Below are 124376 nucleotides of genomic sequence, written 5' to 3'. Positions count from 1 at the left end.
AGTCAATGAATCATCAAAGCCCGTCGCAAAAAGTTATACATATATTGGAACTGAACAAAAACTATAATCAAGATCGCGTAGGGTATGCCATAAAAAATATATACGTACATATTGTATCACGAGCAGTGTTGGCCTAGAGGGTGGCTTCAGGATGCGACTCTCAAACCTAGGATCGATCCCCTGCTGTGCAACATTGGTATTTCTGTCTATGAGAGCATATAACACGCTCGCTTCGGTAAAGGAAAACATCGTGAGGAAACCGGCACGCCTTAGACCCAAAAAGTCAGGCACAGAAGATATTCATTATAAACAATTCATTATAATATTTTGTAAGATTTGGAACCCTGTAAAAAATACATGTGTAAGGGTTCCCAGCTCTTCCAACAAACTTAATAGTAAATTCCATAAAAATTAATAAAACAATTTTAAACTGTTTTCACGCGCGTGTGTGTATGCATGTGCGAGTGTATGGGTGCACGTGAGTGAATGAGTAAGTGTGGGGTAGATGAGAATGAGTGAGAGTAAAGTGTAACTACATATTAAGGTCTTAGGAGCATCTCTAACTACAAAAGGTGTGTTCATATACCAGTCCTTTAACAGTTTTTTAGATTGTAGTGCCATTGGTACGTTTCACTATACTGTATAAGATTACAAATATTTTGTTGACCTTCGAAATAATTTACGGGTACATAAAGCAAATATAATCATAGCTATCTATTTCCTCAGGCAACGGAATGGAAAGTGGATGCGTCGGCTAAACCTTATACATATTTCCTGGTATTATTAACATAGGAAATCACTAGGCTTTAATAGTTATCCGGCGAGAGCTTTGCATAAAGTTCACGCATACTTAATGTATGCCACGAGCGCTGAGCTCATAGCCTGTAATAGAATTCTCAATCAACTTAAATGCTCTGTAATCGGACTAAAGCGACTCCGAAGCTAATACAAACTTAAAACAATTGCGACCGGTTTTAAAAAGCACTTTTTCACATCCGGGATTCGATACTTATTGACAGCGACTAGCCATTTCATTTAATAAGTTTCGATCGAAAATACATATTTTTAATATTTAATTTCATGTGATTTTTTATAGCTGCTGTTACTATGTTTACATGTTTTACTTTTTGTACAGTCATGACTTCTTTTAGTCATCCTCTGTACTTCTTATGGTAACAATATCTTAAATTTTTGTAGCATTCTTTGCTGTAATTTAAAAGTAAGTAAGAGTCGTCGTCCTGTCGATGAGAACTTACACAATGGAGATGGAGATGGAAAACGAAAGGTAGAGCAATAGATGGGCAGACGATAATAAGAGAATAGGAGGCACAACTTGGACAAGAAAAGCTAACATTAGAAATGAATGGGAGCAGCTGAAAGAGGCCTTTGTCATAGCATACGCTGATCATAAAAACCGGCTCGTATGATGTATTAGATTAAGTTATGTAATGTAACTAAAACAAATGTATACTAGGTGTCAGCAATAAAGGCTTAATAATAATAATAATAATCACTGTCGTAAGGGTAATTAGGAAATCCCGCTAATAAACAGGACAGATACATTTCTGCTGCTATTTTATTGTACTTTAATTTTTTCAAGAAATAATAACAGAATAAGCGAAAACAGCTAGTGCCTTTTAGTGCCCGTACTTATTACACGATAATAGGAAACAGTTAAGACTTTTCAGCTCATACTTATATGCTTTTTGTATGTTGTATGATTTATATTAAAGATCTACTAGTTTAAAACGGAACTGACTAGAGTTTAAATATATGATAAAAATATTTATTTATTCATACTAGCTTAAAATGTGGCTGCCAAACTTGGAAATTTACAGCTAAAGCGAAACACATCAGCAATCTCCAGCGAGCAATGGAGCAAATAATGCTCAAAATAAAAATAATTAAGTAGACAACAAAATAATGTAAAAAGCAAGAAATTAATAGCTTTTTTATTTATTCATAAGACACTCCAAAAATAAATAAAATTATACAAAAAGAAACACAAATGCATGTACACGACATTATACAGGGTCTGTAATGGTAGGTGTTAAAGTTTCTTCGTTGAGAATTTAAAATACGGTACCCTTTAGTCGTGTTAGCCTACGTTATTATAATGATAGAGGCGTGTCGCACAGGAATTTCTTGAGCAGCGGTACTAATTTCTATATAAAACCTTATTCAATATTCAATCAATATTCTATAGACCCTGTCATTATTCCGCTTACATTTATCGAGGCAGTGTTAAGTACTTTGAAAGGGCAGACAAAGTTTATGCTTGTGTTGGGTTAATTATTTCATTACGTAACTATTTTTAACATATACTGTATATGTTTAAAATAGAGCAGTGTGGGCCTAGTGGCTTCAGCGTGCGACTCTCATACCTGAGGCGTAGGTTCGATCCCCGGCACACTTAGTGCACAACCAATGGACTTTCTTTCTATGTGCGCATTTAACATTTGCTCGAACGGTGAAGGAAAACATCGTGACGAAACCGGCTTGCATTATGCCCAAAAAGTCGTCGGCGTGTGTCAGGCACAGGAGGGTGATCACCTACTTGCCTATTAGATTGAAAAATGATCATGAAACAGGTTCAGAAATCTGAGGCCAAGACCAAAAGAGGTTGTAGCGCTACTGATTTATTTTTTTATTTTTAAACTACGTTTAACACAAACTATTGTAGATATAAATAAAATTACGTAACAATTTTGCTATCTAAGGGTTACATATATTTATTTCCACATAATTATTATATCTTAACAGTAACTACTAATGCGATATAACTACACTATAATACCTACACCGATAATTAAAAAACATAATATGTCGCAGCCAACTAGATTAGTACAAGCCGTCGGAAATATCTGCGAACCTCGCTGGAATGCGCTTCTTTAAATAATTCTGCGTTTCTGCTTTAAATAATGTAAATAATAAGTATTTGTAAATTTCAAGTAGGTACGAGTATCAATAAAAATAAGTACACAAATAAAATATTTTTTATTTTTACATCTTCAATTTTTTTGCTACTCTCCAGTTTGTATGACGTCATTAAGCCAGGTTCGCAGATATATCGATGTGACTATAAGCCGTTCAATCAACAGCCTAGCCTTTTAACTAAACAGCGCCGTTTAAATAGCGGCCTGAAAGATATTCAGCCGTTTCGTTGTATTAGTAACACAATTTAATAAACTGGCTGGCTAATGCTTAGTAATTCGTACGATAGAGTGACCATGTGGCAGTAATAAACATCTGACATAATAAATATTTCTTTTAAAATTAATTTGCTCGAGTACAGCTAATTTTACACTTATAATCACTACACGCTTCCATTGTCCTTGTTGTTTTTCATTAAACTTTGAAAAACATCATCAATGTTGTTGTTTACCGACGCCATTTGGACAGTAATTGTTTCGTTTCGAGTTTGAGAGTGGCAGAAAGTGGAATTAAATTTAAATTAACAGTCAACAGGCTAGGCAAGTAATGAAATGTAATCTGCCTAGCTGTTTGATCGAGTGGCTATATATAAGTATATGTGTATAGCTACCTAGATCTTATAACTAATAATTTTGCAAGCAACTCTTGTGAAAACAGCCAGTGCACAAAAATGGGTATACCTCGATAGAAATTCTATTTATTATATGTATTGCTCGCGTGAGGGGCGCTTCGCTAACCAAGTTGGGGTGTGCGCACGGTACATCCAAAAGTTGAGACTTCCGCCTCAGGTTCTTGCTTGGAACCGGAAGACACTGTCTCTCCATTATATCCAGATTTTGAACCGGACCCGTAAGAATCCTGAATAAGTACACTGACATAGCAAGCTGAGGCGTAGCTGGTCATAACCCACCATACCCAGAACGAATAGGGTCTGATATATAAGCGATTGTCTTTGATCAGCGCAATGGTCGCGCGGTTGAGGTCTTAAGGTGGCCATTCACGGGCGATCCATCGATACATTTGGCACGCTGTCGTTCCAAAACTCGTCCGTGAATGTGAAAACACTGTCGGTCCAAATGGATTGGCTCGGCGCGATGGAATTCCAACTGCGCGAAAGTCCATCGCGCCGAGTCAATTAGCGCGGCGTGAATACGCAGGCGGCGCGCTCGTAAATGCGGAAAACCAACGGTCCGGTCGGTCTGAGCCATCGTGCCGTACGGTTTGCTCGCTCGTGAATGGTGTTACTCGCGAGCCAAACACGCCATTTTGATTTCTGTTTGCGTTTAGCCGTTGGACGAGAAGCACGTGACGCATTGTAAATTTAAATTGTTTTCATAATGACAAACCGTGACTTTGTTAATCAATTTATTTATAAGTTTAGAGACCTGACGTGTTTGTGGGATGTAACAGATATATATTACCACAACAAACAAAAACGCGATGCAGCATTAGAGGTTTTGCTAAGTTTTTATAAAACCAAATCGCCTAACGCCACTATTGACACAGTGAAAAAGAAACTTCAGGAACTAAGAGCCTCATTCAGGAAAGAGTTTAATAAAGAAAGTACTTATAATTATAACCTAGCTGTTTATTATTTCAGGCCATGAGAACCATAGTGGCTTAATTCAATTGACAAGTATTTTGAGTACCATAGAAAATAAAAACAGTATTTTTTTAATCAACTAGCACTCTTCAGGATACATACTTTTTACTAATTTTATGTTTTATTTGACCAAATTATGATTTTAATAGTGAGAAAATAGATTTATTGTTATTTTTCTATATTCTATTCAGTTCCAAAAGTTTAAAATAGGTAGGTTCATCTATTCGCATATAATTTCTCCAGTCAGTTGGCTCCAAAGTCAATTCCTTTATTAAATTTATGTGACTGAGTCGCGATCTTTTTAGCAACCAATCCTTACACCACTTTATTTTTGGCTTCCTTTTTTTTAAAACTATACAAAACTATGGCCGATAAATAAAACTCATCTTCTGAATTGAAGTTCATTATGAACACGTCCGGTGCTATCGACGCCTACACTCAAAATGATCAAATGGAACGGCTCGCTGGCGCGTTCGTGAATGGCATCAATTTGGCTCGGCACGACGTCGAGTATCGAGCCAGTGGCGCGAAAGCCATATGGATTGACCGTGAATGGCCACCTTTAGTGCGGCTCTCCAATCCAATACGCTTTTCCTTATTCAATTCAAGGAAATAAATATTACGCTAGACAAATTTCTAAATTACGAGTATTAGCAATTTCTTACAATTCCATCCTGTTAAAATATTTCAGACATAAATATGATATCTAAATACGGTCTAGTCTATGGTCTGGTCTATGGTTTCCGCAACTACTACGCATATTTATTTTTTAAGTGTAACTTTATCGTTAAAAAAGTTACAGTTCTTCTTTTTGTGTGTCTCATGTTTGTGTTTCATGTGTGAAATAAATACGCGTTCATATCCTGAAGAAGTTATTCATTTAAACTTAAAAAAATATTATTTTTATTTTCTCCTACAAGCTACAAAAACTGTTATTTACAATAATGTAAATTACAGAGCTCCCTTTGTAGTAAATCTGATTTAGACACAAACGGAGTTGCGTAAAAGACTTCGTCCTTTATAAATGAATCGACTTCATGTTGCGTCACGAATTTAGTGACGCGTAGATTGGTGACGATACAGCTAACGATGTCCATGGATAATCGATACTTCAGAAAACATATTTTGTTATTAATAAAAGGTATAGAAAAAATATTATAGGAATTAAATCGGATAAGGCGCGTGGCGAATGGAATCTGGTAAATTGATTGAACTGTCCAAATGTGTTTCGTATTTCACTAAAAGCTTACGGACTGAGAGGGTATTATTTATTAAAATTAACAACATAATCTTAATTTTTTATTTAACAAATGTATTACTAAAATTTATTCTCATAAACCTGATAAATAAGACATTATTAGTAACAGCTAGAGATCTATGCATTCCATCTTTTTATTCAATCAAAACTTTGAAATAAAATCTCTAGTAACAAAAACGCCAAGTAGGTCGTAATCGTAATACATTAAATAATAAAAAAACAGTCGGTTTGTATCTGTTTCATGATCATTTGTCAATCTAAGTAGGTGATCAGCCTCCTGTGCCTGACACACGCCGTCAACTTTTGGGTTTAAAGCAAGCCGGTTTGTTATGTTAAATGCGCACATAGTCCATTGGTGCACAGCCGAAGATCGAACCTACGACCTTAGGAATGAGAGTCGCACGCTAAAGCCAACATTGCTCCATTAATTAATACGTAATAAAAAAATCGCACTTCCCACGACGCTCTACACCTGACAGTCGACACTCAAACACTTGGCCGTCCAAAGCGGAATCATCGACAAATCTGTAAATGTTGGCAACACTACAATATTAGAAGCGAATCATTGAATCAATTACGAGGAATTACATCATCGAAGGATTGAGTCACGGCCAACCTGTTGCCTTCAAGTTTCGTCCGTGGGTTGGATCCTTTTAGTCATCATATGATGCTAACTACTGACCGCAATAACTTAACCTACTGGCATTTATTGAGATAAATAGTGTGAATTCTCATACGTACGTAATATTACGTCGTATTGAAGATTATCTATGTTGGAAAAAAATTTTGTTGTATAAATTCTTCCTTTGAATTTACAGTCGAATTAGTAAGAGAAAAAAAAATAAAGACTGTTGACGTACCTTACGACATCAACATTAAAAATAACACAAATTCTTATGTGTTATATTTTCAAAGATCATTAAATAGCGGGTCGGTCCCAGTCACGATAATTTTAAAAGTATTTTGGAAATAATAAGTATATGTGTAGATAATTATTTATTTTCAACACACAAATAATTCAAAATTGATAAATAAAATGTTTAAACAAATTTAAAAACTTTGGTCCCTGTGGCAGTGTACCTTTAACGCTGGCAGCATTTCGCTGTATTGCGATACTTATTCGTTGAGCGAGGAAAGCACCAGCTCTGGGGTCACCGTTACTATCTAACATGTTACTTAGAAATGTAGCATAGTGAACGAATTTTTGAAATCAGTGCAGTAATTATTAATTAAAACAAATATACTAAAAGCAATTTACCCATTATATTAGTTTGTATTTATATTTATATTATACATATTATTAATTTCTCACGCTATATTAAACAAATATTTAGATATACGACTATTGATACACTAACTAGTAGGATCAATTAATCAATATTTTCAAGCGAACTTTAGGATAAAAACACTGAGTCAAATACAATCAAATGCCAAGGTCTTCTCTCTACATGCCATCTTAATACCTACCTGATTTGAAAGTAGTATACGGATATAAAGCTTCTAGTAGCTTTTTATTATTTTAAAGAAACCTTATAACCTTCCCATTTGTCCTTTCAGAAGACCGCGTTTTGAACAAAACTCACCGACATCCATTCTGCTAAACGACCTAGGTCTGAATATCCATACTTGCTCCCCTCACTTTGAAATCAATTTTCCTTTAGTTTTTATAATTGTATGTTATGTTTGCCTATAAGTGCTTGTCACATTAAATCTTGTATTTTATTTTTCTTGTACCAATGTATCAGTGTGCTGAGCGTTGGCAAGCTTTTATAAATAAATTAAATACATCGCTTGTTCACGCTTTCAGTCTGTTTTGTTATTATTCTCAAAACTTAGCGATTGAATAGAGTGCAGAGAGCAAAATTGTTGTAAGACATGTTGATTTAAAAGTTAACTAAAACATAAAGTTAATTGAAATTACTATTTCAGAGTTAGAATTAACTTTTGTTTTACCGTGTAACTTTATACACATTTGGTGATGATAGAACAATAGGACCCATCTTCATATACAACAAACTTCAGTGTACGTTTAGTATGTTTATATATTTCTGTCACTGTAGAATAAAAGTTTTGCTTGTTTGTTTACATACACTGGCGGAGAAGGCTGATCAATTACTGTATAAAACGAAAGTATCCATGGGCGGCGGGATTATCACTTAACATAAAAATAAAATAAAATATATTTATTATTCAGAACAAGGCCTCCTGGTAGTTTTGCGAACGGATGGCGTAGTCCTGCTCTTTCGTGAATTTTGTAAACGTTGTTGACATTCATAAGCATGCTCTAAAGCATCTAAATTGAATAAACGTATTTTGATTTTGTTTTGATTTTATGGAACATAAGATATAGGCATCACTTATTCCACGTCATTATATTTGAATCTGTAGGCATCCCTACTCATCGGCAAAGAAGACATAGGGTGTAGGCCGAGAGAAAAAGCCGGCGTAAAAAGCGCTCGGTACTCTTTTAAAATTGCAAATCATTGAACAACACTTATGTTAAAACAAATATCGCAAATTAATTAGAAGTAGCCTGTCTAGCACTCGTCCCAAGCCCTTTTATCAACTTAACTAACTTTATAGTAAGCCTTTTACACAGCTTTTCTTTAATACATTTCTTAAATTTATTGAAAGGCAGAGATAAAAGAGCCTCTGGGATTTTATTAAAGAAGAGAATCCCTTTTCCCAAAAAATAATTACTAACTTTAGATAGTCTAGTACGGGGAAATTGCAGCCTGCGTTTGTTCCGAGTATTAACATTGTGAGAATGTTCTGTTCTAGAAATCAAATTCTATCTATCTAGAATCAATCAAATCAGGTGAGCCTCGTGCCCGTTTGTCACCTGTTCTCAGTTAGCATTTCTAAGTCACCATCTGGTAGTTTGTTCCCAGCCCTGCGATTCTGTAACTCACTTTTCGAACTCACACAGCGGTTTTCGCATCGGCGGTCGCTCTCAAATCAGTCGTGAAGCAGTCATTTTATGATTTGGCATTCTGAAAAGGTGGGAGCTTGTAGTTTATTGTTTATTTTAGTTTATTTATCGAAAACCGCTGTGTGAGTTCGAAAAATGAGTTACAGAATCGCAGGGCAGTCCTGTTTTAATATAAATCTTTAGTCCGTAGACTATTATCAAAGCTTTAGTCCAAGTTTTAAAACGAAGATTGTGTCAGCGCTTTTATAAGCAAAAGGGAATATTATTGTGATGTCGATACTGCCTTCGAGTTGTTCATTAAGATTGATAGGTTATAATTAAAATCGTGCTCATGTGCTAGAAATAATTATACAACGTGTGAATTTGATTATAAATTAATGATAATATGGTTAACATAAATTATAAGGAATTAAATATTATGAAACTATCTGGTTAGTATATTCTTAAAGCCTTGTTGTATGTTCAAAGAAATATAAACGATTTTAAAACAAATAGTGACCGCCACCAGTATAAACTCGAAACAGAACTAATCTAAGCGTACAACCCACCAGGCTCCATAAGAAAAACCACTTCCTATATGCAAATTGTATTAGTTTTTACAACAAACCCCCAAGCGATATTAGAGAATTATCACTGAATAAATTCAAAACTCTCGTTAAACGTAAATGAATCCATAAAGCTATCCATAAACTTGACGATTATTTAATTGATCCTATTCCTCGGGATTGCTTTGCTCCAGTTATTATAAATTGATAGATTTAAAAATAGATTTGATTGAACCAATAAGAAATGTTACCATTAGAATCCTTGATAATATAACCCAAGGGGTGAAATACCAATCAAAAATTCTTAGATCGCGTATGCTGTGGAAACTATTGACAATAGAGCAATGTGATGTAGGTACTACAGTTTTATAGAAGACATCTATATAAACAAATCTAACAATCTTTTTTTAAATTTAGAAGTCCATTTGTGGAGAGCTTATGAATATGATGCTACGACAGAATTAATGCTGGCGAAAACGCAGAGCTGTGGGTCGTGGTGGGGTGCAGCGCTCAGCTAGCACAGGTTATAAAGGTTTGATTTCTGACACACAATGAAACTAGCAATTGACGCATTTTATAATGTTACCCGTTGTGGTTTTATCTGCGTAAGAACGCGTTGTACATACTTGGAATCTTCCCAGAAAGGAATGTTTTTCCCATTTTTGTTACATTTTATATTCTCTTTATTCCTCTCTACGTAACAATTTGAATCAGTAGTACGACATTTTTAGGTCTGGGCCTCAGAATTCTGTATCTGTTTCATGACCATTTGTCAATGTAATAGGCAAGTATGTGATCAGCCTCCTACACCTGACACACGTCGTCGACTTTTTGGGTGTAAGGCAAATTTCCTCACGATGTTTTCCTTCACCGTTCGAGCGAATGTTAAATGCGCACATAGAAAGAAAGTACATTATTAATCGCACGTTGAAGCCACTACGCGAACACTGCTCTTAATTACAATTTAGTACGTATTAATCTCAAAAGAGTTAATTTAATAGTTTCAAAGGCTAGTTGACGTACAAGATGGCGTTGATAGAGATACTATTGTGTCGCCGATAATTGAATCGACGTTAAACCAAATGAAACGCTCATAACGAGGGCATGGGCATAAATTAGCTAATTATATTCAAAAGCATAACATCAATATGCTAGGATTTAATAAAACCTTGTTGAATTTCGAAGAGCTTCGTAAAATTGACGGGGACCTTGACCAGTGCTTAACTAATTATCACCTTTACGGCTTTAGGCTGTTGCGATAAAGTGTTTGTTTAATCAATTTATTCTCTTCAAACAATTCGCTTGTCAAAATATTTTGTATGATATATACGCAATTTAAAAACAACCTCAATAGAAGCCTCTCGAAGGTTGTCAACGAAGATTTTTAATGAAATAACTATTTTCCGTTCAGTATCATTCATGAAAGACTGTAACCAGACATGAAAGACTGTTCCTATCTTAGGAAATTGATTTTTTTAATGTAACAGGGGACGGGAGACTCACCTGATCTTAACTGATATCGTCGCCCATAGATCAAAGGACTCGCAAATGCGTTGCCGGCGTTTTAATCGAATGACAATTTAAACCTATAGAGAGATCTTACAATAACAATTGCGTATACTAGATTTATTTTTATAGAAGAGAGGGCAAACGGGCAGGAGGCTCATCTGATGTTAAGTGATACCATGTCCCTCGCCCATGGACAGTCTCAATGCCAGAGGGCTCGCCAGTGCGTTGCCGGCATTATAATCGAATAATAAACTCAATAGAATATGAATATATTGATAATGATATACCTATCTATAAAGAGATCTTGTAATAACAATTGCTTATACTACATTTTTTTATAGAAGAGGGGGCAAACGGGCAGAAAGCTCCTCTGATGTTAAGTGATACGGCCGCCCATGTACACTCAATCCTAGAAGGTTCGCGAGTTCGTTACCGGCGTGTGACAAAGAAGTGTGTCGATTTCTTGTTTCGTATTATTTAATATATAGTACCTCAAAAAGATTGAGGAGTTCGGATTAATACCTGCAGCTGAGTTACATCATCGGACGTCATTTCACAACTGAGCGTTTTTTAAGGAGCGTTATATGGAACCAGCAGAACTGAAGTATTTCCGTACCAATTCGACTTAGGGTCAAGAAAAGATCGTACCAATTTCTTGCGATCCTACTGGACTTAACAACAGATGAGCCTCGTGCCTCATAAAATAAATTAATACAACCTTTTTCGGTCTGGGCCTCAGATATCTGTATCTGATTCATGATCTTTTGTCAATCTAATAGACAGGTGATCAGTCTCCTACGCCTGACGCACGTCGTTGACTTTTTGGGTTTAAGGGGTCTTCACCGTTTGAGCGAATGTTGAATGCGCACATAGAAAAAAAAGTCCATTGGTGCAGGGGATCGAACCTATGACCTCAGGGATGAGATTCGCACGCTGAAGCCACTATGCCAACACTGCTCCTCCTGCAACCTCGTGCCTCCTGTTCTATAAAAAAAATGTGTGCGTGTACTAGTATACACACGTAAGAAGTGAAACTTCTTTGTGACCTTATTTTTCGAAAAATGATCTACTATTTGCAACTTTACAGAAATTGGTTAAATAAAGTTAAATTAGAAAAAGTTTAACAAAAGGCTTTTATTATCATAGACATGAATACAAATATTACAATTATTTCATTTTACCTTATTACTACAGAATTTCATTAATTGTAATTGATTTATTTCTATCATTTTTATCGTTATTATATATATTTGGTTATTAATGGCTTCGAATCTCTTCGAATCTACCGTGGTAGGGACAAGAAAAAGATGGCGCGTAACGGAAAAATGTGACACGTAATCGAAAAATATGACGGTAATTTTTCCAACGCCGATAAAGAAGTTTCACTTCAAAAACTTACGTAGAAACCACTACATTTTAAAGTTTTTAGATATTTTTCTAATATACTGCATAAGTCATTCAAGGTTATTTATTGGATAAGCACGACCTATTTTAAAACCAATCTAGGGACAGTTTCTTTGTTTCGAAAGCCCATTTGTATACTTCCTGCAGTCGTTTGTCAAATATATTTATGTAATGTCGCCCCATTATCGACCACGTGTATGTTTTCAGTGACCTGACGGTTATAAATGGTGCTAGCAGCGCCCCCTGTCTACGGTAGATTTACAGTTGGGAACAAAGGACATCAATTATTTTGACAAGTAATTTTATGAGTTTCTTTGTACCGTTTTCTTCGTGTGGATCTGTGGAATTTCTGGAGTTATTTGAAACATTTTCACTTTGAAATACGTGTACCAATCTTGGGTCACCGGGGTGCTTTAAATAATAGATTTAAGGTTTACTATATATTAACCACTTGCAATAATAGAATATAAGCGAAATAATGTAATGGTAATTGCTATGTAACGAATGAATGCAATGTAACAGTTGAAGAGAGTTCCTACGTCTGGCTATACTCTCGGGGCGTAACTCCGACGATTTAGGAAATCGCCACGCTTATAAAGAAAGCCTGAGTGAGCGAAATGTACAGCCAGTACAATACAGTTTAGTGAATATTCTTTAATACATAAATCTCTATCTTACATAAATAATAAATATCAAAAAACAATTATACTAAAGGTGAAATACCTACATAATATTTACAAAAAGGAAAAACTAAATACATTTAACTAAGTAATACCTAATTCGGATGTGTTGTGTGATGGCGAAAGTGATGGAGTGTATGTGGGGTGTTCTCATGATGCAGGTGATATTAAACATACTTTCTATAAAATTTGCTATAATATTACAGTCACCTGTTCCGCCTATTATTTCGCTCCTCAGCTCTGAACCAGAACTGGATATATTTGTGATAGGTTTGGGAAGACTGAGATAAATTTAAGTTGTATTGTTGTTGTTTATTTCAGTAGAATTTTTTTAGGAGTTCAATATTATGTTTAATCTATATATAGGTCTTGGACTCAGATTTCTGAATCTGTTTTATGATATTTATATATTTATTGAAACAAGTGCTCACTTTCATTTGTTTTATTATATCTTCCATGGTCACACGAAATTTGATAGAAGCAAAGGGGATGCCGGCAATAGAGTTTTTAGGGGAAAAGGTTCACTCTAGATTTAGATTTTCAGCCACAGATAGGATCAAGAATTTCCTCTGTACTTAAATCTCTTTGGTTCGTAGTCATATATTAAATGTAAAGATTATAACACGAATCTTACCTCATAAGAAAACTGGTTTAATTATAAATCATTCATACATTATCAATGAATTGTCACGATCTCAGGGGCGTGGCATTATCATTGCCATTTAACCACACAATCAATAAATAATAAACCTTCATTAGAAGTCATAGAGTATAAAATTCAAAAGCAAAGTTCATAGTCTAAACAGAAGTCGTATCTCTATTATTCTGTCGCAGATTTTGAGATAAATTGTATGGCGCAGCTTTGTCTTGTCAATGTGTCAAATGACATTTTGCTGATGACATTATGTCATAGATACATAGAAATAACACTAGTGTGGCACCACAAAGAGCTAATTACGCGTCGTTGAAAAGTTTAATGTTGTTAGAAACACTGAATAATATGATGATAACATATGTATAATAATTACCTAGCCAATGTATAGACAAAAATCAAATGGAAGCTATCTATTTATTTATAGATGTTTACCACATCATACTTAATGATATATCTATCTACAGTATATGTTAGAAGCTATTTTCTAAAATTCATTTATTCATGTCGCTAAGTACACATTGGGCGTCTAATAAATAATACTTCATTTATTAAAACCTAAACATAACAGTCCAATATACAGTATTTACAATTCCCTTAACCTAATTTCCTCTGTATTGCGATACTTATTCGTTGAGCGAGGAAAGCACCAGCTCTGGGGTCACCGGTGCTATCTACCAGGCGCCAACTTAAATCTCTTATTAGCGATTGTGCACTTAAACCCCACGGCCCAAGAGTCTCTACTCCAAAGAGAACTAAATCGAAGTTGGAGGAAAGACTCTTATATTTAAGCCGTTTATTATTTTCCACTTATTATTTTCTGATGAGGCTGATCACCTACTTGCCTATTACATTGACAAATGATCATGAAACACATACAGAAATCTGAAGCCCGAAAGAGGTTGTAGCGCCACTGATTCCTAACTTATTCCTAGACACCTTTATTCAGCGACTGGTCAAAAAACAAAGATAACGATCGCTAGAACGCAATTTTAACATCAGTTATCTGTGTCCTAATTAATTCAGAGGCTTACCAGGTTTAGCTGGTGACATTATCTAACTTCTGAAAGAGACATACATTTCCGACGTGAGATTATGATCTTTGATAATATACTAAACAAGGGCACTATGTGTCCAAGGATCAATTGTAATATTGTTTTTGGTCTACGGTCTATCACACATGACAGGTCGTGGTTGACTCTTTGGAACTATTCTCTTGACAACCCTCCAACTGTCATCATCAATGCTTTTCTTGGGTATTAATAGAGTCTTCTTTTTCTTCGTTCTTTTTTAACTTTACAATTGGATCTATTCTATATTTTTATCTCTACAGTAATTTCTGTTATATCGTCAGTCCATCGCTTTTATGTTCGTCCCATTTTTTTTTCTGTCTGACATTCGTGACATAACGTAATATATTTATTTGTAATTGAATAATATTGGGATCCCGGTATGAATATCATTTTGTCAATAAGATCTGTGAGGTACCTATAAGTTTCTGTCCTTTACTATCTACTAGGTAAAACAACAGTAATTATTAAAAAGGTATTTATCTTTAAATACCTATACTAATATTATGTCTAGTTTATGAAGGCAGCACCATAATTTAGTACAGAAATAATATTTTATCTACGAAAAATCAGGCGCCTTACAAAATATTACAAGCAACGCTTATTGGACCGGATATTAACCCCATTCATAAAAACCAAATCAGTGTTATTACAGTTTTGACTAAAATACGTATTACTCTATCCTTGATATCGTATACACCATTTGAGAGAAAGAGACGAATGAATGTGTTAATAGTTTAATTAAACTGGTTTATTTTTACTACTGTCCTGCCCTGGCTTCCATGGTTAACCGTGCCCCGTAAACCTTAAAAATGTCCTAACCTTCCTCACAAATCATTCTCGACATTGGTGAAAACCGCAATAACCATGCAGTAGTTTTTGAGTTTATCGCAAACAGAGATACAGATAGACGCAGCAGAGGACTTGTTTTTATATTATATAAGTTATGTAACTATAGGTATTATCAAGCTCTGCTTTTGTTTAGAACTCAATAATATCTCTCTCATCGTAGCGTTCGTGAGAAAAATTTTCATTTGACCCGTTTTTCTCCGACTTACTTTAAAAATTCGATAAACACGAAAAGGGCCTTAGTAGGGTTATTATGCCTATGGCGCTCACAAATAACGTGGCTTTCTATGGTAAAAGGTTATGGGATAATAGATACAAAGATTATCCCCTATAACCTCATTAGCGTAGACTAGCGGCTTGTCCCCGCCGAATATTTATTTCTTAAAATATTTAAAAAATCGATCGATTAAGTTACAAATATTTTCTCTTTATGATATAGTATCATAGAGAGGAAATATTTCTACGAATTGTTTGAACGTTATATATAAATATATATAGTGAGTATCTAGAGTACGTGAACGACAAAAAATATTTTAAAGAAAACTGTTTGTACTGATTAAACAAAAGCTACGCGCGGAGTTAAGCTTTGACTCTTGCATGGGAAAAGAATAAAAATGTCCATAATATGAAACGTTATTCTTCATAATATGATGTGGTTACTAATAATATGCAGTGAAGACTTAGATCGAACCATGACTCTCATTGTCACTCTCATGATTTAGCTTTTGGCAAACGGGAGTTTTTTTCCACCAAAAATACTAAACTATACCATTAAAACGATGTTAGGATTTTTGCACATAATAATGGAACTAAGAATTTATGAAAACGACTCACAGAACCTATAAAACACAAATAGCTAATGAATGTTTTGCCCTTATTATTCTCGGTCCGTTCCGAAAATAAATTATCGTCACAAAACATTATTTAACTATAATTATTAACATAATATGTTTTGACCTTCAACAAGGGCTAAATTGTCAAAAATAAATTTGGCCTAAGGTATATAAAGTCAAACAACATTAATTAATTATACATTCACTAATGATTATAAAAATAGAGATCATCAATCTAACGAACCAAAATACATAATACTTAATTTAAATCTTGGCTTTTTTACATATTCTCCACATCTAGGACTCCCAAGAGCCCCGAACAACCGCTAGTAAACTTAGATCACTATCACTTTTCTGATATTATATCATTAAAATAATTTCCTATTTGATTCTGTATCAGTCAAGTTATCAAAAGTTTCGTTAGACGTTAATCGCGAATTGAATTGACTTCGGTATGTAATCCATCAATGAAGTCTTGACCAATGAGCGAATAGAGTTGCGTCAGAATGCCCGCATTCAATTGGTGAATTATGATGACAAAGTTATTTTAAGACCGAGCGAGAATGCGCGCGCCGGTGTCGTACATGTGTTGATTGTGTACATGTTCAGTTCCATGTGTGCGTGTGTTGTCGAGGCGCGCTCTCTGTTTATCGCGCGGTACTGTGCCCGGCGAGCGCCTCGCACTCACGTGCGTTTCGCGATTTCAGTTTTCCGGCGGCTGTCGATTTATATTAATGTTTCATGGTGTTTTCCTTCAGTTTATTGGTGCTAATTCGTGCCGGGCGATAAGAAAACAGAGTTTTGTGAGCACGCGTTTCGTTGGAGCGGCTCGTAAAAATTATTAGTGTTTTCGACGGATGCGATGAATAAAATTTGCAAATCAAGTCTGTGTGGAAAGAAGATTCGTGATAGCTATGTTTTGATCGGTCGTTGTGGTGTGCCGGGTATTGACGCGATTCGGCTCGCGTTGCTCCTGACATCGAGATTTCGGTGCTTTGGACTTCAGCTGAGGACGTAGGCTGTTGAATGTGATCCATTTGTCGGACTCGCAGGCTGTGCTGTGCGCATATTAAGGTATGACCTTGACAAAACACATGTAATGCCGTTTGGTTGCGATGCTTATCTTTAAACATTTCCTTTACAATTGGTTAGTTTTTCATTACCTCTATGAGTTTTTTCGACTTTATTTTTTATAAGATTCTAATTAGAATTACAAAAAACGAAGGTTCACTTGTTTAGCATAATATAATATGTATAAGACAGATCCTACTTACGTAATATTTTGGTTTATATACTAATTCCAATCCTTACACATTGTCTCGTATAAAACGAAACGAAACTTACGATAATATTACAAGAGCATACTCGCCATATTATCAACATAATCATTGCACACTGCACTTGGCAGTGTCCACTCCTTATCAAATCACCTTAGAATTGTTTATTCTTCACCACTAGATGACACTAACGATGCATTTTATCATCTCATCCATCACGGTTGAAATCTAATACGCTCCTAATTACTATTCTAATGATGTGGACAATTAGCTCTACGCTTCTTCAAGAATCTTTTGTGTCCAGCGACAATAAGCGTGAGGAAAAATGTTTGTAGAGTTATTACAACTTTATTCCAGACATTCTAGAAATTTCATAGACCAAGATATTTCCTTGTCGCGTGAGGAACATTATTTTAAATTGAAGAAATTATTACTGTCTCTTACATAATAGAACTTTAAAACATATTAGGTCGTGCTAAACTATGTTGTATGTAAATTATACATATATTACAACTATAAAGTAAGCATACACTATGTTAAACACTATTACATATTCATTATTTCCCGAAAACATCGCGCGTATTACAAAAGTAAAAATCTACAATGGATTCCTTTCTGTGACTCTACCCTCGTCTTAATTACAAAGTAACTGTGTCCTGACTTTTAGCAATACAATAATGCTGTAACTGTTTCATAACGATTTTTCCAAAGGGGAATTTATTACAGTAGGTTACAAGATGTGAATAATGTAATGACTCAATTTAACTCACATCCTGAATATTCATTATCGTGTATTATGCAACAAATCAAAATACTGTTTTTATTATGAAACCCTAATCTCGCTTCGGCTTGCTCTTATGTGTAATAACTTCTTACGTTAGTATTGTCTTTTAAAATATTTAATCAAACTTAAATTTATAAGAAGTTCATTTGATATCAATACTACTTGGGATATGGGACTACAGAAACTTGGGAATTTTAATGTGGATTACTGACATCGATAAGCGATTTATTATGACGCCAAATGTATGACATATTCTTGAGCTTTTATTAACTTCATGTGTGATTAATAAAAGCTAAATAAATACTTAATTTGAGCTACGCTTATAACCATATTACTTAATAAATATTTGTAAAAGCACAATGTTTGCTAGTTTTATCTTAAATTGCGAAAGTATACAAAAGCTCGGTCAAAATATACCACCATTTTGTATTTCATAATCGTCACTTCATGAATAAACGCCTACACATGTTTTTATTCGACCCCGAAATAATTGTTTTAACACTACAGTGTTTGTCCTCGTATGGCTTACAAAGGTTTCTACACAAGTTTAAAAAAATGTGATTTATTATGCATATATTTGATAGAAAGTTATCTAGTACCAGTGGCGTAACAATAGGGTGGCAGGGCTGGCAAAATGCCACGGACTCCCGACCCAATGGGGCCCCTGCCCAAGAGATATTATGTTTTATGGATGAATGTGAAGTCTCCAACACGCATTGGGCTAGCGTGGGGACTACAGACCATTCCCTCTCGCCTAAGAGAGGAGGCCTATGGTCATTAGTGGGACATATACAACGTGTAATTGAGTACTCTGAATATCTCAAATTTAATAAAATTAAACTGAGTAGGGACCAATTGTACTGATAGGGCCCCATCGAAAGAATTGCTACAAAAGAAGATTTGCCACGGGCCCCAGATGGTATAGTTACGCCACTGTCTAGTAGGTACCCTTGGCAGTATTTCGCTGTATTTGCCAGCTCTGAGTTCCCCGGTACTTCCCTGGTGCCTGCTTATAACTAACTGGCGCATTGTTAATGAACTAAGTCTTTTTGTGTATTTTACGTTTATTAACCGTGAACATAACATTTGTCTTACAGGACCTTCGTGTTACGTTAATTTAATTATTTATTTATTTGATCAACGGTATTCCTACAGCTTTTCTTAAACTATATTCAAACAATTAAACTGTACATAATAGCCAAAACGGAATACACATTTAAACATACACAAAGCACAATTTCACCTATACAAATACAAAAAATACAAAAAATATACAAAGATTATATGTATTTATTATAAATTCTAAGTTCTAAAATGCGCTGGAAATAGACCATATAATGACCGAACATAACATGAACTTATAGGTACCTTAGGTATAATAACACAGCTAGGAACATAATATATATACATATATAAAACATACATTAACATTTCTTAACCATATGCCATATTAGTCTAGTCGACAAGTTGAAAATGGAACAAAATAGAGATACTACTCTTAAAATTATGTGCGATAGCTCATTGGATCCGGAATGACGTCTAGAAAAATGTGCTAAAAGCGTGTATTAGCACATAAAAAATTGCAAAAGTTATAGACCATTAAAGATGAAAAAATAATGGCATTTAGTTTTTTGCCAATATTTAATAAACTATTAATATTTAAGAAATTTCAAATAAAGATTCTGAAAGAGGAGGAAATTTCTAATAAAAAACTCCTGACTCCCAGAACTCTATCTCCATTATTTATAATGTTAATTTAACGCTGAAAATAGGTCTGCGGTTGACATTTTTAGGATTCGCGCGTGGCGTCAAAAGCGACTACGGCACATTAATTAATTTATTTAAGGTATTGAATATTTTTTTTTAAATTTGAAAAAAATATGGTGTGTTCTGAACACTATAATCAATTTATTCCCGTTGAAAATTTTACTTAAAGTTAATTTTTCAACAAGTTAAATAATTGTTAACTAACGAAATTTTCTCGAACGACCGTCTTAATTGTAAGTGAAAAAAAATGTTTAAATAATGGTCGTAAAAATATTTCGCTTCGTAGAGCCTTTCTTACATACATACTTAACAAGATCGTGCCATAAAAGTTAAAAAAATATTTATACTTTGTTTATAACAATTTTTTTACTTAAACAAAAAACTAAAAATCCATGTAATGATGTTAAAAAAAATTTTTTTTTTCTAAATCATCATATAATCGTTTTTTTATTAATACAAGATATTTATTGATTTGCAAAAAAAAAAATTCCCGCCATTTGTTGATAAATTTTTTTTAAACAAATTGATTAAATCAATATTTTTTAAAAAAAATTTAACACAACTTTATTACATTAAAAATTTTATGATTTTTAAAAAAAAAATTTTTCCTTAATAACAATTTTTAATTGTTTATTATCGTTTTTTTTAATTTTCTATTGTTGAAATAATTAGTTAAGAAATTTTTTTTTTCCTAAAAATCATAATTGACAGTCTTCTATAAAGTAACAGAAAAAATTTTTTTTTTAATCAACAATTCTATTGTTTATTAACTTACCAATTTGTTATAAACAAATATTCAACTTTTGTTTATTTTTTTTATAAAACTTCTAAAATTAACAAAAACAACCATATATAACAAAGTATAGAAAAAATTTTTTTGTAAATTTTTTGATTATCATGAATATTACTTTTATTAAAAATTAAAAAAAAATTTTTTCTATACTTTGTTATATATGGTTGTTTTTGTTAATTTTAGAAGTTTTAGAAAAAAAATAAACAAAAGTTGAATATTTGTTTATAACAAATTGGTTAGTTAATAAACAATAGAATTGTTGATTAAAAAAAAATTTTTTTCTGTTACTTTATAGAAGACTGTCAATTATGATTTTTAGGAAAAAAAAAATTTCTTAACTAATTATTTCAACAATAGAAAATTAAAAAAAACGATAATAAACAATTAAAAATTGTTATTAAGGAAAAATTTTTTTTTTAAAAATCATAAAATTTTTAATGTAATAAAGTTGTGTTAAATTTTTTTTAAAAAATATTGATTTAATCAATTTGTTTAAAAAAAATTTATCAACAAATGGCGGGAATTTTTTTTTTTGCAAATCAATAAATATCTTGTATTAATAAAAAAACGATTATATGATGATTTAGAAAAAAAAAATTTTTTTTTAACATCATTACATGGATTTTTAAGTTTTTGTTTAAGTAAAAAAATTGTTATAAACAAAGTATAAATATTTTTTTAACTTTTATGGCACGATCTTGTTAAGTATGTATGTAAGAAAGGCTCTACGAAGCGAAATATTTTTACGACCATTATTTAAACATTTTTTTTTCACTTACAATTAAGACGGTCGTTCGAGAAAATTTCGTTAGTTAACAATTATTTAACTTGTTGAAAAATTAACTTTAAGTAAAATTTTCAACGGGAATAAATTGATTATAGTGTTCAGAACACACCATATTTTTTTCAAATTTAAAAAAAAATATTCAATACCTTAAATAAATTAATTAATGTGCCGTAGTCGCTTTTGACGCCACGCGCGAATCCTAAAAATGTCAACCGCAGACCTATTTTCAGCGTTAAATTAACATTATAAATAATGGAGATAGAGTTCTGGGAGTCAGGAGTTTTTTATTAGAAATTTCCTCCTCTTTCAGAATCTTTATTTGAAATTTCTTAAATATTAATAGTTTATTAAATATTGGCAAAAAACTAAATGCCATTATTTTTTCATCTTTAATGGTCTATAACTTTTGCAATTTTTTATGTGCTAATACACGCTTTTAGCACATTTTTCTAGACGTCATTCCGGATCCAATGAGCTATCGCACATAATTTTAAGAGTAGTATCTCTATTTTGTTCCATTTTCAACTTGTCGACTAGACTATATGATTGAGCAGGATAGGAATCCCGCTCAATCGTGACTTTTGTAATTCTTGTATTTCTTATTCTTTTGTATTGCATCGCAACTCATGAGATTAGCTTTTTAGTTTATTTTTTTTTATTAGTTAGATTAAGGTCGGTTATTCTATAATTTTTTTTATAAGATTTGGTTATTCACTTTTTGCACTTGCCCATCATATTTCATTTTTTTTCCTTACTAGGATTGCCTGGAAGTGATCGCTGTAAGTGATAAGTTCGCCCGTTGCATCCTTAAATTTTTTATGTATTATGTAATTTGTTTTTCTATAAATGTAACGAAGTATAAAGGCCGGCATCGCACTCGCGAGCCCTCTGGCATTGAGAGTGTCCATGGGCAGCGGTATCACTTAACATCAGGTGAGCCTCCTGCCCGTTTGCCCCCTGCCCTGCGATTCTGTAACTCACTTCACGAACTGGTGAAGGTGGGAGCTTGTACTTTATTGTTTATCAGAATGCCAAATCATAAAATGACTGCTTCACGACTGATTTGAGAGCGACCGCCGATGCGAAAACCGCTGTGTGAGTTCGTGAAGTGAGTTACAGAATCGCAGGGCTGTTCTATAAAAAAAGTGTAAATGAATAAATAAATAAAATATAGCGACGTTTCGAGAAAGAGCAAGTAAAAAATAAATATAAATTTATCAGAATATTAAGTATCGTCCAGTTAACCTTTTGAACTTTAATATCAAGCATTTCAAATTATCGTCAATTCTTAACATAATTTTATCCGCATAATATGAATTGTATATCTTAGATGAAGGGACTTTAAAGGTACCATTACGAAAGACGCATAAAATGTAAATAAAACCTGTAGTAAAAGAAACACAGTCAACATAATATGAAAATACTTGTTATTTTTGCGATTTCGTCTTATGCGTTGCCGATATTCTCCAAGCGAAGGTTGAATCTTACGAACTTGGAGCTTGCGTAATTTTACGGTAAATAATTTGTTGTTAAAACAATATTTTACTAAGAGCTGGAATGCATAAAGTTCCTTTTAATCTTCTTCTTTTGGTGCCTCTCCGTTACTGGAGTGTGACCGTGTCTTGACCTGTACCAGACGCAACAAGTCTCCAGCAGTTGCAATACCCGTCCAATCCCTAACGTTGTGACGCCATGATTTATTACTTCTACCAAAACTCGGTTTGCACTGGATTATAATTAATTAATTGGTAGCGGTCATGGCGCAACACAAAGCCCAGGTACGCAACTATTCGTTGTTTAAACCTTTTAATACGTGAATGTTATTCGGGTAAATTGTACGCGGTTTTATTTTTTATTTATTTATAAAAACACTCATGCCCTAACAGGCGACCCTAAATTGACAAGAGTGAACAATAAGTGACTAAAAATTTATGAAACAAACATACGAAATTAATTAGGAAAAACATAATTACGTAATACTACTAGGCACTAACAAATAATAGGACTTTTGCCAGTTCACTCAACGGACAATGAAAAAGGTCCGTTAACCTATGTAAATCGTTAACTAAATTAATACACCGAATCATATGAGCCCTTTTCAGAAGGTTAGTACTAGCTGTATGAAGTAACGGGGACGATGTCGCTTTCTGACGTACCCATCAGGTACATAGAAGCTAAGGTACTGAAGTACTGCCGAATTACTGTCCTTGCCATGTAACAATTTCATGAAGTACATCACAAGCGCGAATTCTCAGCGTACTCTTAGCTCGTTGTAGCCCACAGAATCAAGAAAAATTAAGGTCGCATACATGAGTGGGTAAAAAGGGTACATCCTAAGATAGATGTAATGTTTTAATGGATGTCAATATAATTGTCTAATTAGTGGTATTTATTAAAGTTCGTCTATATTAGTAGTTAGGTAGTAAAGAGTGCTAAGCTAAAAGCTAAGTAGACTGGCTGACGGACAAAATTCCACTAATCGAACGTACAGACTCACCGACTCTACGCACACATGTGCCAAGTTCACACATATGTTAATTGTGTTTATTATAACCCACCCACACGTTAACATTTAAACTGTTGATTAGAAACTAACGTAAACTGTTGTGTGACATTCTTTAAATCAAACAAAGTAACATTTTCCGTAATCTATGGCCAGTGTTAGCCTATAACACACACACACACACACACAATAAAGGGATATATCGTCAATACATAGATCGAGGTAGCCTGCAACACATTATATTACACTGTTAGAGGTAGCAGATTTCTCACGAACTCTAGTAGTGTTGTATGGACATCCAAGGCAGAGAGGAAGCTTCGGTGCGTCGCCGGCCTTCCAATGGAGAACCAACTCAGAAGTTGGTTAGCCTTTTTAGGCTCTACAAAATATTTTAATATCTGGTATCTTTTGTTAGAATTATTTTTTCTAGCGTAACAATCATTTATAATAAACAATGTATCCACATAATACACGTACGTGTTTTAGTAAAAACTTTTTACCTTTTTTATAGTAACTGTTATCTGTGCCATGTTTATTTAAAAGTGGAGTGTATAACTAATTCATTAACGACCGCTGCAACCTTTTTAGGTCTAGGCCTCAGATTTATATATCATGATCGAACTAATAGGTGATCAGCCTCCTCACGCCGCCGACTTATTGTGTCTAAGGCGAGTCGGTTTCCCCACGATGTTTCCTTCACCGTTCGAATGTCGGGGATCGAACCTATGACCTCAGAGATGAGAGTTGCGCTGAAGCCACTAGGCCAACACTGCTTATAGTGTATAACTAGTTCTAAGAAAACCAAATTTGTCTATGAAGGAAATAAGTAAACCGTTCACACTTCAGAGATTCTCAAAAGAACAAAAACCTTCGCACATTTAGTTCGTGAGAATTATAAGAACAAACTTTAGTTATAACACTTAATCACTTCCTACATTTCAAAGGGCGGAAGTAGTGTGTTTGAAATAATAAATTAATACTCTTCTGTGATTTGTTGTGATGCCCTTCGTATGAGGCCGATTTGTGTATTACGAAACATGATGACATTAACGAATTGAACAGTATTTTCTTAAGAGATATTTATTTGTTCAAATCGAGTGGGTATCGAAGGACGCCTGTCAATTGCCTTTGTGTCAACCAATTACCCAATGACATGGAGAGCTCTACCACGTTTGACGTGACGAAAAAGTTCTTGTTCACGCAGAACTGGGATTTTAAAAGAATTATTTTAACATACACCCAAAAGAGGTTTTTAAATCCGTATTTTTTAATTTTTTTATTAACTGCTACAAGCAAAAACACAGTTTTTTTTTCAATTACACTATTTATTCTACAAATTACGTAGTTATGCTATCGTAAATAAATTAATCTATGGTTTTTGAATAATAATTCTAAAATGACTATTTGCACATTTCGTTTCAATAATATTATATCAGAAATTATTACATTTATTGTACATACAAATATTGTAGAAAAAAACGCGTTTAATTATTATTTATTTTGAATTAAATATAGAGGTTTAATATGAGATCACATTAGTCTAGAACAATATGGTCTATGGTAATGAAACTAAACTAATAATTACAATTGAGTCTTAACCTATGCTGTACAATAATTCTAAAAATAATAATAAATAAAATCTATAACTTAGGCATTTTCGATTAAGTATTTGTTGTGCATTTAATTCGATGTAACCCATACAAATACATAAACATCTTCTATGTACATAGACGGTAACATTTGTATTTTAATAGCTTGTCATATGGCAGATGTTTTACAGTCTTTTGTTTGTGATAATGCTAATCGTTTGACAGAACACTCAATTCTCAAGGAAAAGTTTTTATGAGATGGAAAATCCTTTAATTGACAGTATGTACTTATAAAGAATAGAATTTATATATTATAGTGTATTTTCGAGTTAATTTGATTCTATAGAAGCTAGGTATATGTTTTGGCATGAGTCTGAGGGTACAAACTTATGTCAACTCTCAGCCACACTCTAATACAGAGTTTATACGCACACACACCCATTCCCACATCAAACAATCACGCATACATATACTTGTTTAAGGTATTATACGACTTTTGTTTGATTAGACTAACTTTTCTAAAAAAAAATAATGCGTGGAGTCCATTCGCGCGGATGAAGTGAAACTTTGTAATGTGGAAATGAAAATAGGAAGGGGTAAAATAAAATTTTTAGGGAAATCATATTGTTTTAAGACGCATTAGTGCTTTCATAGCCCCTTCATGGTAGCATTAAACGTTTAACGCAACTTTGTTGGAAGTCGCATTAGAAGTTTCACTTTAAATATGTACCACGGTATAACTATAATCTAGTTACCCACGACACAGGGGTTCCCTGGTTTGGGCAGCGTTAGATCAATTTTGCCACAACCATATTATGTTATGAATAAAGCTCATGGTTATTTCGTATGAAATGTTTTATTTTTTAAGGCATGCAAAGTTGGATAAGACAGGTTTTAAAGTATCACAGATTTTATAGTGAGCTTGGAAATGTTTAAGAATTAATGTCATGTAGTTTATTTAACTGACTTAAAACCGAATAATTCAATACGATGTGTAATTTTTTCATAATTTATGATAGAGACAATCAAATTCACGGTTATGACAACACTTGTCACGCATCGTTTTATTAATAATTTATACGAAAGTGTGTACCGCAGACATTTCTGCGTATTACAATTTTCTTTATAGCAAGTAGGCGACCTTGCCTGACATTCCAGTTTCTTTATCATCCAAAGTACTGCGTAGAAAAAGTCCATCCAGGGTTGAGGGATGACCAGGACAGCATAAATGAAGTCCTAAATATATAGTTCCGTACGCTATGTAAATATGTCAACACCGAATGTAAACATACAATGTTTGACGGACATAGATTATATTAAATCTGTGTTTGTGTAAACCAGTGCCAAAATACAATATTTCAGTCGTAAAGCCAGCCTTGACTGATTCGAAGTTTACTTTTAGTTTACGAAATATAATGAATAAAGTGTTTAATTGTTATTGGTGGAAAACATGGCGGTCGCGTGTCTGTGATTGGACTAGAGAGGCTGACCAATCACATTCAAGCGAATGGCTTGAATATGGCGAAAGCGACGGCTTTTGGCAGTCGCTGCTTACGTACGTATGTTAAGAAACTCTTAGTTTAGATATCTGTCAAAAAGGGCACACAATGTATGAAAATAATTATCGAACTGCATAGATTAACAGACATTTTTAATTGTCCGTTGAGTGAACTGACGAAAGGTCTTTTGTAAATATTTTAATATATTACTGTTTAATGTTGTGTTGTTTTTGAAGTTATACTTCTTTTGGCGCGTTAGGGAAAAATTATGAGAGTAAATTTTTACGATGCGTGCACAAACCGTCACAAAAAACCGACACCCTGAAATTAGTAATAGTCATTATTTTAGTTTTTTTTATGTAGTAATTTTTTTTCTATTGTTACTTGTTAGTGTCGTTTTTCTACAAAGGCGAATGATACAATTTTTATCTTGTTACGCCAAAGAAGTATAACTTCTAACGTTTGTACATAAGTACACACACGTTTTTTCTGTATTGTGTTGTTTTGTGATATAAATATCAAATATTTACCGCATTGGAGTAATCTGAGATATCAGCTTTTTTTAGTAAATAAATATTACCTACTTCAAAAAAGGATTCGTTGGAACTGTTTTAAGTAACAGTGCATCATCTCAAGGACCACTAGTTATTATATACTAGCTGACCCGGCTAACTTCGTTCCGCCTTAATAATAATATCATTGTTACTTTAGTTAAACTTATTTTAGGATTTCATTAAGGTGATAACTTTTTTTGCAAATAGAGAAATGTTTTATTGCTTGCCATTGCAAAAGAAGAATGGCAGTTTTACACATTAGGCCTCTTCTCTCTATCGCCAATATTGCGATACTGCATGTTAAAGCACTTTCTGCTTTACAACATTTTTTGATGAGGTAACACATGTTTTCGATCAACATCAAAGCCTGGTTATGCATCTCCTCATTTACTTCAAGTTCGGGTTTTCTTGAAGTGACACGAATTCGACGTAAAATGATGCGTAGTTTTGTCAACAAATGTCACCACATGCCGTGTGCATTCGTAAAATTAATTAATTTATTTATTGTTCTTCGATAACTTATCCGATATTTTATTACTTATTCTGCTATTCGGAGTGGAGAAAAATCCATCAAAAAAGACATAACTAACATCGGTCCAGCCGATCTCGATTTATAAGTGTTGTAACAAACACGACTTTCTTTTATATATATAGATTAATTTTGCCTTTAAAAAAAGCAAAATTCGTCAAGGTCAGAATACCGCGCATTGTTCACATACATGATTCACACATTACAATGTATTAGAAGAAGGTATCTATATCCTGGTTATATACATCTCACTCTCAAGATCAATTATGTACATATTATAATCGATTAATATATTCAAAAGAATGTCAATGATATATTCTGTATTATGTATAATCGTTTATTAGTAATCATAACAATCAAATATACAGTATTTACAATTTTCTTAACATAAGAAATAATAAAACAAATTTAAAAAGTTTGGTCCCTGTGGCAGTGTACCTTTAACGCTAGCAGCATTTCGATGTATTGCGATACTTATTCGTTGAGCGAGGCAAGCACCAGCTCTGGGGTCACCGGTACTATCTACCAGGCGCCAACTTAAATCTGTAATTAGGGCCTGAGTACTTGAACCCCACGGCCCAAGAGTATCTACTCCAAAGGGAACATATTCGAAGTTGGAGGAAAGACTCTTATATTTGAGCGTTTATTGTTAGTTTCTCTGTTCCTTTAAAAGGTTTATGTTTGGGAAATAATTGAATAAAGGTTTCATTGGTTGATTTTTGATGGGTTTTAAGATGGAATTGATACCATATTTTTACATATATAAAGCATCGTAACCATGGTAACTGCCACGCTAATAAATCTCGTACGCTTTACCTACAGAACAGATATTTTTCCTACAACATGAGGTATTTAGAACTCCTCTAACGATGACTACGAAGTTCTTAAATCCGACTTTTATAAAACATACTTTCCGTTATTGCTTCCAACCGTCTCCAATAGAAAATCTACGTTCTATACAAAACGCGTAATTTATTATATAATTATTATTCTACCAACGACACAAAATTCATAATTTGAATAACAATGAGAAATTAAAATGTCAGTTACTATCACGTAATATTATTTACGGGTATTAACATAATCTTATGGCAGTAAAGATTACTTTTATCTTCGAAATTTGCATTGAGTCTTTGCTTGACCCGTTTGTGACTGCAAATATTGGCCTAGTCAAGTAAATAACTTTAACCGTGAGACCGTTTACTTTACCTACGTACGTGATTTAATCAAACTTCTGAATTAAGAACTTCTTTTGTTATGTCTTGTCTATATAGAATTATAGATTAAGACTAATACAGATGATTGGTACATCGAAGTGGATTCGAAATGACATTTCGTTTTGACGTTTATGAGTCCACAGATTACAGGAGATATGTCGTAGTTTTTAAAATACCTATATGAACTTTATAAAAACGTTATATAAATTAAAAAATAAATAAATCAGTGGCATTCCAACCATTTTAGGTCTGGGCCTCAGACTTCAGTATCTGTTTCATGATCATTTGTCAATTTTTATCAACACGTCTTCGACTTTTTGGGGTCTAAGGCAAGCCGGTTTCCTCACAATGTTTTCCTTCACCGTTAAATGCGCACATGTAAAGAAAATCCATTATTGCACAGCCGCGGTTCGAACCTACTACCTCAGAGATAAGAGTCGCACGCTGAAGCCACTAGGCAGACACTGCTCTCGCTACATATCAAACTGAACCTTATGAGTGGTACAAGTTCTTTATTTCAAACTGGACTAATACGTATTAAATAAACCACAGATTAAATTAACAAATGACAAATCAACTGAGTTTAAACTTGGAACGACAATTCCAAATTTAAATCACGAACAATCTGCCGTGACCCAATACTCGCAGGTCACAGGTCTAGGAATGCTTCTAGATATTCACGCCTCCGTTAGCCTTGTGGGCCATTTAGACGATTTCTGTTTGTTCATTAGCAACACCTTTTAGCGATGTTTCTGCATGCAAAAATACTAAATTATTTAAAATTAGTACGAATTTAGAACCTTGCAAATTTGCTTTGCAGAGTTATAAAAGGGGGTTCATAACAACTTTTAACTGCAAGGCTGTCGATGCTATATTCACACTGTTATGACATTTTCGATTTTAAAGAATCTGAATCTGTTCTAGTCTATCTACAGTAGCTTCTATAGCCTTCTATAGCTTCTATAGAAGCTACTGTAGATAGACTAGCTATAGAAGCTACTGTAGATAGACTAGAACTAGAAGCTACTGTAGGTAGACTAGAACTAGAATCTGACATTTGTGAGTTATATCTGTTTCATGATCATTTGTCAATCTAATAGACAAGACGTCTACTTTTTGGGTCTAGTCTATGATATACCCGGTTTCCTTACGATGTTTTCCTTCACCCAAATAAATACATAGAAATAAAGTCCATTGATCACCGGGGATCGAACCTACGACTTGAGGGATGAATGTCGCATGCCGAAGCCCCTAGGCCAACACTGCTATGCTTGTGAGTTATATACATAGACGTATCACCTTCATATTTATTTGTGTCAAAATGTTGTATACATTTTAAAAACAGACAGGAACTCGGACCTCACACCTGTGAAATACACATTCTTGAAGGCATCTATAAATATACGACACCAAGTGACAATTTTTTATTTCTAAAAAGACAAAAGACATCAAATATTTCCTAGGAACTTACTTTTCTTTACTTATTATTTATTAAACCTTCCCTGAACTTCCACAAATATTTCAAGATCATAATTAGCCAAATCGGCCCAACCATTCTCGAGTTTTAGCCCGGCAAACGAACCGCAATTCATTTATATAATATATATTATGTAATATATGTATATAAGCCCGCTTTTTCATAAAAAATAGTTCAATGCTCTCTTTACAGAAGTACTCTTTTTTCTCTTTCTTTCTTATTGATTGTGATGAAAAGAGAAAGTTAGATAATGTGTGTATGTATGTGTAGGGGGTAAGTGTTAGATTGATTGTACAATCGCTTAGATAACTAAACAATCACACAATCTTTCAATGGTACGATAACGTCAGTTTCAGTCACCTCGAACATATTTGGCTTTCACAGTGTACAATACAGATAATATTCAATATTACTTCCGTCTAGTTCCATAATACGCAATTTTTATCTAAAAAGCAAGTTTTTACAAATTGTACGCACGCACTCTAAGGCTGAATTTAGTCTCACGCTCACCGTCAGCGCTCATAGATCAGCGCGTAGTTCGTCAGCGCTGACGCTCAGCGTGGTTCGTTTTAGTATCGTACTGACCGCCTTACTCGACCTGTATCCACTTCGCGATTTGCCATGTCTGTACACGCTGACGACGTCCGTTCGACACTACAACGCTCACTGAAAGCAGAGGCGCTCTAGCGATCGTCAGCGCTGACAGCTACGCGGCCCCGACGCGCGACGCGTTCGGCCGCGCAGCCATCGGCGCTGACCACCGTGCGCGCTGATAGCTACGCGTCATTCAAAAACGCTTCCTAGAAGTTCATATATCTCGACCATCAGCGCCGACGGTGCGCGTGCGGTCGGCGTGACACTAATTCAGCCTAACGTCTCAGACTTAGCACGAACTTTTATATGCCAAAATCTAATACATTTCTGACATACGGGAGTGACACTTAGCCGAAAGGTTCTATAATAGTGATTTTATGAAACGTATGTTAAACAGATTTTTTGCCTTCAGTCGTTAGATGCAAGATAACGATGGAAAGCGATAATGGCTGCCAATTTTAATTAATAATTGTGTTTCTAGGAATGTATAAATAAATAAAAATTAAAATAAATTCTTCAAGAAATATATCATAACTATCCCGGATCCGCACATCTGGACATTCATTCTTTGAAATTCTAATCATTTTTAATTTTCACTATGCTCTTTCTCTGCTACTCTCTCTTACACTGGCACTCCATCTCCCATTTATCCATTTCTTCCCAAACATTATCACTTCTGGTGTGTACAAACGTTTCAACCTTGTAAACCTGTATTTTTCTTTATAAGATATTTTTGTAACGATTTTTAAGTTACAATTTCATTTTACCATTAAGCGGAGTACCCTGATAGATCTCCCTAGACCTAGTTCAGGGGCTCCAATACCTGCTTTAACAGTGTAAGTTGTTATTGAATAAATATATTTTGATTTTAATTCTTTAAATATATAAATAAATATTATATCCAAAGTATTTGAAATCGATATTTTTCGAAACAAACAAATACAATAGTTTCGTTATAATGACTTACTTGACTTGTCCTATGATGTCCTCATAGGACGGCAGAGGGTGGCCATTTCCTTATAATATTAGTATGTTAAAGTACGATTCAAAAGAGGTCGTAATTCGTTCGTAAACATTTTCTGTAAACTGCGTAACCCCGAAATTCAATTTACACGCTAAATCTGATATTCTAATTCAAGGCTTGGAAGTTGTAAATTAGTGCAAGTGGGTCGATGGCGATTATTGCGATAAAAACTGCCTCTGTGTATCAGCTTGTTCAATTATTATCTCGCCAGGGCATAGACTATAGATGTGTAGATGCGCAACTTCGTATCTCTATACTAACAGTTATTTTTATTTCAAATCAAATCAAATGTGTCTAAACTGGATTAACTTCTATTATTCAATATTTCTCAAAGCACTCGGTGGCTGGAAGTTTTCCACGGTCCTCTTTACAAGACAATGTCTTTTGCGAACTAGCTTTTTTATTTTTATTTATTTATGATACAACATACAAAAATACATACAACCCCTAATTTTCACCCCTCTACAATAATAAAATAAAATCGGATTGATCGTAATCAACCCGATTTTATTATTGTAAATAGTTATTTTTATCGAACTAAAAAAAATGTTTCCTAGCAATGTACTATGTGTGTGATGGCGTAGTCTTGCTCTTCCGCGAATTTTGTAAACGTTTTTGACATTCATAAGGATGCCCTAAGACGCATCTAAATTGAATAAACGTATTTTGATTTTGATTTGATTTTTGAATATTATACATGGCAAAACAACGTTTGCCGGGTCAGCTAGTGTATTTCAAAAAACACTCCTGCCCTAACAGGCGACCCTAAATTGACAGATGTGAACAATAAGTGATTAAAATTTACAGACGAAACAAAAAAAGCAAACATAGGAAATTAATTAGGAAAAACAAAATTACATATTAAAAAAATACATGAAATTAACTAACTACTATAGGCACTAACAAATAATATAACTTTTGTCAGTTCACTCAACGGACAATGAAAAAGGTCCGTTAACCTATGTAACTCGTTAACTAAATTAATACACCGAATCATATGTACCCTTTTCAGAAGGTTAGTCCTAGCTGGTCTTATATATGGTAGGGGAGCCCAAGAGGGGATTTCGGGATTTACTAAAGCGCGGCAGATTAATATATAGGGGGATACCTTGTACCCGGTTAAGTACCTCCACAAAATATGAGGCCCATATATAAGGCCGCCCGTGAAGGAGACAGGATCAGATTAGTAAAAAAAAATTGACCATCAGAAATTCCCGAGCGCGTCAGATTAAGGTAGGGTGAGTTAATTACATCCTAAAAAGTGTATATTCCACTAATCTGACAATTTGAGAGTGACGGAAAAAAAGGGGAGGGCAACAAAGTTGTAAAAAAAAACCGTCATCTCGACATTCTCGAGCGTAGCTAATTTTTTTTTTATTTTGAAGGAAATAATTCAAGAATAATGAAAAATATATAATCTGACGATTTCCGCAAGACGAAATAACAAAAAATCGTCGATAAAGTTAAATGCGTGCAGCTGCGTGATGCCTACATTTCCTTTAACCGATCGGAATCTACTAAACGGCGTTCTAAATATTTCCCTCAAAATTACATTTCCTGTGAATTTGAACCGATTCGGACCGATAGATTTTGAGAAATTTTGAAAAATCTTAAAAAAATAAGAAATATTTTTTTTTAAAGTGGTTTCTTTATTGATCAACTTCAAAAACTAATCCGCCTTTGAGCTTGAAAAACCACGTCGATCGCCACCAAGCTCGTCAAAAGCGGTTGATTAGTTCGAGAGATATAGTGAACGAAAGAAACCCGAAAAAGTGTTTTTTCGGGATTATTCCGAAATTTGTGGTTCTATCAATTAAAATTACTACTAAATTACTTATGATGATGATAAAACTGCGTCGAATGCCGCCAACCGCGTGAAAATTGCTTGATCCATTCAAAAGTTATTGCGGTTTGAAAATTACAAAAATAGTGTTCTATGAAAATTCTATCAGACTTTCGAGCTGGGAGAGCTCGAATGCATAGACATGTTATTTCTTTGAACTCAGCGAGCTCACAATATCAATTTTAAGCGCCCAGGAATGGAAGTAGCGGGAAGTTGCAGGAATGGCCCTTTCAGTGAATCGTTTTTCTAAATTTTTTTTGTCAGATCAGGCGAATCCCTCTAGATAATCGTCAGATTATGAGACAGTACGTTTAGAACATAAAGATGAACCACATATATCTTAATCTGACACGCTTGAGTATTTCAAAATTGCGATTTTTTTTGCATATTATGGAAATGGCCGTGGGTTTGCGTCCCATCGAAATCGTCAGATTAGTGAATGAGAGCTTTTTTTTGGTGCACTTAACACTCCCTTAGAAAATCTGACGCGCTCGATAATTTTTTTTTTTTTTCATTTTCAACCCTTAAATACAACCACCCGCATCATGCAAACGATCAGATTAATATACGTACATTATTAAAAATACGTAGGGCATAGATGCTATCAATATCTGACGCGCTCGAGGATGTCCATGCAACAGTTTTTTTTTACATATTTAACTATCTATAGCCGCTTCCCCCACCGATGAAAAGGAATTTATCATATAACATTTTTTCTTCTTTTTATCTAAGCTTTGCATCCCAATAGGTCTCTACGACGCTCGAGTAAATCCCCATTTAGCATCGTGGGCTCCCCTACCAATAGGCGCTATGACACAACTCAAATAAATGTGGTGATTTATTAAAATATACAATTTTAAATTGGATATACTTCATGCTAACAAACTAAATAAAATTAAATTAGAGGGTTCTAATTAATAAATAGATAAATAACCTTGACATATAATAACTAAAATATATTATTAAAAGGAGTCCCTTTAATAATATATTTATTAGAATGTGGTGATTCTAATGGGATCCTAAAACCTAGTTTTAAGGTCTTCAAAGTATCTATAAAATATTTATATTGGCTTTGAAAATGTTCTTAAGTAATACTTGTCTTGTTAGTCTATGGCACATCAAACGAGCCGCATACAAGAATGCTAATAGATTGTTTCTGGAACGTCGGCTCATAAATAGAATTTATTCTTTGCCTAATGAATGAAATAGCTAGTATTACATAATGGATTTTGATGTGAGACGATTTTTTTTATAAAGTACTTAAAAATCTTAAGAGAAAATTTATTACATAACTAGCGGCCCGTCCCGGCTTCGCACGGGTGGATATTTTTTTTTTAAATTGTAGTTATTGATATATTCTTTAATATGTTTTCAAAGGGGGAACGCTGCCAGTATTTTCTTGCCTAAAGGGACTCGTTTTAATAATATATTTTAGTTATTATATGTTAAGCTTAGTTATTTTTTCATTAATAAAGAATTGTATATTTATAAGTTATATGTATTCTTTAATATTGTGGAACATTTTTTTTGTTCTATTATCAATAGTTTTCGCAGCGTATGCGATGAAAGATTTTTATTTTATTAGGAATGTTTTTTACACCTTGAGGAACATTATTGTAGTTTTGCAATTAAAATAACCTATATTAATCAGTGCTAATGCAGCATTCAAATGGTGAAAGAATTTTTGAAATCGGTCTAGTACTTTATGAGCCAATTCGTTACAAACGTACTTGTACGGCATGTGTCAGGCACAGGAGCCTGATCACCCTCTTGCCTGTTAGATTGACAAATAATCAGAAATCTGAGGGCCAGACCTAATAAAGTTGTAGCGCGGTTTGTTTTAATAATTTAGTATAAGAAGATTATTTATTACATACAAGTTTGATATATGAAAGAAGATATTCAGGGTATTTATTATATATTAACTATTAAATGTTAATTGTCCCAACAGTTTATGACTAATCGTATGACTAATATGTTATTATTTCTTTATCAAAACTAGATAAAACTTAGGGCATCTGGGTCAGGACGTATCTCGAAGCTCAATAATTTGTCTAAGGGTTGATTAAAATATTTTAAAATAAACTAATTTATCATATTATTTATACTAAGATAACGTATGCTTTTAACAATCGTGGCAAATGTCACATGGGTATCTTAAATATGTATACAATAAAATAATAATCTGTTGAAGAAAACACCTTTTTTTTTAATTTAACCGACGTTTCGCGTGCTTTACAGCGTGCGTGATCACGGTGACTGAAGACAAGAGGTGTTGAATGTCAAAAAGTATCACAGCTGTAGAAAAAGTTGTATTATCTGTATTTATTTCCCCGGAGGTGGTATCGACTAAACGATGGAGGGTTTTGGCAGAAATGGCTCACGGTGTCCTCTATTTTCGCGGATTGTTGATCTTGAGATTTTAATTTGGATATTATTGGATCCCAGGTGTTTTAGGCCGTCTTCTCTATTGAAATTGAGGTGTTATTTAATTTCAATGGCGTCGCGTACCTGTCTTGGGAGGAATCTTTTTTCTTTCGCAAGTACTTTCGGTTGGTCAAAGCGTATGACCATGACGTATGTAATTTAACGTCGGTTAAATTTAAAATGATGTAAAATAATTGTAAATTTATAATAATACATAACTTCAATCCGGTAAAAATGTATTTTCTTTAAATGTGTAAAGGTTATGTCAATAAAAGACAATACAATAATCTGTTGTTTATGAAACAAAGATATTATTGATATAAATATAGAGAATAGTAAAGTTGCCAGCAGATGCAACAGTGTTGGCCTAGTGGCTTCAGCGTTACCCTTTCATCCTTGAGGTCGCAGATTCGATCTTCGGCTGTGCACCAATGGGTTTTCTATGTGCGCATTTAACATTCGCTCGAACGATGAAGGATAACATTGTGAGGAAACCGGCTTGCTTTAGATTCGAAAAAGTCGACGGCGTGTGTCAGGCACAGGACAGATCACCTACTTGCCTATTAGATTGACAAATGATCATGAAACAGATACAGTTGTAGTGCAACTGTTTATTTTTATAGTACAGTTGGGCTTGTCAATAGATTAACAAATAATATATGTATTAACAATTTCATTTATATTTTTTAAAGTAAGTTAAAAAAGTCGCTTCCACCAATCCATATCTAAAAAGTATTACTTTGCTACTTAAGATACTTTATCATTGAATAAGCAATCTTTATTGATGTTTATGCTAAAACTCAGCCCTGTTACATTTCGAGATAACGCATCGGTCCCTTTGATGCACTTCAAATATTATCATTAGTGTGCTCTACTTGTTAAAAATGGGCGGAAAACTACTTTTGTAGTTAAGTTTTTGTTAACGAAAATCACATTTAACTTTGATTAAATCTCGTTATTATCATCTCGTGCCCATGAGACGCTGGAATAAAACTGTATGTACAACATTTTAAACAAAGTTTATCAGTCGTCTTGTAAATTCACGTTGTATTTAAGTGTGCAATACTCACACATATATAATATACTTCCACTTGACCGTATTCAACGAAGAACGGTTCGAAACGTCGACGACTAATGCCTCTCCGAGCGGCTTAATCCTTTGGCGTTGCGTGGAGATGTGGAGTCACTCTGCATCTTCTACCGCATTTAACCATGGAGAGTGTTGAGAGGAGTTGTTTGGATTAATACCTGCAGCTCAGTTTCATCATCGGACGTCGAGGCAGAATACGAAATTCCATCCACACCACAACTGAGAGAGAGTTTTTTAAGGTATTTTTGCCGCGCACCACCACTATGTGGAACCAGCTACCCACTGAAATATTTCCGAACCAATTCGACTTAGGGTCCTTCAAGAAAAGAGCGTACAAATTCTTGAAAGGCCGCCAACGCACTTGCGAGCCTTCTGGCAGTGTGAGTGTCCATGGGCGGCGGTATCACTTAACATCAGGTGAGCCTTCTGCCCGTTGGCCATAAAAAAAATATATATACGAAATAAACTAGTCGAAAATTCCCTCATGTTCTGTAAAATTATATTGAAAAACAATGAAACTATTTTTGTGAAAAGATTAAATACATAGTAATAATGTATGTAACATTAAATATATATAATTTATACAACGAATGTATTCTCACGTTCTGGTTGTCGTCCTTAAACTTATTAAAATGCAAGTAGAAATATGCAGTTTTACGTGTTTATCTTAAAATTTATCACAAGATTGCACAGCGTTGACATTAATGAAAATAATTAACACAGTTACAAAAATTACGAAAGGTAATTCGTAGTGTATTTGTAAATTAGAGAAGGATTGGTGTGGTCAAGGGTGATTGTAAAGAAAAGAAGGTTTAGTATCCAACCTAAAGGGAGGGAAAAAAAAACGGGTGCGTGTACTTATGTACGCGCGTAAGAAGTTATACTTCTTTGGCATTATTAAAAATAGTTTTTGATTGCATGCAAATAATTAATTACAATTAAAAAATCAAAGACTGGAAAAGGAGTCATTATAGTCAATAAAGTTCAGTTTACATTTGAAAAATTAAATAAATAAATATATATTATTATTCTCTTACATTAAGTGTAACATAAATTATATTATTATTCGAATGTTGTTTTTAAATTATGTCCAATGCCGTAGCATCTTCCGTGGGCAACTTCATTCTGTTAATTTTGTGTCACGGTGCGCGTGCATCGTAAAATTTCGCTCTCATCAATTTTTCATAACGCGCCTAACTAAATAAGTATAACTTCAAAAACTGTTCTATCCCCGAAAGTACTGGACTCGTTCTCACGTAGCTCTTACTACAAAAATGATCAGTCTTGGATACTAGCTGTGTCAAGTATGATCACAAACTGACGTGGAGAGGCGGACGCAACTGCCGCATTGCTTGTCGGGAAGCGAAAAAGGCTCTACTATTACAGCATCCCGCCTAGGGCGAGTGTTGGTGGGTGTCTTGGGGTTTTAGTGGTACAACCCCACGAGTCCCATGTAACCCTCACTAAGCAGTCAAGTTGCGGAAAGGTATGCCCATGCAAAAGCTTTAGTGGTAATTTTATAGGCTCTAATAAAAAAAAATCGAAGAAACTATTTCATAATGACTATGAAATATATTTCTGCTGATAGCTATTGTCCAATTGTTTTATTATCAAATAACAACTTCATTGTTCTATTTAAATAATATGTATAATTCTTAGAATTTTCAATTAAACAGATCTGAGTTTATTTTCTAATTCAACCATTTTTACATTTGCTGCCTGCATGTGAGAAATATCAATATAATATTGACAGAAATATGGTAGCAATAAAATTGATCTAGCTGACACGCCCCTGTGTTGTGGGTAGATTACAATTATTCCGTGGTACTCAGGGGCTGGGTAGACCCACTAAACCACCACGGGTATATCCTATCAGGCCGTGTAGACGTGTAGTCTGTAAATAATCAAATTTTTAACTGTATTTTTTACCAAGGTAAAATTGGAGTTGCCATTTAAATAATACATTATATATATTCGGATTGTTCTACATAGGTGTGGTTAATCACGAACGTGTCACGTATTTGACATGGTTTTTAGAATACAATTTGAAGGTTGTTTTTTAAACATTATTATAGCCCTCTATATAAACATATTTATTACACATGAAGTCCATGATAAGACGTCAACCTGTCGTGTCAATATAAACGGTTGTTTATTTAACTCTTCATTGCTCAATCCCATTCTTAAAAAGCCGGCAACGCACTAGCGAGCCCTCTGGTACTGAGCATGTCCATGGACGGCGGTATCACTTAACATCAGGTGAGCCCGCTTAGGACCGCTTAGCCCGTAATAGAACTTACAAATAAAAAAGTACCTACTGTTATAACTTTTAAATAATACAGAACAACGGGCGCTGTAAGGCGAGTAACGCTTCATTTCAAATCCAGTTCTTCTCGTCCGTTCTACGCCCTTGATTTGAGAACTGGCAGCAGTTTACATTGTGTTACCTAATAAAATTGTAAATGATTTTGAATTTGAAGAATTGTACAGAATTGGTAGAGATATTTTTCAGGTAAGCACTCCTTCTCCTACTATGTCTCTTGAAATCCGTTATACCTTACAAACATACGAAATATTCTTAATAATATAATATAAATGCCTTACAAACATACGAAAGACTCTTGATAATATTACATAAATGTTTTGTTAGAAAAACTAAACAATTATAATTCGACCCAATTAATAACATATTCTCACGGGATCAAATGTGGAAATTAATGAATTTTCATAATACTCACGCTATACGTTATACTAATTGTCGAGCAATATTTCTATTTGTTCGTGCTAATTTGTTTTAAGCAAAGATAGCCTATAATAATATGCGCAGAGGCGATGAGAACTGAAACTGATCGAGGTTGGTAACACAGAAGGCAAAAGATCACGTGGTCGTTCACCAACCAGACTTTACACTGTAATAAGAGAGGCGCTGGACAGAAACCGGTGGAAACAGATAGTCAGGTCCATGCTTCGTTGCTGACCACGACGCTCAGAAATGAGCTGCCGATTAAAGAGAGAGAGAGAGAAAGCTAATAATAGCTAAAAATAAAAATAGTTATTATGTACAATAAAATTCAAATTGAATAAATTATACACCACCACATGTTTTTTTTATATAATAGGGGGGCAAACGAGCTTGCGGGACGACCAAAAAGAGCAGTCTTCGCAGCCCATAGACACCCATTTTTAGTGGGTGCGTTGCCGGCCTTTGAGGGAGGAGTACACTAGCTTTTTAAACTTATCTAAATGTTTAAAATTTAGTATTTATGTGGTTCTATAATAGATTTTTTTTCTCTTTTCTCTGTCTAATTTCATTTTTATAAGAATATTAAAACACTTAGAAATTTCAGAACACTAAGGACGGGATTTAATGAAACGATGTGGAATACCTTATAAATTTGTAAATAAAATAATGTATATGTAATGATTTCTTATACTTTTTTAAAATATTTAAATTATTATTACTTTTTCAACTAAAGTAGGTATTCGTCTCTTTCTTGATTGGACTAATTTTATTTTAAGTACAGCTTCCATATTAAGCATAATCTTGAATATACCTTTAGTTTAAATAATAAAGGTAGTGCTTAAATCGCGATAATATCACGCCTAACCGAGTTTCTTGGAACCAATTTGATGCCGTGACAAATGAGTTACCGAGGAATGTATAACAATGAAAAATAATATTTAGTTCAATCAATCTATGGCTGTTGTATAAATATTGACTCCGTCGCGAAAATTAATTTTCTATTTTATGTTTGTATAGACAATATTTCTAATTTACTAACGATAAATGTACTTTTCTGTGTTATTTACATAATGTGTTTATATTGGTTACTAAGCGCGTCTGCATATTTTTATATATGTAATAAGAAAGATGATGAATGTATATATTCATAATGATATGCAAAATATGTTGCTAAGCTCTAAGACGGCTGGATCAATACGAGTATTTTTATTTATTTGAGCTTTGCGCAAAGTTTTTATGAAGAGAAAATTGGAATTTCACGAAATCGGAAAATTTTGCAATTATTTTTCGTATGCTAGATAAAACAATCCTATTAAGGCGAAACCAACTTTGTGTGTGTAGGTAGTTTTCAATACAATTAACTCTTACATTTAGTGGTGTTAGAACAACCCATTGTACATTGGAAGATGGGCTGTGTGCTGGTATGGGATGCAACCTGTTTAGACACGCTGGCCCCTTCTCATCTACAACAGAGCTGGTGCGGCTTGTGAAGCGGCTGAAAAAGCTAAAGCATGCAAATACAGAGGTCTAGGCTCCGAATATGATTTTGTCCTATTCGGTGTCCAGACCCTTGGTCGGTGTGGTCCTAGCGAAATAAGGCTTTTTAAGGAAATAGCAAAAAGGTTAGTCACAGGAGACCGAAGAGCTGAGCTACCTTGGACAAAGATTTAGTCTAGCTATTCAAAGGGGGAACGCTGCCAGTATCTTCGGAACCTTGCCTAAAGGGACTCCTTTTAATAATATATTTTAGTTATTTATTGATTTTGTTAAAGCAGCTCTATCTCAAACGTTGTGCAAGTGATTGCTACGCAACCAGTGGCTGGATATTGAGGAATTATTAGACATTCTGACATGTCAAAAAGATTAAATGCTGTTATCTAATACCTACTTGGAAGAATGCCAGAGGCGTGATTGTTTACAAAAAATTCTCGCTCATGTACTGTAAATTGGCTGTTAAACATTTTTTATTTTAAAAAGTTTAATTCATTGCGGGTTCAATTTTTATTCAGCTCTCTTTAATTTGAAGGTATGTAATCTTTGACTAGAGATATATAATATATATAAACTATAGCCCTGATTGCTTTTTAACGGAACAAATTGCTAACGAATTCAATTATATATATTTAAGTTATTATTATTATACAATTATATATAATAACAATAACAAATCCCGTTTAATCTCATGATAAAAAAAGTGATATATATAGAGGTTAGATTTTTTTTACATTTTATATATATTATTATGATCTGGTTATCATATGTATCTTAGCTACCTTCAGTACCGTCGATCCCTTCACGGGTAAAGGCCTCCTCCAGCTTTTTCCAACTGACTCTGTCTATGGCTCTCTTTCTCAATTCGTTTCCTGGTACCGCTTCTATTTCTTCTATCCATCTTTTTTTACACATATGTATATGATGTCAAACTGTACAAAAGAACGATTAGGGTTATAATGTGGTGAATAGTTTCGAGATTATCTATTTATTAATACAGTATATGTTAGAAACTATCTATTCTAAAATATTGGTGAACATAAATTTTCATTTTTTTGTTCCTCCGGGGTCGCTCTCGCATTCTACCGGAACCTCAAAAACCTCCGATGTAGTACACATTTCATAGAAGGTAGCTGGGCAATCTCCTCCTATTTACTCCGCGTCTTCTAACCCTAGGATTCGTCCTAATGCGCTCCCACTCTCGTTCTGCTGTCTCCTTCTATAGTATTACTTGCTAGAGAATACCACTGCATTCCATACCTCCTCACTGCCGACCATTTTTTGTTCAATACAAGGCAAAGCAAGGTTATTACGTACCACAGAACAATGAGTCTCAGTAGCTGAGACCACTGCGGACAATCATCCAACGTATGATTCAGCTGTCCCTAAGAACCACTTCCCTGGCTCTATAGTTACATTTTACATTTGGTAAAACTCGGATTTCTTTGTAGGCTTATTAGAAAACTATCGGACAAATCCGCGTTGCCAATTAACAAGTCAATTGTTCTTCACGACCTCGAATCACCCTGCCTAGACTTCACACTACACTCATTAACAATTGAATGCAAATTAATTAATTCGCGTTATATAACGCATGATGAATGGACAAGTGCTGGGTTTTAATATTACTCACTATCTTTTATTGAGCCTAGTGGTTGAAATTGGAAAATTGTGGCGAGGAAGAGAGACAAGTGGATGGATTTGGAGACCTTCAGTCCGTCGTAGGAAATGGACTTAATGTTATCTAATGAGTACTCGAATAAGGGCTTCTTTTATTTTTCATAGTGGTTAAAATGGTATAGAGTCCCGGAAACACCAATTAGATTTTCTTTATTCCCAATAAACACTTTCTCTTACTTAGTAAGACAATTATTTATTTATAATAGTATATAACTGTCACTTGTTTATGTGCTAAGTTTTTGTGAGAAATAAATAAAGATTATTATTATTATTATTACTTTCTCTTACGATGGGGCCAAGGTGCTTACAAAGAAATGATCATTGGCGCAGAAGCAGAAAACCGAGACAAAGATGCGAATAAATTATAAGTATATTTTAGTACTAATAGAATTCCGTAATATATATATATATATAATGTATATATATAATATGTACATCCATTTATTACTCAGATACAATTATATAACCGGAACCTTAAATTTCGTTACCTCTTAGCAACATATATTTACTTAATACTTTCAAAGAATAAATGCCCCTCAATTGGCATATTAAAATGTACAAGTGCTTTATAAGCATGAATTAGTAACTGATATTCAGTTACTATACCATCATCAGATTATGTAACCTTCTGGGAAGTAAGTCCCTTCTAACAAAAGTTTCCAAATCAGTACCAGCGTCTTCGATCTAGAGAAATACATAAATACGATTCTGAAGAAGAATAATAAAACATACTCCTCCCTCAAAGGCCGGCATCGCTAAGATGAGTGTCTATGGCCTGCAATGACTGCCATTTCTGGGCGCCCTTTTATTCTCCTCCTTTAAGTTTAACGTTTTTACAACAAACTCTCAAGCTAAATTAGAGAATTATCACTGAATAAATTCAAAACTCTCGTTAAACGTAAATTAATCGACAAAGCTTTTTTATAAAATTGACGATTATTTAATTGATCCTAATCCTTGGGATTGATTTGCTCCAATTAATGTGCTCAATATTTGATATTTATGCCTTACAATTTGTATGACTCGTAACTAGACGATTAAAAAGAGTGACGGAGAGTTTCTTGCCAGGTCTTCTTGACCGCTCTACAAAAAAAAAGTGTGTGTGTACAAAGTACACATGTCAGAAGTGAAACTTCAGTGGCAAACTAATCTTGAAGTGTTGTTCATATTTATACAAATCTAAAAGTTTAGATTTCCGATACTTAGAGGGATGGAAAAAGAAAGATATGTTAGGAATTTAATAAATTTAATTGTCATTAAAATATTAAGTGTCGAATAATAAATAATGTGACGGTAAATTTTTTTCCAACGCCGATAAAGAAGTTTGACTTCAAAAAGGAACATGGCGCGTAACCGAAAAACGTGACGCGTAACGAAAAAATGTTACACTAAATTTTTTTCCAACCCCGATAAAGAAGTTTCACTTCAAAAATATCACACGAAATATTTTAATTTTTTAACTAGACAGCGATTTTTTCGAGTTATAACCAATTAAATCATATTTGAATAATGTATTAGATGTCCGTTTGCTGGATTTGACGGATTCCCCATGTCAACAAAACAAATCACGGGCGTTGTGCCAGTTTTGAAATTAGGTCGATTTAAATTATAAAAAAATAATATAATAACGATGTGGAGTTTACGTGTGTGCATGAAAGCATTTTGTCTCGATTATCCTATAAATTAACCAAATTAGAATGTATGTATAATGTAATAATACGTTGCAAATTATGTAGTAACTAGCTCAACCGGCTATCTTCGTACAGCCTAACAGTCAATGAATGTGTTACTTTAGCTGAACTTAATTTATGATTCTTTGAATGAATACAAAATAAATATTAAGTCACTACTTTATTGAGAAATTAACACAAAAAGAAATAAGAGTCTGAACATTTGACATTTTTCAACATTTTAAAAATCAAAAATACTCTATTCTGAATACTGTGCATATTATATATTGTCGATTCGATGCCTTAATAAAAACGTTCTTTAATTTGAGAGACTACCGTATCGATGTGATGACATTAAATGTTTACCAATTACGAAACTTATGTACATTTTGTTTAGGATATTTCTTTTATTGTGCGACAATTAATAATTAGAAAAATAATAATAATTAATATCCTTTTTTTGGATACTTTTACATTTAAATACGTTTCTATTTCAATCTTCTTTTAGTAAAGGCCGCCTCCAAATCCCGCCATTCCTTCACTGTGCCACTCTGCCATGTACCACCTGCTCTTTCTTTAATTTGGTATATCTACCTTCTAAGCTGTCTCCCTCTTTTTCGTTTGAAAAAGGTAGACAAATACAACAAACCAAAAACAATGAAAATCTGTCCAGACGTTCTCAAGTTATAAGTGTTCGAACTAACCCGTCTTTGTATATATTAAGATAATATAACCGAGACTGATAACAGAAAACAAAACGTGGCATTGTGTTTAAATCACACCTACGTATTCCGTTTCTGTGTTAACATGATTTATTTTGTTTTTTCCCGGAGTAATCCATTAGCTCTGAAATGGCTTATATTTCGCTTTGAAAACGCGGGGAGCGCACGGGCGATCTGCCAGACACGAAAAATACGAATAAATGTGAAATATTCGCGTTAAAACGACATTATTGCCGATAGTTAAATGTTTTAATTGATTAAAGGTTTTAGGAAATGGTTCATTTTTTAAGGTTGAATGGTTTAGCTAACTATTAATGTTGGACGATTGGACGGATATTGAGGATACAGATGAGTTGTTCGGATGAATACCTGCAGCTGAGTTTCATCAAGTCAAGGCAGAATATACTATCCGTATCACTTCGACGTCCGGCGTTCCACAACTGAGCGTTCCTCGAGCGAGCCGGCTATCATTCATCATCTATCATTTATTCTTCAAGGAATAAATAATAAAAGAAAAAGTTTATATGGAGACAAGAATTGGAGAAATAAAAAAAAAATGAAAATTTAGTTTATATTGTACATGTAGGTTCTTATTCTAGAAAAGCGAACAGTCTGTATCGGATAGCATAGCAAAGTTAGTATGTAGACTGCCAAAAAAAACATGAAATCGAAAGAAAAGTTCGCGAGGGCTAGCAATTAATGAAATCTTACTTTGTTAAAAAGTTATGATTCCCTGAGAGAGAGAAAGTTTTTTTAATATATCATGTTTTGTCAACGAATTTCTGTTCGGCAGACCAAAATCTGTATTAAACGAAAGTGTAATACAAACAGTTCAGTCTGACACACCATCTGCAACGCCTCATTTCCAGGTTACGCAATTTTTCGATATTTTTGGAGTATTGGCCAATATGAAAAGATGAAGATATATAGGTCTTTGTTTATCAAATCTACACGAGGGAATAAAATAATATAATAATAATAATAATTTATTGTAAGAATATGGTACAAAAATGTGTAAGGTGGTAGAATCGCAAGTTCGGTTATTCTATTCTATGGCGCGCAAATTTGTTTTAAAGGAATTTTACATTTTACATTATTAGTCATGTAAATTGGTCGGTTCTTATATTATTTGTATCGTATATATTATATCATACTTTATTAAATTTATATCAACTACAGTGTCTCACCCAAATAATTATTTATTGAATAATAATTTTTCCAAAAGTAATACACCAAGTCGATTTTTAAAGACTCTAGTCGGAAGATCTATTAATTATTTTGGTAAATTATTGTATTAATTAACATTAGTTAAGCTGTATTAAGCTACACCCATTAATATTAAACTTGACTTTACTAAGAAATTAGCGTTTTAAAAGGACGCAACCTTAAATACATACAGATATAATATCTTCTTGAGCGCCTAACCTCTGTGGAACTGGGTTCGATATCTGTCGGAATAATATTGATTGGAACCCTAGTGAAACCTAGTGAATATAGATTTTTACCCTAGTCCAGACTTAAACAAGTAGTTATATAGCTCTTATACAATTGAAAAATTAATAATAGAAGGCTCAAATAACTTGTCGCCCGTACAATGATATCTGATTACAGTAATGAGAGTATAATTATAAATATATAAACAAAATATTGTTTAGTTAATATTCCTCTTAATTGTCATTAGGCTCTCGTAGGCAATTACTTTTGTTTACAAACACGTACTAAAATATCGTTTTATGGGAGTGTTTAATAATCAATTCGAACAATAACCGGTTACACAGACCATAGTAATATAATAAAATTAAAAAGATAAATCTTATTTTGTGGCACTGGCCACTTTTAAAAAACAAAACATTCTTAATTTAAATTATCGAATCTATCACAGACTAGATTCGTTACATAGACGAAGAATGTTGTTTAGAATCATTTCAAAATAAAGAGTTGTTTATTTATAACAGTCTATTCACCAACCCTTTGTTTCAATTGTTTGTGTATACAAAAACATAAGGTTGTTTGAAGATTATTAGAAAGGGATTGTCTCTATACACAAAATCATTTTGGCAAGTGTGACTTACGACAATTATTTATTTATAGCCATATATCATAAATACAAAATACATACATTATAACTATTGTTTTTCTTCATCTAAAGGCCTTCTCCATTGTCCTCCATTTTTCCTTGTTGTATACCAATCTCGTCCAGGTCTTAGTCTTTCCAGCCATTTCCATGATTTCATCGGCCCACCTTTTAGATTGCCTACCTCTGTTTCTTTTATGGCCTCTTGGTTGCCATAGTGTTACAATTTTTCTCCATTTATCTGCTCCTCTTACGACAATTACAGGACAACAAATGCTTTGGCAGTAGGGTTAACCTGATCATTTGCTTGCTTACTGCTACGCAGTGTGATGCCCCCGACGTTCAGGCAGCATACAACACCGCTGCTTTTATCTTTCAACGCCCTTCAGCTGAATGGCGACAGAGACTTTTGTGCCTAGACTTCCATATTCAAGGTCATTTTAAGTTGTATTAGGTTTCCGGGATCAAATTGTCTGGAAACAAATGTTTGACAAACTCTAGACCATAGATTACCATAAAGATCTAAGTACGGAAGACGCTTAATAAATATTGCCTTACGCTTTATATAACACACATTTTAATGCTTATACAAATATAACGACGAACACACGTTTGTGCTTCCGTTATACGACTTTACCAAATTTACGTTTTGTTTAAACACGTTATTCCATATTGTCAAATAGTAGGAATTACGTAATTATTTATTATTGACGTTTACCACATCATACATAATACTATATTTACAGTATATGTTATAAGCTACCTTTTCATGTATGATAATTTTTGTACAAAAAATTACTTAAAAATTTCTTTAAAATTGATCAGCCCACTACCGAATAGTTCCAGCTCCGGATAAGTACTGTTTAATCCATTATAATCGCGAAGAATTCGCAAGAGAAGTGCCAGACCTCCTAGGTTGGTTTTCGCAAACGGAATTTGGAAAATTCTGACTGTTATATTTTATAAGCTAGACGGTGCCACAGCGTATGTTATAACCAAGAATACGTATACATGTGACATTTTCCCGCAGCCGGAAAAATATTCAATAATGAAATTATCCAAAAAACAGACTGTGGTGCTTTCCTTGATAGCAAATATTTTTTTCTATACACTACGATCGTTTCATTAATAAAGCTAGTTAGTAAAGAGTTTCAGGATATTGATACAAAAATATTACCTTTCGTATGCACGAAGTATCTTGTACAGTTTGGCATCCCAATTATAAAAAAAATTAAATCAAGTTCTGAACTACGAAGAATCAACAAAACTTTACAAAGTTATACATATTATGTCCCAATTAAATTCAAGTGAAATGGTGAATCGATTTCTCTGTCAACCTTGATGGAAGTCTTTCACAGTCCGCTTCACTTCATTTTCTTTTGCGAACTAGCGAACTGTGTGATCGACTACCGGTTAAAGAAAGAGTATATACATATATCATCTCCCTCAAAGGCCGGCAGGTACCCACTAAAATGGGTGTGCTTGGGCTATGATGACAGGCCTTTTTGGACGTACGATACCCTCATGTCTCCGAAATGACACACTCATTATGATGAAAACTGTACTGTAATGAGACTACCGAAAACATACAACATACATAGTTCGAACATTTTTTCCTTGACGAAACGATGTATCTATATCTCCAAAAGAAAAAGTATAAGATTATTTTTAGGAAAAATAAAACAATATATGAATGTATAATGTCTCCGTGTAATACTTCATTCAATAGTTATAATTGGCCAAAAGTAACAACTAAATGTATGGAAGATTTTTGATCATATATTAAGAAAAAAACGTGTGTGTACTCATGTACACGCGTTAGAAGTTATACTTCTTTGGCGTAACAAGATAAAAAATCTTTTCAAATTCTACGTTTGTAGAAAAAATGACTCTAACAATAGAAAAAACTAAAATGTTGACTATAGCTAACTTCGCGCGCGCATTACCCTCGTAATTTTTCCCTAACGCGGCAAAATAAGTATAACTTCAAAAATGTTCATGACCGCCCAAGGTTTTTAGGGCCCCGAAGACGCAATTTCGTCTTACCTTAGTTTAATTTTATAGTTACTAAGCCAACTATAATTAGGAATTTAAACGCTGAAGTCGCATTCCAATACCAGATGAAACTAATCGCTTTGGATTTCTATATACGGATTAACTTGTAAGATAAGCAAGCTTTGGCCCAAGCATTGTCGACTTGTGTTAGGCAAACGAAGAATTAAACACAAATGGAAGAAGCTGTTACTAACTTCCAATAGATCAGCCATCCCAATCTCCATATTAAGTTTTTGTACCGCGATTTCAAGGCGACAAGTATTGACACAACTAAATCGAACTTGCATACAAAAGGCACTGGTATTTATTTCGTAATCCTACTTTATGTAGAAAACAATTATACTAAAGATGTAACCAAAGATGGAATACATAATATATATAAAAAGGTATAAACATTTACGAAAGGAAAAATCTATAAAAAACATTAATTAAGTAATACCTAATTCGGCTGCTATTTTATCATTTGTTATTTCATCAAGTGTTTTTATTGTTTTATTTTATTTATTTTTATATTTTTGGTACAGAAACAGAAAACAGATTGATTAAATACATACAGTTATTACATACTTAACAACATTTGTAAACCTGAAGTCCAGTTACATCTGTACACAGCATTTTAGTGACATTTTCAGTGCTGGTTTTCTAAAAATTAACTATTACCTACAGTAAATATATATTAAATTTAATGACAAAAAAATTAAGTTGTGTGATGGTACGATTTGAATTTGGTTTGATATACACACTCCAGCTAGGGTTTTTTTTATTTTTCTATAGAAATCAACAAAGCGTTAACAAACATTTTGCCATTTGCTTTATTATTGGTTTGTGTGGGTGGCTGTAAACAGAATTTAATGGATTGTACGTATAACCTTTACCGTCTTAGCTATGAATTGTGTTGTAAATCATTTGGTAGATAATCTTAGTAATACAGAAATGTGTATTGTCACTGTTAACCGACTTCAAATAAGGGATTATTTGAGTATCGTGTTTTATTTAAGTTGAAGATTAAATACGCTATGTATATCAACAAATTTATAATATTATGATCATATTTGGTCCATCTAGATAATTGTTAGTATATTGATATATCACATATATATTTCAACATAGGCTGATTAACGTTTATCAGTCGGTTCAGTAGTTTTGAGATATGTAGGGATATATGATACTGAGATTTTTAGCAGGATTTTGGTGTCAATTGAATTACTGGAAATTAAATTAATTCGATTAAAAAAAAAATGTCTCGTTGCTGACTGAAAAACAGAGGCTATTAAAACAAAATATTCGTTTATTGAAAATATATTTTACAGATTTTAGTTACATGTTATTGTGTAAGATAATCCCGACATAAAACCCCATTTTATCTGTAACGGTCTGTGGAAGTAATGGTGTATCAAATAAACAGGTGGCAGGGGATTTTTTGAAATAAGAATACTAACATTAGCACGTAACATTTTGCAACAACGTAGTGTTTAAGGAAAAAGTCTATGACTCAATCTGAAAATCCTTATTAGCAGTCGGATCAGTGCAAAGTGAAATGCTTCTCCATTTAAATTCAGCCAATGAGAAGCTGAATTAAAGCCACGCCCATGGATGCGCACTGACCTAAGGCTGTACCTAGAATAACTAGGCGGTTGCGTAATAACGTGAGGCCATCGTAGAGCCGGATTTAGGTTGAGACGTTTTGAAGGACTCTTTAATTAGGAAGGTGGAACTGTCTAACGTATTGAGAGATTTCGGATACTATTAGACTGTTTATATAGACCTCCTTTGCCTGACTTTTGTTCATCAAACACGTACGAAGTACGAACCTATTCGTGTCCCAGTTTGAAACCTATGTTGGTCCTCTGGGACCTCACCTCTGCACAGATTTTGTACTTACTTGATGGTATTTCGACCTGATTTCACTCTACACAAGAATAAATTAACATTTTTGTTGTGGCAGTTGTATTCTTAATGTTATCTTGTCAATGCCATGTTTGTATGTAATCTGTGAAATTGTTCCTAGGATTCACCATATACTGTAACTTTATATTTTTTATCTTCTGTTTGTTTCTTCTTAGTAAATATGTATATATCTAGTACACAGTGGGGTTCGAAATCTATATATATGTATATATAAGTGGCACAATTATCCAGCAAATCTGTATAACTTGTGTACAAATTAAAAAGTTACTGTATAAAAAAAAATGGGTGTATTTATGTACGCGCGTAAGAAGTTATACTTCTTTGGCATTATTAAAAATAGTTTTTGATTGCATGCAAATAATTAATTACAATTAAATAATCAAAGACTGGAAAAGGAGTCATTATAGTCAATAAAGTTCAGTTTACATTTGAAAAATTAAATAAATAAATATTTATTACTATTCTCTTACATTAAGTGTAACATAAATTCTATGATTATTCGAATGTTGTTTTTAAATTATGTCAAATGCCGTAGCATCTTCCGTGGGCAACTTCATTCTGTTCATTTTGTGTAACGGTGCGCGCGCATCGTAAAATTTCACTCTCATAAATTTTTCATAACGCGTCTAAAGAAGTATAACTTCAAAAAAATTTATAACACATACACAGTGATATAATACATTACATGACTAGTGCCTTTTTTAAATTCCAGATAAAACAAGATTAATTGATTGCTGTAATTCAATCTCTTGATCCGATTAAATTTCTCAATGTTAAAATTAATTCAATACAAATGTAATCAAGTTAATGTTTTGACAGTTATAGGCAATTAATTAATGTCAAAAAATATTGTTCTGTTTTGTTCTGTGGATAATGAATCGTCAATTACGCAATATACGACCTTCGATTTATTTGAATACATCAATTAAAAATTTCGTGTTTATCTTGGTTTAATAACGCCCACCCATGAATGATGATCCGAGTTCGTAGGTCATGACCGAGCTTTTAACGAAAATAATATATTGTATCGGTTTTTATATTTGTATACTGATAGAGGACAAATCTTTATTTTTTATAATTAACTTGCTGTTCCCTGCCACGTTTCGCTGTGGCACATTGTGATTGAATGGTTGAGAAATGAAAAACAAAACTTAGAAAACATTTCATATAAGTTTAGTTTTGTAATACTTGTGGATAAAAAATTAACATAAAAAAATAGATAAAAACAATCCTTGATCCGGATTATCATGCTAAAATTTCAGCTCGATCGGTGCAGAACTTTTTGAGTTATTGAAGCGTACACAAACCAACATAACATTTATATATATATATATATATTAGACTATAGATTAGATTACTCAAAGATGTCATGTGGAACATGGTGTAATGGTTGCAGCTCCTTACAAACATGTTGTAAAACAAAAAACTTGCCGATTAAAAAGAGTGACGGAGAGTTTATTGCCAGTTCTTCTCTTCCGTTCTACGCCCTCGATTTGAGAACTGGCAGTAAATGTAAAATTAGAAGCATTTAATGTATATTTATTTTTTGACGTTCATTAGTGTACATGGTGCTTCCTATATGAATAAATGATTTTTGACTTTGACTGGTTGTGTTATGCACTGAAATATTAAATAAAAGCTACGCGAAGTCCTATCTTATTCCAATAATTCGAAATCGGACGTGACCCAAATCTATCATTACGTGACCAATTTGTTACTTAGTTGTTGGATCCAGATCTTGCGAGAAAATATTTTCCTTAAACTGTGTTAGGACGTTTCAGTCCCTTATACATCAAACTCTTCTCTCTTTCCATCATAGCGTAAACAGAATTTGAAAGAGAAAGAGACGAAGTAGTTTTTAAAGAGTGATTTATTTATATGAATGTTATTTTATTCAACGGTCTCTTGCGAAGAGAAGATAATAAAATTAATGACATATAACTTGAAATTAGATTGGATTGTCTAGTATAAGTTCACACTTAAGCAAAAGTCAGATAAAATAATGGATTTCCAAATCATTAAAGACAATGTTGCTATCTATTGCTTTGTAAGTGAACTAACCTACTTTTTACAATGTTGATCTACCTCGAACGTGGTCACGGATTTTATTTTACTCGCCGTTAACGCTGTAAATAGGTCATAAAGCCCAGTATAGCAACCCACAAAGAATTTTAAAACCGACATATCAAGTGAAAAATAAATTTTTATAAGATTAAAAGCTTTGAACCTCTATCTATACATATCCCAAAGATGAATGAAACGACTTTGATGACTCTATGTGACTTTTCCGACAAATTTGTCGGGAAACATACAAAAATATGTATATTCACGAAATGACACGTGATTCTAAGTTTTTCGATTAAAAAACAAAAAATACACTTAAAAGTGCAATATTTCGACTCATACAATTGTATTCGGGGTTTAGAAGGGGCCTTGTTATAAATATGATAGCAAGTCCAGTATATATCATATATATTTATTGGTTTTATAGTAAATTATATGTACCACTTAGAGCAGTGTTGGCCTAGTGGCTTCAGCGTGCGTAGGTTCGATCCTCGGCTGTGCACCAATGGACTTTCTTTCTATGTGCGCATTTAACATTTGCTCGAACGGTAGATATTGTGACGAAACCGACATGTCTTAGACCCAAAACACATACGACACATAAGATCACCTACTTGCCTATTAGATTAACAAATGATCATGAAACAGATACAGAAATCTGAGGCCCAGACCTAAAAAGGTTGTAGCACTAATTTTTTATATACATACTGGTACTACAGAGTGATCTGCCAGAACTCCTGACTACACTCTAACTTAAATAAAAGGTAAACAATGTATATATAATATATATGTATATATGTTATTAAGACAAAAACAAAGTCGTTAGTCATGGACTCTACTCTATTGTTTATAAATTTATTAACTTAGGAATATTACACAGTGTTCTCTGAAATCGAAGGTCTTCCAAACATACATATACATACATAAACATATACATATTACCTTCGAAGGCATAACCCATTACTAAATAACAACATTGCATGTCATATTACTGCACTATATTACCGAGTGGACACGTAAATAGACCATTAAGGGGTAGATTACGCTCTCCTTGAGGGTGTATGAGAAACTTAATACGGGTTTGTGGGGCAATAAATTCTTATTGAGCTAGACGTGAGCTCGTAAAGAGCTTCAATCAGTTCGGGCGGTTATTCTCGTGTATGTTACCAAAATCTCTACCAAAGACCCTTAAAAATGATATTTAATACGTCAATAAAGATTTCGAATGTAGGAATACATTGATACGTCTCTTATAAAACAGAAAATATATTACGATATGTTTTGACAACGTATAATTTGGTAATATTTCAAATGGTAATGATATATATTGTTTTGATAAGGGTTTTTGACGTGTCAGAATTCACTCACTTACTCCGCTTAGGCGAAAAAGTGTCTTAGCCTGGAAATTGAGAAACTTCCAACACCACCTCACGTCTTCCTCCACTCTGTCGATCCATCGGTACGAATGCTACTAAGCCGTCTCGAGTAAGCTTAATTCATTGCCCATACGCTCAAGGTGCCCCAGCCAACGTGTCTGAATTATGATAATTTTGTTTAGCGGAAATGGCGTGGTAATCGTTCCGTTGAAATTGTTTTTTGCGTTGTCAGGCACAGGTTAATTACACTCATAAAACTGACACGAATTAGTTAGCTCTATGCCCTTTTAGAGGGTACATAACACGTAGTAACAGTAGTGATCCTAATCCTTGGGATTTGCTCCAGTTCAAACAATTTGTATGATTCAAAACATAGCGATTAAAAAGAGTGGCGGAAAGTTTCTTGCCAGTTCTTCTTGCCCGCTCTACGCCCTTGACTTGCGAACTGGTAGTAAATGTAAAATTATAATTAATTTAACTCCTTATTTGACTTTCATAATTGTACATGTTTACCTATATAAATAAAGATATTTTGAGTTTGAGTTTGTGTTTGAGTAAATAATGTAGCTAGTAGAAACGCCAGTCGATAGCTTTATCGTATGCGTGGAAATCAGAACCGAATTCGAGGTCAGTGGGCCGTAAATATTTTAATCAATTCTTGGGATTATCATAAAATAACTATATGTTATTACCATGGTTATACGTTTATGCCATAACAATTCTTGTTTACAACCTTTACTATTTAAATTATATATTTGTGCTAATGGAATGATTTAAATTTTTATACTTTGATTTAGAATCAAAGCAAATGTGAATCTTGGCCACTTGATGCTTGAGGCTAAATGATGTAACTTTATAAAGCTGTTCAGGTAAGTAATAGTTGTTCTTAGATTTGGCTGACATTTTTGTGTCAATTTGGTCTATCAAGTGGTTCAGACCTAGGTTTATTAAGTATTCGACTAATTCCTTTATCGGATTTAAACGCGAATTTATATTACTCGACTTTTCAAAGGATTTACTGTCGTCGCATTCAGTTGTCTTCAGTTAATGTAATATATATGATACGCAAAATAATGTCAAAAATATACCTAAAAGCAACAATTCATATAAGAGTCTTTCCTCAAACTTTGATTTTGTTACCCTTGGAGTAGAGACTCTTGGGCCGTGGGGTTTAAGTGCACAGACGCTAATTAAAGATTTAAGTTGGCGCCTGGTAGATAATACTGGTGACCCCAGAGCTGGTGCTTTCCTCGCTCAACGAATAAGTATCGCAATACAGCGAGGAAATGCTGCCAGCGTTAAAGGTACACTGCCACAGGGACCAAACTTTTTAAATTGATTTTAATTTCCTTTTTATAATAAATATTTATGTGTTGGAAATTGTAACAAAACTTATATCATAACATAACTATTTAATATAACAGTTTTGACAATTTGATGAAATTTCCTCAATGACAATTGACATTGAATGTTAAACGAGGGCGTGGGAGGACAAGATTAGGGAAGGATTTATATATTTGTAGGTCAAATTCTAGTTAATAGATTGATGGGTTACAACTGATTCATGCGTTAAAGGACATCGGTGCATATTATTTGAATTACGTGAGTTAGGTTCGGAGGCGGTTTACAACAATCTCCCAAGCGAAATTAGAGAATTATCACTGAATAAAGCAAAGCCCTCGTTAAAAAAGCTTTTTATAAATTTTACGAATAATTAAATGATCCTAATCCTTGGGATTGATTTGCTCCAGTTCAAACAATTTGTATGACAATATTTGGCGATCAAAAAGAGTGGCGGAAAGTTTCTTGCCAGTTCTTCTTACCCGCCCTACGCCCTTGACTTGCGCACTGGTAGTAAATGTAAATTTACAATTAATTTAACTTCGTTTTGACGTTCATAAGTGTACTTGTTTACCTATAGGAATAAAGATATTTTGAGTTTGAGTTTGATAGTCTTAATTATAACCGCCAAACAATAATGTAACGGATTTTTGGGTTCCATCCTTATCTGGTTGCCGAGGGCTAACTCGTTTCGCTTCGTCGTTACGCAAGAAATACAACATGACGCTGTTTGAAGGAAGTTTGTATTACCTTTTAATTAAATAAAATGCAGGCCTGTGATTTTTGATACAAAAAATACTATCCAAAACTGAAATATATACATTTAAACACAGTTTACAGTCAAATTAAAAAAATATATATAGATTTTGTTTTATAACAGTGGGCTAACGGGCAGGAGTCACCCAGTAGGTGATGCCACCCATAGATACTCACAGTGCCGGAAGCATCGCAAGTGCGTTGCCGTCCTTTTAAGAATTGGTACGCTCTTTTCTAGATATTAAGCTAGTATTGTTCGCTACTAATGTCCAACAAGTAACAACTGAGTGATGAAAGAATAAGAACTTTTAATTACCCTACTAAATGGTTAAAGTAACTGTTATAACCAACTTTGAGTCTGCCTTTACCTTCATATTCTCCCGTATGTCAAAAACGTAAATAAAACGGGAGACGTACTTGCTCAGTTTTGACTCAGAAGATTCATCAAGAATGTATAGGATTTTAACACGCGGAGGCGTACTGTAAGTTTTGTTTTAGAAGCTTACCCTTAATATGACATTCAGAGTAGTCGAAGCCGTCCAATGTTACATATTTGAATATAGAATGTAATTATTTAAATCATTACATATGTTTAGACAATATACTTTTTATCAACATAAGGTCCGTTCTTACCGCTCTAAATCTAAGTATGCTAGTAAAGCTAAGTATGTTACTGTATGTTAGGGAGCGTTCAAGTATTACGTAACGCAATTTTTGGAGATTATTGACCCCCCCCCCATGTAACTCGCCGTAACGTTTTTCAGTACCCTAGTACAGTACTGTATTCAAGTATAGTAAAACGTTTCGTGACCACCTAGTGACTCTTAAGTTACTATTATGTGGTGTTAGTCGAAAAAAATATTAATAAATATAAAATATAAAATACGCGTAATCTAATCCCCGCCCCGCATCGTAACGTTTTACAAAAGGAAAATACGTAACGTAATACTTGATCCCTTAGCAGTACCTACGCTGTTTTTCTATAATCGCCGTAATGGGTGTCAAATTTGGTAGCCAGTGTGGAATGTTGAAACTATTGACACAGTGTACACATAGTTGATAATATTTACATTACCTTAATACGAAAATATCTATGGATACTTTTACTCAAAGCTTTTTGACGGAATCAAACTTTAAACATATAACATACCTTAATATCAAAGAGAGTTTGTCTATATTGAATTGGAGATTATTTAACAAATGATACAAACAAAACTTCAAGCCTGTATCAGCAGTATTGTGGTCAGAAAGTTTAGAAGCTTTCGCAAATGTAGGCGGAAAACTTGTTTGATAAGTCTTCGATAAAAAAGTTTAACTTAAATTTATACGAACAGGTAGGTCGTAAAGCCGTATAACGTGGGTTCTGAATCAACAGTAAATTATAATAAGAAATTTTAATTTTCGCTTTGTTTTCATTTTTATTTTATTTATCGTTGTTTAATATATGAACAAACTGTAGAGAAAACACCACTAAGGGGACACTTTGATGCCTGCAGGGCAGACAACAGTAAAAAAATTAAGTTCCTTATGAACTAAAGATTTAAAATAAATCATAAATATCAGTGATCTAAAAGTATCAGTAAAGTATCTGTTTCATTATCGTTTAGTAATCTAATAGGCAAGTAGGTGATCAGCCTTCTGTGCCTGACGCACGCCCCGACTTTTTGGGTCTATGGCAATTCGGTTTCCTCACGATGTTTTCCTTCACCATTCGAGCGAATGTTAAATGCGCACTAAAAAAGAAAGATGAGAGTTGCACGCTGAAGCCACTAGGCCAATAATGCTCAAAAAGATTTAAAAAGTACAATTAATACCATAAACGAAAGAGAAGTTGTTTAATGCAATTATTCTATTGGTTTACTGAAGTACTTGGGACCTTGTAGCATCACCCGCGTGGAGACGCAGCCCGAAGACTTAATTTTATAATTTGTAAGGATCTGGTAATAATAATAGGATTGTTGATTTATATTCTGCTCATTCTGTTGGAATTATGAACAATTAATGTTTAGTAGGAAGTGCCTATTTGAAAACTGGAGGTCAATTGTCACATTCTGTAATTTTTTTATATTGATTATGGTTTATAAATAAATGATATATCTATAGAGGTGGAAATGCATTTGCGCATGCCCCCAAAAGTATGTGGTATGTGGGACTCAATCCATACCAGAATCTCTGCTATTCAGAGCATGAGCAATGCCTACTAAAACCACCTGGAGTAGTTCCTACAAAGCTGTGTTACAGAGGCTCCGGGGTCGCTCTCGCATTCTACCGGGACCTCAACATCATGTTACACTGAAAAACATCTGATGCAGTACACACTACATAGGAGGTAAATGGGCATATCTTCTCCTATTTACTCCTCGTCTTCTAACCCTAGGATTCAGATATCTATAAATAGCGCTTATTTTCGTAACATGACCTCATAATTTTTAATGCGCAATGACTAGAACTGGTTTGCGGTTTAGTTATTGTATTCATAGTAACTTCATAAGTTCAATGTAAAGAGGATTTATCGGAACTAATATTAGTAGCATTTGTTGAAATAATGTTTTTTAATGTTTTCCTTGTGTTTTTATAAACATAAATATTCATACATTTAGGGCTAATTTGATATACGGCAATCATAATTCGCGCTGTATTGTTACCGAGTCGTATACTACGTATATAGTCGTAGTTCGTTACTAATCAAATACTTTTGTGTATGAAGTGTTTTTCTTTTATGTCCAGTAACCTCTTCATCAAACCGCGAAGGATATCGTGAGGTAACTAATTAGACCAGAACCAACTATAAGGACCAAGACAATTAAAATTTTGAAAACAGATGCCAGAGGCCAGAGGGTTAAAGAAAGCGTACTATGTAATGCAAGTGCGTGCTTATATTTCACCATGCCTACTGCTGATAGTGGACAAATCTTTGTTTTTTATTTTTTTATTATTAATTGCTTAATTACTTAAGATGTCATGTGGAACATGGTGTAATGGTTGCAGCTCCTTACAAACATTTTGTAAAACAAAAAACTTGGCGATTAAAAAGAGTAACGGAGAGTTTATTGCCAATTCTTCTAGTCCGTTCTACGTCCTTGATTTGAGAACTGGCAGTAAATGTAAAAAGAAGTATTTCTTTTTGACGTTCTTAAGTGTACATTGTGTTACCTAAATGAATAATTGATTTTGAATTTTAATTATGCCAATGATTTACGATGGTACAAACTACAATTAAACTATTTATAGATAAATTAATTGATTTAATCGAAATGCTCATCACATAAACTACACCTGAGATTACTAGATTACGTCATACGATATATATGTTACTTATATCCGAACCGGATCTTTATTAGGTATTTAAATAAAAATCTAAAATTAAAAAATCAATGGCGTTACCACCTTTTAATCAAGATTCAGAAATCTAAGACCTAAAAGGTTGTAGCGTCACTGATTATTTAAGTAAAATCCTCAATATTATTTATATTCAGAAGTAATTGTAAAACTAATAACCACCAATAAAACTGTCACGTTTGTACAATTATAAATGGTAGTTATTGATTGAATTTTTCATCACCCTTAATTGAGTAATTAAGTGGTCGCTAAATTTCCTATACATTCCGCACCCACGCATTTGTAAAATGGTGCCAAAGAGTTGATATTATTTCCTGTTTAAAGGTATACCGTTACAAGCATTTGTATATACTAAAAATGACAAATGACAGCTAAATGCAACCTTTTTTGTACGACGCCTAAGTTTGAATGATTGTAAGGTATTTTACAAACCGACTTAAAGAAACTCGAAGTAAGAGGTTCACACCTACGTACACATACATACTAATAAACAATAAACTACAAGCACTACAACTTTTCAGAATGCCAAATCATAAAATGACTGCTTCACGACTGATTTGAGAGCGACCGCCGATGCGAAAACCGCTGTGTGAGTTCGAAAAGTGAGTTACAGAATCGCAGGGCAGCTCCGAAGATTCTGGAACCTTCAATATTTCTTTTTGGACTCAATAATTCATATTCTACGAACTGGCATTATATGCCCAAATTACTGTTGCCTTTGTAATAAGTTCGCTCCGTGAAGCCTTCGAAGTGCCCTGGAAACTTTGAAGTTTCTCGAAGGAGTTAATTAGCCAGGAATTTACGCACAAATGAGCGTCTAAATGCGGAAATTGAGTCTTGAATACACTAAATGTTTTCGTCTTTATTTAGGGCACAAATAAATATCCAAAATGGCCGACTCCGTGAAGTCTACTTACATAGATTAATTCTAGATATATAAAAATATAATCGTAGATTTGAAATAACCTTACGACAGCTTGCTAACGAAGAATTTCGACGTCATTTATTATTGCAGATGACAATATAATACAAATATAACTAGTGCAACTTCGATTTTGTTCCCTTTGGAGTCGATACTTGGGCCGTGGGGTTTAAGTACACAGGCGCTTATTAAAGATTTAAGTTGGCGCCTGGTAGATAGTACCGGTGACCCCAGAGCTGGTGCTTTCCTCGCTCAACGAATAAGTATCGCAATACAGCGAGGAAATGCTGCCAGCGTTAAAGGTATACTGCCACAGGGACCCAACTTTTTATATCTGTTTTCTTTTAAAAATTTTAAATACTGTATATTTGATTGTTATGATTACTAATTAAATGTATTTTCAATTAATCAATACTAATATAATATCCATCGTCTGACGAAGCATGTGTCATGTAGATAACCTGCTATGAGTTTTTAAACTAATTAAAACCATATTTTGCTATTCCGTGATTTGAATCAATTTGCGTGTGGATTTTTGAAATTTTTTTAAAATTCTAAACTTAACTTAAATTTATTAATACTTTTAATATTCGGGGTAGTTTAGTTTAAACAAGGTCAGTGTGGTAAATTACAATGGATTATGTGTTAATCGCGGTTTTATACATTGTTTTATAGCTAGTTTTTCATTGTTTTACTGACCTAGATTTGAGCGTTTGTCATGGGATGTGCATGCGAAGGATGTATCAAACACATACAAAATAATAAATCAATATTCACTATTAATCTTCAGGACACAGTAAACTGCCGTAATAACTGTAGTTAATTTAAAAATAATAAATACTTTAAAATAATAAAAAATCTCTCATAACGTGTTCAGTAGTAAATAATGATGATAATCAAGATTAGATTAGATGAAGAAAATGTATTCAAATGTGTCATACGATTATGTTTATGTAATTGTATTTTCTCGCGTAAATAGTTTGTGCTTATGTTTTTTAATAAAAATTAAAAAGCACTCCCTTTCAAAAGTAATTTTAAAGTAATATACAGATTCCTTCGGTGCGCCCTTTTCTCGCGACTACATGAATGTAGGCAAATGTATGTGGCGCGGCTATATTTATACTCACATAAAACTAAATTAAGCAACACCGCAATCGCATGACTTTTTGTATGAAAATAAGCTGAAAATAATTGTTAATTTTGCGGGAAGCAATTTAAGAATATTATGATCTTATCTTGGTTGACATTTTTGTATACATTACTATAGATATAGTTCGATTGTTATGCATTAATAGTCGGACATTGCTTTAAGTTCAATCAGTTTAACACTGGTATTTAAATAATATGTTAATCATGACAATTGATTTGTTTCAATGATTTTGAATTCTCAGGTATCGTAATGGCGTTCTCTTGTTCCTTTATTGTAAGCCTATAAATACTGTCACTATCCAAGATTTAAACCTACTATTTCCGGCTGTCATCACCCAGTTATAGGTTAGAATTTTTTGCCAAAATTTTGCCACTTTAAATGAATAGTTCTTATTTCCAATGCTATTGCGTATACTGAGAGGCCAGGAGATATGTATGTATGTAGTCTGTCTGGAAGCAGTGTCCTTCTGTGAGTAATGCTACAGAAGGATGCAGCAGAACGAGCGTGGGAGCGCTCTATGAACCATTCTTTATCAACCAGTTAGAAGACGAGGAGTTAATAAGAGAATATATGATTTCCTACCCCGTATGTAGTATACTGCACCGATTTGAGCGTAACGCTTATGCCGTGGAGATGGTAGAATTTGAGAACGACTGAGGAGCATCTCTAACGCGGCCTTGTTGAACACCCGAGGTGGTTTTAGTAGGTGCTCACGGAGTCTCTGAATAGTAGAGATTCTGGCGTGGGTCCAGTCCCACATACTACAATCGGTGGCAAATGCGCAAATCCATTATACATATAGATATAAAAAAAAAGAGTTGTGGGACCCACACTAGGCTCCAACACTAAAAATACTCGGGTACTTCCAACTCAACCGCGGCTAAAGATATATTATCGATGGTATATGTAATAATTACAGTCTTTGTGAATATGTTGATTTCATTATGTTTCCTGTATTAAAATAGTCAAGGTCGGCGACAAAATTGCAAAAACACGATGTATTGCAGTTTTCCGTGTGTGGGTTGGGTTTTTCATTGAATTCTATGGGTATTTAAATACAATTTTACCTGAATTTATATCGCTGACTTGGTCTATATTGACTTGTATGTTTCTTTACTACGAGATCTATGTTTCCCATATCAGCGCTACGTGGGGAACTATATCCAAAGAAAAACGGAACTGGGTTGGGGTTTTCATTGAATTCTATGGGTATTTAAATACAATTTTACCTGAATTTATATCGCTGACTTGGTCTATATTGACTTGTATGTTTCTTTACTACGCGATCTATGTTTCCCATATCAGAGCTACGTGGGGAACTATATCCAAAGAAAAACGGAACTTATAAGGATTGGAACCTGAATGTATAGGGAAATTAAAATAAATTTAAAAAGTTTGGTCCCTGTGGCAGTGTATCTTTACCGCTGGCAGAATTTCCTCGCTATATTGCGATACTTATTCGTTGATCGAGGAAAGCACCAGCTCTAGGGTCACCGGTACTATCGATTAGAGTGTAGTTGTGAGCGATCTAGTTTTAAAACTAAACCACTAACATTACACTGTTTTTCGTTGTTTTTTCACAGCGTCAATACTATCCGTTAAGGCCGATTTACATTATCTTAGTATTTAGGAGTGTGCTTTAGTACAACTTGAAAGGCAAGTTCTTTAGCGTAGCGTTTACTAAAGCAAGTAGCGTTTACATGTTTCAACTAAAGTACTATCCTAAAGCACTCTCCTAAACACTAAGATAATGTAAATCGGCCTTTAGAAACGGACATAAGTACTTTTTACGAAATTAGAAGCATTTCATATATATACAAATATTTTCATATTTTTATGTTCACAAGTGTACATTGTGTTACCTATATGAATAAATGATTTTGACTTTCTAGCCTAATTAAGTAGCATTTTATTGTAAATTGATTGTATTAATACTTTTGGGACTATATAGAAAACTCTACAAAACATTTTTCGTTTTAAAACATGTTAAAAATAATTCTGTGTTTACATTCTCGTGATATTTGGTTTCATTACAAAATGCTAGATCACCGAAAGGAAAATAAATTAATTTAATTTAAAAAGTTAATTAGTAATAAAATATTCGATGATCCGAAAATAATGTCCTTTATTAGAAACGAAAGGTCACATTGAAACCCTAACATATGTTTGCATGGAAACGACGACGCGTTGTCCTTGACTTTGTTCATCTTACAATACGGAAAACAGCGCTATTTTAGTACGAATACATTGTTTACACGTAATATCGGTAATAATTTAATATAAAAGAATTTAAAATGGTAACTAGAGTCTGGTTAATGAAAGAAGATAACGAAGTTTGATATATTTTGTGGATTAAACTTACTTGATACTAGATTTTATATTATTATATATTTGTTCCGAATAGTTAACAGGTATAATAGTCTTAACTTTGTTTTATTGACTTTTTGGATTCTGATTTTGTTTATTTCGAATAAAGTTGTGTTTTATAATAAATATACTTTTAGTTCTCCTTTAAGTATCAATAGTAAAAGACTCAATACGTGTAGTATTTAATTTCATAGAAATACAGTTACTATCAATGTAAAAAATAATAAAATAGGATCAAGTAATGTCAAGTGTAATATGTGTGTAATATCAAGTGGATTAAACCCACAAAATAAATCAAACTTTAAACCATAATACAATTTTTTGAATTTGCCGCGCTTTTTCGCTATCTTCTTTCATTAGCCAGACTATAGCATTTAAAATGGTAACTATGGCTCATAATGAGCGCTACTGAGTCGCATTATGCTCTGTAATTGGAAAACTACCAATATTACATAGCTGTGATAATCAGATAGGACCAGGTGTTTGAAATGCATTTCCGTTCACAGGAACTGATAATAATAATGGATACCATCGAATAAAATATATTTATGTTCATTTCAAGGTACGTCAATCGTGACTACGAGACTCGCATTAATTCAATATTAATAGTAAAGATATAAAATCGGTGAAGGCTGTATATGTTTATTACAACCACAGATTATACAGTGATTGATGCCTTCATATGTAGCTTACGTAGTTCTATTAAAATATTATAATTGTATGTTCTAATACAAACATAAATATATAAATGGTTTTGATTGATTTTAATTCCATTTAATTGAGACAGGTTTTGGCTGCTAAGATTTAAAGTACATGATGAAGACAACGACCAAAACGAACGACGGTGTCAAAATCCAATTCATTTGACATTCGTAAGTCATACTTAGTGCTTTGTCTCGTTTCTGAATTATTAATTATTAATTATTAATAGAATATATTCTATCTTAATCATTATAACCTGCTCAGCCTATTGATATTGTAATAACAGTGTCTTATTGTTAAATGAATAACAATTATTAAAAACTCTTTGTTCACGTTCCAATTTTAAAAATCATTCCCGCTTAAAAAAGTATCGAAACTTGAAATTAATCTGTGGGCGCCAAAATCGAAAATATTCAATGCAAATTTTAGTCTACAAGTTGACGGAATGAACAATACATTGCCTTCCTTTGTTCCTTTTACGAATATAATACATGTATGTAGATACGGCACGGCGCCGAATTATAGGTCATAGATTAAAAACTTATAGAAGTTTCACATTCCAAGAAACGTTGTAAGTGGAATATTTTGATTCTTCACGAAGCTTATGATTTCTTTTTCTACGACGAGTAAATTTTAAATGCGCAAAATAAAAGTTCATTAGTACACAGCTGTAGATTCGAATCTACGGCCTCAAACATGATAGTCGCATGGCTGCTCAATATTCTTTTATAAAGTAGTTAATTAATCAATTTGGTTAACTGGCTATGTCATATAGAGGACAAATAAAAGTAGTTTTCAGTTAAAACATAACACATATTAATTGAGCCAAATTAATAGATATTAATAATATTAAGAAATTTATAAAAAAAATATTATCTCACAAAACAAAAAATATATCTAATAATTAATAGAATTCCAAAACAATCCAAGTCAATCAATAAATTTGTGTTTTGTAAGAATGTTTGCATTAACTGAATTTGGTATTTACCTGAAATGTATACATAATGTAATTTAATACTAATATATCATTCGAAAATTATACATTTGCACAATTAAGTTAAAACGTGACATGTAATAATATAAACCATAAGATATTATATTACTGTTAATGTAGGTTAAGGTTAAACATGTCGTAAATTGTAAATAAACGACGAAGAAAAGTCTTTAAATTGACATGCGCTTCCTTTGAACAAATTTAAATTACACTTTAATTAATAAGCTTAGGGGCTAATCACCTATTAACATACATAATTATGAATATTAAATCAATCTATGAAACTTTTATTTTTTTAACATTTTATATACTTTAAAGTAGGTTTATTATTAAGAAAAGCTTGCTATGTTAAATATATGACTTTTTTATATTCAGAAATAACATTGTGCTTTTATTAGTTAATTACTTATCCATAAGTGTATGTCATATTGTTGAACATGTTCTGTCTATTCATGACTAAAGATTAAAATTACATAACAACCGCTAAAATTCAACATCTATAATATAATTACTCTATGGACGTGTCGATGTGTGCGTGCTACAGAGTACGAAAAAGTGAACACACCCACCGCGCGCCGAAAATTGCGGCCCATACTTTTTGTCCGCGCCAAGTGTCAAGGACACGCGCGCTTCTGTTGCTACGTTTTAAAATTTTTATTCTTTTTGCAGTTTTTTAGTGAACAAGTCCAAATGAACTTTGGACATTTTTAATTTGTGTGCAGTGAACTTTAGAGGTTATTATTAAAACTTGCTGCAATATGACATTACTTAATCAATTGTTTCTCTACTTTTGTTTGGTAAAGATTAATCTAGTGATAAAATATTCGTACGAGTTGTAAATCAACTGCTATAAACGTGAAATTTAAAAGTTAAATAACAATATTTGCCTCGAGTAGCGCATTGAAACAAAAACATAATCATACTACAAATGTCAGCTGTCTCACATAGACAATAGATATACAGTATACAAACTGAATTTTTGTGAATATAAATTTTAATGTTATTAATGTATTATCAAATCATCTAATTTATTATACGACACTCCCTAAAACGGATGTGTAATATGTAAAAATTAAAGTGCCATTGACCTTAATAGCTTATGATTAAAATCAAGAAACGTGTTAACCAACACATGCCGGGTAAAGCGTCTTTAAGAACAAGTGTCTAACAATATTATTTATACAATTACTAAGATTCATTAGAGGAAACGTAGTGAAAAGCTTTTGATAATTGTAAATAAAATTAAATATGTTCGACATTTATAACAATAAGTTAAATTTGACTTCCATTTTGTATATCTACATTTATATAGTCTATGGTTTAAGATCGATTAAGATGAATAAAAAACTAGTGTTATTCTTATCGCCTACCAAAGAATGAAGATTATGGAAATAACTTCGAAATAAATTAGTATTATGTGGATATTTGGGTAAAATATGTGCGAATAATTTTCATACAGTAGCGTTGGCCTAGCGCGTTGGTTCGGTAAAGGAAAAACATCGTGAGGAAACTTTAGACCCAAAAAGTCGACGGCTTCTGTCAGGCACAGAAGGCTGATAACCTACTTACCTATTAGATTGACAAATCATGAAACAGATACAGAAATCTGAGGCCCTTTTTTTAATTTTTAATTTTCATGTAAATGCTTATAGGAAAAAATATCTAGCCCCGTATACAAAAGTCGAAGTTCATATCTTGGCAAAACAATCGTTACAGAAGTACACACTTCTGTAACGATTGTTCGTAATATAAGTAATACAATATTAACATACGTACTTCAGTAGTTTTCTTCATTTACTCTATCGTGCCTTTGTACAGTCCAGTGGCCTTATCCCCCGCAGATATGGCGCCAGATTAGATTTCATTGTTTGCTAATGTTAATTTCATTAAGTGTGGTATTACTACTGGCTTGAAAGAGATTATATACTCTGTGTTATGGGTGCGAAATAACCTGTCCGGTCCCATTCCCGATGAATAAAAAAAAACTAAAAACCACAGAATGATTATCAATTACTTATACTACAGATTATTAATAAAACAGATTCAGAAATGTGTCATGTCATTAAGGAATTACAGGATATAGATAAATAATGTTTGTTGATCCTTTACAATGTGTCAATAATTTAAAGACAATATGATAAAAAGAAAAATAAACAGTATATTTTGTAGTTTAAGCACTTCTTAGAAGCCAACTACAAAGTAATATAATGTTTAATATTAAAAAAGCTTAAATCGTTTTAACTTCTAACAGCGTAATAAAACTAAAGTAATACGGTCATATACACAGTAAAGTGGGTGCGACTCGAAACTAGGTCACCCATTTCTCGTATCCCGAGGACAAAGACGGGGGAAGATTCCCATTAACATCATAGAATATTATTTATCCTTTGCATACTTATTAAAAATCTATGGGTATGAAAGAGAAAACTACATTGCAAAATATTCCTTGATGATATTGAGTACTTTGATGTCAATAGTGGTTTCAGCGTGACTCTCATCCCTGAGGTCGTAGGTTTGAACCACAGCTGTATCCTAACTTTCTATCTATTTGCGCATTTAATACTCGTACGGTAGAGGAAAACATCTTCGCCATGCCTTAGACCCATCAAGTCAACGTCATGTGTCAGGCACAGAAGGCTGATCACCTACTTGTCTATTAGTAACAAATGATCACGAAACATATATAAAAATCTGAGGTCCAGTCCTAAAAGTTTATAACCCAAAACCCAGTGGGGTTGTACCACTGTTTAGATTGAGGAATACCAACCTAATAGATAGAAAACATTCCACTAGACTTTTAATTAATACTGCTATAAAATCTTTGTGTATTTATACAATACAATAACTAACATATCATTACTTAATTATAGTTGAACCGCTGGGATCCCGTAAAACGAAACGTAAATATACTATGTCGGAACATTTGCAATCCGAAATTTCGCCTCCTGAGTAGCACGATGTCTTCAGGATCATACATATAATATAGAAACACGATCAAGTGATTCAAAATTCAAAACAATTCAAAATTCTTTATTTTATTTAGCTATTATGCAAAGAGTTCAGATTGAGGCATCTCTAGTAAGTCAAAGACCTGTGTCAGGGAAGCTTTTGCTCTTCTTTTATTAACATGTTTTAACTAAATGAATAACACAATTTCTTTTAAGACGATGGTAGTGAAGAATAATAAAAATATCTCATGACTGTGTGATTGTGTGTGTAATGTGTATGAAGAACAAACCGAAGTGAATGAAAAAGATGGCGAAGGAAATTATTATAAGTAGTGTCTGTTTTGTTAGTGATTGAAAGTGATATTTTACGATTTGTATAGAATGCAAGTGTCTTATAATTACGCCTGTTTATAAGCGAAAGGCATAACATGATTTCTCCCACGCAATATCGACCGGATACATTTATTTTTCATTCTCCTTTTTGGGCTACGGACGTCCTACTGCCTGGTGTTAATATATGGATAATGCTCTACCTACGCGGCCATTTGACATTTCAAATAGCACTCGATAAATTTGTATTTTAATGCAGTCGTAAATTCGGGCACGGGCGCTTTCTTTGGCTAATATTTGCACAGATGGTAGACAAGTTATATTAGTTACGAATTAAACAATCTGTACTATCAAAAAGTGCTGATTGGAAAACTCTTTTTGTATTAGCTAGTCCATTTATCCAAGGACTAAAGACGATTAAATGTGACAGCTGACAGCTGCGAATTTGACATATACAATGTGAAAATAACTTATGAAAGCAAATGCTCTTTTACGAAACGTTACAGCTGGTACAAAAGTCGGTCAAACTCTACACATAAATGCAATCTATGGTCTATAGTCTATACTAAGTATAGAAGACATAGTGTAAGAAATAGAAACAATATTTAGTCCTAGGTGCGATTATGTGACCCCTGTTAGTGAAAAATGTAATGTATTTTGACATATAGATTTGGGAATGAACATAATGTTGATCAAAAGCTGTAAATAAAAAAAAGTTGTTTACAGAAGTAGTACTTAATCATTCTAGTTAAAAAATGCTATTTTGCTAATGATCAGTGAATACCTCGACAATATAGTCAGGAAACAAAAAAATATAAAAAATCTGTGGCGCTACACCTAATGAGTATATGTTGCTAATGTTAGGAATAGTAATCTACGAGTATAATATATTTCTATGTACCAATACTCATACAGCAAGAGAGATTCACGGATCTTAAGTTTATTTAATTTAGTTCTTTCATACAAAAAAAATCAGAGCTACAACCGTTTTAGGTCTGGGCCTCAGATTCTGTGTCTGTTTCATGGTCATTTGTCCATCTACGAGGCAAGTTGGTGATCTCTGTGCCTAACAAACGCTGTCGACTTTTTGGGTCTTAGAAGGCAAGACGGTTTCCTCACGATTTTTTCCTTGACCGTTCGAGCGAATCTTAAAGAAAATGTAAAAAAACATACAGTCACGCGTTGTTGAATCGGATAACAAAAATATCTTATTATAAATATCTAGTTATAAATTTTAGATTTATAAAATAGTTGTTTGTTTGCCTAAATAACCAGTATATACTTACTTACTAATTGACTAGTTAGCATGCCATTTACAATTGCGTAAAACGCATTAGCGTACTCAGTTTTTGTGTGGCTTTTGCTAAGCGAAACCTGTTTCATGTTAAGTAGCGGATAATTTTATATTATGATAGTTTTGATGCTCTTTAAAATCTGAAGTTTCTTCGAGTTTAAATTTTTTATTTATTAACTAGTGGACCCCACAGACGTTGTCCTGCATGATATTTCAAGCTATTAGGATATTAAAGTATGAAAGTACCGACTGCAGCGCCACCTGCCGGGCTGATTTGTGAATCTAAACCATTCCCAGATCCCCTTGAACACACACAAAAAATTTCATCAAAATCGGTCCAGTCGTTTGAGAGAAGTTCAGTGACATACACACTCACAGAAGAATTATATATATAAAGATAAAAGCTTGCCAACGCTTGGCACACTGATACATTGGTACAAGACTTACAGGCAAATATAACATATACGAAGGGATAATATAACTATTAAACAAAACAATTTAAATTACAAAAACTAAACGAAAATCGATTTTAAAGTGTGAGTGGAGCAACTATGGATATCCAGACCTAGCTCTTTTATCGGAATGCTCAATCTGGACATCGGGGAGCTTTGACCAAAACGCGTTCTTCGGAAAGGAGGAACCAATTGAATGATGGGATGCCTGGGGTATCTAGTTTAACAAAGAATAATGTGAAATTGCACGTCAATATGACTGTATAAATTCCTTAAAAAGATCTTGGATTTACGTTTTGACCAATATTATATTGGCTCTGACATAAAATATGTCAGTTTTTAATACCAGTGGCGCTACAACCTTTTAGATCTGGGCCTCAGATTTCTGTATCTGTTCGGTGATCCGCCTCCTGTGTCAGACACACGCCGTCGACTTTTTGCCGGTTTCCTCACGATGTCTTCCTTCGCCGTTCCATTGAATGTTAAATGCGCACATAGACAAGTCCATTGGTGCAGAGCCGGTTCAAACCTACGACCTCAAAGATGAGAGTCGCTCGCTGAAGCCACTTGGCCAACTTATTATTCTCTAGAAACATCATGATTTCATGAGATATTTTTTTGCAATTACTGGTAATCATTATGACAAGTATATGAATAGCTCGTTGATTGGCATTATAATCGTTTTGATAATATCTTTAATCACGCAGTAATTAGGCATTTACAATATCTCGCGTTTGAACCTCAAATGAAAATGTTGTCTATTTAAAATCGTTGTTACGTAAAAAGGATGCGTCTTGGCAGATTTTCCTCTCCGCTAACGGAATAAACGATTTTCGCATCTAGGTTACCGTCAGTGCTTTATTGTATTTACGTGACAGATATACACAGATAGCTGCTCTGGCTGGGTCAAGGTGCCCGGCAGCTTTCGACTATATCTAAATATGGAACCAATGTTAACTCACGTTTAGCAAATCGTGTTTTTTAGTATTACCGCAGGCACCTAATTTCCATATAATATGCTCACACCAGTGTTACCAGATCAGAGGCAAATCCCCTTAGATTTAGGAGTTTCTCAACCTAGTTAGGGGCAGAATAGGGGGAAAAGTACTTGGGGTTTTTAGGGGAAACTTAAATAACACGCCAACTACAGTTTTTTTGCTATAACGTTCTTGATTTTGGAATTAAATTGAAGTACGAACACATCGTAAGATAGGATCCGTGTGGTTAACCTTACTAATTGTATATTCGTTTGAGCTGTCATGGAACGATGTGATTTAATTAAATACATATTCTAAAATAACATGAAAATTCAGTAATAACACTACACAATTTTTTTTTTGTATTTGAAGCCATCCTAGGGGATTTCAATTTAGTCTAGGGGTACGTCGCCGAGACCATCTGGCAACACTGGCTCACACCAATACAGCTGTTAATCCGCCCGTGTCCTTGTTATAATCTACTCAACAATAGATACGCGGAAGCCTGTTCAGAGTCGTAAAAAACTTTATGACGCGCTTACAATTGACGACTGTAAAATAATTTTATTGGGGAAGCATCCAGCTAATAACAATACCAGCTGTGTGATTACGAAAGTACCCATCGTGTGCTTGCAATAGATTAATAAGGTTAGAAGGGCTTGGTACCTACTTAGAACTGTCGTAGGCGTTGGCCTTCCACTATTAAAATTTTCAAATCATTCTAAATTCAAAAACTTCAATTTAAGACTTTAACTGCGCAGCAAACAAGTGTTAAATTTGTCGAATAGTTATACCAATGTATCACCTGCATTAACTAGATTATAATGGTAATCTAAAACAAAATCTTTCAAGTGACCCCTTACATTGTCGTCTTTTATTATCAAGGTTCAAATTAAAACCAACCTAGGAGTTCAGGCACCTCTCATTCGAAATTTTCGCGAAATTACAGAATAAACACTAAATTTAAATTTTTTTTAAATGGCATCAAGTGCCTATCTGATACCTAATCCGCTATTTATTAGTAACTATTTGCTTAACGATAGTGAAAAAAAATACTACTAAAATTAAATAATTTGAAGTATATTTATTATTTTGACAATTTAGTTTTTTGTAACATTTATGTTTACCATAATTGTCATGTATTTTAGAAAAGCTTGTAACTTGTACTGTAGATATATATATATATAACATTATATATGATGTGGTAAATTTTAATAAATAAATTCGCACCAATACTGCGTTCTTGTCTTCAGAGTTTTGATTTAGTGTGAAATGCCTTATGAAATGTTATTAACATAAATTTCTTTCTTTCCAGATCGAGTTACCCGTGAAGACTTCTAATTGTAAGACTAAAGTGCCATTGGGAACCAGTTTACCACGACCAGTGATATTAGGTTAAAGTGATAGTGATATAGAGATAGTATTACCAGATATTTTTAGTGTGAAACGTAACCAAAAAGAAGCTAAACTGGCTCCGTACAAGGATATAATGAATTCGTCGAGCATGAGCTCTGCTGTGCCGACAATCAAGTGTGAAGATACGTCTCCATCACCGACGGCCGCTGTCGGAAACGACGGCGATTCCGCGTCATATTTAAGTGTTAATGTGAACCTGAATGCTGCAATGATTAACCTCCTGGCAGCGGAGAATGCGGGGAACGCGACAACCCTGCGAACCCCGGAGATTGTCAACGACCTCATCACAATGACGAATCCCCTAGACCAGTATAATTATGACAAGAATTCCAACTTTAGGGTAAGTTAAATTATATCATCATCATCATTTACAGACCCTTTCAAAATCTATATAGTGCTTCTTGCGTCCAACTTCGAACCCCTATTGCTTAGAAGTCATTGACAACCCCATTTCAACGTAGCCTCGGTCTACCGGGTTTTCTCTTGACCAGGTTGTGATTTCTGTAAGGATCTTGGGGACCTGTCTTTGCAAATAGGGCCTAAGATTCCTCGAATAATCTTCCGATCGAAAATAAGGAGAGCAAGCTCGTCCTTCTTGCTAAGGAACCAGGTTTCAGAACCATAAGTGAGCGCTGGTTGCTGGTGGTTTTGTATAGAACAAGCTTGGAATTCTTTCTGAGATCGCGATCGGAAATATCTACTAAGGCCAAAGTAGCAGAGATTCTACTATTCTACTATCATAATGCGTCTTTATCTCTCAACTGAGATTATTATCACTAGTGATAGATTTTACATAAGTTAAATTATATATGATGGAATAATCCGATATAATTATGGTCTAGCGTAATTAGTATCATTTGACTAATAGCGTTGGCGATTTAATAGAAAAATTGGTTTATTAGGAACAACGTATAATTATGTACGATCACGATTTACGGTCACGTTCAGAACAATATTCTGTCTTGACCATGAAAGTACTTAGAAAATCAAAGTGGTTTAAATTGAACAAACACCTACACTTAGATAAAGTGCTAGATTAAATACCTGTAATGTTATTAAAGTCTAGGTTTACGATGGTTTGTCTATTTTACACGCTTTATATTAGCTTCACCTGTATGTATGTATGTATGTATGTAACCGACTCCTTCGGACTCGATTTTGACCCACTTTTAACGGACAGATTTAATTCAAATTTTGTGCACCTGTCAAAGATCGATGACAATGCAATAATCCGAAAAAAGAAATAAAAAAAATAAACTAAAAAATAAAAAATAAATAATATGTAGTTTAAAAAAACTAAAAAACACGCATTTAAAGCACATCAAACTAAAAAGTGAAAAATAATTCCTAATTTAGGCTAAAAATGGTAATGAACAAAAAATACTGGTATTATTGTGAAAAAGCGTGGGGCGCTCTGTGCCATATTTTTCGTCTATCGAGCTTTAAAAGCGTGTTTTTTAGTTTTTTTAAACTATTATTTTACTGTTTTAGTGAGCTTTAGAAGAATGACCCAGGAACCATACAGTAGGTATAACCGGGTCATTTCGCTAGTTTAATGAATGGACGTGATTATAAACTACGATGAATTCAGAGCGTGAAATGACAATAGACAAAGCCGATATTTATCTGCTGTGACACATTTTGCATAATGGAACTGCTACCATTAATGTCCTGTACGATTAAGCATTCTGTTTTAATCTGAGGTGGAAATGAATTCCCGCTAAAGGTTGCAGGTGTATGTAGATTCTTCAACCAACCTTCAACTTTTCGTTAGCAAAATTTGTGTATTTATTATTCCTTAATATATATAAACTGAGCAGTGTGGGCCTAGTGGCTTCAGCGTGCGACTCTCATCCCTGAGGTCGTAGGTTCGATACCCGGCACCACGGACTTCTATGCGCATCTAACATTCGCTCGAACGGTGAAGGAAAACATCGTGAGGAAACCGGCTTGACGTAGACTGTTCTACTTGCCTCTTAGAATGACAAATGAAACAGATTCAGAAATCTATTCCCAGACCTAAAAAGGTTGTAGCGCCACTGATGTGATGTATAACTAAAAGTCAGAAAACACCAAAAAACGTTGTACTTGTTAATATATAATTTAAGTACACTTTAATAAACAATTTGACCATTTTCAAAAGCCAAATAGTTAGGAAATATTTCGCTGGAATGTCGGAAATTATAAATTATAAATTGGTGAGGGGAGAGAACCGTTTAATCAGTTTCATCAAAATTCCTCGTCATAGGGACTTCACCTATACTTTATTGTAGTCTGGCATTTATAAAAAGACGAAGATTTTCATTTTTTCAGTGGTTTTCAAATGTATAAATTTATGATTATTGTATTTTATTTACAAAAACACTCGGCACACTGATACATAAAGAGAATAAAAACAAACAACAATCATAAAGAGAAACCAAAATTCTATTCAAAAATATATAAAATCTTTTATAATAATATTTTATTTATAAATTCTCAAACTCAAAATAACTTTATTCATATAGGTAACCAAGTACACAACGTCAACAGAAAAGATGTTAAATTGATTCTAAATTTACATTTACTACCAGTTCGCAAGTCAAGGGCGTAGAGCGGGCAAGAAGAACTGGCAAGAAACTCTCCGCCACTCTTTTTAATCGCCAAGTTATGAGTCATACAAATTGTTTGAATTGGAGGAAATCAATCACAAGGATTTGGATCATTTAAATAATCGTCAAATGAATTAAACGCTTTATTGATTAACAAATTATTTTTTAAAATTGAGGTACTTCTGAAAGCACTACCCTATTCTATGGCAATTAAACGTTGTTTCGCTGGGATAAGAGTCTTGGAAGGATGACATGTCTTTAAGTGTTAGGTACTAAACCATCTTCCATCGTCTTATAAATGGAAATGTATAACCGTTGCCATAATATTGTTAAGTCTATAGCTTGCTAAGTTACATCCGTCCCTTTCCTTCCTACGCCAGCGGTGGTACTCTTTAACTCCTAAGAACTATCTGATAATGAGTTTTTGTGAAACTCAAACTCAAAAAACTTTATTCATATAGGTAACCAAGCACACTTATGAACGTCAATAATATAATTATTAATTAAGATATGTACCTATCCCAAATAAAAAACATATCTTAAAGTTCTCTTCTGTTTTCAGAATATGTGTGGGAACGACTCAAACTCTTCGATGTCCAATGGGTCTTCGGCTACCTCGCCAGCCTCAGGCACTCCGCCGAGTATACAAAAGGTAGAAGTATGTTTTAAAACACTTGCATTGTTATTGCTTACGTAGACGATTTCTCCGTTTTTACTTTGCATATTATATATATATTTAATTAATATATAGTACATTAGTAAAAACTTTTCATATATGAAGTTTCTGTCAGTCATAGTAGGTACATATTTTTTTATGTATGGCCAAATTTCAACAAAAAATATTATAAAACTATTATACAATTAAGCTATTTATAAAATTACAATAAAACCTTTTGGTATCCTCAATTCTTTTCTAAGTACATTTTATATTTCATACGCTTGGTCAAAACAGGGCGCTCTCCTCTTATGATGTCTTGATAAATCTTCATAATTATAATTACATATTTCAAACCTACAGACCTATTTTTATCTAAAATCGAATGTCATAACTTATCTTTATTATACAAACTTGCTAAACACGCCTTTTTGTGGCGCCGCAGCCACGCCCATTGCATTAGATAACGTATCTGAAAAATTCTAGAAAATTCTTTAAGATCGATAAAATTATCACGATAGTTACACGTATAAAATGCTACTTTTAAACTGTAATAAAGACCACGTCAATGGATTACTATTGACGGAAGGATTAGCTGTAGTGGTTATTCATTAATCCTGGAGTTTTTTTTTTATAAACAATTAATTTAATTAACTTTTTCTAGTTAATAAAAGGGCCTGGGACTAGTGCTAGACATGCTAGTTCTAATTAATTTGCGATATTTGTTTTAAAATAAATGTTGTTTGATGATTTGCTATTTTAAAAGAGTACCGAGAGTTTTTTACGTCGGCTTATTTTCTCGGCCTACACCCTCTGTCTTCTTTGTCGATGACCGGATGTCTATCCGATTCAAATTTAATTACGTGGAATAAGTGATACCTGAATGTTATATTTCAAAATAAGCATATTTTTTTTATTTTTTATAATGTGTAAGATTTGGGAACCCTTTTAGGTAAAAATTAACCTGTGTCAGCTCTTCCATAACAACTTATTAGTGTATTCCATTACATTTTTTTGTTTTTTAAATTGTTTACAACACGTATGAGTGCATGTGTGAGTGTGTGGTGCATGTTAGTATTCACTCACTCAGTTACACATTTAACTCACGAATGAGTGAGGAACTCAGGAGCATCTCCAACTCTGCGTAAGGTGTGTTCATAAGCCAGTCCTTTAACCGATTTTTTTTTAAATTTTGGACGGTTCTCGGGTATATATTAAGCAGAATAATTAATTTAGAATTAGAATGATTATAAAGTACATAGTAATAATACTCGTTTAATGGCAGAGTCAAGAATTTATTTCAAATCAATGAATTATGAAAATTGCACATTTAACCTCTATTCATGATAATAAGTATAGTTTTTTTAACCTCGCACAATAAGCGGATGTTATTAATGTGAGAAAATATACATATTCAATAGTTAAATTGAGATTGCATGCACCTACCTGTTTTAAAGCGAATTGTGATTGACTAAAGGATTTCATCTATAAATATTTCTGTTAAAATTACTATAGAACGAACGAATGAAATTATTTTTTTAAGTATAGCGGGCAAACGTGCCTACGGGTCGCTCAAAAGCGTGCCCATGACACCCATTTTAGTGGGTGGGTTGTCGGTCTTATTTTTGTGTTTGTAATTTAAAAAAATCTAAAAGACCAGCCAGTGGCCGGGTGATTGTACTACCACTCATGGTCCAAGATCCCAGGGCCGCCAGACGTCACGTATTTTCTGACGGATGAAATGTGGACGATTGGGTAGTGTTAGTATGTACTATGATCGTATGCCTACCTGCTAGCTTGGTCAAACGGCCAATTTCCAGGTATCAGGTAATCAAGGTACACAAAAACATTACTTACTTCACGTAAATTCTCATGGCTGATTTTTATATATGTTTTCGAGTGTATAGTTAAAAATAAATTGTCAATACTCCCAGACACTTTCCGTCGGCCATATTGCTTGACAGACGCTTTAAGGGTCTCAAAATAATTAGTCAACTTCACGTAAATTCTGACGCTCCATTTTTATATATGTTCATCCCACAACTATTTTAAACTATTACTATTTTAAAAGCTTTGACAAGAAGACAGACCAATCCAAGGGGCCAATCATCCCCTAAACTAAATTTTAATATCTCTATGAGTGGGAGCGCGAGAGCATTATCTACGCGCATGAGACTGAGTGAGACCGACTGCGCTGTTAAAGCCATGAAAATTACTTGAAAAATTATTATTATTCAAAAAGGGCAAGCAAAAGCCGTTTAATATTTTGAAGAAAAATGAAGAGTACCAACAAGCATTTCACCGTTTTGGTACGTTGGATTTTGTTGGTGATGTAGATGAAGAAGAACGTGTATTCAACATAATACAAAAATTTATCTGTGATGTTTACAACGTTCCTGGAATAATTGATGTAGATGCTGCCAGACTACAGTTGTTTATCATTTACATACATGGTATCTGATATAAATGAAGAATTCAATCGAAAGAATTTAAGAAACTTCGATGCCAGTAACTTACCACCTTGTAAAAGTGAGCTTTGGCAACAGTTTCGACGGGCTAGCTTTGGAACAATGCAAGTATGAAGATGATAAATATTTTCAACCCCGAAAACAATGGCTGGACACTACAAGATGGTAAATATGATTTTCATTGGTTCGATGGAGATCAATTACCGGGTTTTGTCAGTGATTCGCTGGAAGAACAATCAGGTAAATTATTTTCGTTTCTCATATTATTTGTATCTTTTTAGTTTTTTCAGACCTTCATTGTTTAACTTGTTTTTTACAGAGTAAGAAAATAAGGATAATGCTGATGATGACGATCACGATTTAGATATTCAATTTCAAGATTGATATTTGTTGATGATGATAATGAAGATTAAAAGCCACTGTTAAGAAATATTGAAGAATTAATATTTTTCCACTTTGTTTCCAAATTTCCAATAAATAATTAATTAAAAAAATTGCTGCTATTTAAATATAAGTAGTATTTTTAAAAAATATTTTTTAGTTCTAATTAATAAATTGAAAAAAAAAAAAAATGTCGTCTAACTTTAGTATTATTTATTATGTGTCAATTTTTTTCTTATTTTTGTTGCTATAATTTACTTGTCAACAAAAGTTAAAAAATAAAAAATAAAATTATAAAATATCTGTTCAAGTAATTTTCATGGCTTTAACAGCGCAGTCGGTCTCACTCAGTCTCATGCGCGTAGATAATGCTCTCCCACTCATAGAGATATTAAAATTTAGTTTAGGGGATGATTGGCCCCTTGGATTGGTCTGTCTTCTTGTCAAAGCTTTTAAAATAGTTGTCGGATGAACATATATAAAAATGGAGCGTCAGAATTTACGTGAAGTTGACTAATTATTTTGAGACCCTTAAAGCGTCTGTTAAGCAATATGGCCGACGGAAAGTGTCTGGGAGTATTGACAATTTATTTTTAACTATACACTCGAAAACATATATAAAAATCAGCCATGAGAATTTACGTGAAGTAAGTAATGTTTTTGTGTACTTTGATTACCTGATACCTGGGAATTGGCCGTTTGACCAAGCTAGCAGGTAGACATACGATCATAGTACATACTAACACTACCCAATCGTCCACATTTCATCCGTCAGAAAATACGTGACGTCTGGCGGCCCTGGGATCTTGCTCTATCAAACTACTCTAAATTAGACAAAATTTCTAATAAAAAAATAATTCATTCATAGTAGGTAGCACTAATGTACACTTATGAACGTCAAAAAAGAAATATATATTAAATGCTTCTTATTTACATTTACTGCCAGTTCTCAAATCAAGGGCGTAGAACGGAAGAGAAGAACTGCCAGTTCTTCGCTACTATTTTTAATCGCCAAGTTTTTTGTTTCACACAATGTTTGTTGGGAGCTGCAACTATTACACCATGTTCCACATGACATCTTAGTAATGAATAGTTAATTAATAACATTCTATCTAGAAATATTAATTAATATAAGATATCAATCAGGAAGGTTAGTCGAGATATTATTGCCTAGTTAAAAGTTATATTTGATATGTTTATCAGTAAAAATTAGTAAATATTACGTTTGACCTCTCCAAAGTGCGATTCCATTTCGGTAAAGATAAGTGTACAAAATGATTTAACATAAAACTAGGAAAAACATTGTGTACATTAAAATAACCTTCTATTCAAGGTGAGTTTTGATATAGTCACGATGTTTACTTTAAAGTTTTAATTTAACTGTAAATTGATTGATCGTTAGTGATTGCCAATGGTTAATGCAAATTCAATGGCCAAAAGTTTGTTAAATATTTCTAAACTATGAAATGATTGATTTAATATTAATTACTAACAAGAGATTTAGAAATTGAATTCGCACAAAAATTGTGGGCAAATGGTAAGGGGTCATCTGATGTTAAGTAATTCCACCGCCTATAGACACAGTTTACACTGTTGGAAGGCTCGCAAGTGTGTTGCCGGCCTATAAAATTGGACAATGATAGTATATTTTTATTTTTGAGAATACACATAATTATACATACAAAGTAAGATAAAATATTTAATAACTTTAAAATAAGTCTTTTAAATTATATATAATTAATAATATCTGTAAGCTAAAAAAAATACTAATTCAATGCCACTTAAAAAGTAATTCACCTATAAGACACTTATGGAATATTCCCAAATAAAATCATACCTGAGCCATACTCTGTAACTTCAAATAGGGACACCGAAAGCGAACCCAATCACAATATTTTTTTTACCGCGATTCCAAGGTCCGTAGCGCTGATATCTCACAGTAAGTTACTCGGTAAGGGCGCTGTTTATTTTTTCGTTCATATTATATATAATCTTAATTTATGACAAAAGCTTGGGGTTATTCGGGCTCGCTTTCTGTGCATATCCTAATACCCCACGACGCCACCAACACTCAGAAACGGGACGCGGAAAGCAGATTCCGCCCATACCTTCTTAATAAACAGTCAAAACCGTTTACAACGACATCGTTTAGAACAACATACCGGGTATATTGACCAAAATCAAAGGTCCCGGCTGAATTCTATTGTATTAAGTACTTAATAACAACGTCATCGGCTGTTAACACTATCGGTTATTACGACAGAAATCGTCATAGAATAGTGACGGATCTGACAAATAGTAAACTTTACAGGGTAGCTATTTCAAAATAATATAATCATGTTAGTTTTTGTCATAACTGTTTTAATTTATATTCTGATATTATGAAATTGGCATACAAACAAACAAAAGGGCTTGTTGTGAAACAAAATAAAAATTATAACATTAAATTACACAGTTTTCTAGAAAAATCACATGTTTTCATCAAATCCGTCACTTTAGCCGTAATATTTAGTCAACGTAGTATCCAAAGTGGATTATGGATTTTTTTCAAATCCGACATTGTTCTACGATCATGACGAAATATGAGTAGTCCCTTCGATGTCGTTATAACAGATTTTGACTGTACTTACCCAAGCATTAATATTTTCAACACACACATAAATATTTACGACAAATGATATTATCTTTTCCAGACGTGTTCGGAATTAATCAAGGCTGGCTTGAAGCTGTCCATCGAGTCGAAACGGAAATTGTCCGGTAGCGACACTGACGGCGGCATCAAGAGGATGAAGAGAGAAGATAGTGACGACGATTACGATAGCAGCAATACTCAGACGCCTAAGAGTGAGGTGAGAAGATGGCTTTCATTTATTTAATAAACAAAACACTTAGACAATACAGAACGCCAAAACAGATTACATAGATAAACAATATATACGAAACAGAAAACAAGTAAGTACATTAATAGACAAAACTATATAAAGGAAACTAACCTTTAACATTTGAAAACTTTACTTCCTAACTTTTGTTATACGTATGACATTCGGCAAGTATTTGTGTATGGCATATGTACACTTGAAAGCTTCAACACAAGGATTTTATATACAGTTTAAAGAGACTGTTAAATATATTAGTTTCCTGATACAATGAGAGAAAAGAAGAGTGTTGCTAATAATTACTTTTATGTAATAGATATAGGTTTGAATATGTCCTTTTTAAACATTTTTTACCACGAACAATTTATTGCAAAAATGTTTTTATAACTGTTTGACGTACTCAGAGCCGTCTAATTATTTATAATTTATTTTATTTATTAATAATAGAAGTGTAAGAAGTATAGTTTTATATTAAATTAAATAATTGAGAAGTCTTTGTTAAATGTCTGTTCTTTTACATATTTCCTATATTATAAATAAATTTCGGTCCGTTTGTCTCACCAAAACTGGAGAAAGGTGGCACCGATTTGGCTATCTTAGGAACATAAATCATAAGTTCAAAAAATACTAAAAACTGTCACTATCTATTTATAGAGCCCTCTAAAAATTTGTGATTCATAGCTGATGTCCGTTCTCTATGGTTTTAAATTATTATTTTAATTTTGAAACAAATATATATGTAGGTGATACGAAGTTCACCGGGTCATCTTAATAAAACTTGGTTCGCAATAATCACCTTCCATTCTCAACGCAATTCGCTGGTTATTCTCCGAGCTATTAAAAACATCACGACAGTAATCATATTTTTCAGCTAATTTATTACTTCCTCGCATGTGGCGGCACAGTAATAAATTTGTAACCGAATTTTATAATGAATGACCTCGCGTTGCAGTTTACTAATAAAAACTCTGTTTTCATTATGATAGTGCCAGTTCCATCTACACAGTACAAATTTGCTAAATATTTTGTAGTATTCCTTGGCCGACTATAAACCTTTATAAAGAATGTCTCGTACATATAATTATTATGATAAATGTTAATGTATAACATAATATGACATTGATAGAATTTTCAGTTCTCCAGAACGCATTGCCTATTTATTAATTAAAATATACAACATGTTTCTATAAAGATTGCAATAATTATATTATAAATAGGAATAAAGTGTAAAAAAAAAATCAGTGGCTTTACAACCTACCACCACCCACAAGTAGGTGATCAGCCTCCTGTGCCTGACACAAGCCGTCGACTTTTTGGGTCCAAAGCAAGCCGGTTTTCTCACGATGTTTTCCTTCACCGTTCGAGCGAATGCTAAATGCGCACATAGAAAGATAGTCCATTGGTGCACAGCCGGAGATCGAACCGACGACCTGACTGATGAGAGTCGCACGCTGAAGCCACTTGGCCAACACTGCTAAAATACACACTTCAAAAGCCCAACACGGATCTTATCACTTCAGGCACAACAAGAGTCTGTTGATTATATTTACAAAAATATTTTTAAATACATTTAAATAACCAAAATAATGATTGATTTACTCATATGGTGGAACACCTGGTTAGAAAGGTGGGTGTCTATTGTGTAGAAACCTGTGTCTACTTTTAAAGACAATTTAATGATGTGGTGGGTGCAAATGCTGTTTATACTACGGCCTTTGTGATGAGTCGGATTCTCTTAGTATTCATAAATGTACTTAATTATTAATCTTTCTTATTTTTGTAATTCAAATTATTTTTTTTGTAGGCGTTTGGGTGGCGCCCTGGATGGTTTAGATTCACAAATAAGTCATCTATCTGCCGGGCTTGTAGTCGGTACTTTCATACTTTTTTTAATATCCTAATGGTTTGAGAATATCATCGAGAATGTCTGGAACGATTTAGCTAATTATATTCTTGAAATATTTCTAGAAGTTCAGAACAGGTTTAAACATAAGTAATTAGAATAGAAAAATGCTAAAAACAACTGAATTTTCCAATTAAAACTATTCCTAGATGAGAAATATAAGATGTCTTTTGTCTTTTTAGAATGAAAAAAATTTCACTTGGTGACATATATTTATGCCTTCAGTTGTGATTCATAGCTGTAGTATGAGGTCCAATCGCTTCGTTCTGTTCTAAACATTTTGTAATTAATTTTGACTCTAATATATGCAGGTGATACGAAGTTCACTGGGTTGTCTAGTCCGATTATAAAGATCACGAGTTTCAGAAATGTAATAAGTGTAAAAATTAGAAACTTTAAGTGTTTAAGAAAACTTTTTTAACACTTTATATTTTTAGTTATTTATGTTGTGACAATGCGAGTTTTTTTTTCATTTCGAGTATCGTTACAAAGCGAGTTTACCGTGCAACTCATCCCTGAGGTCGTAGGTTCGAACCCTGGCTGTGCACCAATAGGCTTTATTTCTATGTGCGCATTTAACATTCGCTGGAACGATGAGGGAAAACATCGTGAGGAAATCGGCCCAATAAGTCGACGGCGTGTGTCATACACAGGAATCATCTACATGCCTATTAGATTGACAAATGATGAAACAGATACATAGATATGAGACCCAGAACTAAAAAAGATATACGGCCACTGATTTATTTTTATTTTTAATAAATGTAGTAAGTGTGATAAGGGAGCGTTCAAGAATTACGTAACGCAATTTTTGGAGATTCTTGACCCCCACCCCCATGTAACGCGCCGTAACGTTTTTCTGTACCAAATAGTAAAACGTTTCGTGACTACCCAGTGACTCTTTATACCATTATGTGAAAATAATATTAACAATAACGCGTTGTACAATCCCCACCCCACATCGTAACGTTTTACAAGAGGAACCCCCAAATTCATTACATAATACTTGAACGCTCCCTAATAAAGAAACTTCGAAAGCGTTTGAGCACTTTATATTTTACTGTCTCTATGTTATCGAGTATCGTTACGAAGAAAAATCAACTACTTAATATAAAATCCTTACTTAGTAAGTTTTCCCAACAATACGTCCCGATTCAATTGAAGTAATAGAATTTTTATTGGGATCCATTGCACATTTCCCATTGGATCTTTATGAAGTCTGTCAATGCATTATAATTCAACGGTTTTATTGAAGTTTTACGAGTATACAAAGAAGGCATTGCAAATGCGTTCGTGACTTAACTTCCTGATCGAAGGCTTGCAATGTTGCAAATGAAAGCCTCACAGGTGTACTGAATAGCTAAACCAACCTTGCACAATTAGATAATTTTCTTTAATTTAATGGCTACCTGAACTTTATGAATTAGCTATTACGGTCGGTCATTTATTTTAAATACTTTTTGGATATTAATATAGGCTGTATGTGGATGGTGTTAAGGTATAATGGAAGATCAAAGTTAATTTTCGAAATACGTTTGGTACTTTAAGACCGACCGTTATTTGTATCGTTGATTTGACTTATATTAATGTGATATTATTAATAATAACTTCAAACACTTAAAATTATTTTAGGGGCCGTTCAAGTATTACGTAAGCAGAATTACTGCAGTTCGCCCCCCCCCCCCCCCCCTTGTCAGCAAAGGTCTCAAAAATAATTGTACATAAATTTTAATTAATTAATCTTTTGTAGGAATCCTCGAAAATGCATTAAGTTTTCAAGTATAGACAATGTGAGGGCCATATTATTTGTAAAAGAGTACACCCCTCCCCCCAAAGTGCTTACGTAATACTTGAAAAGCCCCTTAGTTGCATTTGAAAATTTCCTATCCTTTCAACAATGCTATTAGACTATTGTTATCGATTTTAAATTATTGTAGCTTAAGTGATAACATTCAAAACAGAGTTTAATAAATCTATTTTACCTTTTTTATATCCAAGATGGAAATGGATTTGCGCGTGCCTCCAAATGTTGCAGGGATGTGTGGGATTCGATACCATAATCTCTGCTATTCAGAACCCACTAAAACCACCTTGAGTAGTTTCTAGTAGGCCGCGTTATAGATGCTCTCGCATTCCAAATCCATAAAAGATTAATCTATCAATGTAAAATATATTTAAAATTTATATTCATTCTAGTTAACACCTGAAGACGAAGAGCGAAGACGACGTAGACGGGAGAGGAATAAAATTGCTGCCACGAAATGTAGAATGAAGAAGCGTGAACGGACAGTCAACTTGGTCAACGAGAGTGAAGTCTTGGAGAATCAGAATATCGACCTGAAGGCGCAGCTTAAGGTACCTTCTGATTTACTTTAAAAAGAAGGAAAGATGTTTAATTGATCGAATTTAAAAAAGAAACAACACAATCGCTTTAACTTAATGTTTACTATGGAACATAAGATACAGGTATCACTAATTCCACGTCATTAAATTTGTATCGGTAGACATCCCTACTTATCGGCAAAGAAGACAGAGGGTGTAGGCCGAGAGAAAAAGCCGGAATCAGCAACACTGATGTTCAGTGGGGCCTTGCTAGGAGTGACAGCTTCACCCATCATGCAATACACGATAGAATTATTATTTCGTTTTTTCCTAATGACATTCGTCTATAGATATATTTTTTTCTAGATGTCTAACATAACTACAATAGTCAGACACACGCTGATCACTTCTCTGAACAAAAACGATGAATATGCCCATGAACAGCTGTATTTTGACTTCGTATACAAAGAAAGCTACATCATTATATAATACATGGAATAATTTTTTTCTCACTACAAAGCTCAAATATTTTTCGTAATTTACCTTAAGAGACATATCGTAAAACTTGGAATGGAATATTTTTGATAACTGCATATAAAAACACAGCCTTATACGTCGCCCACTTACCAAAAATGGTATTTGTATGTTTCAGGATTTGGAGGTGCAAAAGAGACAACTAATGGACATGCTGTCTCTACATTCTGCGTCGTGCGTCAAAAACAACTCGAACAGGACCTCGCCAACAAATTCCTTCAACATGTTGCGTTCCTACGAATCCCCAACAACATTCCCCGTCAACTATGACGCTCATTCTCCTTACATCCGGCCGGAATCCGCGAACATTCTAGCCTCTAGCTACACCTGTGTCACCCCCATCAACGGGAGCTCCATCGACAGCATGACCCTAGAAGCGACATACATAGCCCCACAGAACATAGACGTGGACTACAATAGACCAGACAGCGTCCTCAGTCTTCCCCCCAATTCCGAGAACTATATGACCACAGACGGTTACTTGCCAAAAGCCACAACCATCCTTGGGTCCATCGAACCCGAAGCTGAGTATTACGAGGCGGAACTAAATTACTCCGCTCAGCAATGCCACAATTACCCCAACCAAGACGCTCAAACGAAACTCAACATGAACGACGGCTGCCTAGTTTAGACGTTCGGGTCCAATTTCGTATACGTTTAGATTTAATTCGAAATCGTCTCCACATCTCGCTTCCAATTTGTGATTAAAATTTTATTGGTTGTCTCTGTTGAAATTTATTTCGAAACGAATTGTATGTCTACTGTGTAGAACGGAACGGCGCCTTCATTCAATTCAATTTTGTGTGCAAAATTGAGAAATTTGTTTTAGTGTTGTGAATAATGTCACCGTAATGTAACATTGAACTGTGTTAAGGTAATCGTACATAATATTTAAATTAAGTTGTTTTATTCTAACCGTTTTATAAGTTCGATAATTTTGCTTTGATCTGTACAAAATATTCAAGATCTGATCTATGTTTGCGGATATTGCAAATCTCCGCAGTGAACAGCCATAAGTCTAGTCGACTTTTGACGCCAAATACAATACATCACAAGATACTTCCAATACGAATACCTCCTGTTGAAATTCCAAATGTATATTTTATGTTATAAATATATTTTTGCAGATTATAATGATATATTACCATTTTATATAGGATTGCATAGATTAAGGCGCTTTACTCTAATGAGGTGATATGTAAATTATAGTATATGTACTAATTACATACCCTAAATTTTATATTCAGCGTGTATTTTCAGCGATGAGACACAAAGTGTCGTTAAATAAGTGCCTATTTAATTGTTCGTTACTTAATTGTATCTTGCGAAGATAATAATGTTAAGGAACGAATGTTCGAAATATTTTATCGATTATATATTTTCATATGCGTATTTGAGCTTATTGTATTTACATTACGGCAACCAACTATTTATTTCACCGTCACGTTTATTATAAAAAACAGCGATTATACTTCAGATGTAATTAGTTTTACATGTGCTTTAGCGATAAATCGATTCTGTGGTGACAGGGCTCCATTTTGTTTTTGTTTGGAAATAGGGAAAAACGGTCTAATTGTAATAAATATTTAGTTGGTTGCCCTTAAACCGTGCCTTGTACCAGTGAACCTAGTCTTCGGCTGCCAACGACACAAACAAGCAGTCAGTCACGCAAGCATTTATTTTTGTCGATTTGTGATATCTTAAATATGGCACAAATCAAAGTAGTTATATCGCTCCCAGATTTATATAGATAGGCATAGAGATTATAGAAGAAATGTCAAATGTCACTTTGTGACAAATCACTTAAGTATCAGTCAATTATCACGGATTCTGACAGACAAATAATAACAAAATTCGCTTTGTACTCTCTATGACCTAGTTTATAAATCTCCTTGATATTGCTTAAAAGCTTTCTAGTGACATAGCTATTCTATTATTTATTGCTTTTTATCTATGGTAAGTTGGCATTACGGAAACCTCAAAGTAATCTTAGATAGAAGATTAACTTTTGATGGTTCCATGGTAGAATCCGCAAAACATATACTTTTAGTTATATTATCATTAATAATGCTTACATATAATGTTGATTTTTATTTAAATAAAATGTAATTTATTTTTTTAATGTCTACATAACAAGATTTATTATAATTCTGTTTTGAAATTTTTATATTATAGAATACTTAAAGCCAATATATTTGCCACTTTCATATCGTTAATTCAGGATTGTAGAGTACCAGTACTGTCGGCTGTTAACTAAAGGGTTTTCTTGGTACATAATCTTCTTCGTATGGTGAACAAAATCACATAGAAGTCTACGTTGTATTAATAATAATCATGCTGAAGTTAGCGGTCAAACCATTGATATACAAAAAACCAATACAACCGGGTTTTTTGTATATCAATGGGTCAACCCCATAAACTTGACTTTGAGTATTCCAAATTGTATAATATTGACAAAACTGAATTGTATCGACTTTTTTAACGCCTAACGCACGACATAATGTTCAATATATATTTTAGAGATGAATTTGTATAATGAAGTTCATGTTTCGATAAATTTTATTATTAGACGTTGTAATTGTTAAACATCACTCGTACCTGCTTCTTTATAAATATTTTGACAATCGAAGCAAAATTGTGCTTATTTACTGAAAAATTAAAAACATTATATTGAATTTATTGTTTATTTTTAATTCCTTCGAACCTATCAATAAGATGAAAAATATATATACTTTCACTATTAGGGTGCTTCTTAGGATATATTTCTAGAATATTAAAAAAAAAATCTATTAGAAGCCGCGTCAGGTGTCTAGTAGTCTATATAGACTAAACTTTTTGAAAAGCTATGTGTCTGTTATAAGCAGTGTTGGCCTAATGGCTTCAGCGTGCGACTCTTATCCCTGATGTCTTGGGTTCGATCCCCGGCTGTGCACAAATGGACTTTCTGTCTATGTTCGCATTTAACATTCGATAGTACGGTGAGTAATCCGGCTTGCCTTAGACCCAACTCGACTGCGTGTGTCAGGCAAACGAGGCTGCACCAACTTGCCTATTAGATTGTAAATAGTAGACCCAAAAAAATTACGTGCGCCCTTGCGCACTATATAATTGTAATGATGTATTTTATGTATACTATACACGTCTCGTTGCATGCGTAAATACATAACTATATACATCGACATATTAAAGAAGAATTATGCTGTCCGAAAAATATGTAAAATAATAGGAAATTAAGGCCCATTTAGATGGAGAGAGTTTCTCCTCTCGAAGGTACGATTATCGAAAGAATATAAAAAGGTTCTTCGTCTAAACATTCACACCTATCGCTCTTCCACTTTGGCGACAATTGCCTCGAAATGGAAAATTTATTGTGTCCGTGTAAACAGAATTTCAAAAACAATAATCGTGTTTCGAGGATTTGTGCCAGTTGCTACCATGAGTGCAGTGAGTGAGGGTGTTTTAATTATTAATACAAGAATTAAGTACTTAAACGGAAATGGAAAAAATATTTTGGGTTAAAAATGGGATTGTTGTGTCATTTTTGAGAACAATACCCTAGTAATCCCGAAACTCGAATGAAACATCTCGCACTCAAAACGGTTCAAACTGATTTGTGCGATACACGTATGAATATAAAAAAAGGGTGCGAGTACTTATGTGCACGCGTAAGAAGTTATACTTCTTTGGCTTTCTTTATTTTTTTTAAATATTAGAAATTGCCTTGAGCAAAGAACACAGCCTTAAATTGTACAATAAACGAACTGGTCCATGACAGACTAGACCTAAAAATTGCCTTAAAAAGTGAAGCAGACATTGATCACGCAACTCGCTTACTAACCGAAGTGATCCAAGAAAGCTGCTGGATGTCCACGCCCGAAATCACTGCTCGTCTGCCACAGAGTAAGACCTACTCGGACACCATACGACAAAAAATATTAGAAAAACGAAGGCTACGTCGAATATGGCACACTAGTAGACTGACATATGACAAAACGGCGCTTAATAAAGCGATACGTGATTTAAAATCCCTAATATCCAAAGCTAATGAAGCAGCCTTGAGTAAACACCTGGAAGGATTGACATCAACAAAAGCAACCGATTACTCGCATTGGAGAGCCTGCAAAAACCTAGCTCGACCACTAGGTACACTAAAAGCCACCACTACGAACGCAGAACGGGCAGTGGATTAGAACGGAACGAGAAAAAGCTGAAGTTTTTGCCGATCATCTCAGTCATGTATTCAAACCGAATGACCCCAGGCCTAATGTAGATGAATCGGATATCGAACTAATCATTGACCAAGACCTGCAACTTGATCTACCATTAAAACTAGTGAGACCACGGGAAATTAATCGCAACATCAAATCTAAGGACAATAATAAAGCGCCGGGCTATGACTTAATAGACAAAAAGGTCCTCGAAGAATCACCACGCAAAGTGATAGTGTACCTTACAATGCTATTTAATGCAATCCTAAGAGCTGGGTACTACCCAGACTTATGGAAGGTATCACAAGTGACTATGATCCACAAACCTGGAAAACCGATTCACGAAATCACTTCATATAGACCCATTAGTCTGCTGCCTATAATGTCCAAATTATTTGAAAAATCTCTACTACACAGAATGCTGGACATAATAAAAGAAAAGCATATCATACCAGATCATCAGTTTGGCTTTAGGCAAGAACATGCCACAATAGAACAAGTCCACAGAGTATGTAGAAAAATAAGAAACTCCCTCGAGAGGAGAGAATACTGCTCATCTGCATTTCTAGATGTACAACAAGCCTTTGACAAAGTATGGCATAAAGGTCTTTTGTTTAAAATAAAATCCTTCTTGCCACACACATTCTATAGGATTCTACAATCATACCTGTCTAACAGACTATTTCAAGTTAAAGAAGGTTCACATCCAGTTTTTACGAAATTTGCGCAGGTGTTCCACAGGGCTCAGCCCTCGGACCCGTCCTGTACACACTGTATACATACGACCTACCACAGAGCCCAGAGATTACTATCGCCACCTTCGCTGATGACACGGCTCTACTTACCTCCAACAGAAGTCCCATTCTAGCCTCTAAAATCCTACAAAATGGCTTAAATAAGGTAGAAGACTGGTTGGCCAAATGGAGAATTGCAGTTAGTGTGTCCAAATCGGTGCACGTCACTTTCACGCTCCGAAAGGAAGACTGCCCCCCTGTCACTCTAAATGGCACCCAATTACCACATCAAAACACAGTCAAATATTTAGGAATGCATTTAGACCGCAGACTCACCTGGAAAAAACATATTCAAACAAAGCGAGACGAAATTAACCACAAATACAAGGGTCTCTACTGGCTAATGGGACGAAATTCAAAACTTGCCACTGACAATAAGTTCCTCTTGTACAAAACCATTCTCAAACCCATATGGACATACGGAATACAGCTTTGGGGATCTGCTAGTGCCCTTAAATATAATAATAATACAAAGAGCTCAAAATTACATACTCAAGCAAATATCAAACACCCCATGGTTTCTCAAAACTACAGAAGTCCATGAATTTCTTAATATGCCCATGGTAAAAGAGGAAATAATCACACATGGGTATAACTACAAACTAAGACTTCAAAAGCACCCCAATCAGCTAGCAGGACAGCTAACTATACCTGAAACTACTCGACGACTAAAAAAGCGGCGAGACATTTTTGATCAGGACAACCCAACAGACTGAGTTTAAATAAGAATAGGCAGGCTCCGCTGGGAGTAGCGCCTAACACGTCAATAAGCTCTCAACGTATCTACCTACTTATAGTCGCAAAGACTGATTGTATGATTAATAATTAAAAAAAAATATATATTAGATAATTAATAATAAATATTTAACGTTAATAATTTAATAATATATTATTCAATTATTTATTAATATTCATAATAATAATTATTATTATTTTATTATATTATTCATTCAATTTAATAACTAGGTTTGTTTCATAACCAGGAAAAAAATTCTTGGAAAAAATAGTTAAAACTCCTTTATTTGTTTAAAAGGTCATTATGGTCATTCAAAATTCTTGGCATAGCTGCTAACTTCATGCATATTCTATTTATTTTTACTTGTAGATTGTCTTATTCCCATCTCGCTCGCAAACGCTCGGCGCCCGGCTGGTTTAAAAAGAATTCATTAGTGGGCAACTTCATTCTGTTAATTTTGTGTCACGGTGCGCGCGCATCTTAAAATTTCACTGTCATAAATTTTTCATAACGCGCCTAAAGAAGTATAACTTCAAAAAATGTCATACCAGATCGTTTTTATACTAGTCGAGATTCTCGCAAGTAAGAATGTTCTTACTAAATTGTCGATGTGTAAACAGACGCAGGAAATTATAGCCTAGCGATAAATCACTGGCGAATCTAGTATAACATAATCGTAGGTGAGAATTTAGTTCTTGTCTGTATGTAAACATTTTGATACGATAATGCTATGGCGATTATTACTGTTGATAGTCGCGTACGATTTCTCGCGTGCGAGAAACTCTCTCCATCTAAATGGGCCTTTAAAATACTCATGTTATCCAAGTCCAACTACATCACAGCCCGTTTTGGAGTCGGTCGTTAAGGAAATAGAAATCTCAATTTATTTAATACTTGTATAAAATAAAGACACAGATAAACGTTTAACATTTATTAATATCACAAAAAATATAATACATTGACTTGTATTGTTCGGTTTTCAGTCCAGTCACGAGGTCTACCTAAAATAAAAAAGTCTTATGTATACCTGTATTATTAATCACCGTATGATTGTGAACATGGTCTTTTTATCACAGGGTAAATTAGTTAAATAAATTTCGTAATTAGCTAGTTGCTCAATTATCAAAATAATAATCCAAAACTTTCCCTTGTGCCATTGAGGTAAGGTTCTTAATTAAATGGCAAGTACTTAGTTATGTCGCAGCCATCTAGTTTAATTAGGCGTTCAATTACCAGCCTAGCCTTTTAACTAAACAGCCCTGTTTAACTAGCGGCCTGAAAGATGTTGAGCCAGTTGATCAAACAGCTAGAATGACTTGGATCGATGACGTTTCATTACTTGCCTAGCCTGTTGACTGTTAATTTTATTTTATTCCACTTTCTGCCACTCTCAAACTGATCTCTTTTGTTCCATAAAAATCAACAAGAGTTGGACGTTGGTAGTTGGTACAATGGAAGAGTGTAGTGACAATAATAATGTGAATTTGACCCAAGCAATTTAATTTTAAAAGAAATATTTTTTAAATCATATGTTTCATCTTTTTTATTTCTGCCAAATAATGACTCTATCGTACGAATTTATTAAGCATTAGCCAGCCAATTTATTAAATATTGTAACGAACGCTACAGCTGAATATCTTCCAGGCCGCTAGTTAAACGGCGCCGTTTAGTTAAAAGGCTAGACTGTTAATTGAACGCCTAATTAAGCTAGTTGGCTGCGACATATACACTAAAAACAAATTGAATTATAAGATTTTTTATAACTTGTCCACGGACAGATTATACAAAAGATTTTCACAATCATATGGTGACATGAATGTTTAGTTTAATGAATAAAAAGCAATGAAGTCAGGAAGTTTGGAAATATAGTGAAAAACCCTACACCAATTCTTGCCAAGTTATAACCTAAAGTATAAATAAGTTTAAAATCATAATCACTATCGAATATCTACTCTGACAACCAACACTATCGTCCACCTTTCATCTCGTTAGACTAGGTGGCGTTTATTAACAATATGTTACTAGGAACTAAGATTATGCAAAGTATGACTTCTGTATGTATATGTCGGAGCAATGGCGCTGATATCAGCTGCCATTTTGATGTGAAACATCTATAGTCGCACGTAAAACCGATTTCTGGCGTGGCGACGCATCCCATGGCGACGCTATATGATGGTATAAATAATATACAGTCTATATGCAGTAGTGTGTACGGTGTGTATTTCGAAGTCACTGATTAAACGAATTAAGTAGTCACGATTTGAAATAAATTCGTAAATTTTTGTATTTAATGAAAATAAATGTTTATTCAATCTTAGTTAAAAATCGAGTTATTAATTAAGAAAAAAAATATTGGTTGTTTGTAAAGTAGGTTTACGATCGAGATGTTTACGTGATAACGTCTTATTGGTGATATAAGTTTTTGGGAAGTAAGGAATTAATGAAGATAACAAATCTCCATTCGTTTGTATGCCGCTAGAGTGAGAGAGACGGAAGATCGGTCCACTCACTCGAACGCTATGCCAGCCTCCGCTCGTGAGGATTCCGCGTGACAAGTTTCACGGAATGACTGGCAGCGCTCGAGATGAGACGGGAGATCGGTCCGTCTCTCTCTCGTTATACCTGCGATCGCGCTCGTGAGGTTTTGGTGTGACACAAGTTTCTGAACATGTCACCCGACTAAAACGATTTTAAAGACGTTATCACGTCAAAAAATCGTAATATTTTATTTTATCATTGACATATTTAGTTCCACAATCTGTTCTTTTCTGCATATTACTTTTACAAAATAATGTCGATGTTTCACATCGGCCAGGCGTCTATAATTTAATAACATCAAAGTTAAAATAGTTAAAAACCGTTATATGGTTTATTTTATTTACCAATTTTAATAGATCTACAAATTAACGACTATTTAATAGTCTGTTGTAATTCATATAACGGTCTTTAACTAATTTGACTTTGATGTATCAAATTATAATGAAAATGGCAGCTGATAAGAGCGCCATTGCTCCGACATAATATATATATTTTAAATACGGGAGTCATAGCAGCTATGTCTCGCCAAATTTTGCTCTTACTCGGTGCTGCTCTTATATTTTGGTTATCTCTGTTATGACTATAGATTAGATAAGTGATAAATGATGATAAATGATTTTATATAAAATATTTTTTGCTTAGTATAAGGATTGCAAACAAGCATACGGGACGCCCAAAATGAGCAGACATCGCAATCCATGGACAGCCATTTTAGTGGGTGCGTTGCCGGCCTTTAAGGGAGGACTATCTTTAAACCCTCAAGGAAGGTCCCCACCGGGAGTCGATTCCACAGTTCGCTAGTTTGCAAAAGAATCTGTTTTGTGAAGCCTCCTGTAGACTTCTAGCCATCAAGGTGATGATGATGAAATTTTGAATACATACGTCTCTTATATATAAATATATTTTATTAATTTTAAGGACTCGTTTCCCTTATATATCTATATGTTCATGAATCAGTTTTGGAATACAAAATCAAAGACAACACGATAGCATTTCGCATACAATCGTTTAACTTCGACAATAGTTTCACTGTTAATGTTAGCGAATGAAAAAGCTGTTAGTTAATAAAATCGAACCATACGTGAGGTCGTCGCTCTCGAACTTCAAACACTGGTAACAAAAGAAAAATACTTATTCAAATAAAAATTAAAATTTGTATGCAAATTAAAATAATTCTCAATATCACTTAATTATCTAACGACTTATATACCATTCGTAATCGCTACGAGTCGTAATTTAAATTATTATTTAATTATATATTTATAAAACAGTCCAATTGAACCGTAAAACTACAGTTTATGTCTCTTTTTCTCACATCGTAAACACATTTGGAGAGAAAGAGTACTAATAAATAAGCATTTAAATTTATGAATACATACTTATATTTATTAACACTTTGTTTCATACAGCAATATAATACAGTTGACACAATTAAATGAAAAGGAGGGCAACTAGTGGCATTATCGCTTTCGAGCGATCTCTTACAGGCAACCAATGTGAGAAAAAACATTAGACAAGGCATGCGCAAGAAGTGCAAAAATTGATTGGACATATAGTTATTTAGACAAAACGAATGGAACAAAACATATGTAAAAAGTGAAATAGATTGTCCATTATTAAAAAAAATTACAAGGTAATTTTTATTATATATATGTACTATGTTTTAATCATAAAATACGTGGAAACAAATGAAGACCGTATTTGAAGAAAACAAATGTTTTTTTTTAAATCATGGCTCGCGTTGTTGTTTTGTAGGGTCTTGACAGCTCAGCCTGATCAGGGATTTTCCCACGACTGGAGCAAGGGCGTCTTCAGCGAGACTCGGATCGACATAGAGGAAGAATAATTATTGTTTTTGAATGGAATTTGGCTGTTGGTTTGAAGGGCCTTAACAGATCAGCTCAGATTATTTAGAACTTAGCTTGGGCTTCTTTATAATGCAATCTCGCTGTTGGCCTCAAGGGCCTTTACACCTAAGCTGGGGCCTGGGTCTGAATGGGCGTCTCATGCGAGACTCAGATCTCAGTTTGGGCGTCGCGGTGTTGACGGTCAGTTCATTGACATTCATACAATTATCAAAGAGCGTTGTTATCGCGTGTAATTGTGACGACAGCGCCATCTCTTGACAAAATAAACAGTTTTTTTTTAATGAAAAAAGTGTCAGTTGTTTCAAACTAAAGAAAACAACTCGTAGCTATTATTACGATTGGTATGTATATATAAAATATTTCGTACATAAAAATAAGTAAAAAAAGGTCACAAAAACGTACCATTTCGCTCGCTTCGACCAGTCTTTGGGCGTCCAATGCAGACATTTTGGGTCTATCCTCAACAATTTCCTTTCCATCGCCTTCTGGTGTTGTTGTACTGTCTCCTGTAATATTTAATATTTGTTTATGCTTTCATATGTGTATGTTAATATATTTCAACCGTCCAAATTTAGTAAAATTAGTCCAAATTTAATCAAAATAGCCCAAATTTAATAAACATGTAACACATTAACAGGTATATGAAGGAATTTCGTATATGTGTGTGTCCACAAATTTCGCAAAATCCGTTTTCTCAATCTATTATATTGTATATTCCAACTTAGTGAACCATCCAAATTACATAAAAATGTGTTCAGTGATTTTTTTATGACATGTATAACAGCTATTTGAAGTTTTTTTTTCTACGTCAAAAACATTGGATTTCACATAGTGTTATGAATTGTCATTATTAATATTAAAAAAAAACTTATACAAAACCATACCTTATTAACGGAAATGATATATTGCCCCTTATAATAGTTGATGAGGTTTAAATTCTGAAGCGTACTTATAACATCCTCCTTTTTTATGCTGGTTAATTCACATATTTCACTGAAATTCGACAAATGCATAATTTAAAAAAATATCTATTAAGTTCTAAGTACTCTAAAGGTAGTCTGTATTTTTTTTTATGTAACAGTATTTTGTATTCTGCTATTGTATAAATATAGATATTTAGGCTTTAAGGCACGTGCTAAAACTCGGAAGTGTATGTAATGTTTGTCCACAAATTTATCAGAAACGAACGGAACGATCCCTTACTAAACAGTCCATTATCATCAAAGTAGATTTTGAGATATGTTAATATTGTCATTCTATATCTCATAGATATAAAACAAACACGCAAACCAAAAACCGAGTAAACTCGGATGCTTTGTACCCGGATATTGGTATGTTATCTAAAGATGGCGGCTGGCTGAATAAGCGCGAGGCGCGATGTCACACTGAATATGCATCATGAAAAGACTGTCCGTCTCTATCGCGCTCGGTCAAGCTTATGAGTATAAAAGAGACAGTTATTGTTTTGCTTTTGCTACTGTTTATGTTGATCTTTACTGCACATGATGATCTTTTTTCTCATTATTATTTTGTCTGTGATTGTTTACTCCTTTGGTTGGAGGTTAGAATACTTTAAAAAAAATGTCTTATGAAATATATTCCGTCTAAACATTACCAGGACAATCTCGTGAAATGGTGTACAATGTTTTTAATTATTTTAAGCATCTTAATAAAAACATTTTAATTAAAAAAAAAAAATTGACATCAGATGCGACTGGTGTTTCTAAGAGGAGTATTGAAAGAATAGTTAGTGAAGTAAAAGTGAAGTGTGTTGAGCTAGATGGAGTTTATGTCGAAAAATGAAAAATTATTTACACATACTACTCTTTTACGTTCTTGGGCGGGCTTAGAACTTTTGGATCCACCCTCGTATGCACATAATATTTATATGTATTTGACACATTTTTATTTATTTACAACCCACCTATCCTTACTAAAACCAGAGTAGACTAAATATAGCTTGGCAAAAAAGTCATATTTTTAAACATACTGTATAGTGAAATTGCATTAGTGTGAGTACTGTGAACGCGCCAGCTTTCGATAACCGACCTATACTTGGTACCCGGACACTCGAATACTAAATACCCGGATACTTGGTATTTACTTGCATCTCATACTCACTTGATAGTTATAAGTGGTTTCTCATTATCTGCCACTGGTTTTATACTAATAAGTATGTCGAGTATTGTCTGCGCCCAATAACTTCTGTATGAGAGAAGGCCAAGATCCGACAGTGGCTTCTCCGGGGAACCAGTTTTGCCTTCGAACTTTGACAATTCATAACCTAAAAAAGTATAAACGATTATGATTAGTTTATCTTTATTATTTGAAACTAAATTTGGTAACTAAATTTTCTATTATTTATTAGTGCCAATTGTAATTTTACTTTTGATTTGGAATATTATCATTAAGGCGGAAACATACTACTAAAACGCGACGCGACGTGTCGTGTCGACACCCGATGTCCATCGTGCACATTACCAACACGCGACACCACGACACGCTTGCAAATTCAGGAGTCATTTATTCCCCGCGCAATGTGCCAGCAAGTTTTTACCAATTTGAGGTTCAGATTCGAGGAATGTTTGCAGCGCAATGGTGCACACCTGGATGATGTTATTTTTAAGAAATAAATTTCCCAGATGTCTATTTTAATTGAAATAAAAAATTGTATGTGTGTTGTATTTAGTTTTTTTATTATATTCTATATATCCTAACTCCCTGTTTTTGTCCTTGTATTGAGGTAATCTCATGTCATATAAAACAGAATATTGTTGTACCAACTCAATTAATTGTTCGTCGTTCATTTCGCCAAATAAATCCAAAAATATCTAAGTATATAAATTGACATTCGTGTCAAAAACTCAAAAGACTGACGCATGACGTCATCATCACAACATCCACAACACGCCGATCCAAATCGATTGGATGTTACCGCGTGTGATCACATGGCGTGTTGTCTATGTGCGTCTGACCATATTAAATATATGGGATTGATAAGTACTGACATGCGTCGGATGGCGTGGTGTAGCGTCGCGTTTTGGTAGTATGTTTCCGCCTTTAGTCAAAGTCAATTCTTATATTATCTGTATCGTAAATATCATACTTTATTAATTTTTTTCCAAAAGTAATACACCAAGTCGCTTTTTAAAGACTAGACGGAAGATCTTTTAATTCTTTTGGTAATCTATTGTAAACTTTAATTGCCATATAAAAGGTGTTTTTCCGAAACAGTTCCAGATTTATTTTTGGCACAGCCAATTTCTCCCCATGTCTACTTCTTACTTCGACTTCTACTAATGGACCGGAATATAAATAAAAAATGTTGCAAAAGCATTCTTTGAGACATAAAAACCATAGTCAAAGTAAAACTTTTTAAAAATGAATCTTATTACACTGCTTGCTTTAGTTAATAAGGAATATTTTAGTTCTTTATAAAAGCTCAATACTCACTAAATTCTATAAGTAATGTGCCGTAACCCTTCCTTTGGTAAGGAGGCAAAGTTAAAATACACGCCACGTTATAATCCTCCGTACTTTCCTTCTCCTTAGAAAAATAACCAACTATGTGAAAACCTGAAAAAAAAAAAATCGATTGTCTGTAAAGTCGGTTTACTGACGATAGTTGACCACGTCATAAAAAAATATTGATGGGATGGTTGCATTTTTAAAAAAAAATAATTAAATTTTATTTGTTTGATAGAATATTTTGTAGGGATATAGAGGAGGTAAATGGAAATCAAAATTGAATTGATCAAGTTACATTTATTTGTACGCATAAATACAATTATGTCAATTTTAAATGGAACGCCTCAGAGCGAAGTAACGCCTCAGACCGAGGTAACGCCGCATGAGTCATGTTTTTTCGTGCGTGCAGCCGGCTCTATCGAATTATAAGACGTTGTCACGTCAAAAAATAACGTTTAGTTTATATGTATAGTTCAACCTTTGCTGGACGGTTTTGATCTTTTCCACAACGCCTTCAAATAGAAGATATAAAAGCGCTAGCGGATGGAAAAAGAAAGAAAGAAAGAGATATTAATACGAGAAAGTATTTATTCTACGGAAATTATTTTGTGCGCAATGTTAGTAATACTCGTTTATCTAATTTTCTTTCCTGAAATTGATCGCAACAATCATGAAGATAGTTTTAGTTTAGTTTGTAATACAAAATAAAAGTTAATACAGTTTAAACACAAAAAAAGAGTAGTAAACATATTTCTACGATGAGTGGTAATACTTTATTACGTTCTAGACATATTTTGTCAAAATTACCGTCGTAATGTGCAATTACTGTGTCGTCCGTAAATATGTTTAAACAGTGAAACAATCGTTAAACGCTTTAGACTAATTAGATTAGATAAATTACTGTAATGTACATTTAGTATTTTTTTAACTATTTATACTGAATACATAAACAACAATGTTTAAATCGTCAAGTAATAAAAATGTATATGTAATGTACATAGATACCGACGCCCATGGACACATTACCAGAAGGCTCGCAAGTGCTTTGCCGGCCTTTTAAGAATTGGTACGCTCTTTTCTTGAAGGACCCTAAGGTAGCGTTCAAGTATTACGTAACGTTTTTCCGTTTTGTAAAACGTTACGATGCGTGGCGGGAATTGAATTACGCGTTATTCTTGATATTATTTTCGACTTTCCAGTACTTCACACCACATATTGCTAACTTTTAGGTATAAAGAGTCACTCGGTGGTCACGAAACGTTTTACTATTGGGTACAGAAAAACGTTACGGCGCGTTACATGGGGGGGGGGGGGGTTCAATACTTGAACGCTCCCTAAGTCGAATTGATTCAGAAATACTTCAGTGCCCAGTTCCTAGTAACATTACCAACTTTAAAAAAAGCAGTATTTATCTTTAATAAACTTACCTCTTGTGTCAAAATCCGTCATAACATAGAAAAGGAAGGGATCGGTGTCGTAGTACAGAGTCTTGTGGTCCAAAAAAAGTTTCGCTAAAAGGCATAAGTTCTGCGCGTACGTCTTGTTCTTCCTGCCGTCGATTTCGAAGAAGGAAATACTTCCTTTTCTGTATATTTCGTTTCCGGGAGGGTGTTTTAGCTTACATTTTATCTGAAATTAACGTTATCAAAAATATCATGCATAGAAAAAAAAATTAATACAAAAAAAATTGATGATTTTTCATACAGTACAAAAAAAATCAGTGGCGCTACAAGCTTTTGAGATCTGGGTCTCAGATTTCTTGTTCATTAATGATCATTTGTAAATCTAATAGGTAAGTAGGTGATCAGCCTCCTGTGCCTGACACACGCCGTCGACTTTGGGTCTAAAGCAAGCCGTTTTCCTCACGATGTTTTCCTTCACCGTTCGAGCGAATGTTAAATGTGCACATAGACAAAAAGTCCATTGGTGTACAGCCGGGGACTGAACCTACGAGCTCACGGATTGGAGTCGCACGCTGAAGCCACTAGGCCAACCTTTTCATATAGTATATCCGTACATAAAATATTTTATGAAATGTGTTTTAATTTAGTAAATTTTTCGTTTGCAAATATTAATTATACAGTAACATTTATTATATTTACAAAATAGGATTAAAATGACTAATTATTATTAGCTATATGTAATAATATGTTTTACTTATTTTTTTCATTGTTTGAGAGAGAACACAGACTCTTTCTGTCCTTATCGCTCTCGGACACTGCAAATAAATAAATGCGACGAAACATTAAGTATTTATACTTACAAGGTGACGGTCTAAGCACTTTTTACTTTTTCTATATTTCAAACAAAATTCACATATATAGATACACGGCAGGTTGACCATTTCCTGAAACGAGAAAATATATTTAAGACTCCTGAATTTTTTAGAAAATACATAATACTAATACTCCAGTCAAATTACGAAATAAATAAACATGAGCGAACACAGTTTGGGGATTTTGAGGATCGATAGGGGGGTGTATTCTGAGCATAAATTCCAATTTGAGGGGTTGTACTGAGGTCAGCTCAAGGTCATTTCGATGGAAACGCGTTTAACTCGATATCTCGAGAATGGTTAGTGTTAGGCGAAAAATTGTAGAGACCTTTTCTTTTCTAAACAAAATTAACTAACTTTTTTATCTGAAACTTTTTTCTATAACATTAATATTTTTCAAGATATTACTCCCACAAGGAAAAAATTTTACTTTTTTTTCCATTTTTCGTCGTTTTCTCCCCAACCATTCAATATTATTAAATTTTACCGATCATCGAAGTGTAGAACTTTTAATTATGAACAATTTTGTTCTCAAACTTTTTTCCGTAATGCCAATACCTTCGGAGTTATAGATTACTTTACCGAGCGAAATCCGCGCCACTGTCGCAATATAAAAAGGTAAATCGATTAAACTATTTAAAAGTAGGTATTTAATTTGGGTTAATTTGGGTAAGAAGTAAATTAACAATTAAAACTGTTTCACACATTGTGCCAAGAGGCCGGCCTTTCTGCATCCGCACGCTTTGCCGCATTTGGTTTTGCATTTGCGCGCAATCGATCTCAGTAAATTATCCGGAGCTGGTTTCAATGACATCGCTATCGGCTGCAATCAACGGGGGGTGCGACGCCAGCCCCATTCCTCGGGTTTCAGATAATTTTCCAGCCAGTATTGAACTTGGTAGAAACACCTCAACGAGTGGAAAAATGCCGCATCAGAGGTAGGAGGAAGGGATTCTAATTTAACCCTCCCACTGCCTGCCATTTTTTTATATCCCTTATATCGGAGCTCGTTGAGATTGGTACAATTCGTGTCATCTGCCTTGCGATACAAATTCAAAATGAATTGTTAGCCGTATGAAGCGATAGTTGTTTTATCTGCTTTGTCTTGCAGAAAAACTTCATTTAACAAAAGCAAATCCGGAGATTTTTCAACGCGGTCATTGTTTTCATCTTGCCTAGGTTGAATGGTGCCGACGTTGTGTCGCAACCACTAACCGCGTGCAAAAATAAAAGGTTTTTGCCGCATTCGGCCCATATATCGGTTTGAGGCAGTATGGGCTATGTGTACCGTCCGTCGATTTGCCTCGGCCAGGTTTTCTCAAGTAAATGTTGTTGCACGCGCTGGCTATTGCAGTCAGCAAAACCAGCAAATCCACATCCTCACCAATAACAACCACAGCAGTATACTCCTGCGAAGTTCTCTTAGCCGTACCTACTGATAATTAGACCATCCGCATCCTCTACGGCTTGCTCCACCTCTATGTCTGATTTGATGAACCGTTTTCAGTAGTGAGATGAATCTGGTCTTATTGCTCTCGTTGCCTAAAAACTTATCTGTGGATACAAGTTGCGACAATGGCGCGGATTTCGCTCGGTAAAGTAATCTATAACTCCGAAGGTATTGGCATTACGGAAAAAAGTTTGAGAACAAAATTGTTCATAATTAAAAGTTCTACACTTTGATGATCGGTAAAATTTAATAAAATTGAATGGTTGGGGAGAAAACGACGAAAAATGGAAAAAAAAGTAAAATTTTTGCCTTGAGGGAGTAATAACTTGAAAAATATTAATGTTATAAAAAAAAGTTTCAGATAAAAAAGTAAGTAAATTTTGTTTGGAAAAGAAAAGGTCTCTACAATTTTTCGCCTAACACTAACCATTCTCGAGATATTTAGGTAAACGCGTTTCCATCGAAATGACCTTGAGCTGACCTCAGTACAACCCCTCAAATTGGAATTTATGCTCAGAATACACCCCCCTATCGATCCTCAAAATCCCCAAACTGTGTTCGCTCATGTTTATTTAACCCGTTTTTAGCCATAATTTGACTGGACTATAATTACAAAATTGATATAGTTCAAGTATTACGTAAGCAGATGTTGCTGTCAGCAAAAGTAAGCAAAGCTCTCAAAAAAAAAACAGGGTGCGTGTACTTATGTACGCGCGTAAGAAGTTATACTTCTCTGGCATGATTAAAAATAAGTTTTTGATTGCATGCAAATAATTAATTACAATTAAATAATCAAAGACTGGAAAAGGAGTCATTATAGTCAATAAAGTTCAGTTTACATTTGAAAAATTAAATAAATAAATATTTATTATTATTCTCTTACATTAAGTGTAACATAAATTCTATTATTATTCGAATGTTGTTTTTAAATTATGTCCAATGCCGTAGCATCTTCCGTGGGCAACTTCATTCTGTTAATTTTGTGTCACGGCGCATCGTAAAATTTCACTCTCATCAATTTTTCATAACGCGCCTAAAGAAGTATAACTTCAATAATACAGTAGAACCTCGATAACTCAAACCTCGGTAACTTAAAAACCTCTATAACTTCAAAAAATAATATGTTCCCTTCCTATCAGAGCCAAAAAACCTCTATGACTTAAAATACGCAACCTCTGTAACTTAAATAAGTAATCTCTGAATTGGCCCTCAGTAACTTAAAGAAATGTTTCCACAACCTCTATAACATAAAATTGTTTGTCAATGAGTCACATTGCGTATCAATTAATGAAGCAAAAAGAGCTTTAACAACTGTAAGATCATTTATTCTCTTCTCTATTTGTCATTGAAAATCAAATCGCTTTAGAAACTGTGAATTGTTTAAAACAAAAGAAAATCACAGACTTTTTTAAGTAGACTTAACCTTTAATTGTTGTTTTATTTTTATGTAACGTGTGTAATGTGAATAAATAAATAGGATTATTTAAATTTCTGTATTTTATTGAACCAATCCTTCTGACGCATTCGAGTAAAAATAGGAATAAGGGTACATACATACATATGTACATACCTACCTCTATATTAAGATATTCCTAACATAGACCCTTGATAACTAAAAAACCTCTATAACTTAAAATATTTTGTGTTTCCCTTGGACTTTAGCTTATCGAGTTTCTACTGTAGTACATTAACCTATTATTTTTTTATAGGAATCCTCGAAAATGCATTTCGTTTTCAAGCATAGACAATGTGTGGGTAATATGTGTTAAAAGGTAAATAATTACCTACTGTTGACGTAATCACCAAATAAAAAAATCAAAAACCTACCTGTGGATAAGGCGCGAAGTACCAAGGCCGTATCCTATGTCTGCCCAGTTCAATCATTTCTATATTCTTCATCCTCGTGACCACATCGTCGTGCCCATGGGCGAGCATACTCCCCGACTGACGAGGTCGGGTGGTAGGCGTCGCCGTCCCGCTTACTGTTTCGTTCTCTATCGACTCTGTTGTTTCTGACTGAAATTTAAAAAAAATACAAACACTATAGTAAGAACAAGAAATGGGTTTAACTTATATCAAGCTAATTCTTTGTTTCTTTAACAATCCCATTTAAAAAAATCATATAATAAAAATTAAAGTTTAGCGATTAATTAGTTTTATAAATTATAAGGACAATAAATTCATATGTCAAATTCAAGTTTCTCATCCACAAGATTTAATAATCTTTGTCGAAGTTCACATTTACTACGGTCTAACCAATTGCAACAACTCTTTTTAGATTCTACCCTCATTTAGTTTTATAAACAATAAAAATATAGGGTGTCTCAGTAAGAGTGCACTTTTTCATTTTTAAATAAAGACAAGTATTTTATGACAGAGTTCTGATATTTTTATTGTATTGTAAAGAAGACATGTTCCGATTAAGTATGGAATAAAATATCCGGCAAATGACCTCCACGGCTCTGATGACAGGCCATTACACTTTTCATGAAATTTTCCATGATTTTTGCACAGAGATGTGGCTGTATCTCACCGATGACGCGTTGGATTTCCGATTGGAGATCAGGAATGGTTTCGGGTTATTCGCATATAACTCGAGATTTCACAAAACCCAAAAGAAAAAATCGCACGGCGTTAAATTGCACGATCTTGGTGGCTAGTTGACATCAAAATTTCGTGTTCTGTTCATCGGCGAAAAAGACTTTTTTTTGAAAAATTGACATCGACTTCCCTTTGCTCTATTCCTCATTGAGCAAATTGCTGGTGCTTTTTTGGTCTGCTGGTTTGAGCTCCTGAGTTAACTGAATTTTGTACGCATGAAGGTCTTTAGTCAAAATTTGCTGCGTCGAATTGATGTTTTCGGGTATTCGGCGACACTCTCGCTTACAGCAGCAATGTTTTCAAGGGACCGACCGGTACGTTGACGCAAAGGATTCTTATAATCCATAATTGACCCAGTTTCTTCAAATTTTTTGGCCACTCCTCGATTGGTTGACACATTAGGTGCACTTTCTCGGCTGAAAATTTGGTGAAGTTTGCGAGCATTTTCAGCGTTACTTTTGTAATGAGTTTTCACAATTATAACGAGTTGTTCTTTCAAAAAGTGCTCCATTTTTAATAATCGGAACAAACAGAGGTGACACCTGTCAAATTGCAGAGTTGCCACTTGCAGGAAAACAAAAATATTACAATTTTAAAAAGTGCACTCTTATTGAGACACCCTATATAACCCGAATAAACCTAACCAAGATAAGATACAGGCTAGGCCTGGTTTAAACGCTAGTGCACATAGAATTATTTTATGTATGAGGATCACCAAAATTAATAGTGAGAACACAACGATTCGTTGAATATTGTATGTTTATGACCTTTAGAATGTAAGTACAAAATGTAATTGTTTTTACGTCAAATAAAGTGGTTTTTTTTATAATTGTTTTAAAGGGACTTTTTTAAATAATTTACATACTTCAGAGAGCAGCTGGTTTTACAGTGGTGGGGAATATATACAAATATCATATAGCAAAACTAAAAATCGATTCATAGTTTAATTCCTAATAATTTTTAACCATCTTCAAGAACACGTTTTAACTAATATACCGATATATCTCGAGTGCTAAAATCTTAATGAGTGTGTATGTTTATCCATATATTTCTCGAGATGATCCTTAAATTTTTATTCCACCTTAAGGTACTGTGGAACTTATAGATTTTGTGAAACAGTACATACATTTCAGGACTGTAATACACCTTTTAAGAATTGGTACGCTCTTTACGTGAAGGACCCTCAATGGAATTGGTTCGAAAATACTTCAAAAAGAAGCTGGTTCCATAGTGGTGGTGCGCAGCAAAAAATTAGCCTAGAATTCTTATTCCCCACAACGTAAAGTACATCATTTTTAATATTAAATTTTTTTTATTCACTTAAGAAATTTAAACGATAAGATTTAGGAAGAAATTACTAGGAAATTGTTAACGAAACACAGTAAGTAAAATTAAATTCAGCTTCCAAATTTTGAAATCCTTAACAATCAAATTGCCCCTGTGGGACTAGGGCCCCTAGTTGGGAAACACTCGTGTATAATCTTCTCGCTAAGTTACGATTTATAATTGAATTACTATCAACACTAATAAACGGTGAATAGAAGCGAATGGAGAAAGAAAGCCATGGATGGTAAAAGCTGGAGGAGGCTTTTACCCGTGAAGGGGTTCCAATGGTACCGAAGGAAGTTACGATATTAGAGTATCAAGAAAAAAATGTACACAACAAATCTAAGCTTTGTAATGTTGGAAATAAATGGGCGTTATTATTGAAGTAAATCTTCTTTAGGCGCGACTAGGGAGTAACTCAGATTTTTTTTTCTGACGGAAGTAACGCTTAAACGTTATTTAAAATAATACGATAGCGCGTTTTATAAGTCCGTCAGCGCCATCTAGTGGTGCATTATTTGAACTGATTTAAGTCCGTTTCTTGGTTTATATAGATGGATAGCATTCATTCGTTTTATTTGATACAGATTTTTGTAATTATGTTATTATTAATATATTTATATTTAAAATGAAAATCAATACTAGTCACACGTAACCAAATTAAAATTCCACTAAAGAGGGAAGGTTCCCATCCTAGCTTGCTTTTCTTTTCATAGTAGTAGGCCAGTTTTTTTCGCTTAATTTCGTATTTTACCATTTTGGAAGAAGTAAATTAATACCAAATTATTATCTTAAAAATCGGGTCTATTTTACATAAAAATAACCAAGTTGTATTTAAGAAAATAGAAAAGTGAATAAAAAAATTCAACAGTTTTAAAAAAATATTTTAAATTGCAAAGTTTTTTGAAAATCTCTAAATATACTTATTGATTTATTTCGCCAAAGCGTAAAGATTACACGCACACAGTTTTTTTTATTATTATCAACAACAAGTAAATAATAGTCTTACCGTAACGGACACATCGTTATCAACAGAAACAGCCTTTCGTTTCCTATTAATTTTCTTCTGTAACGCGGCCGCCAGTACAGCACCGCCGTTGACTAGAGATGAAGAATCGTGACCGAGGGTCGGGCTTGCTGGCCTCGATATGAGCTGACGGGGCTCAATACCAACTATAAGAATAATAATAATTCAGTGGCGCCACAGCCCTATCTTCAGGAATTTAAGTCTGACATATTTTTTTGATTTTGGAACTTCCTCATAACGTTTGCAGCTGTCTACAACCGTAATTCGAATGGACGTAGAATTAGGCATATAATACATTTATTTAAGAAGATTATAGTTCGTTAGTTATCTTGTGTTACTTGCAATACTGTTTTAAATTTATTTATTGTCTTAAATTGCTTTTTTTATATATAATTTTTCAGTGCAGCCTTGCGATTCTGTAACTCACTTTACGTCTGATTTGAGAGCGACCACCGCTGTGAAAACCGCTGTGTGAGTTCAAACAGTGAGTTACAGAATCGCAAGGCAGTGTTAGGTTTCAGCGAACGACTCTCATTCCTAAAGTTTGAATCAATAGATTTTATATGTGTGTTAACACTCTCTCGAACGGTGAAGGAAAAAGTAACGAAACCGGCATGCCTTACTCATTGCCTGACGCATTTGACTTATTGCGTCTAAGGCTACTTGCCTATTAGTAACAAATGATTTTGACCTAAAAGGATGTAAAATATACAATTCGTGTCAGTGTTTTTGTGTATTTTGTAGATCGGAAACTATTCAATAAAACACCCCCATTTTAAATAATATGGACAAATTTTACTAAAACATTAGCTAAGGAAAAATAAGAATTGATAAATTGTCGATTAAGTTATTAAATACCTTCAATGAAGGGCTCATTAACGTCTTAAGAATAACATTGTTCACAACCAGAAATTGATATTTCATTAGGGTATAATTCACCTTTTTTGATACTTTAAAGTAACTAAAAGAAACCAAATAAATAATATTATTATATCCTTGAAGAAAATTGTGTGAAAAGAGTGAGAACTTAAAAGACTCATAAAATAGTATAACATTTTCAGCCTGAAATTGTCTTTCCAGCCAATAAATTATTTAACAAGTACGGTACGCACTTCAAATCTCTAAGTGCTAGAAGTCTTAAATAACATACCAGGTGTAAACTTTTGAGCTGAGCCATTAAGTGCATGGTTGGAATTACTTTTTTCAGGTATTTTTGGTGGTATTTGGATAATTTCTCTGTGTGGAGTGCTTTGTGACTTCGGTGGTTCAATACAGACATTATCATCTGCAGACAAAATAAAAAGATGATTAGTGCCATATAAGCAATGTATTAAAGGAATATAATTAAATAGGAACAGGTTTACGTAACATTCCGTTTCTAATGACAGTTCTGCCAATATATACCATCGATAAAGGGGCTTCACATTTAATGGTGTTAAATGAAAAGAAATGATAATTTATAGTTATGTTACACAATTTTGATATTTAATTGTGATGTTAACATTGCAACAAACAAAAATCTATTTTTTTTTAAAGTAACTGATTAAAACTCTATTATTGATTTTCTTCCTTAACATAATGTATATATGCATGTATTTACAACTAATAGTGTAATTAAGAAAGCTGCACCTAATTTTAATGTGATTTATAGCGCATGCAAAGCTTTTAGACCTTCCAACACCCAAAACTTCAATAAATCGAAAAAAAAAAATTAAGGCGCTACTCTAATGTACTAAAATATTACTAAGATAAATGGACAGGAAAACAAAAGATATCACCATGCAAAAATAACAAAATTCCAGTAAGGTTACTTAGTTTAAATGTAGTAAAATCTTGCACAACTACCAAATAAATTAAATTCTAATAGCAAAACAAACATACTAATAAAAGTAGGCATCACGCCACCTCCTGATCCAATATGTGTCTTCTTTGGAGTAGTTGTCCCACCAGTTGGTGCCCCATCTCTGCGTGGGAACTGAACTTTTCTTGTATCGAGCCATGATTCCTCAACCCATTCATCTAATCTCTTATTAACTGAAATATGTAAAACAAAATGTTATCAGTCACATCTTCATCAATTGATATAGAATCCAAAGGAAATATACTAAACTGACAACGTAGGCAGTTTAAGAAATTCAATACAAATATTAAATTTGTAATAGAATTTGTTAGTTGTATTATACTATCCTACAATCAAATTTTCATTTTATGGTATAAAGGATTATAATACGAATTTTCTTACAGTCGACATAGTGAACATAGTATCCTCTCATTCCACTAATATCTTTGATACTTATAATTTCCGCTAAAGGCCAGTCGTCGCCGCCTTGCATTCGAACTGGCAGACGACATCCTTCCACCAAGGAAGCCTAAAACACCATGCATTGTTGAAATGAAAAACTGAAATGTTACATGTGCTTTCTTTATTTTTACTAGAAAATAAATACCGCTGAATCACAAAATGTTGTAACTTCGTCTTCATTTTCAGTAAAACTCATAATAATACTATATTCCTACTAAAAACGATAAAACTAACAATAAAACACCACTCGCATCGTTAATAAAACATCAACCACAGAGTGAGTGAGATTTTTTTACATTATCACAGATAAGGATTAGATAAGACTGTTACAGTTTAAACAGAAGAGTTTATTAAGCAATAAAAATCCAACAAGCTCATAAAACTAAATATTACAATTTTCTCGTGTATATTTTTCATTATAGCTGTTGAATCTAGTATGAAAGTCTTGGTATTCCTATGCGAATACCCGATGAGTCCAAAAACGTAGCTAAAAATAATAAATAATTTACATTACGTTAACTCAAGAACTTTAAAAATGACAATAACAAATGACACTTGACTGATGTTTGCTTAATGTATGTGGCGTTCTGTCGCAATTTTATCACTACTCTGTGGTCACCTTTGACAGCTCTATAGAAGCAAAAAAATAGTGCCTTTCCCATTAGGGATAAATTAATATCATCATCGTCATCGAAAAAATAGAGATATAGCTCTACCGGAATCTCATGGCATATAGGGAAATATAAAATTGTTGTGGGCACTGGGTAAATTGGATTAAATGATTTTGATACTATTTAATTTTTATTTATGTCTTTAGTATTAAAAAACATTAAGTATATTAGTTATTTGTACATCGGGTTGACATGTTTTTTTTCACTACTTCAAGTAGTTAACATTTACGACAATAATCATCATAATGTAAATCATTTGCACTGAGCCATTCTTTTATATCAGTGATACGATTGGCTTGTGTAGGTGGTTTGTGCATACGTACGGAATGATAACTAGAATTATTCATAACAATGAATGAAGGTCTTGTTAGATTTGGAATTAACTTAACACATTTTGTAAAAGTGTCTTTAACCATATTGTGGTGGTAGTCAGCAAAAACACTTGTTGACCTGTACACCAGAAAACAATTTGGCACAAAGCCATTTTCTCCACCAGCGTTTACAATGATCCACCTCGCTCCAAGTGAGATACCTGAAGACCTGAAAGGCCTGCAATATCTTTGCTTTGTCAGCAGCATAGAACCTGAACTGTGAATGTCTCGTCTAAATAAATCACATCCGATTTATGCTCTTCAGCTTCGCGGTTTAAGTTAAACGCTTCAAAAACTTGTATCTTTGTAGTTTTATAGTGTCGTCTCTGTTCATCAAAATAGTCCTTTTTGATTGGCATATTTTAGCATATTCAAAACCAAACTCCTTAATGTATAAATCTGTAAAAAATAATAATATTTAACATGTTGCTCAAACGAAAGCTTAATCATTCATTATCATCATCATCATCAGTTTAAATACATCCCACTGCACGTCACAGGCTTTTTTTTAACGAGGAGAGTGAGTAGGATTATTACTTAATATTTTTGTTAACCTCAAAGACTCTCTTTCTCTGTTGAAATCAATATCTTGTCGAAGAATTAGTAACAGTTTCATTACTGTTGGAATTTCCTTCAGAACTGTATACAATTTCTTTACTTTATTTCCTATTAACTGTAAATCAAAACAGTTCATGTTGATTTTCTTCTTTTCCCCTCTCCTCTTTCTTTCACCAGGCGTAGAAAACACTCCATCATTTGGTGTTCCCTCAGCTACGATTCACCATATAGTACTACTGGAACCCCCTATAAAGAAGTCACAATTATGTACCGAAGAAAAATATAAAATAAACTAAAAGTATCAAAACCACTTAGTCCAACTTACCGGTCAACTCTACCATTTCTTGTTTTATGCCATGAGATTCCGGTAGACCTATACATTTCTGAAAGTTATAAATTTCTTGTTATGCATAATAAATGTTTGTATTTTATAGAAAACATAGTCCTGAAAACACACATTCTACTCATTCTATCAACACCACTGTCGCCAATGTATGGCACATTGTTGATGAATGAATGGTAGATATTTTTAGACCCTCAAAATTCAAAGACTTGATGGCATAAGCTACGTGTGCCGCCCGTATCTCAAAAAAGTATTGAAATTTGACTAACAGGAGTCATAGTTAGTTCAAATTCTCGCCGTCGTCACACCGAACAACAAATTTAAATTTAAGCCACAGAGTACTTTTTACACACAGTGGCACTACGAAGTACGTATACCATTGCCTTGTCTCAGGTGACAATATGTGTATTCTGTGATAGTTCTTCAATCTCAAATCTCAATTAAAATCAAATTTTAAATAACCTGAAAAGATTATTAAGAAAAGTGCTCTAAAGTAATTTAAAAATTATTTAATTTGCTCACACCATTTATCCTTACGTCGCTTTCCAACTGATATTGTAATTTGTGTTTATACAAGGATAATCTTCATTTATTAATAATGGCTGCTTCAGTGGAAATGACCGAAGCTGATCAAATTAAAACGGTATTGTAAAGAATTCTGTATGAAATAGTATGAATATGAGTAATATGTATTGCTTCTTTGTAACCCGAAATTAAAGAAATTCATTATTGAATGTTTTCACGCTTTTATATTAGTTATTTCTGATACAAGAGAGTAAGCACGGTGGTCCCGATTTCGATGACACTAAAATTGCTTTATAAAGTACTAAAGGCCCGTTCTCGATTATTACTGATATGTTTATTATTGATAAAATATCATGTATGTGCTTAAAGAGGATCTTAAGACATAGTTATGCTTGTTTTGTAATACTACATTTAAATCTCTCTGTTACAGTTCAAGGACTTTCTTGTTCATTACAATAAGTTATCGGAGCTGTGCTTCAATGATTGTGTTCATGACTTTACATCCAGAACTTTAAGATCAACTGAGGTAATATATATATTAGATATTTTTACTATTTAAATGTGATACACATTTGAACTTTTAATCACAACTGGAAACAGTTATAAACAAAAGCCTAAATTCCAATCTGTTCCACTGTGATGTCTATTGTTAAAAGAAACCTGGTCTATTGACTTAATAATTTATGTATAAACTAGTGGACCCGACAGACGTTGTCCTGCATGATATTTCAAGCGATTAGTAAAGCAAAGTATGAAAGTACCGACCGCAGCGCCATCTGACGGGCTGATTTGTGAATCTAAACCATTCCCAGATCCCCTTGAACACACACAAAATATTTCATCAAAATCGGTCCACTCGTTTGAGAGAAGTTCAGTGACATACACACTCACAGAAGAATTATATATATAAAGATGTTAAAGACCTATCTAACTATCGAATCTTACCTCAGGGCTAAAAAAGAAAGGAAGACAAGTCTATATTCTAATTATTATCTCAATCTTCTGTTAAGATCTGTAAAATATGTCAAACTTCATACAACAAAATGGTTTGACACCTCTTGAAACTAGATTTAAGTTTGATCGACATTCTAGAAAACAGATTTTTTTAAAATGTAGAGTTACTCAATGTATATTACTGTTCCACTGCAATATGTGCAGAAATATGATCAATAAAATACTAATTCTGATTTCAGGAAAAATGCATTGCTAATTGTATGGATAAATATTTACGGACAAACCAGAGGGTGTCACAAAGATTCCATGAATTCCAAATGGTTGCTAACGAGAATATGATGGCATTAGCTCAAAAATCTGGAAATCCTAGCTAAGTTCCTGATGCATATTTAGGATATATATTTATTGTTAGGTTGTTTTGGTTTCAAAATTAGTAATTAAATGTTGTTAAAAATTTGGGCTTTTTTTCAAATTCAAGTATGTGATATATTTACCACATATATAATATAAACCTAGTTGTACAATAACCCCATGTCTCTTGGCCTCACAGTGCACTTGTTTCTTTGATAATTTTTTAAATGTGTTCTTAGTATGGAATCAGGCAGGTTTTAATTAATAATTTTGTAGGAGAATCAACATTTTTTGTAAAACCTATCATAAACTAACGATATACTTGAACGCTCCCAAGTATTACGTAACGAATTTTGGGAGGGGGGGGGGGGTCCTTTTGTAAAACGTTACGATGCGGGGCGGGGATTAGATTACGTGTTATTGTTTTTTTTCGACTTACTATAATAGTAACTAAAGAGTCACTAGGTGGTCACGAAACGTTTTACTATACATATGTACAGTACTGTACTTGGGTCCTGAAAAACGTTACGGCGAGATACCTGGGGGGGGGGTGGTCAATAATCTCCAAAAATTGCGTTACGTAATACTTGAACGCTCATTAATAGCTTTTCACATTTACAATTGGTAGTTTATTATATGAATACAATTAAAAATTTCAAATGATGTACTCGATCTTGCATTCACATGTTTTATTGTTGGTATTTTATATTGTTAACGATTTGATTCTTTTGTACATAGATAGTGATAGTAAATTAGTATCGGTGTTTATATGAGTTAATTGTCTTTGTAAAACATTTAACATGGTAAACACATTAAACTTTTCTTCGGGCAGGGCTTGTAACACTTTTGTTCAGGGGGTGAAAAGTCCAATACAAACGATGTTTGTGAGCTGGTGTAGTCAAAATGGTAATCATTGAACTTGGCCTCTACACTGTACTTTACGTTTGTACTCGCCGTATCATCACCATCAGTGTTTAGGACATATTTCAGTGGATAAGGGCCAGACGGAGCGTTGCTGACGTTTGAAGGTTTCGTGCATATTGTGTACTGTCCGCCATGTCGTATTATTCGTATTAGGGGTTGGGTGCAAGGCTGTTTGCAACAGGATATGGATGAAGGGCATGCTGCTACGCATTTTGGTGGCATGCAGCATGGCTTGCTGCAAGGCCTGGAGCAGGTTGCTGATGGGCATGGAGTGCATTCGTTTGTTTTCATACAATTATGCTGCTCGATGCGTTTGAGCACTGGACATGAGATGTGGCCTGGCCGCCAACCGCAGCGCAACTAGAAATAGCAAAATAAAGTTGAATTGCTTTTAATTTAATAGATATAGTAAAGGAAATAAGTTAAGTTAGATGCGAACAAGTCAAGTTCGTTTTGAGTTTTTTTATACTAATTGTACAGCCGTGTACTTTCGTTTATTATGACATCTAAAAAGAACTAGAACCTTTAGATTCCTAATTCCCCATTGTAAAAAATTTAGTCATCATTTCAATACCGGCATTATTGCGTCAACACAATGCGAGCCTTATGGTAATGTGAGTGTCCATGGGCGGCTGTCAGTGGTGTAACAATAGGGTGGCAGGGCTGGCAAAATGCCACGGGGCCCCGCGACCCAAGAGATATTGTGTTCTATGGACTAATGTGAAGTCTCCAACACGCATTGGGCTAGCGTGAGGACTACACGCCATTAGTGGAAAATAAACAACGTGTAATTGAGTACGCTGAAAATCTCGAAGTTTAATAAAATGAAAATGAGTACAACGTGACGATTTTTACTGATAAAGTACGTCACACGAATTTTAGGACTTTTGAACCCCTCCCCCCGTCCTTGTCACAGGTTGTCACATTTTATAACCCCCCTCCTGATGTGACGTCACACATTTTTTTAAATTTATGTATTTAAAAATAATCGTTGTAATAACAACTTTAAACAATTCGCGTAAGGTTGATTTTGCAATAATATATGCTTGTAACTTTAGAAAGAGACAGAAATAGTGTTTCGGGACGCGTTACTTTTATTCGAGACTGTGCATCTTGGGTTTTTGTATATATAACATGTGACGTCACAAAAGTATTGACTCCCCCATGCCCCTTGTCACACGATGTCACACTTCGGTGATACCCTCCCTCCCCATTAACGTGTGACGTACTTTATGGATGGCCCCTAGGGCCCCATCAAAAGATTTGCCACGGGCTCCAGAGGGTATAGTTACGCCACTGGCGGCTGTACCACTAAGAATAGGTGAGCCTCCTGCCCGTTTGCCTCAATTAAAAAAAATGCTTCAATAGATAGACATCACGCTCAATCCGCTGTGCGTAAATTTAGTTGAATTTATTTTTAATGGATAGAACAGTTGATTCGCTTTATCCTTACCTGATGCTCAGGCGCATCTTTGGCTGTGTAAAGCCATCCCATATGTTTTGGTATAGGACCGGGCTTGACGTCATGTTTTTCTAAACAGTGATGTTTGGGCAGATCACACCGTCCCAGGCAACTTACGGACGATTTATTTGCTATAAAAATACAATTTCTGTCTTTAATAAAATTATATTTAATCAGCCTGTTTAAGTCTAAAGGTGGGAACTGACCAAAGTTACGAGGTGTAATGTAGCATTCGCATCGAGCGTGTTAAGGTGGGAACTGACCAACGTTACGAGGTGTAATGTAACATGTAATGTAATGTTACACAGCGAGCATTCGTGCAGTCAGTACGTCGTGTTACGGGGCAACCAGCGAGCAACGAGCCGCTCGTTGCTCGCTTTGAGTGCTCCACCCGGCTTGCGGTTTTTTGGCGAATCCTTTGACTGTTACGCGGTTCAGTAATTACGCGTCGCACGTCGCGAGTAATCATGATTATGATTTTCTATAAATTGTGTCTTTTTTAAGTACTTTTGGTCCAATTAAATTCAACAGTTCTTCAAAATCGAGACCTGCGTACAAAGTTTTTATACTGTCCAGTAATCATTTGGTTTTTAATATTGCAATTAATAACAAACCACCTCATACGCCTGTGTTTTTAAATAAGTTTTATGTCCAGTAACATTTTTTCTTCTTCTTAATTTGGATGAAACAATAATTAAATAGAATGAAAGATATCAACATTATCACTATCACATCTCGTGAACACTGGCGGCGAAAGTGGAGCACAGAGTTTTGAGGAGCATGTTACGCCGATATTAGAACACAGCGTAACATGCTCGATGCGTAACACGCTCGATGCGAATGCTACATTACACCTCGTAACTTTGGTCAGTTCCCACCTTTACACATCGAGAATGTTACGCTGTGTTCTAAAATCGGCGTAACAAGCTCGTCAAAACTCTGTGCTCCACTTTCGCCGCTAGTGTTCACGAGATGGCCGACAGCATAGTTGATATCTTTCATTCTATTTAATTATTGTTTCATCCAAATTAAGAAGAAGAAAAAATGTTACTGGACATCAAACTTATTTAAAAACACAGGCGTATGAGCTGGTTTGTTATTGATTGCAATATTAAAAAACCAAATGATTACTGGACAGTATAAAAACTTTGTACGCATGTCTCGATTTTGAAGAACTGAAAAGTACTTAAAAAAGATTATTATTATTAGAAAATCATAATCATGATCACTCGCGACGTGCGACGCGTATTGACTGAACTGCGTAACAGTCAAAGGATTCGCCAAAAAACCGACAGCCGGGTAGAGCACTCAAAGCGAGCAACGAGCGGCTCGCTGCTCGCTGGTTTCCCCGTAACACGACGTACTGACTGCACGAATGCTCGCTGTGTAACGTGTTACATTACACCTCGTAACTTTGGTCAGTTCCCACCTTTATACGTAAATTGTTGTGGATTGTATAATACACCAGATTCAGAAATAAATTACGTAATAATAAAAAAATCTTGCTATTTGTAGTATTGTTTTTTACTTCATTATATTATTTATTTATTTACACTTCGTTACAAGGGTTGCAACGGGCGGTTTGGATAATAATAAATAGCAGTAGTATTAGCCTAGTGGCTTCAGCGTTCGACTCTCATCCCAGAGGTCGTTGGTTGGATCCCCGGCTCACCTACTTACATTAACAAACTGATCATGTAACAGATACAGAAATCTGAGGCCCAGACCTAAAAAGGTTTTAGCGCCACTGATTTATTTTTTATTTAACAAAAAAACTTACATCGCCCAGGTTTACAGCAGCAGGCCATTTCTGAATTTTCTATGGAATCTAGATAAACACAAATGTTTGTTAATTTTTAATTTATTAGAGTTAATCAACGTTTTAGTTAAGCAACGCTCAAGCATTCAAGTGTACCTCTCGGCCCTGAAGCTACGTATCTAGGCGAAGATTTTCTAACTGCGCAATTAAAATGTAGGGAAACAATGGTATATTATATAAATTAATTCCTATCATGTAAACGAAGTCTTCAATCTTTATCTGTATATAATTACGTTATTATATAAAGAGATTGTTTAACTGTTTACCTACAAATAACTACATATATACTCACTTTTGTATGGATTATGGTAAAGAGAACATTTTCGCTCTCATATTGTCCAGCTAGAGAAGTTTTCGAGGAAAATTTATTTCCATTTTAATTTTTATGTAAAGAAATCATGATTAACATGACAAATGCGAAAATGGTGACAGAATTTTGATTGTCATAATTTCTTTTTGCTAACTGCTTGTGATATCAATGGTAACCTTTTTGGGGGGTATGAAAGTAGCTAACATTTTTTTTGATAAAATAAGCAACATTTAAGGCGGAAACATACTACCAAAACGCGACGCCACACCACGCCATCCGACGCATGTCAGTACTTATCAATCCCATATATTTAATATGGTCAGATGCACATAGACAACACGCCATGTGATCACACGCGGTAACATCCAATCGATTTGGATCGGCGTGTTGTGGATGTTGTGATGATGACGTCATGCGTCAATGCTTTCGAGTTTTTGACACGAATGTCAATTTATATACTTAGATATTTTTGGATTTATTTGGCGAAATAAACAACGAACAATTAATTGAGTTGGTGAAACAATATTCTGTTTTATATGACATGAGATTACCTCAATACAAGGACAAAAGCAGGGAGTTAGGATGTTGTTAGTTTAATACAAATAACCTGCTAATCAATTCAGTTTATTAGAAAAATACGGGCCAGAAAGATTTGCGAATTTGAAAAAAATATAATAAAAAAACTAAATACAATACACAAAATTTTTTATTTCAATTAAAATAGACATCTGGGAAATTTATTTCTTAAAAATAACATCATCCAGGTGTGCACCATTGCGCTGCAAACATTCCTCGAATCTGAACCTCAAATTGGTAAAAACTTGCTGGCACATTGCGCGGGGAATAAATCAGCTAAATGACTTTTGAATTTGCAAGCGTGTCGTGGTGTCGCGTGTTGGTAATGTGCACGATGGACATCGGGTGTCGACACGACACGTCGTGTCGCGTTTTAGTAGTATGTTTCCGCCTTAAAGCGGCCACTGACGATACGTCCATTAATCCGAATGGAGTAGTCGTCGTCCGAAATCGTCCCATGAATGGTAAAAAAGTATTCCATTTGGATGGACGTCAGCTAGCTCTGGATTTCCAAAAGGATTGAAATCCATGCGTCCAGGCCAAATGGACGTAATCCGTGGCCGTCCGTCAATGGCAGAAACGTGCGCCACGCCATATGGAAGCAGTCCGAATTGTCCGTGAATGGGCGAAACGGCGTCCATTTTTTTGAGGTTTTTGTTTCAGTTTATGTTTTGATGTCGATGGTGGTGCATGTGCTGTGTATTTGTCAAGCGTTATTATTTTCTTTTTATTATGCCTTTGTCCGCGCGTGACTTTGTGTTGGAAGTAATAGAAAATAAAAGTATTTTTATTTTTAAATAAATATATTTATATTATTAAATAAATAAAATTATTTCTTTGTTTCAACCAATCCTTCATCCACCTTCTCTTAGGTTTTTTTGTCTTTTTAATAAAATACACACAACTGCTGCCACCAGTAAAGTATTGTTATCCATAGTATTATTTATTTCCTTTCCGTACGATTGCAAAGTTCGAAGTGACGCCATGCATCCAAATGGAAGTATCGTGAATGGTACCGTATCTCGATAAATTTCCATTTGGAGTGCATCCAAAAGGAAGTCTACTAAATGGACGTATCGTCAGTGGCCGCTTTTAGGAAAACATTTGAATAAAAACTATATTAGCAATATGGCATACGTAGGTATTATATGCGTAATCAATATTACTTTTTATCCAATTTAACTGAATATACCTACACAAGTTTTGATAAGATTATTAGGAGCTCTAAGTGGGCCATGGGATCACCACGCGATCGGCGACTATGTCGTACTGTGTCAGTGTTAGTGGAGGGCCAGAGTAAGAAAGAAAAAAGTATTATGGCGTGGGATTCACAGTTCGTGAAACTTCGAAGGAAAAAGGAGTCTTAGGTTCTGAATTTCACTCTAAAACTCACTGCGAGTCGCTACGGCAGCGCTTAGACTTTCCGTTGCGTTCAGAAATTGCGTGATTAGCTGAAAAGCCTTCGAAACTTAGAGTTAAATAATATGATTTGTATTATATTTAAATACGTAGAACTCACGTTAAACTTATCTTATCTTAGATTAATTGTTAACATAGATATAAACACAATGGCAGATGGACAAAGAGGGCCACCAGAAAAAGGTAAGAGAATTCGCCCTCTTGCACGGTGAGCTGACGAGCTTAAGGAGAAAGGAGAATAATGGGAGAAAAATGTTCAAGACAGGGAGAGATGGAGCCAATTGGAGGAGGCCTATACTCTAATAGAGGTTCATGACAAAAAAAATTGTATGTATATATAATGTACTTATTTTAGGTATATGTATATTTTGTAAATGTTTCAAGGAATAAATACGGCTTAATTATTATTATTAATTATTTAGATAGATAAGATTAAATTTATATTTGGTAAGTCATAGCCAACATGAAGTTATACTTTCCGGCGATTATCTTTCAGGCAAAAGTACTTAAAAGATAAACAAATATTTGCTGTAATTAATCATAGTTATATATTTTTTGGTAAAATATTTTTTTCTTAAAATTTTGCTAACTGGTATCTTTTTTACAATAAAATAAAGATAATTCCTTATAAAACAAAATGGCTCCTCATATATTTACTATCCCAAATACATGCAATAAATAAATTCACTTTAATATTTATTAATTCACAACTTAATATTGAAGCTCATCCCTGATTAGAAAAAGAGATTTGAAAAGATTCGAAATGGCTCAAAGAGATTGAAAAAGATTCAACTTGACAAATATATAGATATACATTTTGACTGGGTTGAATCTTTTTAAATCTTTTTTTTTTAATAAGAGATCTTACTGAAATAAGGATGCAAAAATCTTGGATTGAAATTAATAAGTATTTTCAATACATTTCAATTTTTTACTCTGAAACGCATGCGCATAGTGCTCTCGCGCTCGCACTCCC

At 33.9% G+C, this 124376-nt stretch overlaps 4 protein-coding genes across 7 annotated transcripts; 2 read left to right on the top strand and 2 right to left on the bottom strand.

The window, feature by feature from the left end:
* Positions 1–16904: 16904 nt before the first annotated feature.
* LOC125057195 (activating transcription factor 3) lies at positions 16905–90353 on the top strand. Its single transcript, XM_047660715.1, has 6 exons — positions 16905–17343; positions 74694–75134; positions 77948–78037; positions 83583–83738; positions 87865–88023; positions 88643–90353. Exons 2-6 carry the CDS (start codon positions 74868–74870, stop codon positions 89153–89155), a joined length of 1185 nt encoding a protein of 394 aa, XP_047516671.1. The 5' UTR covers positions 16905–17343; positions 74694–74867; the 3' UTR covers positions 89156–90353.
* Positions 90354–95178: 4825 nt separating this feature from the next.
* Positions 95179–113411, bottom strand: LOC125057383 (histone acetyltransferase Tip60). Of its 4 annotated transcripts, none has more exons than XM_047661043.1 (14): positions 113263–113411; positions 113058–113184; positions 112697–112849; positions 111966–112100; positions 110798–110961; positions 107689–107877; positions 104400–104483; positions 103564–103765; positions 102122–102244; positions 100790–100952; positions 99553–99661; positions 99071–99174; positions 97882–97910; positions 95179–95263 (listed from the first exon to the last, which is right to left on the bottom strand). In XM_047661043.1, the coding sequence occupies exons 1-13, from the start codon at positions 113311–113313 to the stop codon at positions 97904–97906; spliced, it is 1611 nt and encodes a 536-aa protein (XP_047516999.1). In that variant the 5' UTR covers positions 113314–113411; the 3' UTR covers positions 95179–95263; positions 97882–97903. The 4 variants fall into 4 exon arrangements, with proteins under 4 accessions (XP_047516999.1, XP_047517000.1, XP_047517001.1 ...); XM_047661044.1 differs by having other exon boundaries at positions 95179–95259; XM_047661045.1 differs by having other exon boundaries at positions 112721–112849.
* Positions 113412–115446: 2035 nt separating this feature from the next.
* Positions 115447–116995, top strand: LOC125057244 (mitochondrial import inner membrane translocase subunit Tim9-like). The gene is made up of 3 exons (XM_047660818.1): positions 115447–115703; positions 116016–116111; positions 116779–116995. Exons 1-3 carry the CDS (start codon positions 115659–115661, stop codon positions 116911–116913), a joined length of 276 nt encoding a protein of 91 aa, XP_047516774.1. The 5' UTR covers positions 115447–115658; the 3' UTR covers positions 116914–116995.
* Positions 116996–117550: 555 nt separating this feature from the next.
* LOC125057517 lies at positions 117551–121542 on the bottom strand. The gene is made up of 4 exons (XM_047661263.1): positions 121388–121542; positions 121057–121104; positions 119268–119407; positions 117551–118174 (listed from the first exon to the last, which is right to left on the bottom strand). The coding sequence occupies exons 2-4, from the start codon at positions 121082–121084 to the stop codon at positions 117686–117688; spliced, it is 657 nt and encodes a 218-aa protein (XP_047517219.1). The 5' UTR covers positions 121085–121104; positions 121388–121542; the 3' UTR covers positions 117551–117685.
* Positions 121543–124376: the final 2834 nt, after the last annotated feature.

Source organism: Pieris napi, chromosome 16 (assembly GCF_905475465.1).
Source record: "Pieris napi chromosome 16, ilPieNapi1.2, whole genome shotgun sequence".
In the NCBI taxonomy this organism is placed as follows: domain Eukaryota; kingdom Metazoa; phylum Arthropoda; class Insecta; order Lepidoptera; family Pieridae; genus Pieris; species Pieris napi.
The sequence above is the reverse complement of the archived record's forward strand: the minus strand, read 5'-3'. Positions and strand labels throughout refer to the sequence as shown.

What these genes read in the sequence shown, in the direction of transcription:
- LOC125057195 (XM_047660715.1), top strand. Translation starts at nt 74,868, where the DNA reads ATGAATTCGTCGAGCATGAGCTCTGCTGTGCCGACAATCAAGTGTGAA. An exon ending in ACAAGAATTCCAACTTTAGG is followed by an intron (nt 75,135 to 77,947) that starts GTAAGTTAAATT and finishes TTCTGTTTTCAG; the next exon opens with AATATGTGTGGGAACGACTC. An exon ending in CTCCGCCGAGTATACAAAAG is followed by an intron (nt 78,038 to 83,582) that starts GTAGAAGTATGT and finishes TATCTTTTCCAG; the next exon opens with ACGTGTTCGGAATTAATCAA.
- LOC125057244 (XM_047660818.1), top strand. Translation starts at nt 115,659, where the DNA reads ATGGCTGCTTCAGTGGAAATGACCGAAGCTGATCAAATTAAAACG. An exon ending in AAGCTGATCAAATTAAAACG is followed by an intron (nt 115,704 to 116,015) that starts GTATTGTAAAGA and finishes TCTCTGTTACAG; the next exon opens with TTCAAGGACTTTCTTGTTCA. An exon ending in GAACTTTAAGATCAACTGAG is followed by an intron (nt 116,112 to 116,778) that starts GTAATATATATA and finishes TTCTGATTTCAG; the next exon opens with GAAAAATGCATTGCTAATTG.
- LOC125057383 (XM_047661043.1), bottom strand. Translation starts at nt 113,313, where the DNA reads ATGAGTTTTACTGAAAATGAAGACGAAGTTACAACATTTTGTGATTCA. An exon ending in ACTTCGCGCCTTATCCACAG is followed by an intron (nt 104,484 to 107,688) that starts GTAGGTTTTTGA and finishes TTCTCGTTTCAG; the next exon opens with GAAATGGTCAACCTGCCGTG. An exon ending in GACGGATTTTGACACAAGAG is followed by an intron (nt 102,245 to 103,563) that starts GTAAGTTTATTA and finishes TTTTTTTTTCAG; the next exon opens with GTTTTCACATAGTTGGTTAT.
- LOC125057517 (XM_047661263.1), bottom strand. Translation starts at nt 121,084, where the DNA reads ATGGCCTGCTGCTGTAAACCTGGGCGAT. An exon ending in CTGCTGTAAACCTGGGCGAT is followed by an intron (nt 119,408 to 121,056) that starts GTAAGTTTTTTT and finishes GTATTTTTATAG; the next exon opens with CAAATAAATCGTCCGTAAGT. An exon ending in AAGATGCGCCTGAGCATCAG is followed by an intron (nt 118,175 to 119,267) that starts GTAAGGATAAAG and finishes TGCTATTTCTAG; the next exon opens with TTGCGCTGCGGTTGGCGGCC.